We start from the raw sequence: 144,179 nt of genomic DNA, 5'->3' as shown, positions 1-144,179 counted from the left end.
TGCTAGATGGTGAGCAGATCGCTGTCAAGGTCAATAAAAGAATTAGAGCATTAAAAAAAATGTTTTAATTCATGGGAACCGAGCTACTTTTTTAAATATAATAACAGCAGGGTGTCTGTTGAACTGCTTTCAGTTCTGGCTATAGGTACAAGCACATGTCTATGAGACTGGATATAAACTGTAACATTACACGTTAGGCATTTGCATTCAGATAACGTGGCAGCTTAAGCATCAATCAAAAATCGTAGAGCCCTAGGTGACCCATCCAGCACAGGCGTCACTGGACATATGGCCTTGACAATAAAAGGGGCCAGGTGCACATGCCCTGGAGCGTAACAAAACTTGAGGGGGCCCCCCTGCAAAGAACATAGAGCCCCCCCCCGTGGCCAGGCCCATCTTCTACCACGTCGCCCTACCATCCAGAAATCTAGTACATTTAGATTTGAAACCTCCAACATTTAAATGATATGCCTCTATAATATTATTATTCTCTACGTTCTAATGAGAAAGTTGGAAACACTTAACATATAAGCTTTGCCATTTGTAATGATACTGTCAAAAGCAGATTATTTAACTGAGGCAGCAATCAGAACAATGTCAAGGTGCGATCCTATTGTCTCAGGAACACTATGGCTGGAGAACAAAGAACAACAGTCAAGAGTCTGAAATAAAATTGACATTAATGGGCAATAACTTGAAAATTTGAAAGACAATCAAAAACCTGCATATCCATAAAAACGCGACTAACAGCATACATGAGAAGTACACAAGATATAAAATATTAACTTTGATACTGTATCGCAGTTTTGCAATGATTTTAAGTAATTATGCATTAAATTAATTAATTCAGACAGGCATTTTTTAATGTGGGCCCCTGGTAGACACTAGCGTTCATTTTTGGGAAACGTGATTTATTTTTGACAAATAGATTTTGAACAAAAACAGAGAAAGGAACGCAGAATATGGAGAAAATGGAGGAAAATTGACAAAAGGAGAAAGCAAAACCTCCCTACAACCGAGAGGAATGAGGAAAACCTGCAAGAGTGACACAAAGAGAGAAGTAGTGTAGGGTGATGAAAGAAAGAGACAAGATGCTGGATCAAGATGAGACTGCCTTGGTATTTGGCAACCTGTGCATTCAGAAGCGTCGGGCTCCTAAGAAAAACTTTGGACCCTTGCACTTATCTTTTCACAAATTAAGCACTGCACGCAGCGGCAGATGCACACATACAATGACACACAAACACATGGAAACACAGTGACAAGCTTATAAAAATAAACTGCTCTGTCAGCATCTGTCGATACAGGCAGGGCTGGCTACACTAAAAAGCTCCCAATGTCTTCGGGGACAGCTGTCACTTTGTTTTCTCTACTGCTCGTCAAACACAGACATGTAAACAGTGGCGTACACAGAACCAGTGACTTAAAGACTCAGGTTTACTAAAGAGCTGCCAATGTATTTAGGGATAACTATCACTGTGTGTGCTCCATAGCCCATCCACACAGATACATGCATACAGTGACATACAGAAACATATGTAGCATATAGTCCCTGGTGGGGTAAAGCAAAATGTTCGGGCCCTCCAGCAGAATGTGACGAGGGGCTCCTGGGTGTGTCATGTCTCAAAGATATTCATTGGCTTCGGACTGAAAGGGGCCCCTGAATAGCTGGGGGCCACAGAAGGGTGGCACCTTCACTCCTAGCGTAACAGGCACTTCAGAGGCCTTTATTACAACCCTGATAGACACTTGGACACACTTTCTCTGAAAGCTACCAAGGACTGCAGGAGCCGCTGCCGCCTTATGATGCTCCACTGCTCACTTCATACTCTTAGGCCTACCCACACAGTGGTAAGTAGACAATCTAGTGTTACACAGGCTCAAAGAGACACACGCACTGTGGCACACAAACATAGAGGTTCACAGAGAACAAAGTGGGACACAACCAGGTAGACAGATATGGGCAGAAGAACTGTCAGTGTCTACAGGGTCAGCTGCCATTGGGAATGTATGCATGTGAGTGTTTTACAATGCTAACCTCACAGAGAAAGGTACAAGTAAACAGAGGCACACACAGACACACACAATGACACACAGACTTACTGTGGTACAGGCACACGAACATGCAGGCACAAGGTGGCACACACAGACACACAGACAGCAATAGGCTCAGAAACTAGCATACTGTAACACCTAGACTAACAGTGCCACACACATTTGCACTGTGGTAACAAACAGTAACACAGTGTGCAATATTCAAACACAACCACACACACAATCATACACTATAGTATTCACACATGTGGTTATACCTACCCCGGTGCAAAAGAAACAATTGATGGACGGAATGCTAGACAATGCAAACAATTACCCCCAGTCACAAAGATCTGGGTTAAATCCATCATTCTTTTGCTCACCCCACCACCCCAATTTGGACCCAGCCATATGCAAATCAGTCTTGACCCTGTTCCTTGTGGGAACAGTCCAGCCCGAACTGCCGGGTCAGATCCTCCCTGGACCGGAAACAAGCATATTGGGACAGGTTTCAGGGCATCACCCTTCATCAGACAGGCTAGCTTGAATCCAGTGGTGTAGTGAGCACCGGAACCACGTCTGGACATACCCTTCCCACTTAGGGTGACATATTCAAAAGAAATAATCCATCCTTCTTTTGGTCACCACACCACCCCAGTTGGGATCCAGCCATATGCAAATCAGTCCAGCAATTGTTTATTTTGCATATGCCACTCTAAATGGGAAGGGTATGCCTAGACATGGGTCCTGTGCTCACTGCCTCACTGGATTCAAGCTAGCCTGGCTGATGAAGGGTGATGCCCTGAAACCGGTCCCAGAACAAATTTGAGATAAAATCCTAAATGTAATACTTTTGGTGTTCACAGAAGGCATTTAGTAGTAGTAGTAGTAAAGTTAGGACTCCTAATTTTATTACTACTAAATGCCTTTTGTGTATACTTAAAATCATAAAGTTAGGATTTTAGGCAGTGCCTTCCAGGGACGTTTTAAAAATTCTGGGGGCCCTGGGCCAAATGTATTTTGGGGGCCCCTGTTTGAAACAGCTTTGATTTTATGAAGCAGTTTCAGCTCTTTCATGCCCTCTTTGTTCAAATTCTAAATGTGTGTGCGCATCTGATATTCAGGGATAGTAAAGTGTGTTTTTAGAATTGTAACACTACAGCAGCTCAATAATATTACTGCAAATAATCTCTGTCACAACCTCCCATTTCTCATTAGTGAGGTCCTGTATGATTCTAAAAAAAACTATAGATATATGGATGTTGCATGAAACAAACCCTTTTTGTCTGCAAAATCTCTGTAATAGACATTCACACATTCAAAAGAATGATAGAAACACGCTATTTACAACAATCTGTTCAAAAATTATTTAAAGTCATGAGGGCAAGACTCTGCAGAACATAGCTGGCTCTATCAGGTGGCCTCTAAAAGGCTGGGGCCCTGGGCCAGAGACCACTTTGCCCTTCCCTTCAAACGTCTCTGGTGCCTTCCCGGGCTGTATAAGTGCCTTGTTCGAGTATTCAACGGACACTCACCTTTAAAGTGACACTGACTGCTTTTGGAGCGCTTTGCTGACTTTTGCTGTAGTCAAAATGTAGATGTGCCATGGTGGCAAGTTGCATAATACCAGCTTCTAATTGTGTTGGTTTTGTGTGTGCTTCATTGATATGTGGCAGAGCCAGTGTTACAGCATTAGATAGTCTTGTAGGCACAGGGGCGCAACTACTCCTGAACTTCGGGGAGCTAATACTCCCAGGCAGGGCTGGCCCTAGCACTGGTGCCCCCTCCCCCATCCCCTCCTTCTCTATAAATTCCCTCACTACCACTCACCAATAATGCACATCATCTCTCTATAGCACAATTTCAACAAACATTTTTTTTATAGTGCTGCTCATTGTTTACTCACACTCAGTTTCTGTGATCTGCATGGTAGACTTTGTAGCAGGCAAATTAACCCTGTGCACTGTGTGGGTGGCAGGAGTGCCCATGTGTGTGCACGATGAGCGATGCAACAGTGTTAGAGTTCGGTAAGAGGAGTGACTGCAGGGTGAGTGAGATGACCATTGGAATTTGGGTGCGGATGTAATTTCAGAATGGGATGAATGAATGGATGGTTAGTGGTGGGCTTGATTTGAGTGAGATTGCAGATTAAGCAGTGAGGTGGACAGGTGAGTGATGTGTCACATGAGTGCAGGGTGAGTAGTGCGCTCGTGTGACTGCAGGGTGAGGTACAGGGTGTACAGCGCAAGTGCACTGTGAGTGCAGATTGATCACTGTGAGTGCAGGGTGAGCGGGTGAATAGTGCATTGTGATTGCTCTGAGTGCAGGGTGAGTGTGGAAGTGAAGGGCGAGAATGAGGAGTGAGTTGTCTGACTGCAGGGTGCATTCCCAGACACTTGAAGTAACTCAGCATGTCATTGACAGCGGTGTAGCGTCTCATATATAAATAAAACTATTGCTATTATAGCATTAATCAGATATTGAGGGTGGAGGAAATGAATAATGTGCTGATCCTGCACCAAACTATCAGTCTTATGATTAGGGTTGCCAGCTCATTATTTTGATGTCCCAGACGGAACAAAATAAACAGGCACCTAAAGCCATATTTTCAGCACTTATCTCTGCATACTTTGAACAGTAAATATACATAAAAAGCACTTTTAATGGTATTCTAGGGCTGCCTGAATGATCCATGACTGATAACATAAAGGGAACAAAGACAGAAAAGTCACATTTCAAATGAAAACATACTTTTTTATTTATAACCCTATTTAGTGTCAAGACAAGGTGTTTGCAGGCTCTTTAAGGCCGGCATTTTTCTTTTCGCAACCCTAATTTATATTCCTGTTCATAAAATACATTCTCACACTATGGCAGCAAATGTAAAATACAAATGTAAGGAATATGGGGGACACAGGGGGTTCGGTAACCAGTTTACAAAGGTGTGTAAATATGCAAATGGTCTTTAAAGACCTGTGAAAAACTCGGGCGTGCCGGAGATAAGACTCCAGGCACTGCCCAGCTGAGCCCACAGCAGCAGCAGCTCGAGCTGCAGCAGCCCGGTCTGAGACACAAGACGGGGGCAGGGGGGGGGGGGGGGGGCTGAATTCCTTTTAGCCCTATGGGCATTGTGCGCCTGCATAGGCATCACATGCTAAGTGGAATTGGATTGTAATTAGAGGCATCCAGTATGGCCCCTTTGCTGGGAAAGAGCTATTCACAATGGTCACACATCATATCTCTACTGTACCTGATAAAGGTGTGCAGTTAGGCAATAATTATTTTGTATGCTCCACGCCAATAATATTATAATGCAACATGAAGAATATTTAGACACAAATATGGAAGATGTGACTTAACGGCCAGAGCTGATGACTTTGGACCTAGGGAACCAAGTTCGAGTCTCAGTGTTTGCTCAACATCCTGTGATTCTGGGCAAATCACTTAATCTCTTCATGCCCACCAAAAAATGAATGTGTCCTTGTGTAAAGTGACTGGTGCTCACGTAAATCAATCCAATACCTTCGGGTCAAGTTTGAGCTATATAAAACTGCAACCAAAAAATGTAGGACTGGAGCAAATGCATTCTATTATAGCTTCCTCCTATATTCTTATGTTAAGGCACAATCTAAATACATGATTGAAGACGTGTGGCTCCCTAATAACATTGAATGTCTGCAATTTGGCGGTGTTCGTTGTCAAGTATGTACTGCTGAAGAGGGCAACCTTTTGAAAAGCATTTGGTAACACAGGCTGGTCCCCGCAGCCCCCGTGTTGTGGGGGTGGCCTGTGCACCAGGGGCCCCCTCACTCAGCAGCAAGCAAGCCTCTTTATGAATGAAATAGTGTAAGAGGCCGGGTGTGCGCACCATTTCATTCATAAAGAGGTTTGCTTGCTGCTGAGCAAGGGGGCCCCCCTGGAGCACAGGGTCCCCCCCGCAACGCGGGGGCTGCGGGGGCCTGTGTTACGCCCCTGCCATTGTGTGTGTCAGCCGGGGCTGAGGCAGCTTCCCGGGCAAACACACAGCCGCACTCAAGCACTTCAAAGGTCTTTAAAAGACCATTTACTTGCTAACGAGGCTTTGTTTTGTGTGTTTCACCCCTTCTTAGAGCCCCTGCATCTCCACTATGCATATTGCTGGAAGAATCAGCCCCCCCCCCTATCCCCTGAAATTTTTAGTAGCTCTCCCCCCCAAAAAAAATGTGGCTCTAGTTGCGCTTCTGTACAGACTTGCGCTCTCACATACACAACTCTCTTACACATACACACTCATCTATGCACATGGACCAAACATAAGTTTAAAAGCATTTTTTTTACTTACCTCAGCTGTCAGTGAATGTCCGCTTCAGCTCCTGGTGCTCCATTGAAATGACAATAATAGTGAATAATATATTATGCATTGCCTACGTGTACAATAACAAATGGTCAGAAAACAAGGTGGGCGGAGCCCGAATCAGGGCCGGACTGGGAACTAAAACCGGCCCTGGCAAAGTGCTCGGCCGTCGATCCCCCCTTGAGGGGGGTTGGAGGTGCCGCCGAGAGCTTTGCCGGGGCCAGTTTTCGGCCGATTTTGTTGCAGCGCCGATATGCTGCAAAAACGGCCCTGTAACAAAATCGGCCCCCGGGGGCTCAAAACCGGCCCCCACCCTTGCGGCACACCGGGGGATAGCCCGGTACCCGCTATGGCCAGTCCGGGCCTGGCCCGAATGCACAAAAGGCCGAGGCACCTGTGTTCTTGGCATTGATATTACCTGCCTCTCACCCATCTCTCCTCTCTGATGCCTCTTTTTTCATCTGCCCCCTTCCCTAATGTCTCTTTCAAGGCTGAATCTTTATCACCTCTTTCTCACACCTGTCTCACCCACTAATTCTGTCTCACTTCGCTATGTCTTTGTCACCTGAACGCCTGTCACATATCGCATCTTCTTTCCCCTCACTATCTCTCTGCAGTCCCTTTTCTCCTATGTCTGGAGCCTGCCTTCATCACCGCTCTCTTCCGGCATCACCTCTCTAATCCGTCTCTCTCCCTCTCCTCCTATGTCTTGCAGCATCCGTCTCCCCATCTACCAGCTGTTTATCTCTTTCACTCTCTGTATCTGCCCGTCTCGGTGTCACACTCACACAAATCGTTGTCTCTGTGCTTCACCTGTCTCTCTGATGCATCTTCTCTTCTGGTTTCTCTACTTTCCCTGGTCATCTCTCGGTTCTGTCTTATTTCTCGCTCTACTGACAATTCTCAGGGGAATTAATTAATGAAATGGTGCAAAAGGCGGGGCGTGCGCACCATTTCATTCATAAAGAGGATTACTTGCTGCTGAGCAAGGGGGCCCCCTGGGGTCCCTGGAGCACTGGACCCCCCGCAACGCGGGGCCTGCGGGGGCCTGTGTTACGCCCCGAAGCAGGCACTAAAATAGGTGATGCAGAGAGAGCACCCCACCCCCAACCCCAGCACCATTATTTAAGCAAGGCTAAACTGGGTCCATGCTGAAGATAAGTTGAAACAGACGTGGTGATGAAGGCGACACAAACAGAAATCAAACATCTGAAAATTAAACAATTGCCAGGAGCAAAATAAGGAAAATGCGATCTAAATGTCCAATAATTCCAAATGTAGGGAATATTATGGACAAACACTCCTTCCTGGATCTCTTGTAAGGACTACCAATGGCCATCTATGTTTCCGTAACTCTACACATGTAGTCTTGTGTATTATTTGTGAATCCCAAAATTTTACAAAATCATTGTAAATTGTAGGAGGAAATATATGTAGGGTGCCCAGATGTCCTGGATTTGCGTAGACAGTCTCAGTTTTGGAGAGAGATTTTTGGGTGAGCACATTAATTACAATGTTTTTAGGCTCAGGTTTTTGAAGTCCTCTCATCACACCAATGACAAAAGTCGCTTCTTTAAAGGGTCACCTGCTGCACAGCCACACCTCATTCATGCAGCAGAACAGGTTCTAACGAGGGGTGAATCAGTGTCACAGAAGGCTATCAGCCAAAAGTAAGCCCGCTCCTGGGGCTTATTACAGCTTTTTTTACCTTGATATTTTCATCTAACAGAGGTTTGCGCAATACTACATATCACCTCTGAAAAGGGGCCCTTTTCTTTTTGAATCCCATTGCGCATTTAAAATCACTCCATTGCAGATCCAATGGGCATCTCTTTGACCCCTAGCCTTGGTAAAAACACACACTGAAGTTTATTCAGCCCTCTTCTTTATTTGCTTTCTGGTACTTGAAATGTTGCTTTATTCCTATAATACGGGACTACATGTCCCAGAATGCAAAGGAAACGGGACTGACTGAGTTGCGCATGACCCACGTGAGACAGCTTGAGATTTGCTTTCTGTACTTCGCTGCATAGCTGTCAAGTCTCCAAGGGCCAGACATGATGACCTGCTCCAGTTCAGGCTTTAATGTAATTCTAGGACTTGGAGTCCTGGTTTTATAATGGAAGAAACAAGATTATAAGTCCCAGAATACAAAAACATGGCCTGCAGCAATGTGTCCGACCTCTGAAACTTAGTAGGGCTATGGCTAGTCAAAGCGTTTTGAAATGGAACTAAGTGCACAACTCATGAAAGCCAAGTCTCTTCGTTTTTTAGGTCTCTCCTAGCGACGCAGTGCATGTGTTGCATGCCTTGGCGAGACCTACTGTCATCGGTTTCTCTGCCGAAGGGGGACAGGAGATGTGCACGTGTATGGACAGGAGATGTGCCCTCCGTACGCATGCACATATCCTGTCCCCGCGTAGGGCTGGCGTTTGAACACAGGACGCGCATTGGCGCGCTTTCACTTTCCCTCCCTCCCTTATCCACTTAGTTTGTTTCAGTGTTGTGCCCGTACCGACAGGAGATGTGCACTCCGTACGTGTGCACATCTCCTGTCCCCGCGTACGGCTGGCGTTTGAACTCAGCCTGTGCATGGCACGCTTTCACTTTCCCTCCCTCCACCGTCCTCCTAGTTAGTTTCAGTGTTGTGCTTGTTTTTCTCTTGATCTCAGCTGTATTCAGTTTTATGGGGCATGTGATCAGTTGATCCTGCTGAAAGGCTGGATGGACAGGTCTACATCATGAAAAAGAGGGATAAGCCTAATAAGCAAACACAACTCGTAAGCACAACAAGGCTCAATCGTAAACTGCGGAGGGGCTGTGAACAGTTTGTAACCCCATTCAAGCTTGTATACCACTACATTGTAAATAAACAATTTGAAAAAAGTGAAAATCAAAGATTTTGAAAAATAGGAAGCTCAAAATGCTGCAGGAATCCTATACCTTCACAACAAACGAGTGCTGCTGCTTTTAAGATTATAATTACCTAACAACAATAAGGTGTTACGGAAACAGCATTACTATATTGCAATTAGTTGTCTCAGGATTTATAGTGAATACATTGTGAACTAAATCCCCTCTGGGCACCGATGACGGAAATTTAGAGAAAAGCCAAATAGCGTTTGATAGGGATCAGCAAAGGAAGATTGCACATCTCCAGGGCGCTTGGTTCCACAGTTCTGAACAAGGAAATGGGGATCTGGACCATGCCAGGATTGTGCAGCCATAAAGTGGCTGTGGAAGTATCTTTGTGAGCTTGAAAATCAGATGCAAGATAGCATTAAAACATACTGGCACTGTGAGATAGGCACTGCCATTCAGGAAATCACATATGATTATTTTTACCTCCAGAAGTTGCTTTGTGCAGGTAACTGAAATTGTGCCAGAGTTTGCAGCCAACCGCCACATGGTGTGCTGGAAAGTCGGGGGCAGGAATGTAGAAAAATATATATCTTCAGTGATGTACTGTAGATGGGTGAGTGTGCAAGTTGAGAAGGTCAACAGTATGTTAAGAGTTTCATCTTTTGATATTAGAGAGATTACATTTTGGCGGTTGAGGTCTACGTCTATGCCACCACAGAGGACATCCAGTCCCTAGAATTGAAAATCAAAGGATCCAGATGAAAGGCTCACAGATTACTATAAAAAATCTAGGTTTTAATAGTTGTTTTAGAGATTGCGACATTTAAGATGGTCCAAAGGTTAAAAGGCATTGAATTCCAGAGTTTTTGGCCAAACACCAGAAAGAACGACCACCCAGGTGATCCTTTTGATAAAATTGATCAATAGAAGGAGCCGGGCAGCAGAGTGCAAGGACAACGGCATGGTGAATAAAACTGTAATTTAGACGGAAGAAAGTGAGGTCCTTTCTTGTTGATGGCATTGTGCACTAAGCAGAACGTCTTAAACAGTTTTTGGGGTCGAGCCTGGGAAATGCATGTGCTGCTCTGACAGACATACTGTATTCAGGTAGTGACTTGAAGCTCCCCACACTGTCCGCTCATATTTTTCATTTGCTTGTGTCATTGTCCACAGTTCTTCAATTTCAATTTCAACAAGCTTTATTTGATTATTTTAAATAATAGTCATAAAAGCACAAATAAGACTCAACACATTCCTTATACAGCTATTTCCAATAAAATATTCACATAATAATCTAAAAAATACATTTGATTATATTCACATCAATATGGATTTTCTACAAGTTAAGACATTCTTTAAAACACTAAGATTAATTCAGCAATATAATCTTCTCCTAATAATTGTAAAAACAAAAATGTGGGGTGACATTGTCCTAATCTGGTTTTCCTTAAAAAGGGAAGAATCCATCTCTTGTTTTACAAGGAATAAAATTTACAGATATATAAAACATGAATAGTTGATTGTACTGATATATTATCACATGGACATTTGCACAACACTCTTGACCAATCATTCTGGAGCAGGAACGAGGTTAGTCTATGAACAATTCCCAATCTGTTGAAGTCTCCTGTAATAAGCCTTATATAAGGTTGGATTTTATATGTGGTCAGAATAATATGGTGTACTTGATCAGTTACTTTATTCATCTTGTTTTTCTTCTGATTTCTTCCATGTGATACAGACATCTGTCTTTTAAATATTTCCTTTGTATTAGACATAAACTTGTGGAATCTGAAAAATACTCAGGATGGCCTAGGCTAGACATAACATTTCTGATATACTCAAGCCATCTAATGTGCGCCGCCCCGTCCAGCCTACAACTATCTTCTAAGATCTGTCTACTTAGCAGCGTCTGTTCAGAAGTCCAAATCCTGTGCCACGAAAGGGATGGTTGGATTTTACAAATATCCATTATGTAGGGCATACCTAATTCGGAGTGACAAATAAAAGTGGAGGTACTGTCAGGAATAATCAACAGGAACCTAAGAAACCTATTCTCAATAAGTTACTGGATTTGTACATCCTCATAGCCTCAGATACCTAATCGATAGGTTGCTATGCTAATACATTTAGCCTTGTAAATGTGCAACAGTTCCTCCAGCACCCGCTTTCCTAGCTTCCTACTAAAATTAATTAAAGTAGCCATAGCTTTTGAGAACAACAGCCTCCTTGCATTGATCGCCTGAATCCAGGACCCTCCTCTGTCAAATAAAATCCCAAGATAGGAAAAGGTGTCAGTGCATTCAATTTGTTTAGTGCCTGAAAATAAAGGCCTGCACTTCCTGCTGCCAGTTTTGCATTTCATCACAAAGGTCTTAGATATGTTAACCTTTAGACCTAAATTTGACATAAAATTTGCAAAGCTGCATACTAATTTCTGAATACCCCTCGGAGTGCGGGCCATTAAAACCGCGTCATCTGCACACATTAGCGCTGGTATTGGGCATTTTCCTATTAGTGGTAAGTCCTGGCACTCATTTTCCAATACTCTTCCTAAGTCATTTATATATAACATAAAGAGAAATGGTGCCAGGACACATCCCTGCCTCACTCCTCTCAACACATTAAAGTGTTCAGTACATTCCCCTCCTCACCAAACCGGACCCTTGCTATTGCCCAGCATGCACATAACTGCCTTAAAAACAATAATAAGGGCTCATCCACCCCATATTTTCAAAAATTCGCTATCGTTTTTCATGTATAACACAGTCAAATGCTGCAGTTAAATTGACAAAAGTTAAGAAAAGGCTGCCACCTTTGGCCTTAGTATATTTGCCTATCAACATATTTAAATTCAAGCTTTGCTTCACAGTACCGAAACCCTTGCGGAAGCCAAACTAATAATCGAGTGATCCTCCGCCCAATCTTGTAGTCTGGTTAGCAGCACTTTACCAATAACTTTAACCGTGGAGTCAAGCAAGGATATAGGCCTATAGCATGCTGGATTAGACCGGTCCTCCTTTTTAAAAATCGGGACCAATATAGATTCAAACCAAGATTGTAAAAGTCCAGTCCTACTACTTGCATTTATAACTTGTGTTATTAATGGGACCCACAAGTCAATATTGTATTTAAAAAGATCGACCGCACTGTAGCTCGGCTCCGCCAACCTTCCTGCCTAACCGCATATCCTGATCTTCATCCTGCCCCGAGGCGACACACTCAGCAAGAAATGAAAAGGTGATACACTGCTCGCACTCACCGTCTGTCCCGGGGGCTCCTGTGTGCCGCGGATCTGGAGTTATGCCCTTGCTTGTTCCGGGGCCTCCGCGGCGTGCAGACCGGGGACTTGCATGTGACGGTCGGCCGGAGTGAGGGTGTCGGCCCCTGGTGGAGGAGAGGGGTCGGCTGAAGAGGCCGATGTGCGGTTGTACCGGTGGCGACTGACCGGGCCCGGTCTGGCGGCCTGGGGGCCCTGTGGTAGGGCGCGGCCTGCCTCGGATGGGGGTAGACCGTGCAGGAGGCATGTCCCCCCTTTGTTGCCCTGTCCGGCCATCTTGAAGCCCTTCGCCCGGATTCGGCAGGCGGCGTCCGTGGGACGGTGGCGCCGGCGGTCCCCATTTTTGGTGGCCCTCCTTTCTGCACCAAGGTTGCCATTACTGGGGCTCGAGGGGACTCCAGCGGTGGGCCTTGCTTGAGAGCCCACTCCAGAAGTTGAGGCGCGGTTAGTCACGGCTGAACTTGCAAGATGGCGACCGGCGCCTTGAGTCACGGATCTGCTCGGGGCGGTGAACCTGGGTCGCTGAAGTGCACGAGGGCCGAGTCTTGTGAACGTGAGCCCACGATTGGTGATGTCCTTGACGCCCTATATTCTTTACGTGAGGCCATGGTCTTCGACGCTGTTGTGCAAGATAATAGGTCTGTTGGGCCGTCCCCCATGAACGCGGATCGACTCGTAGTGTGTGTTGCTTTGTCCCCCTCGGCTGCTGCGAGGAATGCTGCCACCGTGCATCTACAAGACTGTACGTCTGCGGCCCCGAATCTCCACGTAGCTTTGACTGTGGCGGGCGGGGGCCCCACGTCGGGGCCCGTTCATGCCCGACTGGCTGGGGAGCGAGGTGGATGTTCGACTCGAACTGCTTTGGTGAGGTCCCGCTGCTACCTTGCGGGGGAGACCTCGCTTTTTTGGGTGGCGGGACGGCACCCAGACTGTTTGCTGCTCCTGATGGTGCAATTGGAAAGTCTAGACTGCCGCAGCCATTGCTTGCTTTGTCGTTTGATACTGGGGTCCTCTGGTTTACACCCTTGGCCTGATTTGTTTCGATCCTGTGTCCATTCCACTTCGAACTATTTGCTGCCCACTACTCTATTGCGCATGAAAGCTATGATCAGGAGAGGACAGAGATGAGCCGGATTGGACCCGGCGGACTACTGGTTAACGGATGGAGATGAGGACTGCCCGCAGCCGTGACAATATGGCCGATTCTTTCTAATGTTCCTGATACTTGCGGTTGTGTCGATCTCGCTTTGGTGTGGGTTTCATCTGTGTGAAGGCGGGGGGTAGGGGCCGAATGACTCAATTGCAGATCTCCTCTCCCACTGGATCCCTTCCCCCCTTTGTCTGTTTTGTTTCTTTTCTCACTTTCTGATTTTTCTATATTTCGGGTTCTATTTAGGGCGACAGGCACGCTGTTGGGGGGTAGGCCGTAGCCTTCTGCAGGGGTGCAGGGTGGGGTGGGAGGGATGGGGTCTTTTTACTGTTCGTTTTTCTTTCAGTTCTATGGCTCTTTTGTATCCCTTTATCAGGACGCTGTGTCTGTGCGTGTCTCCCATGGTGTGATAGCTGGTGGGGAAGGGGATGACTTCCCTGCTTCTGCGATATTGATTGCACATATATTATGATTTACACGCCCTAACCCCGATAGCGGGTCTCGCAGTCCTGCGTGCTTCTATCGCTGTGGGGCGCGTGCAGTAGCGCGGCGTTCTTTCTTTCCCTTTTTCTAATATTCTTTTCTCTCCCCTTCCCTCTTTTTCTAATTATTTGGGTTAGTATAGTGGATGAATATATTTACGCTGCTGCTCTGGTTCTTCTGTTATGTACTAGTACACATTTAGGTGGTCGACGGGTGTGTGATGGGCCGCGGTGGCGACTGTTCTGATCTGGGGTGTCTATAAGTTGATTCCTGTTAACCGCTGCTGTTATTCGATTTTATCAATGCCCTTCTGTTTTGATGCTTGAAACGTGACCCGCCATGGGAACTTGGATGACTAAAAAGTTGCAACTGATCCTGCTATACTTCCTATTATATTATAAAATTAACCTTCTTTAATCCTGCTTCCAGCGGTTATATTCAGCCCTTTAATGTTGGATCGCTGGCTTGTACAACGCTGGGCGAATGCCGGGGAACTTCATTATTGTCTCATGTGCTTTCATAATGTGTCATGGCCGGCCTGATTGGTTGTAGGCCCATATATGTATGCTTCCATCTGCACGATAAAGGTTTTAAAAAAAAAAAAAAAAAAAAAAAGATCGACCGGTATGCCATCAGGGCCTGGGGACTTCCCACTCATACTTGACATTATTGCCAGATTAACCTCACTAAAATCAAAACTTAAATTAGATTACTTACTTAACTGGGAGTTACCTGACTGTTCTACAACTACACATTCTGGGCTTATGGCCAAAAAGGGTTTACTATATAACTTTGCATAATGTTCCACCCATTCCACCTCACTGATGGCTATCTCAATTTTCGCCCTATCTCCATTTACTAGAAAGGAATTATTTACTGCCTTCCAAAAAGCCGAAGAATCCCTCACCTTTGAAGCTGAATGTAGCGCTTGTCATGCTTCATCTTTTAACACCCTTTTCCTTAATTTTAATGTCATGTTATACTCCCTTCTGACTTCTCTAATCTCGTCACGGTTTTTAGTTGTTTTGTGTAGGGAGTTTTTCAGCTTGGTATAAGCTTTAGTGCACCTAGTATCAAACCATCCCTTTTTTTGCCCTACTCTTTTTTTAAACCATTGTTTTTTTTGCCCTACTCTTTTTTTAGGTCGAGCCTATAGCAGCGTGCATGCGCTGCAATAGGAAAACAACCTCTTGGAGCTGACCAGCACTTCACTCACGAGAGAGCAAGCTCGTGCTCAAAGTCCTGACTTTCCATTGGCCTTTGCGTGCATCTTCCTTAAAAGACAGCACGCAAGTGGGTAAAGGCGGGCCCATGTCCCACCTTTCCCAGCCAATATAACTGCCCACGGCCTAAGGCTTGCGGTTACGCGCACAGCCCACATCTGTTTTCAATTATCATGCCCAGACGCAGGTGCGATAATTAAAAACAAATGGGCTGCTCGCTCTCCAGCGCAAGCGCACCACTCGCGTGATTTCTTCATCCGTTGCCGCCCTCGTTATCAGAAGCTTCAAGCTCTTAACCCCTAATTTCCTAGGGTGACTGACGGGAGTGATGCATATATGATATGTATGTCTATTTGGTATTTACTATGTTAGCAGAGGGGGTCGCTATTAATAGCGCAGCACGTGCAGTGGAACAGGGTCAAAGAGCAATGTGGGGTTTCTTTCATCCCAATTGGCGGTTGCTTTTAGCTACAAATCCGAGGCATGGGTGCAGGGGAGGATGGTAGTGTCCTTGCTTGCGTTAGGACCGATAGAGCCCTTGCCACTGCCTGTTAATCCCAGTGCTTGGTGAGAGTAGTAATGTTCATGTGATGGGGCCCAGAAGGGTGTAACTACTATAAAAAAACACTGCTATTAAAATAAATATTTAGAAATATTTTTCTAAGTGGTTGGTACTAGAGTGATTGATGGGAGATTAATTTCTCTTGACATTAGCCTCTCAGGGTCTGGGGTGAGAGTGTGTGTGTGTGTGTGTGGGGGGGAGTTTGCGGGGGGCTAGATTCACAGTCACTCCGTGATTACGTTTGTGGGATTAAGTCGTTGGTGGGTGGGCGGTGGAGATGACATCCCGAGAGCTGCTCCCGCCCTCAAGATGACGGTCACAGGGGATGTTGCTATTCCTGTTAGGCTAATGGCATTAACCCGTCTTTGTGTGTGGGGGGGGGGGGCATGCACAGTAGCGGTGGTGCTGCAGCTAGTTTTAGCCTTACTGGCCTGTGGAAGGAAGAGGGGCTCCTGCCCATCTGCATTATTGATTATTGTTTGGTTGATGGATGTTCTCTCATTGGGTTCAATGGCCGTAAATTGAGGCACATCAAAATGAGTAATGGTGTCATCAATTATTTACAGTGTTTAATTGTGCCAGTAGTGCAATATGAACCACTATAAAAAAACAAGCATTGGGAGAGCCAATAGGTGCAAGTACTAGGTTTTTGGCTTTGCCAATGTGTGATTGTAAAGCATTGCTAAAAAAAAAAAAGCACTGGCATAGCCAATAGGTCTCGCCTTTGGGACCTTGTAAGTGTTCTTGCAGGAAGGATATTGTGCTGCATAACTAAATACTTATAAGGCCCCAAAGACGAGACCTATTGGCTATGCCAATGCTTGTTATCCTTCAATTGTAAATCCTTTTTATTAGTCTCAGCTATTAGCCAGCTGTAATCTCATTGTGTGTAGATTCTTCATTTAGACAAGCTGAAAATGCCTCGTTACAGCTTCTAATGATCTTCTTTGTAAACTTCTCTGGATCTAATTTATCCCATTTCAGGGCATAACCATTTTGCCTGATCAAGTTTATGTTCCCAACGGTTCGGATAGAATGATCTCTCATACTCGCCATATTACTTTTCATCGTAACTGTCAGACTCTGGGCAAAGTGATCACTCACTGAAATTTCGTGAGTGCTAAAGTCCACAATTCTTGTCGCAAATCTGCAAGAGGTTAATATAAAATCTGAACGGGTTGACCACAGTTAACTGTTGCTTTTCATTGGTCAGTAGGCTTAGTAGTCCCTCCTTAGTGCCACTTTGTCTCATTTTGAAACCTCTCGTGGTGAGACCCCCTGTTACTTGTATTGTTACTCTGAAGGTTTTAATTACAGCATCCGAGCACTACAAGCACTATTTTCTCAAAAAGCTTTGTCCTGCCTGCTGTTGCAGGCAGGTCCCAATCTCAAACGCATTTCTTAATTATTTTTTATAGCACAAAACGCATTTGCAATGCAATAGGTCTCACAAATACGAGAGTTTAAGCTATTGGCATTGTAAATTACAATGCCTTTTATGTATTTGTTTCACAAACAACACATAAATAAAAGGCATTGTCATTTACAATGTCAAAAGCTCAAACTCTTGTAACCTCTTGTAAATGCGAAACCTATTGCATTGCAAAGGCTTGTTTAATTTGTAGTCTTTTTTATAGGTTTTGTGCCTTTTGGCAGTCTAGTCCTTTGTTGGCAGGTGCTGCACTGCAGCCCTCCAGCTTCACTGACCAGTGCCAAAATATAGCCCTTTTTCAGTGTCTCTGGCATCTGGGTAATTGGCTCTGAACCTTTGGTCACCCTAAATCAATGATGGATAGATTTACGACTTTCAAATCTTCATTTAAGAATCAGGAAATGTACAGATTAGACAACTGTCTGGCACTCCTGAAAGAGCTGGTCCTGGGAGGGTATGATTGAATTGGCTGCATGCCTGACGGTGCCCCAAATGTGCTTGCCTTTGGAGTAATCACTTGATTCCCCCAAAGGACAGTCTGCCTCTCCTGTGCAAAGAAAACTGGTGATGCATACGACTAATCCATCTAGGGACCGATGTAAATATTGTTTTAACAGTTGCAAACCATCATATTTGGCAAATCTGAGTTTTTGCAACCACATAAAACACTTTTGTTAACATACTAAACCCACTTAACGATTTGAAAACATTTTCCAACTCATTAAATAAGTAAAGTAAACCTTCAGGAATCACTTTTTGGACTGGGTGTGCTAAGAGTGTACCTTCAAAACATTAAAGTATGCATTGTTTTGTGACCCAAATCCGGCCACAAAACATATTTTATATGCAATTCGAAATTGATGGTAAGCCATTCTCAAACAGGAAGAAATCCCCAAGCGTCCTCTATCCTTCTGAGACTGTTGACAACAACGTTTTTTAGGGGTCAGCAATGGTCTATAGGGCCACAGCCTACTCCTAAAAAAAGTCTGTCTAACTATTCCTTCCTTTGTAAACTTGTTCTGTTTTCTTTTTAGAAAAACAGGCTACTTAAAAAAAAGTGTATATATCTATATATATGTTCCTTACAAATCGTTACTTTCAATGAAAAATGACGGCACTCCAAAAGTCTCTCATCCAATTGTGAATTTTATTTGGCAGACCCCCTGCCCCCTTGACAAACGCGTTTCACCTCTCGGGCTTCGTCAGTGTCAACCAGAATGGAGTGCAAAACGCCATTTTATCCCCACCATTTCCTCAGCATAGAAAGAGGACTGAAAAGTTATTCAGCGCTATACAGCAGCCATCTTACAATAAATAACAATACATTGCATATCATTGATAAAAATGTCATCAAGTGGGAATGTTGGCGTATATAAAGTGCTCGTGCAATTAAAAACATAGGAATAACTAAAATTGTAATTCAACATTCTAATTAATCGCAAATATACATTGTTTTGTATATATACATATATACAGGGGAACCATTGGAGGGAAAAGTATATATATGATTGCTATATTTGTCCCCTTTCAAATATATTCATGTGTATATATATCAATATTTACATCTTTTAACCATATTTGTGGAAAGCACAATAACAAACATGTTAATTTTTCGATGTTACACATCTTCCCCGTTTCTTTGGCCCTTAATGTATACATATGGTTTTGCGATTATATTCTCTTGCCCTGTATGGGCATTACTATATTACACTGCTCCCTGTTTTGCTGTTTTCTTGTTTTGTCCTGTATGGGCAAATATTTCCCTGTCATCATGTTGTTTAAAATTTGCGTGTCTTTCGGAGAGAGAGAGAGGGAAAAAGAGATTGTCGCATGTTGATGACCTTGTTATCCTCTCTGTTTCATCATTCCTCTCCCTTATCCTCCGAATTTATTTATTTTACGTTGTCGGTGGTTTAACGTGGTATTAGGTATTGTCAATGGCCAAGTATCTCTTTTTCTCTTTTTTCTGCTCATTGTAGATAGATTTAATCCAAATGCACCCACAATTCCTCATCGTTATTTAAACCTCTCGGTTGCATACTTTGGAGGTCGATGATGTACCTGGATTCCAATGCTCTCAAAGATCTTACTTTGTCGCCCACATGTTCCTTTCTGTCTAGTTGGTCAATAAGAAAGAATGACAATAGGTCCCTATTGCTATTGTGGTGCGTTTCAAAGTGGCGTGCCACGGGATAATTTTTATCCCTGTTGGTTATGGCACGCATGTGCTCCAGGATACGCTTCTTTGCCGGGTTGATCGTAATCCTGATGTATCTCTTGGAGCACGGGTATTCCAGGCAGTAGATCACATACTCTGAGTTACAGTTGAGTAATTTTGTGATCATTCTCATGGGGCGTGAATCATTAGGTCTTCCCTCATACTTGGTCCGTTTTTTACTATACTTGTATGCCTTACAGTGCATGCAAGGATAGAAACCACATACAGTTTTTTTATTTGAAATCTTAGGGGAGTCTACAAAGTGACTATTGGTCTAATGGTCACTTAGAGATTTGCATTGTCTATATGTTACAGATGGTCTGGGGGGTAGCATCTTCTTCAACACCGGATCCGTTTTCAGGATATGCCAGTTCTTGTTGAATATTGCTACCAACTCACTGGATCTCATATTATATGTAGTTATCATTCTGGTTGTTCCCTCCAATTCTACCTCCTTGACTTTAGTTTTCATTAGCTCTTTTCTTTCAAGAAGGTCAGCTCTGTTTATTGCACTCATTAGTGATGCACTTGAGTACCCTCTCTCTTGGAATCTACACACAGCTTCATCCCTGGCCTGTGAGAAATCTTTCGGATCAGAGCAATTCCTCTTTAGGCGAGTAATTCCCCAAAGGGGATGTTTCTTATCATACTCCTTGGATGATGGCTTCCCGCATGCAATACGGTATTGCCCGCTGTGGGTTTCCGATACAGTTTGGTATGTGAAGAGCTTCCTCTTACGAAGACCTCTAGGTCAAGATAGTATACAGATGTATCACTGATATTGCTGGTAAATCTCAAATTGAGATGATTGTCATTCAGCGCCGCAACGTACTCCTCATCCGAGGATCTGTCTCCTCGCCAGACGACAAACAAATCATCTATATATCTTGCCCAGATCATAATATTGTCCAGCCATTTTTCGTTGGTCCCCCCCAGGCCACGTGCTTCTCCCACCAGCCCACGAACAAGTTCGCGTAGCTGGGGGCGAAGCACGTGCCCATGGCGGTCCCCCTGATCTGTCTGTACATATTTTCTGCGAATAAAAAGATGTTGTTATTTAGGCAAAACTCCGCCATCTGCAATAGCATACGGTTGTGTCGGTGATATTTGATATCCTTTGTACCAAGGAACCATTTAATTGCAGAGACACCATCCTGGTGGTCAATACATGAAAAAAAAAATATATATATATATATATATAGATAGATATATATATATATAGATATATATATATATATATATATATATATATATATATATATATATATATATATATATATATATATATATATATATATATATATATTGCAGCTACTTGTCTTCTTACATCTGTAGAAAAGACACAGCACTCACGGGGGAGAGTCAGGGCCGGACTGGCTTTCGGGCGTTTTGGCTTGCTGCCGAGCTGGGGGCTGATTTAGTTGATGGGGACCTGCGTGTGCTGAACGAAATTCGTTTTGCTTTGTTTATTTCGAGGCACACTTAGGTCTCCATCAACAAAATTAGCCCCCACTGCAGTGACATCAGCCCTCAGCTCGGCAGCAAGCCAAAACGCCCGGTAGCCAGTCCGGCCCTGGGGAGAGTCCACAGAAACGTGTCTGGTGCAAATTCTAGAGTCTAGATAAATTCTGTGGACTCTCCCTCGTGAGTGCTGAGTATTTTCTACGGATGTGAGGAGACGAGTTGCTGCAATATTGGCGTGTGCACCCCCGCCGTAACAGCACCCCCACGAAACATGCGCTACTCACGGCAGCTTCACACGGACCACACCATCAGTACTTCAAAAGTTCTTTATTGCATCAAAGGAACAGGCATTACGCGTTTCGACTTCACGTCTTAGTCATATGCCAGTAGTTGATTCACTTCGTTGGGTTCGTTCAGTTTTTAAAATGTAACGTAACTTTATAGACATTGAGAGCGGACAACAATCCATTTCTCCAGTTTAAAGGGGCAGTCAAGATTTTCATAGCCAGTATCTATATATATATATGAATATATGTTGCCTATTTATATTTATTTATATTCTTATATAGCGCAGGATTCGACCCCCGAAGGGGTAGCTCCGCACTAGCCCTTTACTAAAGATGTTAGACTGGGTCATGAATTTTAGAGGCTGCCATTAGTTAGGAAGTCGAATATAAGTAGGTTTTAAGGAACTTTCTAAAGGTTTGGAAATTAGAGTTTTGTTTTAGGGTGAGTGGCAGTGAATTCCAGAAAATGGGGCCTTTATAAGAGAGGGCTCGGCCTCCCTGCCTAACCCTCCCAATCCTAGGGACCTGAAGCAGCTGCTGATTACTTGAATGCAGGGAGCGTCCAGGGCTGTAGGTAATGAACTTGTCAATTAAATATTTAGGACAGGACCCAAAAATACATTTGTGTATGGTACAGCAGATTTTATATTTGACACGCTGCCGGACAGGCAACCAGTGGAGTTTGTCCAGAAGGGGGCGTGAGGAAGTCCTGGGCAAGGCATTAAGAACCAGTCTCGCCGCGGTATTCTGGACAACTTGCAATCTGTTAAGTTGTTCCTCGTTGGCCGAGATGAGCAGGCAATTACAGTAGTCCAGCCTACTGATCACCAGGGTCTGGACCAAGGTTTTTCTGTGATAGTCAGGCAGGAATGGAAAGACACGTCGCAAGAGTCCGATGGTATGGAAACATGAACCAGCAACTTGACTGGCATGTTCTTTGAGCGATAGTGCCTGATCTAGACGCGAACCAAGGTTTTTCACTGTCTGTTTTGGACTTGGTACTGGCCCAAGGTCTAGGGGCCACCATTCTGGGGACCATAAAAGAAGGGCCTCCCCAAATAACATCACCTCTGTTTTGCCTACGTTGCATTGGAGGCAAATTATAGCCATCCAGTCTGAGACCGCTCTCATACCATCCGCAAAGGATTTTTTTTATTGCGGGCATGAGGGACTGAAAAGCGAACAAGAGCTGGGTGTCGTCAGCGTACGACACCGGGGTGAACCCATATTCTCTCACAATGTCAGCCAAGGGGGCCACATACACATTAAAAAGTGTAGGGCTTAGACATGAGCCTTGTGTCACTCACTTGGTGAGCTCCTTTAAGGTGGAATGAAGGGAGCCCAATCTGACTCCTTGTGAGCAGTCTGAGAGAAAACTCTCCAACCAGGACAGGGCCAAACCTACTATTCCCACTTACCTCAGACGGCCGAGAAGAATCTCATGTGACACCGTGTCAAAGGCAGCGGATAAATCTAACAGCACCAGAATCATCGAGCCCCCTCCTAGAGTTTTTGAGTTACTTTGTGGTGGACATGGTCCCACAACTGCTACGCGGGGATGACCGCGAGGCGCAGCTTAGAAAACTTGAAACCAGGTATATCTTCGAGTTAGACACCGAAACCCCAAATGGATTGAACTTGAGTGAAGATCTCTATACCTGCCTTTAACGTACCCCAACTGGTAGTTCAGTGTCCATACTTGTATCCACCTTTTTCAAGCAGCTTGTTTTAGATCTGATCTCCGTATTTAATGACTCGGCTATACGTGAGAAGTTTTTAGTTTTGTTATATTACATATTTTCACACTATGGTTGGTTTCTGCTACCCATTTGCACTTCACTCCTCTCTTACCATTTTTTATCATGGATTTGTGACCACTCTCAGGGCAGATTAGACATATAGGGGATCATGGGCCCACATGATTAGATTACCAGGAAGTCTTATGATTAATCTAGTAGCTTCCAGGTCAGACACTTTTTATATCCTGTTATTGTGGGTTTCTTTCAAAGACAGTGAGCTCGTACAACAGTCATGCATGGGATTGAGGCACACACGTTAAGTTCCAGGTGTATTTTATGATGTAAATAAATATTTATGATTGTTGGTAAAGGGGTAGGGTACTACAGGTTTGTTTTTAATGCCTTTTAGACGAAAGTTGATTTGAATGACTATACTGATCTCAATGGTGGAGATTTTTTAAAATTCGATTTCTATTAAGTGCATTATTTGACTGATATGATTTGGTTTTATTATAAGCCACAGCTGGATTGCTGCTGTCTCTACCCCACGGCCCACAAGGGCCAGATACACCCGAACTCCTGTCAGGGATACCACTCATTAAGTTGACTGACTAGATTAAGTGTGGGGTTTGTTGTACTATTCAGTATTTGTCAGTTGATGGATAGACTCGAGTTTAAATAAATATTGATTGCATAACACAGGCAATTTGAACTGGGGATATAGAAGCAGGTTAGCACCCGGCAATGTTGACAATACTCTTTTTTAACGTCATGATTTGCTCTTGCCACATCACTATGAGGATTATTGTATTTTGTCCAAACACTATGGATGATCTATGTGCATTTGGGCTTGTTATACATGGATAGTGTGATCTATAGTCCCGGTATTTGCGGGTATGTTTAATCAGCTATATAGCATGTATTCTAAACTGCTAGCCACACACATTGTATGGATAGAAAGTAACAGCATTTACTTGACTATGCTATACATGCCTTATGTTTACTACAGCTCACTATGTAACATTGCATAACAGACTGTTTATCATTTTTTACAGTTCCTAAAACGGTTTGTACATGGAAAATGGCTTACAACGATGATGTATGTCAAGAAGCCCAACTATGCGAAACATCGCATTTTGCACAGTTCTTGCCGCCTTTTGCACATGTAGAGTATTTTGCACTATTGAGTAACTTTGCGCTGCAACTCTCAGTTTCTAAATGCCTTAACCAAACTTGAAACTGTATTTTGGAACTGATTTCAGTAGTATTTTATGCTGCTAGCATACATATGTTTTGTATGTCTATTACCCCGATGGTCACATTCAAGGCTAATAGATCAGACAGAGTCAAAACGCTAAGATCTACTGCTGCTGTTACTAGTACTGTAGATGCTAATATTGAGACAGATCCAGCATTTTTGTTTCAAGGAATGATGACTGTTGCTGCTTCCAGTGACATGAATCTTGCAGAGAGCATGCATTACATGTTTCGAGCTGTCCCTCCTGCATTATTTGAATCTCGCAGGATGTTAACAAAGGCTGTTAAGTCTCAATAAGCACATGCAAAAGTAAAGAAGTCTGATGAGTTACGCACTGAGGATGTTGAAATACAATCTATTGATCATTATGTCATAGATGGCAGCTTACTATTGCAATGCATTCTGTGGCACAAACATGATACATACGAGAATATTGTGAATTCCTACGCTACTTTCACACTTCAACACTATGTGGAAGCTATCATTGTGTTCAATGGTGAGGATGATTCTCAATTCATCAAGGACATGACCCACAGAAGGCGACTAAATTCTCAGATGAGAACAGCTGTCAAATTTACAAAAGATATAAAGTTTGTTGGCCAGAAAGACAAGTTCTTGTCAAATGACAAAAAGAAACTGCTAATCATTTTACTCATAGCCAAAGAGTTAAGGAAACATGGGTGTACTGTGCAACGAGGTGTTGGAGATGCTGATGCGGATATTGTTTGTGCTGCAGTTTGTCTTCTGAACATTCATCACTGCCATTATAGGGGAAGATACAGATGTGCTAATGCTTCTATTGTATCATTCCAAGAACTATGATTTCAAATTGTTTTATCATAGCAACATAAAACGAGGACAATCTATGAATTCTGTATATCATATTCTCAGTATTCAGGCCTTGCTCGGCGCTGACATTTGCAAGTACCTGCTATTTCTACATGCTTATGCAGGTTGAGACACAACTTCCAGATTTTTTTCTATTGGAAAGGCTAACGAATTGGGTCATCTACTAAAGGAAAATAAGCTCCAAGTAGTTGCAAGCATTTTCTGTTCGGAAGATTACCAACACGTTGACAGTGAAAAAGCTGGGAAGAAGGCCCTGTTGGTGTAGTATGGGTGCAGGAAAATTGATTCCATCAACACACTTCATCATCAAATGTTGTTAGAAAAGGTAGTAGCTGCCAAATCATTTGTTACACGAGAATGATTGCCACCTACCGAATCTGCCACTAAGTACCACAGCTTTAGCACCTACTATCAAGTCAGAGCATTGCAATCAACCAAAGAATCTTAAACCCGAAGGAATGGGGTTGGTATGAAAAAGATATTTCATTTTGGGCCACAATATGTGACTTGCCATCAGCTCCAGGATTTGTATTGAATATGATACGTACCATCAGATGTGCTGCCCTGTTCTGCTGCTTTTGGATAAGGCCAAGTCAGCGGCTGTGATAATTGCGTTACTAATGAATATGACGACAGCAGCAGTGATGCAGATGATTGATTTGTGTTTTGAATAATCATGTTTTGGGGCTACTTGATGTAATTGGTTCTTCAAATGTTATTGTTTATGTTTTTTTAAAGACCTTATGTAGTGTAGCCAATGAGAAACACTGCTTTAGTGTATGTGTGTGCCGGTTCTACGACGTAATGGGGAAAGGAGTGAGGGAGGTACACCTTTGCCACCACCAAGTGCGCGACGCTAGCGCTTGATATCTTACGCTGCAAACAGGCGCATGCTTCCTGGCATTATCCCTACCCAGCCCTGGCAGCCTGTTTACTCCCCACTGGGTGACCCTCAGGAACCACCCCTGGATCCGAGCACGTACCTACAGTAGCCACGCTCCTCTAGGAGCGCAGCTGGCATCAGTGTAGTACCGTAGTACCGTAGTACTGGATAGGGTCTGGCTCCCTCTTCGTATTGTCCTGCGATCTTCGTCCCAGCACGGCAGGACTCACACTCGAGTCGGTGTCCAGTGGAGCAGGAACATCGCAGTCTGGGAAACCTCGTCTGTTCTGGCCCGTGGTCTCAATCTCGGGTTTCGCCTCCTCCTGGAGTTCCGTGTCCCCTTTCGTCTTCCGCGCTTCCTTCTTCAAGGGCCCCCCTCACTTTGTCCTCGCTCGTCACTGGATCATGTGACAGCGGCAATTGGGTCTGCTTGGCATCCTGGAAGAAAGGGATCTTAAAGGAGCCATGGTCGTCCTCCGGAGAATGTCCCCAAGGATACTGCAAACAAAATATGGGAGAGGCATGAGACGGGAGTAGGTTATTGGTCCCATCCACCTCCTGATCGGTAAAGTTGTGACACATCCCCCCCATGACAGTTCACGATCGGGGAACTGGGCCACAAGAGACAGGAAGTCCACATTCCGGTTGGAGGCACCTTTCCGATGACGGACCTCAAACGAAAAGGGCTGGAGGGAGAGGAACCAACGGAGGACATGGGGATTGTTCCCCTTGTTACGGCTCAACCACTGAAAAGGGGCATGGTTGGTGTAGAGGATAAAGGGGGAGCCTTCCAAGTAATAGAGAAGCTTGTCAAGCGCCCATTTGACTGCTAGGCATTCTTTCTCAATGACAGAATAATGTTGCTTGTGGGGAAAAAGCTTCCTACTGATGAACACAATTGGGAGTTCTAATCCCTCGTCAGAAAGCTGAGGCAGTAAGGCCCCTAGACCGGAATCAGAGGCATCGGTCTGAAGGATGAAGGGCATTGCGAAGTTAGGGGTTACCAGGACAGGACTGAAAGTGATGGCACTTTTTAGATCCTGAAAGGCCTGGACTGCTTAGGGGAGGGGAAAAGGAGGTATTTTGTCCTAACTCCCTTCTTCTGAAGATCGGTTAGGGGGGATGCTGTCTCTGAGTAACAAGGCACAAATCTACGGTAGTATCCGAGAAGTCCCAAAAATGCCCTGATGTCCCTTTTGGTGGTGGGGAAGGGAGTATTGGTGATAGCCTTAATCTTCTCTTGTTGAGGTTCGATGACCCCGTTCCCCAAGAGATATCCTAAGGAGAGGACCTTCTGGTACCCCACTCAGGATTTCTTGGAGTTAATTTGGAGTCCTGCTGTTTTAAGGGCATGGACCACTTTCTGACAATGGGTTAGGTGTTGTTCCCAGTCAGGGCTGTATATCACAATATCATCGAGATAGGCGGAGACGTAACCCCGGAGTTCTCATAGTACCACGTCCATGAGTCTCTGAAATGTGTCCGGTGCCCCGTGAAGGCCGAAGGGAAGGACGGTGAATTCATACAGCCCTGAGGGGGTTGTGAATGCTGTTTTGGCCTGGTCTTGGGGAGACAGGGAGACCTACCAATATCCCTTGATAAGGGATAAGGTGGTAATGAATTGGGCCTCCCCCAGCTGTTCAATTAATTCATCTACCCTATGCAGGGGATACAAATTGAATTTGGTGATAGTATTCACAGCCCTGAAGTCTATGAAAAACCTTACTGAACTGTGAGGTTTCGGTACCAGGACCACAGGGGATGACCATTCGCTCTGAGAGGGTCAAATGACTCGCATGGCGAGCATGTTTTGGATTTCTTCTTCTATGGCTTTCCAACGGGCGGCTGGGATACGGTCTGGCCATTGTCTCACGACCTTCCCTGGTATAGAAGGAATATAGTGTTCCACCAGCGAGGTTCGCCCTGGAATATTGGTAAAAATGGGGGAGAAATGAGCCAGCATAGTATCTAGGGCTTGTTTTTGATTACCTGAGAGGGTGTCATTGATATTCAGTAGGTGGAGAGTGGAGGGGTCTTTATTTGGCTCTCAGATGAACATAAGGCTGTCTCTGAGAAGGGGGCCTAACCATTTCTTCAAGAGATTAATGTGGAAGATTTGGGTCTTGTTTTTATTAAGACATTTTAATAAAAAACAAGACCCGAATCTAACACATACCGCCAGTGGTAAGACTGATTTTTCAAACGGGAAATGAAGGGGGTGTCCTGATGGGTAAGGATCTCTTGTGGAAACCCTACACATGAAAATAACTCTAGGAGCTTCTCACAGATGTTAGTAGTGTTTGGTGTTCGCATTGGGAAAGCCTTGGGGTATCTGGTGGCGTAGTCAATAATGACCAGGGCGTATTGATTCTCTTTTCTGGACCTAGGTAAGGGATCTATGAGATCCATGCCGACTCGATCAAAGGGTTTTCCAATGATCAGTAGGGGTTGCAGGGAAACAGCAGGGGGATGATAGGGATTTCTTTTTTGACACACTTCACATTCCTGGCAGAATTTTGTGATGTGTGCATGTATGCCGGGCCAATAGAAGTGTTCAAGTATGTTCTGACTGGTCTTTTGGGCTCATGTGTGACCGGCCAGTAGGTGACTGTGTGCAAAGAACATTACTTGCTCTCGGAATCCCTGAGGGACAAGCAATTGACTGGAACTGGAGGGGTTCCTTTTCCTATAGAGCAAGTCTTTCTTAATCATAAACGAAGGATAGGTGTCAGAGGTGGAGGATGCCTGTTGCCATGCAGCCTCAAGGTTTGGGTCATTCTTCTGGGATATCTAAAACTTTTATTGCCCTGCCAGGGAGCCTGAGACAGGAAAATCAGGGTGGTGTTCTGAGTACCCTTTATCTTACTTTGAAAGAGTTTCAGGACCTCGTGGTTGTCTATCCCTAGTATCAGTCTCTCGGGGAGCTTGGGTAGAACCCCTACTGTTACTTGCATGTCCTTCCCATCGGGTAGTCTTACCCCCACTTGGGCCACTGGATATGTTTTGGCGTCACCATGCACGCATCGGATGGGTACCCGTTGGTGCCTGAGGATGTTTTCGAGTCTAACTAAGGCCTGTTCGATCACCGACTGTCATCAGCCGGAGTCGAGTAGCGTTTTTACGTACACCCCATCAATCACTAGACTTACATAAAAGCATGTGCCCATTTCCTCCATGTATAGGACATGTCTGGGGAGGTAACTGACATCCATGGGCTCCTCTGCATTTTCCTTCTGGGAACAGAAGCGAGCTATGTGACCCCAGGTCCCGCAGGCAAAACATTGTGGTCCCTTCGAGGTAGGGGATTCAGGTTTAGGATAGCAGATCTTGGGTGGTTCTACAGTAGGCTTGATGTGTTTCTCTGGTTTCCCTATACCCGGGCGCGTGTTCTTTTCGCCTTCCCAGGTGGATGGTCATAGTTGGGCCCTGAAATAGGTGGTAGCCATTTCCACTGCTTGGTCTACTGAGAGGTGGGTATGCTGCTTAAGCCACGTCTGTGTGGGAAAGGGAAGGGCTACCATGAATTGTTCCAGGTAGATGAAGGACATGATTTTCTCCTTGGTATGGTCCTGGGGCCTCAACCATTTATCAGCGGCTGCCTTTAGTTTGTAAAACAAGGTCTTGGGACTGTCCCCGGGATTACCCTTCTCTCCCCAGAAGCATACTCTATATGCTTCTGCATCCATCCCCAAGTGATCCAATATAATGCCCTCCACTTCTTTGTAGGGGGCGGTGCCTATGGGGTTGGCCACCTGGTAAGCAGCTTGTGCCTCACCGCCCAACAGCGGAGCCAGAAATAAATGCCAAAATTGCTCTGGCCACCCAGAGGCCTTAGCGGCACGTTCAAAGTTAACAAGGAAGGCGTCTGGATCATCACCTGGGATGTATTTTTGTAGGGCAATAGGGGGATAGCTGATTTGGGGTCCTTGGTGAACCGGGGTCGATGTTGGGTGACGGTTCTTTTCCTTTTACCACCTCTGGAGGCTCTCTAGCTGCTGGTTGATGGAAGAACTAAAGAGTTTTTTGTCGGCTTGAGCCTAAGTCTTCTACCACTCCACTCAAATTTCTCCTGCCCAAGAATAAGATGCTGGATGAGGGCCTCCATTTCAGTATATCAACGGAGAAGATCTCACTTCTGACACCATATGTAGTGTGGGCAATGATAGGCCGAGGAGTTGCGGTTCAAAAAATAAGAATTTATTTTGGGTTGGACAACATTCGGATAAGTTGTGGCTTTTCTTCCCTCCCGACTTTACATCAGAGGAAGGGTGTAGTTGAGCACTTCATCTTCATTCCGGCGGTATGCAGTCTGGGGCATGAAAAAAACACAACAAGCACACTGTTTTAGTGTATGTGTATGCCGGTTCTACGACGTAATGGGGAAAGAAGTGAGGGAGGTACACCTCTGACACTACCAAGTGTGTGCCACTAGCACTTGATATCTTACGCTGCGAACAGGTGCATGCTTCCTGGCGTTATCCCTCCCCAGCCCTGGCAGCCAGTTTACTCCCCACTTGGGCCCCCTTGTGAACCATCCCTGGATCCAAGCACGTACCTCCAGTAGCCATGCTCCTCTAGCAGCGCAGCTGGCATCAGCGTAGTACCAGATATGGTCCGGTTCCCTCTTCGGATTGTCCTGCGATCATCGTTCCAGCATAGCAGGCCTCACACTCCAGTCGGTGTCCAGTGGAGCAGGAACGTCGCAGTCTGGGAAACGGTGTCTCTCCTCGCTCGTTGTCTTGATCTCGGTTTTCGCATCTCCGGACTTCCCTGTGTCCCCTTTCGTCTTCCACGCTTCCTTCTGGAAGGGCCACCCTCACGTCGTCCTCAATCATCATTGGATCATGTGACAGCATCACATGGGTCACCTTGGCATCCTGGAAGAAAGGGATCTTAAATGAGCCATGGTCGTCCTCCGCAGAATGTCCCCACGGAGACTGCAAACAAAATACGGGAGAGGCATGAGGGTGACTAGGTCATCGGCCCCCTCCACCTCCTGGTCGGGTATGTCGTGACACCTTATTACATGTACTATTGCTATTCTGAAATATATTGCGCATAAAGTAATTTTTTAAAGATTTTTTTTTAATTCATACATTTTCTTCCAGCGAAACATCCATTTTGCCGGATAAAATGTAAAATCAATCCATTAGGGCATAACTGTCATTTTGAAATGTGATTTTTGGAGCTTTCTCGTAGCAAGATTTTGTTGGATTTTGGATATGTCAAACAGTAACTATTCCTGAGTAGAAAACCACTCAAGACACTTCTATTGCAATTCTGCCTAGGTTTGATGGTTATTTTTCATAGTTTGACTGGACTATACCAACTATTGGCCTGTTTGGTACCACTCTCCCCTCATGACATCAACAAACCTGGTGTATATGTGGAGTGTAGGCAACCATGTGTCTGATCGAACCATTTTTCGGTTGTGAACAGAAATCAGGTTGGATTCTTTTCAACAAATAAATAGACAAAGCACATCATCATATAAATTGTACAAAACTTACACCTTCAAGAACTCTTCTTGTGCTTTGGAGATGTTTCACCTTTAATGTTGATGGAAGAAATCTGGGCTGTAACAAAAAAATTGTCATGTAACATGTGGAATTCTAATAAGAGGTTACCCCTTCATGCTGCTTTTGGGACCTCAACTGCCCATCAAGCTCAAGATAGGCCATTGCAAGAATGCGGGCCATTTTGGGGGTTAGGGTGCAGCACACATGCTTCCTACGTTGGAAGAACTACATGAGCTGGAGTTTGGTTGACTTTCCGCTCCAGCGTCGTAGGTCCTCCCACCTCTTACGACAAAGGACCTTGCACCATTTGTAGATCCCCAGGGTCCGCACCTCTTGGCGATGGCCTTCCAAATGTTACTGCTTCTTTTGGGCGTTGACCTGTATGGACACAAGAAATGAAAGAAACAGCAATGGTTTTGTGACTTTTTCTACATCTATCACTAGAATGACTTGTAAGTTACCATACAACGTGTATTTTAACATGCTGACCAAAACAAATATATTAATACACACTTTTGTACTTACCTGTTGACTGCCCTCATTCCTTGCCATGGCCTAAGCTCACTAATCCAGTCCTGTGACATCATCTAGCCCAGGGGTTCCTACATATTCTGTGATGTGACCTACTGATCAGTGCAAATCATTGTGAACTACTGAAGGCTAAACATAAATACTTGCGTCACAGTAAATACTGGCCACTGTGATTAAGGGGCCTGCAGTTTGGACATGACACACTTTGAAATGAGAGTAAAATTAAACTAAGTATTAGCTCAAGAAGTTAGGTAACTCTCCCTTTCAATTGTCATCCATTTAAAAGAATTCAGGGGCATATTTTTAAGTGCACCTAAAATGTGATGTGTCAAGAATATATGTTTATATCAGATACACCTCAGTGCTTCCGTTTTTTGTCCCTGTGACTCAGCCTCAGCCTGGCCCATTATTCTGAATGAGCACTGCTCATTGTCAGGCCCTGCTATCGGCAGCCTTATGGTTATGATCTCACATAAACACAGCCTTCCCTTAACCTTTGCATGACAACAATTTATTTATTTTATTTATTTTAGGCGATTTGTTAAGCGCTCAACTACCCGTGGGTGTCTCGGCGCTGAGTGAGAGAACTAGCTCATGAGGAGTTTATTGCTTGAACAGCCAGGTTTTTATCTGTCTGCGAAAGGAGAACAGAGAAGTGGAGGTTTTGATGTAGGATGGTAGACTATTCCAAAGTTTAGGGGTGGTCACTATGAAGGATCTGTCTCCCCAGGAAACTTTCTTAGTCCTCGGGACTTGAAGTAGTCCAGCGGTTGAAGATCGTAGGGATCTGGTAGGTTCGTAAGGACAAAAGGAGTCTTTCAAATAAGCTGGTCCTTGATCATGAATTGCCTTATATGCAATGCAGAGAGCCTTGAACTTGGCTCTTTTCTTCACTGGCAACCAGTGGAGCTCCCGGAGTGTTCCGGAGATAGAGGCGTACTTGGGACATCCAGTAATCAATCTGGCCGCCGCATTCTGCACCAATTGCAATTTCTTTAAGACACCTTCTTGAGCATTGACTAGCAAGCCATTGCAGTAGTCAATGCGGGCCATGATAAGTGCGCTGATCAGAGTTTTTCTTATATTCATTGGTAGGTAAGGTAGAAGTTTTTTTATCATTCTCAGAGTGTAGAATGAGGAAGATACTACCGTGTTGACGTGAGACATGAAGGTGAGTTTGGTGTCCAATATAACTCCCAGATTCCTGGCCTTGGTTACAGGGGGGGGGGGGAGGTCCCAAGGCGACAGGCCACCACGAAGGAGACCAGGCAGGGGAAAGATTTCCGAACTACATTACCTCCGTTTTATCAGAATTCAATTTCAAGCAGTTTTGTGTCATCCAGTTACTTATTGCCAGCATTCCCAGATTGAAGTTGGAGGCCACTTCGTCTCCGTTTTTGTTTATGGCTAGGACAATCTGGGTGTCGTCGGCATAGGATGTAACCGCCAGGTGATGGATTTTTATGGTCCTCGCCAAGTCCGACACATAGATGTTGAATAATGTCGGACTTAGCGAAGATCCCTGGGGAACACCACAAGGAAGAGTGAAAGAAGGTGAGCTGAAATTGCCGAAGGTAACAGATTGAACTCGATTGGTGAGAAATGAGGCAATGAGATCCTTCGCTGAACCCGTGATGCCAGCCGATTCGACACGGTCGATCAAGGTGGAGTGATCGACCGTGTCGAAGGCCGCAGACAGGTCCAGTAGAATGAGCACCGCCGAACCTCCACCATCCAAAGACTTCCTAATTTCCTCCGTGGCCTTGATAAGCGCAGTTTCCGTCCCGTGTCCTTTCCGAAAGCCAAATTGTGTCTCGTCCAGACAGTTGTTATGCTCTATGAAATCGGAGATTTGTCTATTCATGATTTTTTCTACAATCTTGGCGGGGAGCGGGAGGCAAGCGATTGGACAGTAGTTGGCAACTATCGTAGGGTCAAGTGAGCTTTTTTTGATAAGAGGCTTAACGATGGCTCTTTTCCAGATGGAGGGGAAGGTCGTGGACAGGAACATAGCATTAAATATCTCAGTGAGTTTAGGGCTTAGGATTTCAGGGAAATTTTTGAGGATAGAGGGGGGGCATGGGTCTTCTGGGGACCCGGAGTTCGTGGTGTTTAAGAGATGGGACACCAGATCAGAGGAGATCTGGGAGAACTCCTGGAAGGAATTAGAAGGGATTGTTGGCGGGGGAATGGTGGAATTCGAGGCAGAAGGAAGTTGGTCGTTAGAGACACAGTGAGAATGTCCAGTGTCACTAGCATGAGCTTCGAATTGGGAGAAGATGTCAGTGACTTTTTTTTGGAAATGATTAGCCAAAGAGTTGCATAGTTCTTGGGTGTACGTGACTGGGGTAGATGTTGTTTGTCCGGAGAGACGCGTCACTACCTGGAAAAGTTGTTTGGTCGAATCTTGCGCAAGATTAATTTGATTGGTGTAGAACTTACTTTTCTCTGTGATGATAGATTGTTTGTATTTCAGCAACATGGATTTATAGAGGGCTTTTTGCTCTGGGTCATATTCACATCTCCATTTGCGTTCTTGACGCCTACACTGTTGTCTCTCTAGTCTTAGAGTATCATTGAACCAGGGTGAGGACTTAGTGGTTCTGTTGGAGGATTGTCTCTTAAGTGGTACTGTCTGATCGACAGTGTTTTGAATCCAAGTTGTATAGTTATTGGCACTTAATTCAGGGTCATCCGTCATGGGAGGTAGGGAGGCCAAGAGTGAGGACTGGGAAGCAGGAATGTCGATACTTTTCCAGGCTCTGAATTTATTCACTGGTGGTGTCGTATGGGCTCTGGGTGGAGTAGGGTGGAGTGAAAAGTTAAAAAGAACGGCAGAATGGTCCGTCCAGGTGAAGGGAAGGAGATCTTTTATCACTAGGGATTTCTCACTGGAGAATAGGCCATCCAGGAGATGACCCGCAGTGTGCGAGGAGCCGGTGACCAGTTGGGGGAGACCTATATTATTTAGTTCGGATAGCAGAGCAGAGGTATCGGGGTTGTCCAGAAGCTCGAGATGAAAATTAAAATCGCCCAGAATGGTGTAGTGACTTTCACCTGCCAGTGGTTCTAAAAGCAGGGGTAAACTGGCGAAGAAAGGACTGCGAGGTCCTGGTGGGCGGTAGATAAGTATACCTTTGAAAGGAGGCGCGTTTGGGGCATTGTGCCCATCTAATAAATTACCTGAAGGCTGTGTGCTACTCTGAAGGGGCCTGGGAGCTACTGGTAGCTCCGAAACTACTGTTTGGAGAACCCTGATCTAGGCTGAGTTATTTGTGGGACAATACACATAGCTAACATCATTTTCATTTGGTCAGTACAGAAAACATATTTATGTACACTTGTAAAGAGTACATGATTGTGTTTTCTAATTTCCATAATGTGAGTTTTCAACATATATGTTAATCAAACATATACATACATATATCTCTACATACACACTAAATAGAATCTAGGGCTTTAAACACACAACACATAATAATATTGTTGTTTTTTAACATTGTAAAGCTCGTACTAATCCCAAACCTTAATGTCCTATGTAAGGAACAAAATATATGACACTGAACATCAATCACTACACTTCACTCAGGAACTCGAAGGGGACATTGTAGCCTGTAGAAATGGAAAATAACTGTTAAACAGAAACACATATGCATTTAAGACATGCACCTGTTCCTCTGGTGAGCAATAGAGCTGGACATAGAGGGAAAGGACCTCCTTTGCCAGCAACTCCAGCTCCTCTGGCATGAAGGAAGGGGCCCTCTCACCTGCTCGTCCTGGCATTGTTGCTGCCAGAGGTTGCGCACAGTAGCAAACGTGGAGAAGGTCTTCATGGCAGCAGTGTTAGGATGCGAGTGAGTTTTTTTTTAACCACTGCATACATGTATGCGATGTACGAGGTCTTCAGCTGGGATGAACACAGTCATTGGCCTTCAAACATTGCTTTCACTTGTTAGCCAATGGCTGTGTCCGTCGTGGAGTTGAACACCCAGTACGTGATCGACTTCCACTGAAGATGTCAGATTACACATGTCCTGAAGACTAGGTCTGGCGACCGCCATTTTAGAAGGTCAATTAGTATTTGTGACTGCTAAGTGGGTCACCACCACTCAAAATGGTGGGCAGTTCGTTTACATAATCAAACTTCGAAGAACACTCATATATTTAAAAAAATATATATACAAAGTGTGATACTGTGGTTAAATTAGATATTTGTGCAGCGTTGTATTTTGTTAGAAAAAATCTTTAAAATAATTGGATGTGTAAATAATACATTTGAAATGTTTTATTGACCCATTCTTTCAGATTTAAATTATTGACAGCAAAAAAATGACATTTGTGAAGTAGAAATGACACAAAAATAAATGTCAGATTACATTTTTTTTAATATCACATATATTTTTACCACAACTTTACATTTGTGTCAATAATAACAAATGATATTTATGTGACCAATGTTTAAATATGTTCACAATTCTTCCAATGCAGAAATTTGAAACCAGGAAGAGTGAGGCGGCGACAGCCTCAAGTGTGCTTCTTATTTCCATATACTGTTGTGGTGGAAGAACAGAATACTATCAAAAAATTCAGACTGAATAGGCAAATCAAACTGGATTTATGTCATCAACGGAACCAGATCTCTTGCATCACAACACTAATCCCACATCCATTTCACCAGGTGTCAAAATCTTCATTTTGCGGCCACACGCTCATTCCAATACTTTGGCAGTATCTGGTGGAATGTCACAACGTACGTTTAGTGGTATACAAGAAGTTCTTTTGTCAAAGATGAGATACTTCAAAAAGCTTAATCCACTCTCTACGACATGAGGGATTTTGCAAATGGGAAGGATTATATGGTTTGAGTCGCCTACAATTTAAAGTTGGAGCAACTGATGACACACATATTGCCTTTATGCCACCCCACGCCAGTGAACAAGTCTTACATAATCAGAAATACTCAACGTGCAAGTTGTCTGCTTAGCTGATTTATACATCAAAAGCATCTGTGCACATTTCCCTGGATCAGCCTAGATTCCTTTATACTACAGAACAGAGGCATACCCTGGCAAACATCAACACTCTGACCTGAGTGGGCCTGGTTTGTTGGTAAGTACAATCTGACATAATATTGTTTTAGGTAATTTCAAAGTGAATCATCTGAAATAGTGTTACATATTTTGCCTCTTCTCTTTTTTTCCATATAGGAGACTCAGCTGATCCTAACCGACCATGGTTGTTGGCACCGCTGAGGAATCCAACAACTCCAGTCGAAGTCCTCTTCAATGAGGTCCAAGGAAGAACAGAGAGGCCAGCGGAGTGGACTTTCAAGCACCTAAAAGCCAGATTCTGCTGTCTGGACAAAACACCAATCCCTCCACTACTCACCCGATGGGGTGTGCCAAATCACCACGGCCTGCTGCATGCTGCACAACATAGCCCTTCGAAGGAACATCCCTTACATCGCCGAAGATGGAGACCATGAAGAGCCATCAGGTGAGGATACTGAAATGCCAAATGAATATGATAGTGGTAAGGAGGAAAGAGTTGACTTACATCAGGATGTAATTGACCGAAAGTGGTCCCAGAATGCTTGCTTTCCAGTTGAGGAAGCACCAGGCCTGGCAGTTCGGGCTGGACTGATTTGAGTATGGGTGGATCCAAACTTGGGTGCAAAGGGGAACAAACAATAATGGATTTAATCAAGATCTGTGATTGGGGTGAATCTTTGATTTTGTTCAGCATTCCATCCATCATCTCTTGTGCTGCTATAGTCACCCTAAGTGGGAAGGTTACGCTCGACATGGGTCCCATGCTCTCTATGCCACTGGATTCAAGCAAGCCTGGCTCATTAGGGGTGATACCCCAAAACCAGTCTCAGGCTGCTTATTTTCTAGTCCATGGAGGACCTGGCCTGGCAGTTCGGGCTGGACTGTTTCCTTGGGAGAAGGGTGAAGACTGATTTGCATTAGGCTGAGTCCAAACTGGGGTGGCATGGTGAGCAAAACAACTATGGATTTAACCAAGATCTGTGACTGGGGGTGAATGTTTGACAATGTTCAGTATTACGTCCATCATTTTTTGTGTTGCAATTTTCACCCGAGGTGGGATGGGTATACCCAGACATGGGTCCAGTGCACGCTATGCCATGGGTATTCAGGCTAGGTTGGCTGATGTGGGATGATACCCCAAAACCGGTATCAGGCTGCTTGTTTTCTGGTCCAGGGAGGACCTGGCCTGGCAGTTCGAGCTATACTGTTCTCATGGGAAGCAGAGTCAAGACTGATTTGCATATTCCTGGTCCAAACTGGAATGCTGTACAGATTTATTACTGTGGGTGAATGTTTGACAATGTTCAGCATTCCGTACATCATTTTTTGTGTCGCAATTTTCACGCAAAGTGGAATGGGAATGCCCAGACGTGGTTCCCTTGCTTGCTATACCATGGGATTCAAGCTAGCCCGGCTGATGAGGAGTGATACCATGAAACTGGGACCAGGATGCTTGTTTTCCAGTCCAGAAAGGACCTGGCCTGGCAGTTCGGGCTGGACTGTTTCCATGGGGACAGGGTCAAGACTGATTTGAGTTTGGGTGGGTCCAAACTGGGGTGGCATGGTTAGCAAAAAAAGAATGAATTTAATCAAGATCTGTGATTAGGGTGAATGTTTGACTGTATTCAGGATTTCCTCCATCATCTTTTTATGTTGCTATAGTCACCCTAAGTGGGAAGTTTAAGCCCGACATGGGTCCCATGCTCGCTATGCCACTGGATTCAAGCTAGCCTGGCTCATTAGGGGTGACACCCCGAAACCAGTCCCAGGATGCTTGTTTTCCCGTCCACGGAGGACCTGACCTGGTAGTTCGGGCTGCACTGTTGCCGTGGGGAGCAGGGTGAAAACTGATTTGCATATGGCTGAGTCCAAACTGGGGTGGATTGGTGAGCAAAAGAACAATGGATTTAACTTAGATCTGTGACTGGGGGCTTGACAATGTTCAGCGTTCCATCCATCATTTATTGTGTTGCAATTTTCACTCTAAGAGGGATGTGTATGCCCAGACATGGGTCCTGTGCTCGCTATGCCATGGTATTCAGGATAGCCTGGCTGATGAGGGGTGATACCCCGAAATCGGTACCAGGATGCTTGTTTTCCGGTCTAGGGAGGAACTGGCCTAGCAGTTCGGGCTGGACTGTTCCCCTGGGAAGCAGGGTCAAGACTGATTTGCATATTCCTGGGTCCAAACTGTAATACTGTACAGCACAAACAAACAATATATTTAGGCCCAGATCTATGACTGTGGGGGAATGTCTAACAATGTTTAGAATTCTGTCCATCATCTTTTTGTGTTGAAATTTTCCCCTAAGCGGAATGGGTAAGCCCAGACATGGGTCCTGTGCTCGATATGCCACTGGATTCAAGCAAGCCTGGCTGATGAAGCTTGGTACCCCGAAAGCGGTCCCCGAATGCTTGTTTTCCTGTCCAGGGAGTACCTGGTGCACTTTTCAGGCTGGACTCTTCCCATGAGGAGAAGGGTCAAGACTGATTTGCATGTGGCATGGTCCAAAGTAGAATGGCGTGGCAAGCAAAAAAGATGATGATTTAGGCCCATATCTGTGACTGGGAGTGAATGTCAGACAATGTTCAGCATTCCTTCCATCATCTTTTTGTGCTGCAATTTTTGCCCTAAGTGGGATGGGTATGCCCAGAAGTGGGTCTAGTGCTGGCTATGCCATGGGATTCCTGCTATCCTAGCTGAGGAGGGGTGATACCCCAACACCGGTCCCAGGATGCTTGTTTTCTGGTCCAGGGAGCACCTGGCCTGACAATTCAGGTTAGGGTCAAAACTGATTTTCGTATGCCTGGGTCCAAACTGGAATGGCGTGGCAAGCAAAAACACAACTGATTTTGGCCTATATCTGTGACTTGGGTGAATGTTTGACAATGCTCAGCATTCCTTCCATCATCTTTCTGTGTTGCAATTTTTGCCCTAAGTAGGATGAGTGTGCCCAAACGTGGGTCCCATGCTTGCTTTGCCACTGGATTCAAGCTAGCCTGGCTGGTATGGAGTGATACCCCACAACCGGCCCTAGGATGCTTGATGTCCGTTCCAGAGAGGAACTGGTGTGGCAGTTCGGGCTGGACTGTTACCATGGGAAGAAGGGTCAAGACTGTTTTGCAATTTTGCATATGGCTGAGTCAAAGCTGAAATAGCATGGCAAGCAAAAATAATGATGGATTTAGGCCCTGATCTGTGACTAGGGCTGAATGTCTGATGATGTTCAGCATTCCGTCCATCATCTTTTTGTGTTGCAATGGACTTCTTCACATGGGTGTAAGTATCTCTTCGCATATTATCAGAATCAGCTCTTATCTTATGGGGAACCAACCTGCTAAAGATATCATTCCAAAGACATGGGGAGAATCAATCATCATACCCATATTTAAAAAAGAGGATAAAACGGACCCTAGAAATTATTGCCCAAATTCACTCTTAGATACTGCACTGAAAGTGATGAGCAGGGTTCTGCTGCTTAGACTTGAGGAATGGGCATTTGAATACTCTGTTCTAACACTGGAGCAGTTTGGGTTCAGAAAGCGAATAGGGACAATTGAGTAATGCACAAACTTAGAGTAACTTATCGGCAAATATACCAGGGCAAAGTCAGGTACTTCATACTAATGCTTTGCCAATCTAAGTAGTGCATTCGACCTGGTGGACCATAATTTACTATGGCCAACCCTAATCTCTATGGGAGCACCAAGGGCGATTGTTGGGTTTCTCTCTTGTCTGTATGAGAACCTACCTAGCCAAGTTAGTTTTGGCCCCCAGGGGGAATGTTCATCCAAATTCCAGGTGGAACGGGGGATAGAGAAAAGATGCGTGCCAGCACTAATGTTATTCTCCCTATTTATTAATGGGATAGATAATTATTTGCAGACAATACAGGCCAATGCCCCCATGATGGCAGGTCGTCCGATACCCGTTTTACTATATGGGGACGACACTGTACACCTAGCAAGAACTTCAGTAGGTCACCAGAGATTGATGGATGCATTCTCGGCTTTTATGATACAAAGGAAAATGGTTATAAATAAATCTAAAACATATACTATGATCTGTGATCCCAAACCTAAACCCCCAAAACTTTTTTTTATCGAGAATAGTCCTATCAACACCGCTAATTCCTTTTGCTATCTTGGCATTTTATTCAAGGATACTGGCTCTTGGTCCCAACATATTCTGAATACAAGAGCCAAAATGAGCAGGGCTACTCGGGGAATTTTTTAATTTTCTTCCAAACTGGGGATTCGGCCAACTAACGAGATGGTAGCTACATACTTAGCCAAAGGAGCATTTATAGCTCTTTATGAGACAGGGCTCTGAGACCATACAAAAAGCAAGGACCTGCAAACGCAAGAAAATTCCTTCCTGAAACGCTAATTATATTTACCATCATCAACTTCAAACACTATTGCTCATCACAAGGTGGGTCTCCAATTCTTAGAAGACCTCTTACTGGCTAGACCACTGTTATTGTGGGACTTAATTCGGAAAAGGGAAGAAACTGCTTTAACTAAATCGACTATTTTAGATTGTCTTAAACTGCACAATGCATTAAAAATCCATTGGCTACTATACATCAATTCCTCTTTAGAAAATTTGTACAAAATGACGGTATGGTCAGAGACATCAAAAACATTTCCCCACACAAAGAAGGAGATCAGAGACATCTTTCTACAACATAGGTTGGATCTGAGGTCTAAGGTTGAGAGAAATAAATCTACTGTTGCCTTGTACATATCGTATAGTCTAAAGGTGAGTGCCAATAATTATTTGTCATTTGTGACCTATGCCCAGCACCGTTTTCTGCTATTAAGACTGAGATGTGGCATTGCTCATCACCTCGTAGCTGTCCCACAATAAGGACTCATCCGTCTGAGTTAAATGGTGCCTGTGCCACAACACAAGTAAACGGAGCACATTGTTTTTTATGTTGTTTTGTAATTTTTCCCAGAATTCTAGATGATTTTACCTTAAACCATTGTTTTTCACCAATAATATTAGACGTCACAAAGTAGCTATGACATTTTGGGTGACACTAGGTGACCCCTGACATGTGACAGCGTTGCCCTGTTCATTTTGAAATCAATTAACGTGAGGAAAACTATCAGAATATAGTAGGAAAGAACTGAATTGTTTTTATTAATCACGTAGTTGATTTTTTCACTTAACAATAATAATGCTTTGTCTATTCTGAAGTCATTAATGTGAGAATGTGTCTTGATATAATATAAGAAATTAAATGTTTTTAACAACTTGGATCACATTTGCCTTTTAACCTGTTTTTTAAACTCAATATGATTGTACTTTTATGGCTACCTCTTTTGGTAGTCGTATAGCGATTTTAACTGAACTGACTGTAAGACCAACTTTTGATGTAATGAATATAAAACGTTGTCCTGTACATTTTTTAGGAAGAGCAAGTTGATGAAATTCCAAACCCATAAGTCTTTGTGGTTCAAAGTTCTGACACATTGAGTTTTGTGTCCATTTTCATTGTTTATCTCTGAATAGGATTCCAAACATGTGTCCTCAAAAACATGACTTTGTAATGTGTCTATTTTATGATGTTTCATTACTCATCTGCTTGTTTTAATCTCTTTTAGGTATCTTCTGCGTGTCATCTTCATTTGGACATTTTAAAGTTGTGAGATTTGTAGTTAAATGGTGCTGTTTCAAAGTACAAAGGGAGCATGGGCTGCTCTTGTGGAAGACACACACATACTTTGGGGCATATTTACAATAAGTGGCGCATCCCTGCATATCAGCAGGGATGCGCCACTTATTGTGTGCCATGCCTCCGGCACCATGGATGCTCAAGCAATGCTCTGGGGGCCCTATATTGTTAATGCTGCGTCAATCCTTATGCCTGCTTCAAGCAGGCGCAGGGTTTTGACGCAGCATAGGCCCCAAAGTGACTGAGTGAAATCTTGTAAATTTCACTCAGCCACTTTTAGGAGGCGTTCCTGTGCCGGAACGTCCCCCCCCCCCCCGCGCAGGAACACCTCCTTCTGGTGCAGGGCTTTGCAACGTGACGCATCTCCCAGATGCGTCACGTTGTAAATACCCCGCACCATGGAGCATCGGGGGCGTAAAAGAGGCGCCAGTGGCTTGTAAATATGCCCCACAGTGTGTAAATATTATGTATTAAGACACCTTGCACAGTGATTGAATGGACGTTTTTTAAATAGCATTAGACTTGTTTTCTGTTGAATGACGGCACCAAGCCAATATGTGCTGTTTATTCTACTCTAAGTTCAAGTAAAAGTTAACCACATGTGGTAGTGAACCAAAAGCATAGTCATCCCCCTTCACATTGGCCAAATGCACATTTTGTTTTAAGTGTATGAATATGTTTATGTGTCTCATCATTATAGGAAGACCTTTTTGTAGCAAAACACTTAAAGGTGGTTGTGACATTCCCCAGATCCTGCAACAGTGTATTGGACCGATCCTGTGGTCACCAAATTGAGTACTGCCAAGATTTAGGACTATTGGTGTTATTGTTGTGGAATTCCTAGTGTGAGGCAGAATATCTGGCTCCAGCTCATGACATGAAATAATATTCTACCTATTTAATCTGAATCTTTATATTGTATCCCCTTCCTCCATGGTGGCAAGGTGTGGAACTGCAAATTTAAAAATAGCACTAAGTATTTGTCTTATGTATGGTTTGCTATGTTCAATAAATATTTGACAGAACACTCTGCTAATTATTGAATGAAATACTAGTTGAAGAGTTGTTGATTGATATTTGTATTTTGGTAGAATGATAGAAATTGGTGAGTAATATTACCCACTTGCCATTCGTTTTTGAATCAACAATACTTTGGATGTTTACTTTTTGAAATGTATGATTGAGGGAAAAATAATAGAATGAATACAGAAAATCACTACAACACCAGTCTTTGAGGTCTTTTTGCTATTGAGGAGTGGATGTCAACTGAAATAAGAAACAAAAAAGGAAAAATCAGTCATGGTGAATAAAACCATCATCGTAGAGGCTAAATTGTTTACAGTACAATGTCCAAAATACAACTGGCCTCAAAAAGGTAAATGTGACAAGAACATAGTCCACAGAGTTAATGGTAGTCACACACAGGAAGAAATTAGGTGCAGCATCTCTTGCTTTTCGTGAGGGTCCTGCCATCCTCACCTGGTAGTCCGGATCAATGTGTGTTCCTGCGAGTGGCTGGTGGATCCACAGTTGCAGGGACTTAGGTGGGTGCAGATGTTTCCTCTTGTGGCAGGGCCTCCCTTTCTGTGGCTTACATAGATATATCAGACCCAGATGCAGTTGGGCCACAGAAAGGGGAAGAGAGTTCAGGAAAAGCCCTGCATATATGGATGTAAATGTCCTGTAGCACCCCAATCAGGGAGCCCAAATTAAAGTTCAAATTCTCCATCTGAACATTGTGCTCCCTCTGCAGCTGCTTCATGTCCTGGAGCTCGTTAAGGACTTGGCCCATCATGTCTTAGGACTGATGGAAGTCTCACAAGACTTGGTTGATGGTGTCCTGGGTGACAGTGACCTCAGTGGCCTCACTCTGCCCACTTCCCATGACCCCTAACTCAACTAACCTGTGGCCTCGATCCAGTGTGTCCCGGCCCACTGGGTCCTGGTTAAACCCTTGTCTCCTTGTCCTCCGCCAGCCAGGACAGAGGGCACAAGATAGGTGTTATGCTGCTTTGGATATAGGAAGGAGAGGTATCAGTCTGCTGAAGTGTTGTAACAGCTGGGGTGGGAGGAGTAGGTGTGGGCCAAGGGAGACACACCGGAGCCGTCTACCCAGGCAGACATGATGGACAAGGCTGCAACTCTTCATCCAGAGTTTCAGGAGTGGAGTCCTCCTTGGAGGCTTGATCCTGGGGTGAGTGGAGGCACCCTGAGACACAGATGTTTGGGCACGTGCTTTAGCTGTTGGACCTATAATGATAGTGAGACAAACAAATGTAGAAAAAAGTGTGGATTATACATCCAATGAGTTATAAGTAAACATAACGTAGCAACCTAAAAGGGGAAAATGTATTGAATATCATGATTAGACCTTTGAGTGGAAATGTAATTAAATACACAAACAGTTTATGTTTCATACAAAATGACTTCAAATAAATAGGTAAGAAGATGTCCTGAAATGAAAAAAGATAAATTAGTAAGTGTACATAAAATGTACCAACTATTGAACGGAACAGTAGACAGTAAATGTGAACTTTACCATTCCAGGCCTAGTAGGCTAAAAACAGACATTTACACAACTTAGAGATATGTTTAGCATTAATTGCAGAGTTCAGTTTTTACATATGACATACAATTTTACATGCCTTCACTTTTAAAGCTTAACAACTGTTAATTTACTAAGCTAATGACATCAATTACATTTCATAACAAGAAAAGGGCAACTTGAAAATTTCAATACAAACGATTTTTAAAAGAGAGCATTTAATAGAAATTGATCAATAAATGACACTTTGCCATATGTGAAAATATTTTAGAAAAGGGATAATGAGCTAAATGAGATAGCAGTATTATTATCAGAAAACTGAAATAAGGCATCATGGTAGTTGTAGTTATTTCAATGAAACATTCACAACACTTGCTAAAGTGTGACTTGAACATACATTGTGTCAATCTGCTTTACAAAAAGAACAACTATTTACTATTTGAAACACATAAGTGTTATTTGGAGTACAAACACTTACATGCACCATACCATCATGTGAAATGTGCTGGCTATTGAAACGTATTACCTTAAATACAACTCAATACACTCATACAAGCCAAACAAGATGCTAGTGATATACTTAGGTTTATATGTGAAATAAATTGTTCAGACCACATTAGCAACAGCTAACTTGAAAGCAAACAGGACATTTAGGTTTGGTGACACATTGCAAACTGTAACTTACTCCACTCCACCAGGGATTCCTGTTAGGCCTCAGGATGTAGGATTTTCAAGAACTACTCATTCTCCTCAGAGGGCACCACCAGTACTCTGGGCCGCCAGGTGATCCTTGAAGACCTGGGAACGCATTCTCCCCGCAGGTGGTTCTATCTCTTCCTAATTTCGTCCTGTGTGTGCAGGTTGTTTGCTACAGCTGTTAGAATAGAAAAACTCATGGCTACGTATTGTTCTATTGTAAGCTAGCATTTGCGGCACCATTTTCTATGTAGACACAATTTTGAGTTATAATCTAAACTTATTCTTCGCTATTTCCGAGAAAAGGCCTCTCTTGAGTTGTGTTTCTCCAAGGCTAAGTTTTGTTTCACTAATGAATGCACTGTTCTTATCAGCACATACCCTTCCCTTTAGATAGAGGCCTTTTCCCACTTGTCTAGTGGTGTGCACTGGCAGAGAGACCTTGAATAGCTGATAGTGTGTGCCCAGCCTAAGAATCGCAAATTATCCTCTGTACTTCATTGTTTAGCTGCATCTGCTTAGAAAATTCCATTGTGAGCGTGTTTTCATTGGTTCTAAAATGTACATAATGTATCTTTATGCTTGCTGATGTCAGTCCCTCTGCAGCACTTCTAGCGACTGGGCATACTGGGCTCCACTCTGAATGTACCTGAATAAACAGACATTGGTTAGAATTCTCTACTGTCTGACTGACTCTTCATTTGGTAATGAAGGCTGAGAGGTGGTCGTGAGTGACCCGGGTGACCCAAATCGGGTCACTTCCTTCAGTTGGTGCCCAAAAAGGGACTCCTACGGGTGAGTGACCCATCCCCTTCCGTGGACGGAGGGGGCGGTTGAGGCTATCCCCGGGTCAGACTGACGGAGCAGTGAACCCTGCAAGAAGAGTTTCTGGTACTCGCAGATGCCCCTTCTGTGCTGCCGGATGGTGCCTCACCAAGTGGTCATCCCGACTGGAGTCCTGAATGGCAAAACCCCTGGATTTGCCCGATTGGTCTGAAGAGTTGGCAGTCGAGAATTCGTTTGTTTGACCTGCACATATCAGGTAAGTGTGTATTGGTTCTTTGTGTATATGGTACCCTTTTGGTTTGAATTTGATACGGTGTTAGGACTGTCTTTGAGATAAAAGCATATGCAATGCTTTGCCAGGCATACATAGTAAACTTGTTTTCTTTTGAAAATACCTGGTATCAGTAAACTGTTTTCTTTGTGCTGTCTCTGTTGTACTGCAGATGCTCAATTGGAAGAAGCTCAGCCGGCGCCTCCAGAAGGCACGCCTAATTTTGTATATGTATGTGAAGCATGGTCTTGGCCCTATTATTTTAGTACATTATGGCACAAATATACGAGGAACAATGGCGAGTTGCAGTGGCCGATGAACAAAAGATTGGGTATTTACAGGAACAGTTCTTCAAGAAACGACGTAGACAGTCTATGTTTGATTCTCTCAGAACGTGGCAGAAAGCAGCTAGGAAGAGACGATTGAAAATGGAAAAAGGTGAACGAAAAGGGAAGATGCACACGCTGACTCAGAAAGCTGTGGCAAATGATTGAAAAAAACAGGAGAAGGGAGTTTAATGTTAAGATAGGAGATTTTGATTGCATGTTGATAAATCGTATATGGCTCGGGAGGAAACTGATACTTTTGTGGAAGAATTGTTAGACACTCGACCCCTGCCCCCATATGGCTGCAAAGGATATATCCCACTGTCCCTGTGCATTCATAGCCGACTGTTACAGCTGTTCCCACTATCCCTGTATCTACTGCTGTTGCCTCCACGGGGCTGCAGCTTTGGCTCCTCCTCCTCCTTCTTTGCCTTTGCCGTCGGTGGCAACTGTGACTGTTAGTACACCTAGCACGCTTGTTGTTTCAGCATCCCTTTCTCCAGCTCTCTCTCCCCCGGTGCACCCACCTGCCTCTTTCCTACCCAGTGCTTCTGCTGCATCTCCATCTTTGATGGTTAATTTTACAGCATTATTTGGTGCTGATATGCCAACATGTGGATTTGAGGATAGAGATTTGGCAAAATGTAATGAGCGTATGGGCCCTTTTGTACGCTCTGCAGTAGGGGATGAAGAGAAGAAGGTAGTAGCTAATCAGGCTGCGCAGTGGGTTTGTAATTCCATCTAAAGTGTGGAGGATGTTTGGGGTGTGATGAAAGATTATGAGCCTTTTATACAGCAGCATGCTCTTAAACATATGTCCTCTACATTGATTGGCCTTTGGCAGCAACATTTTGGGGATGATGCGGCCCAAATGTTATCCGATATTAGAGACTGCATGTATGTCAGTGGTATGGACTCAGGCCAAGTTTATGGGAATATCACCACATTGGTTGCCTGTAGGGGCAGGTTGATTGAGAAGATTCCTACCACAGTATCACAGTTTCCGATGCAAGAGGTTCATCCTACATATCACCTAGAGATACCAGAGTTAACAGATCAGCGGGGTAATGTCACGCGAGCGGGTGTAGCGGCCTGTTTCCAATTATAGTGGACTTATACTCCGTGGAAGAGGAGTGACGTTCTGTCCCTTAAGGCCCATTTGTCTGTCCTTAGGAAAAATTCTGTTGCTTATTATAAAGAACTGACTGAAGCTGCCTCTTCTACTGTAATGACTCTTGCTATATTGAAATGTTTTTTGGTCTTCTTGTTCAGGTTGATATTTAGAGGCAAGTTCATACTCAAGATCATGTTGTGGAGTTGGGTGGTACATGGGATCAAATAAAAGTATGGACTCAGGAAACAAAGCCAGATGATGAGCCCAAGCAGAGATACTTGCTTTGCCAGGTCATATAATTACATATATGCATTCTCTTATTCCGCCGAGGAAAGTAGATTGGGACAAGTCGATGGCTTATCGACAAAAGAAAGATGAGAGTGTGTCTGATTTTTTCACTCGGTTTGAGGATACATTTTTGGATTACAGTGGGCAGGATCTGTCTATTGAGGGAGGTGTTTGGGTGTTTGTCAACAGGTTTATGTCTAAAGTACTTCCCAAAATTGCGACTCATTTAAAGGCTTCTGAAAGGACCTGGTCCACATCTTCCCCTTCTGTTATTGTGAATATGGCTCAATATCATGAACATCGGGACCAAGAGGAGAAAGAGAGGGCAGAGAAAAAGCATAAGGATTTGAAGACAAAGGTATTGTTCCAGCAAGCGTTTAGAGGAAACGGTATAGGACGTGGTGGTCCCACTTGACAGCTCTCACGTACTAGTAGGCAGTTGAATACAATGCCTTTGGGGCCAAATCAGTGTGTGTATTGTAAGGAAGAGGGCCACTGGCTTAGCGAGTGTCCCGTGCTTTTTCAGAAGGTGGAGGTCCCTAGAGGAAGAGGTTCTTGTGGGGTCATGGAGTTGGTGGGGCTGATAGGACTCAAAATGCTGCAGCCTCACAGGGTCATTTTGATACTAATAATTTTTATGACCTAAGCGAATGGGCAGCACAACCATGATGACTATGATATAGATAAAGCAAAAGGGATGTCTTACAGTTAGGACAGCCAGGGACAGAGTGGGGGACCAGTTCTGATACCTGTAGACCAGCGTGGCTTTTATGTGACAGCGGAACTGCAAGGTTCAACGAAGGAATTTTTGGTGGACAAAGGTGCGACGAAAAGTTCTGTTTCTTGAAATATGGTCCCTGGGGTGGCTCTGCCTGGCCATAATAATGTTTCAGTAGGTTTTCCAGCTGTACTGGTTGTGAGCCCCATTTCAAGACCCCTTGCATTGACTATTGGTCCTTTCACTGTGGATTCTCCCTTTTTGCAACATTCAATTGTGATGAAAATTTGATGGGTTTAGACTTCTTAAAGAAATCGCATGCTACTATTTATTATTTCCCGGAAGGTGTTTATATGACAATGGGCTCAAATGTGAGTACTAGACAGTGCCTGTCTCTCCCTCTTCCTCCTGAATTTGCTGACATACCATCCACTTTATGGGCGACGGGTGATACAGATGTGGGACTGCTGCATTTACCACTGGTTTTGATTCAGGATAAAGAAAATGCTGTTTTGCCTTGTATTCCTCAGTATAAAATACCTCAGGCGGGAGAATGGGCCCTTTTTGCAAATTATTCAGGATTTGATCAAGAAAGGAGTAGTTAAGGAGACATCTGCAAATATTTGTAATAGTCCCATTCTCCGGATTCTTAAACGGACACCCTTAGGTGCCTCTGAGGATCATGAAGATGTTTACTGTTTTGTGATTGACTTGTGCGTAGTTAATAAAATAGTGGTTCCTTTGTTTCCAAAAGCTCCAGATATTACTACACTTTTGACAATGATTCCTTCCACTGCTAAATTCCTTTCTGTCATTGATTTGAAAAATGCGTTCCTCTGTATTCCCTTCCATCCAGATAGCAGATATCTGTTTGGGTTGATCCTAGCTAGAAGGAGATTTAGATTCTGTCGAGCTCCTCCGGCCAATACTGAGAGTCCAAGTATTTTTAGAGTCAGGCTTTAAAGAGTCCGTTGGATTCCCTTTTGCTTCCTGTAAGTAATGCATTGGTGCAGTATATCTATGACCTCCTTATTGCTTCTGATACAGAGCAAGGTTGTAAAGATAGTACAGGTAAATTATTGTTGTATTTGGATCAACATGGACAAAAAGTTTTCCTTTCTAAATTTCAGTGTTGTTGACAGGAGGTCACCTATTTAGGTCACCTACTGTCGAAGAAGGGTAGGAGACTGACCCCGGAGCGTATCAGTATAATTGTTAAAATGCCTGTTCCACAAACTCAGAAAGATGTGTGTGCTTTTATAGGTATCACTTCCTACTGCCGGCAGTGGATACCTACTTATTCCATGCTAATCAAGCCCTTACTTGCACTAACAATGAAAAAAGTGCATGAGCCTTTGCATTTGATGTCTGAATGTCAGCAGTATTTTGGGCAATTGAAAACTGCACTTTGTTTGGCTCCAGTACTTGCCACCCCTAATTACAACAAACTGTTTGTGTTGTACGTTCATGAGATGGCTTGTTGAGCGTTTTATGTTTTAACACAAAAATTTGGAGATAAGTAACAATGTGTGCTTATTTCTCTGCTGTCCTTGATCCAGTCCAGAGAGCCCTCCCAAAGTACCTAAGAGTGGTCACGGCCATGGCCACTTCGATCAGAAAATCGGCTGGACTCGTGCTTGATATTGACCTCACAATCATGGTACCCCATGCTCTGGATACACTTCTGAATAAGACGAAGACACAGCATCTAACCAGTGCACGTCTTACGGACCATGAATTGACATTGTTTGCTAAACATATCACAATCAAAATATGTGTAACTCTGAATCCAGCCACATTACTTCCCCTCCCTTCCAAGAGTGATAAAGTTGACAAACATGATTGTATCTTCCGGACGTAAGAAGAGACAAAAGGACGGGTAGACTTGACTGACGTTCCCTTACTTGACCCACAAGGGGAACTATATGTTGATGGCTCTTGTTTCAAATTACCAGATGGCACTACAACTCCAGTGTATGATACTACCACACTGCATACAGTAGTAGAGACATCATGGGTCCCTTATCAGTCAGCTCAAGAGAAGTGTGGAGAAGTGTGGCTCAATGGTTAGAGCCGCATACCCTGATGCAGAGGTCTGGCCCGGGACCAGGGTTCAATTCCCGCCTCAGCGGGTCTTGGGCTCAGTTTCCTCGGATCTGATAACTCTCGCCTCGGTGCCTATTCTAATCAGGGGTCCCACTCTGCAACTCTGAGCAATAGCTTGCTTAATCTCCACAACGGCCCCAACAGCGCTGGGATGCCTGGCTTCACCTTGGTGGTGCCCAGGAGTGGACATTTCACAGGGAAAAGCCAGGAAGGGTTCCAAAGCGGTATGCGTACAGCGCCAGGAAACCCCGGTTGGGGTACAAGTGCGCTTTACAAGTACACATTTCATTTCAATTCATCTCTCAAGCTGCTGAGCTTGTTGCCCTTATTTGAGGTTGCAAATTGAGTGAGGGATTGGTTGTTAATATCTATACTGACAGCCAATATGCTCTTGGGGTCGCGCATAAATTTGGACAACTCTGGGCTGAGAGAGGGTTCCTTACTTCGCATGGCACAAAAATCCAGCATGAACATCTCATATTGATGCTTTTGTCTGCTTTAGCACTCCCCAAGAAATTGGCCATAGTGAAGTGTAGTGCCCATTGGAAGGTCACTGATGATGTAGGTAGGGGAAATGCTTTTGCAGACCAGACAGCTAAGGAAACGGCCCGGTAAAAGATGAAAAGAATGTTTGTAGCAGGTCCGGCTAGGCGAGTGCCTGAAGTTGGCATCTTTGAGGACACCCTTGAGAATGTAAAAGAGATACAAAGCGAAGCCAGAGTAGAAGAACTAGCGGTCCGGCAGGAAAGTACATCACAATTGAAGGATGAGGGATGTTGGATTGATAAGTCAGGGAAGAAGAGATGGATGTTGCCAGATGCCTATGTTCTCCCTGTAGTCACTATGGCTCACGGCCCAGTGCATATTAGTGTTAAGGGTATTTGCAAGTTGTTAGACCCTGTATGGCAGAATGATAATATTCCGAAAACACTTGCACATTTAGTGAAGTACTGTATGGTGTTGAGGTTCCGTGACAATTGTAAGTGGTGTTTTTAACTCGCACGAATATGGTCGAGTCTAGTATCTATGAACCGCAAATGACGAGTTTTGTAAGTGTGCGCAGTTTCGCTGTGCTAACTTAAACCGTTCGTTTGTTATGTGGGTTTGTCATCTGTACCCACGGGTTCCATCTTAGATACGGCATCCATTTTGTCTCTTGCCCTCAAGTAGCCAGCGAACGGACGCTGTCCGCTTCGCGACCCTGGGACTCCCAAGATATTTGCGGAAGACACATGTCCTTTGTAAGTGTCTTTATGACGAGGGGGATGCTACTGTAAGGCAGATGGCGCCGCTCGAGGCTCATCTTGCCGCACGGGCTTATTGTCTCAGCCGTGCATCTCATTAGGCACGTCCCTTTGATGCCTGTATCTCGTGCTTCTCGACACTCCCCTTTTACACCCTTTCCGATCTCCCCACTGTTTCCGTCTTCCTCTGCACCTGTCTTCGTTCCTATTTCGATCTACTTTACTGCTGATTGGAATTTGCTAATGGTGGGAAGATGGGTTTTTACAGTTGGGAACCGCCAAATGTTTCCGCACTTATGTTCCGGATCTTGTGTGTTTCAAAGTGATCTAAGCGACCCCTCTGAGAGCGACTTGTGGGAACCAGGTTGTAAACTATTGTGTATCATGTTATCCTATGGGTAGAAACTGTATAAAAGGAGCGATCCACAAATACAATTTGAAGCAGTCTCCCCGAACTACACTCGATGTACTTCTTGTGACTTCTGTGTTCCCTGCAGTAAATAAACCTTGACTCTTTGACGCCGAAGGAAGTGTCCCGTGTCTCTGTGACTTGTACGCCGGAGCAGGTTACCCACGAAGGTTTCAGGTGTTGTGCCCTGGCACCGCTGGGTCCAAAGAACCCAGTCCTTCAGTTGGCGCCCAACGTGGGGCTGCATCAGTGGTACCGGTCCAAGCCCGACGATCGTGAGGAACTTCGTGTGAAATCTCCGAGGGAAGGTGCACCCCGCTTCATCGATCCTGTTGTCGAAATAAGTGGCCCGAAGACTTTTCCCGCGAAGATTCCCGCCTCCTAACGGCTGCGACGGACTGCTGCCCTGACTGTAGACCTGTTTTGGCGCCTGGCGTAGACCTTGGTATAGCGAGACGATTGACGGGCCTTCCTGAGGACGCCATTGATCTTTGAGTTAAGTATTTGTGGGTCGCTCCCAGAGTTCTTGGTTGTAGACACTTTAGCGAGTGTCTTTGTTGTAAACACTTTAGCGAGTGTTTTTGTTGTAGACACTTTAGCGGGTGTCTTTGTTGTACACGCTGTGTGAGTGTTTTTGTCGGTGACACTTTGCTAGCGTACTTTGTTGTTGTTGTATTTGTTTGACGACTGCAGCCGCCAAAGACCGAGGGTTTAGTTCTTTGCTGGGACTTGGTAAATCCCGAAATCCCGTAACCCTTGAAGTTTGTGAAACTCGGCTAGTGTGCAAGATGCCTGGTCGCAGTACTTTGTTCAGTTGCTTTAGACCTTGTGGTGCGGATTCCCTGCTGGAGGACTCGTGTCCGATACCTCCGGTTGGAACTCCTACATATGACTTATATAGCAAACATGGGCTAGGCCCGATTGCTTTTAACGATTATTGGATCAAATATACAAAGAAAGACGGCGATCTTCGTTGGCCACCTCACGGTAGCTTCGAAGCGTCGATCTTAGATAATTTGGAAATAAAGTTGTTCGAACGTAAATCAAGGCCGGCCATGTTTGATGCCTTTCGGTTCTGGCGCAAAGAAGCCCGACAGAAAGAGATCAGACAAAATAAACGTAGTCAGCGAGATACTGTTGCTACTATAGTGAAGAAAGCTGAGCAGTTTCAGCGTGATAAGGAGGATAAGGATAAGGAAGTGTTTGAGAGATTACAGCGTATGTCCATAGACAAATGCTATCCTGTTTTGCCTACGGAGTCGGATAAGAAGGAAGAGGCAGTTGAGGATTCTTTAATGTCCTATCTTATGAAGTCGCCACCTCCGTACGTACAGGGTACCGCAGCTCCTGTGGTCCCTGCCGTACCTGTTCTTCCACCTGTTATTCCTCCACCAGTTCCTCAACCTGCACCTGCTCTTCCGACTGTTCCTGCTCCTTTGCCTATTTCTATTCCTACTGCTCCTCCGCTTCCACATACTCCTGTTCCCGCTACTGCTCACGCTACTGCTCCTGTGTTGTTAACCCCTGTTGCTGCTAACGTCTCTACTCCTTCTCTTGTTAGTCCTGTGTCTTACTCTTCTCCCTCTACTCGTAATCGTGATTCTCCCCTTGCGACAAACTTCTTTCAGTCGCTCGGACCTGTTTTTGGGTCTGCAGGTTCTGATGGTCCACAGAGACGTAGCCAGCTTCCTGGTAATAGAGAACGTGTTGCGCTATACAATATGGCGATGGGTTGGATGATAAACCCTGTTAGAAATCCACCTCGTGTTGTCCTCGAAACGTTTGATCAATTCAACATACCTACTCAGAGATATGTGTTTGATGAAATGTGCAAGTTCTTACATGATCAGATAGCGGCCAATGCGCCTGACGAGGTGCTGACCGCCCTGTCTGAACTCCGGCTTCAGTTCGCAACTGGACTGATAGTCGACACTAATGTCCGACGTGCTATTGAACGGTTGCTATCTCTTCGTCCCGCTCCTATCCCTCATGCATTGTTCGTTGAGGACATTGAACAACGAGATGGGTCTGGCCAATATCCTATGCGTGAAGTTCCGCCAGTTTGGGTACCCGCTGATAATACTAATGCTAATGCTCCAATACCAGCACATTTCCAGAGAGTGTGGATACACCTCCCTTGGAAACGATCGGAAGTGCTTCAGGTGAAACAAACTTTGCCTGACCCTCGCAAAAATCCTGCGGGGTATTACAAAGAATTATCGCAGCTCGTAGACGCTACGATAATGAATCTGGCCGATATCGACATGTTGTTTGGCAATGTCGTACCGCAACCGGTATGGGCCAAGATTCGTCACCAAGATCACGCGAATGAATTAGGTGGTGATTGGGCTGCCATTACAGCGGCAGACGCTGGACAAGTGGCTGCTACTAAACCCGATCAGTTGATTGAACTTCTTCCCCAGCGAATCATTACATTAATGAAAACGCTTATGCCAGCTATGAGGGTAAATTGGGACAAGTTGTCAGCCTGTAAGCAGAAGAAAGATGAGAGTGTTTCAGACTTCTTTACGAGGTTTGAGGAAACATTCGTCGATCATAGTGGGCAGGATATGGGTACTGAGGGTGGACAGAGGTTGTTTGTGGATAAATTCGTATCGAACTTATTGCCCGACTTGAGCCATAAATTGAAAAATTCAGAAAGTTCATGGGCCGTTTCTACCTCAGCTCAGATATTGGCTACGGCACAATATTACGAAAATAGAGAAAAAGAGGAAAATGACCGTGCCGATAAAAAGACGAAAGAGCTGAAAACTAAAGTGTTGTTACAACAAGCATATCCGCCGCGTTCTAATCAGAATGCGCCTCAGCAGAATAGATCGCAGTCGCAATCGAATCGATCGCAGCCGCGTAATGATTCATCTTTTCAGAGATCTTCGTTGGGGTACAATCAATGTGCTTATTGTAGACAGGAGGGACACATTAAATTCAATTGTCCTGCTTTAAATGACCGTAGTGGTGGTAATTCGTCTAGAGGAGGTCGTGGTGGTTCACAGAATGCATCACGTGGTAGAGGTCGTGGTGCTCAGAACGACCGTTCTGATAACTCGTCAAATTCTAATAATTGTTTCGACCAACGTGGATCATCGCAAGGACGATCTGCGCAGTACAATGTAGACGATTATTACGTCGATCAGGGACCTGACGATAGTAATTACTAGGACGGCCAAAGACAAGGAGAGGGAGTGGTATCAGTTCCGGTTGATCAGAGAGGGCCTTACGTCGCAGTTGCTACATCGGGCGTCGTTGAGCCTTTTCTGTTGGACACTGGTGCAGCGAAAAGTTCTATCATGCATTCGAAACTCCCTGGCGCACCTTTGTCTGGCTTAACAAATGTTTCCGTTGGATTCTCTGGCGCCCCCGTTAGCAATCCAGTTTCGCGCCCTTTGCCCCTTAAAATTGGGCCACGTGAGCTCGAAGCTCCATTGATTTTGTCTACTGGTTGTGGCGAAAATCTTTTGGGTCTGGATTTGCTTAAACGCTTGTATGCGACTTTGTATTGTTCTCCTGCGGGTGTAAAGCTTACGTTAGGAGAGAGGGTAGTCTCTCCCATGTACTTGTCCCTCGATAAGCTTCCACCGGAATTGAGTTCTCTTCCTGCATCTTTGTGGGCGACGGGTCCAAATGACGTGGGCCTACTTGATATCTCCCCTTATGTTGTTCAGTTGAAATCGAATGTGCGATTGCCACGTATTCCCCAATATCGTATCTCCCTTGATGGTGAACGAGCTTTGTTAGCGATCATCTATGATTTGATCGAGAAAGATGTCATTGAAGAAACTCGGGGAAACGTGTGCAATAGTCCTGTACTGCCCATTCTTAAACGTACTGATCCTACCAAACAGCCTGTTTATCGTTTTGTTATCGATTTACGGGAGGTGAATAAAATTGTGGTTCCTCAATTCCCTGTTGTGCCTGACATTACGGCGCTACTGACTCTGATTCCAGCTACAGCTTCATGGTTTTCGGTGATTGATTTGAAAAATGCGTTTTTCAGCATCCCGATTGCCGAAGAGAGCAGGGACCTTTTCGGTTTCTCTCTTGGTGGACGTAGCTTCCGGTTCAAACGCGCTCCTCAGGGCTACTGTGAAAGTCCATCGATTTACAGTCAAGCTTTGAAGGGTCAACTAGATGCGTTTAGGTTGCCGGTTGGTGCGGCTTTAATCCAATACGTCGACGACTTATTGGTAGCTGCTGATACCCAGGACATTTGCAAAATTGCTACAGTGTCGTTGCTGCAACATCTCTGTGAGTTAAATCACAAGGTGTCACCTTCTAAACTCCAATATTGTTGTCAAGAAGTAACCTACCTAGGTCACTTATTGTCAAAGGAGGGAAGGAGATTGACCCCAGAGAGAATTGCAGCGATTGCGCGCATGGCTGTGCCACAAACCCAAAGAGATGTGCGTGCCTTTCTAGGTATCACATCGTACTGCAGGCAGTGGATTCCTAATTTTTCATTGCTAGCGAAACCATTGGTGGCTCTTACGTGCAAGGATGTTTCGACTCCTTTACCATGGACGGAAGAATGTCAGAAAAGTTTTTCTGAATTACGTGATTCATTGTGTTCGGCTCCTGTGTTAGGTACCCCTGATTACAGTAAACCGTTCACGTTATATGTTCACGAGAGGGAAGGTTGTGCTTTAAGCGTCTTAACGCAACCTTTTGGTGGTAAGCAACGTCCATGTGCATATTTTTCCTCGACCTTAGACCCAGTAGCTAGAGCATTGCCGAGTTGTTTGAGAGCAACTGCGGCAGCTGCGGTCTCCATCCGACAATCAGCAGGATTGGTCATGGATAATATGCTTACGGTGATGGTTCCGCATGCAGTCGATACTCTTTTGAACCGTACGAAAACTCAGCACTTGACGAGTGCGAGGTTATCTGGGTACGAATTGACGCTCTTGGCAAGCCACATTCAGATAAAACGTTGTAATGTCCTAAATCCGGCAACTTTGTTACCAATTAGTGCAGAGTCAGATGCAGTAACAGAACATGACTGTTACTTGCGGACAGAGGAGGAAACAAAAGGTCGTGTGGACCTTAAAAACACCCCATTGGAAGACCCGGATGGCATCCTGTATGTGGATGGGTCATGTTTTAAATTGCCGAATGGTGATGTGACTACTGCTTATGCTGTGGTGACATTGAATACTGTTGTTGAGACTGCGAGATTGAATCAGAATTCTGCCCAAGCTGCAGAGCTGATCGCTCTTACTAGAGCATGTGTATTAGCAAAAGGTAAACGTGTGAATGTGTACACCGATAGTCAGTATGCTTTCGGTGTAGCGCATAGTTTCGGACGATTGTGGCGAGAACGTGGTTTCTTGACGTCACATGGCACGAAAATACAGCATGGCCAGCTTGTGAACGATCTTTTGGATGCATTGACTTTGCCTGCTCAAGTTGCAATTGTTAAATGTAGTGCGCATCGTAAAGTGACGGATGATGTTGGTCGTGGTAATGCGTTTGCAGATGAGATTGCTAAGGAGACTGCCCGGAACCTTAGCACTCGAATGTATGTGACGAATTCGGTTAGGTGGCCTACAGAATCAAGTATGTGTGAGAATACTATAGAGAGTGTGAAAGCAATTCAGAATGAGGCCACCGACACTGAAAAGATGAAGTGGAAAGAAAGTACGGGAAGGTTGGATGTGAATGGTTGCTGGATTGATTTGTCAGATCAGAAAAGATGGATGTTGCCTGATGCGTATGTACTGGCCGTTGTGCAAATGGCACATGGGTTAGCACATATTAGCGCGAAAGGTATTTGCAAGTTGTTGGCTGATGTGTGGAAGAATGATGGAATTACTAAGTGTGCTGAACGTTTGGTGAAGAATTGTATGGTGTGTATAATGTACAATCCTGGCAAAGGAACCCCAACTCCCCCTGGCAGTTTTGCTCCTCCTTTGTATCCCTTTGAGGTGATCCAATTGGACTTCATCCATATGGAGCGATGCAATAACCTGAAATACGTTTTGGTTGTGGTTTGCGCATTCTCCCGATGGATCGAGGCCTATCCCCTCAAAGACAATACTGCTTTGTCTACTGCGAAAATCCTACTGAAGGAATACTTTCCTCGGTATGGAATGCCTAGAGTCGTGTGGTCAGATAACGGAAGTGAGTTTGTTGGAAGTGTGATGAAGAGTGTGTGTAAGGGCCTTGGAATAAATCAGAAATTCCATAGCGCCAATCATCCCCAGTCAGCTGGATTGGTTGAAGGGTACAATGGCACCCTTAAACTAAAATTAGCGAAGATTCAAGCTACGACTGGACTTTCGTGGCCTGATGCTTTGCCTCTAGCATTACTGTCAACTAGGGCGACTGTACACTCCCGAATAGGGCTCAGTCCCTATGAAATAGTGTTCGGCCGTCCTGCGAATGTGTGGGGGGTTCCTAGGCCAGGAATATTCTCTGATCTTGAGTTTCCGATGTTGATTGATTACTTACATGACTTGACTGCTAAACTGAGGTTAATTCATCAACAGGTTTACGACGCCTTGCCGACGCAGACGGAGGGTCCAGGCCACCAGCTCCAGCCCGGAGATTGGGTGGTTACCCGAAATTTTTCACGAAAAAACAATCTGGACCCTCGCTTCACCGGACCTTACCAGGTGCTCCTGGCCACGAGGACTGCCGTTCGTCTTGAGGGGCGGAAAAATTGGGTACATGCTACCCATTGTAAGCGAGTCCCTATTCCTTTGTCGGCAGACCCGTGGGTAAGGAAAGGCATTGCGTCAACAGAAACATTGCCGGCGTTTGTACCTTTTAGCGACGCACAGCTTGTTGGAGAACCCTCAGCGCAGCAGAAAGCCACTGTTGAACATTTGTCAGCAAGAGACTCAAGACCAGACCAACGAACTGATCAGCAGGACGCTGTCTCTTCAACAGATCCTTTGTTCGACGTGCAGACACGTCCCGGGAAACATCGATATTCTTTGCGATCTCACACTAAGGACAAATAAAAATTTGCTTGCTTTGCTGAAATTGATAACTGCAATATCTTCGTTTCCCATGATCAACTTTGAACATTCGTATCATTGAAAATTGTTTTGTATATATATATATATATCAAGCTTCTTCCTTGTATCTTTTTCCTTCCACAGCTGAAATATTGTGCTAATATATACATATTGTGTATTGAGGGCCGTAGGGCCGCGCGCGTACTTCCTTCTGGACAGTAGGTCTTGACGCTAGGTTAAAGACCGTCGGTTCCTAGGAACTCCTGGGAATTGACCATTGCTGCACAGAACGAAGTGCGTCAAGAAACGTTGCGGACGGTCGTAGGGAAATGGCATTTTCGAAGTTGAATGATTTGAAAGGAGCTCAGGCATATAGAGTCAAGCTGCAGAAACTTAGTCGTACGAAATGTTTTGTATCCCAGTTGTTTGTTTTGTTTTTAACTGCTTCTGCATTTTTGGCGGGTGGGGTGTATTACACTATGTCTTACTTCTTACTTCCTACCCCTACTCCTACTCCTTACCCTAACATTACTTCTACTGCTTCTCCTCATTCCTTTCATATGTTACCAGAACACGAACAGGCTAGACGTGTAGAATTCCGCAACAATTCCTTTATCCAGCTCCTCCATCAGCATCAGTTAGTGGTTAACACTACTAATTGTTGGGTGTGTGGGTTGATGCCACATACTACGGGTAAGGGAATTCCATATCTGGTGTTACCGTATAGTTCCCAAGGGTCAGCTCGAGCATACCAAACAATGCTTCGAGGCGCACTGGGTTTCCACCCCTCTCCAGAACGTTCCCCCAAATCGGGTCCTACCTCATGGCAGTGGGTGGTATCGATGATAATACAGGATTTGGAAGATGAGATCTATGATGCTTATCTCATCCCTAAGGCAGAGGTACAAGCCTATAGGGCCTCGGATAGAGTGGAATATACTGCGTTCATTAATGAAAAGCAACTTAAAAGCTCGCCTCCGATCTGGGTCGTACCCCACACTGGTAACTTTTGTATCGTGGGTCGTGGTTCGCAAGCCTCACTTGGAGTAAGTGCTTGCACTGAAAGTTACGTTCTGTCAATGTCCCCGATCCCTGTGCTTCTGGCTGCCAAGGGTACGTACTTCATCTGTCATGATCGTGCATACACATGGTTGCCCTCAGACTTTATGGGCTCGTGTTTCATTGCAAATCTGTTGCCTCCGACGTTTACTGTAGATGCCGATTATCATAAGACTAGAGTTGTACGAGGCGTAATTAGCGAAGAGGATACTGCCGGTCAAGAGGCAGGAGACTTTTTCAAGGGTTTCCTCCCGTTTTGGGGACCTATGGTTAATAGTAGGAACCTGAGACATTTGACTCGAGTGGTAGAATCGACAGCTAACATTACTGCCAGTGCCCTTGGTAATATCACCACAGAACTTCAGGCGGAGAGACTTATGACATTACAAAACCGTATGGTTTTAGATGTTGTCTTAGCAGATCGCGGTGGGGTATGTAAAGTGATCCATTCGAGCTGTTGCATTTTCATTCCAGATAATGCTCCTACTGTCTATCAAGCCATCTCGAAGTTGCACAAGATCTCCGAATCCATACACGTGGATGTAGGGGATTGGACGCTACTTGGTTGGTTTTGGGGCCTGATGTCGACTTGGGGTTGGAAGATTCTGACGATCATCGGGGTTGTGGTAGTGTTCCTGTTCACGTGTTGCCTTTGTGTGCAGTGTGGTCCTGCCTTATGTGGCCTCTGTGCTACAACGTGTATGAGACAACCACCTGTTACCAAGGGGACTCGGTTGGACAGAGCTATGCTACAACGACATCTTGATGGTCTGATGAATATTGAGTATGATTCCGACTAGTGCTTGCCTACATGAGGGCAAAAGGAGCGTCTGAGGTTCCGTGACAATTGTAAGTGGTGTTTTTAACTCGCACGAATATGGTCGAGTCTAGTATCTATGAACCGCAAATGACGAGTTTTGTAAGTGTGCGCAGTTTCGCTGTGCTAACTTAAACCGTTCGTTTGTTATGTGGGTTTGTCATCTGTACCCACGGGTTCCATCTTAGATACGGCATCCATTTTGTCTCTTGCCCTCAAGTAGCCAGCGAACGGACGCTGTCCGCTTCGCGACCCTGGGACTCCCAAGATATTTGCGGAAGACACATGTCCTTTGTAAGTGTCTTTATGACGAGGGGGATGCTACTGTAAGGCAGATGGCGCCGCTCGAGGCTCATCTTGCCGCACGGGCTTATTGTCTCAGCCGTGCATCTCATTAGGCACGTCCCTTTGATGCCTGTATCTCGTGCTTCTCGACACTCCCCTTTTACACCCTTTCCGATCTCCCCACTGTTTCCGTCTTCCTCTGCACCTGTCTTCGTTCCTATTTCGATCTACTTTACTGCTGATTGGAATTTGCTAATGGTGGGAAGATGGGTTTTTACAGTTGGGAACCGCCAAATGTTTCCGCACTTATGTTCCGGATCTTGTGTGTTTCAAAGTGATCTAAGCGACCCCTCTGAGAGCGACTTGTGGGAACCAGGTTGTAAACTATTGTGTATCATGTTATCCTATGGGTAGAAACTGTATAAAAGGAGCGATCCACAAATACAATTTGAAGCAGTCTCCCCGAACTACACTCGATGTACTTCTTGTGACTTCTGTGTTCCCTGCAGTAAATAAACCTTGACTCTTTGACGCCGAAGGAAGTGTCCCGTGTCTCTGTGACTTGTACGCCGGAGCAGGTTACCCACGAAGGTTTCAGGTGTTGTGCCCTGGCACCGCTGGGTCCAAAGAACCCAGTCCTTCAGTGTGCATGATGCACAATCCTGGAAAGGGTACACCTACACCGCCTGGTAACTTTGCACCACCCACTTTTCCTTTTGAGGTCCTTCAAATGGACTACATTGCAAAGGTACTTCTGAATCGACTTGCCTCAATTGATTTGGATTGATAACGGAAGTCTTTTTAAAGCGAAAGTGTTCCAAATGATTTGTGATGGTTTACACATGAAGCAAAAGTTTCATGCTGCCAATGTTACTCTCAAGCTCAAACTGGCAAAAATTCAGGAGACCACAGGGTTAAAGTGGCCGGATGCTTTACCATTAGCTCTTTTGTCAACAAGAACGAACCGTTTTTGCGGTGGGGAAGGGAAAACATGGCGCCTGCAACTTAAGCGGCAGCGCTCGTCCTCGCAGGAGCTCCTTCTCCTTCGCCTCCCATGGTGAGGGATCTGATGAAAGTTGGTGTGGGATGCGGTAAAGACTAAACTAACTTAAAAACGCATTAAAGAAGATCGGTTTTCTCCTACCTTTGGCTTGGATTTCTGCACGGAATGTGCATTGGCGGACAGGTACCTCTCCCCTCCCTCTTGCCGCATTGGAATCTTGCAGCCGTGGAGTTGAGGCGCGGCCGCAAAGCGGTGGCCCGCGGATCCTCCGGGGCATTGTTGGCAGCGGCAGCACAGGCGGAGACAAGGCGGCTGCAGCTCTTTGCTCATTGTTTCCTTCGGCTCCCATTGTGGCTCTGCCGCAAAAACAACAGTTGATGGACAGAATGCAGAACAATGTCATACATTCACCCCAATACAGAAATCTGGGCCTAAATCCATCGTTTTTTTTGCACTTCACACCACCGCAGTTCAGACATGACCATATGCAAATCAGCCTTGACCCTGTGCCTCATGGGAACAGTCCAGCCCGAACTGCCAAGCCATGTCTTCCCTGGACCGGAATCAAGCGTCCTAGGACCAGTTTCTGGCTATCAGCCGGCATCAGCCAGGTTAGCTTAACTCCAGTGGTGTGGAGAGCACAGGACTCACGTCTGAGCATACCCATCCCACTCGGGGTGACAAATGCAAAAACAACAGTTGATGGACAGAATGCAGAACAATGTCATACATTCACCCCAGTACAGAGATCTGGGCCAAAATCCATCGTTTTTTTGTACTTCACACCACCCCAGTTCAGACACGACCATATGCAAATCAGCCTTGACCCTGTACCTCATGGGAACAGTCCAGCCTGAACTGCCAAGCCATGTCTTCCCTGGACCAGAATCGAGCGTCCTAGGACCGGTTTCTGGCTATCAGCCGTCATCAGCCAGGATAGCTTAACTCTAGTGGTGTGGAGAGCACGGGACTCACGTCTGAGCATACCCGTCCCACTCGGGGAGACAAATGCAAAAACAACAGTTGATGGACAGAATGCAGAACAATGTCATACATAGCCAGAAACTGGTCCTTGTATGTTTGATTCCGGTCCAGGGAAGACATGGCTCGGCAGTTCGGTCTGGACTGTTCCCATGAGGCACAGGGTGAAGACTGATTTGCATATGGCCATGTCTGAACTGGAGTGGCTTGGTGAGCAAAATAACGATGGATTAAACCAAGATCTGTGACTGGGGGGTGAATGTTTTGCCATTGTGCAACATTCCATCCATCATCTTGTGTGTTTTACCATTGTGGCTCTACCGGCGGCTGAGTGCGGACATTCGGACACATCGGAGATATCGGCGTCCTGTGCAGTCACCGGATCAGTTTACAAGTGCAGTGAGAGTGGGGGGACCAGTGAAAAGAGGTCGGGGACGCGAATCAGCAGGAGGGTGTTTATGAGCGTGACCCTCAATGCGAGAGTGGTAAGCAAGGGAAGAGGCAAACCACAAGGAAATCTAAGCGGGGGAAAGGGGAAAGTAGCAGGCAGCCTATTTCTGTGTTAGCAGCAAGGACTGAGGTGGACGCTGAGGCTGACTTAGACGGGGGAGAGAAGCACAGGCTAAGCCAACCACCCCAAGCGAAAGAGTGAGTAAAAGTGAAAGTAGTGAAAGTCCCTAACAGAGTATCAAAAGTGGGGGCTAAAAAAAGACACGAGGAGAGTAACGTAACACGCATTACTCCCTCACTGCGTACCTTTTTTAAGGTGCTACCACAGGTTTTGAATATTCATTGCAGCACCCCCTCGTCCCAACTAGATTCAGGTGCCCTTTCTTCCACTCCGAGCAAAAGCCCAATGTCGGTCTCACCCGCTGTGGTTGCAGATTCTAGTGCAAACGGAGCAGCGGCCAGAGTTCAGGTGGTAGCGCAGCCAGCTGAACTAGTCAGCCATTCTGTTATATCGGCCGATATCAGTCATTTGGAAGTGGGAACTGTGCAGCAGGGGGGGTCCCCCACCCAAATTCTAGCGCTTACTCCAGAGCAGCCCACGCTGGCCACCGTAGGACCCGCTTCTGAGGGTCCTGCTATGACTGGGGAGGGAGACAGCCAAACAGGGTCTTCTATAGAGTCCCTTCTTGCGTCAATGAGGGAAGAAATAAGAAATGGCTTTCTGGTCTCAGCAGACAATCAATCTGAGATAAGGGCTGCATGTGACGTCCTCGAGAAGAAAGTGGACCGGCTTTACAATAGAACTGAGGTACTGGAAGGGTCAGTGGAGGTGCTCAAGGTGAGTCTGGGATCAGCTGAACTAAAAATTCAAACCCTGCGAAGGGAGGGGGATGAAATTCGAGAGAAAGTGGAATCCTTTGAAAATTATTCAAGGAGGAATAACCTCCGGCTCCTGAAGGTCCTGGAAGGGAAAGAAGGGAACGACATCAAGACCTTTGTGGTGGTTCTTTTAAAAGAAGCCCTAAATCTTGAGAAGTCTACGGATATCTTGGAGAAGGATATACAAAGGATCCATTGGGACCCCTTCCGCCTAAACCCTGGGAGGGTAAACCCAAGGAAGATACTCGTTAACTTTCTTACCTACTCACTTAAAGAAAAAATACTAAATCTGGCCCTGAAGGCTAAAACTCTGAAATCCTTGGACTTCCAGTTTGAAATCCGTTCGGACCTGTCTAAGACCACGCTAGATAGGCAATGGGTATTAGGCCAGAGGATGGAGAAGTTCAGGGCATTGGGGGCACTGTACAAATGCGATTCCCTGCTTTTTTACGGGTTATGTTCAATAATAAGATGCACAATCTTAGAACTCCTCTTGAGGCTGATGAGATGCTGGAGTTCATAAAATATTTTTCTAAGGGGGGGGCTGGAAGCTGAAAAGGAAGATAACCCGAGATACCCTACTCAGAAGCTCGATTAAAGTCCCCCATTATGTCGGTATGGCATTAAATTCAACCTGAAATTTAATAGACCCGTATAGATCCGTATAGGAGTAACTTGAAAACAATTCAAACATAAATAAATAAAAAAATTTAAAAAGGAGGAAAAAAAGGGGAACTAGAGAGCAAGTAACAAAAAAAAAATACTTTTTCTTCACATAACCTTATATACTCTAATAGAATTACACGATTATGCACTCATGATTTCCTAGCACTGACTACGTCACAATTTGAGGGTAGAGGAGAGGGGGGTTAGAGGGCGTAAAACTGGCCATACATCAGGCCAGAATAAGGAGGGATGGGTTTTCCAGGGGGTGGGGGGAGGGGAAGCCACGTGGGGTGGTGGGGGTGAAAACAAAAAACTTCCTCAAATGCCAGAGCCAGCACAGTTTTCTTTTTTCTTAAGGCCACAGAGGGGGACTGCCAGGGTTCTAGGAACTTTGCCCAGGAAAGTTTGGAGTTAGGCGGGGGGTGGAAGTAAGATGTCGCTGATAGAATACCTATCTTGGAATGTCAATGGCCTGCGCATGAGGAGTAGAAGGGAAAAACATTTTCAATACTTGAGGGATTCCCCAGCGCAGGTCATTGCCATTCAGGAAACACATCTCCTTAAAGCTGAGACCACAGCGATTCTAAAAAAACAGAAATGGATAGACACCTACGCCTGTACAGATCAATAGGCGAATATTAGAGGCGTTCTGTTCATTTTTAAAAAACAAGTAAAGGCTCAAATCGTGGACGTTAAGGAAGACCATAGTGGGAGATGGCTCTTTTTGAGGGTCTTGAGGGGAGATTTGATGCATTCTTTGGTAGGATACTATGGTCCTAATCAGGATGACCCCACATTTTTGGAAATAATCTATGGTCACCTGTTAGCCTTTCAAGACCCCGTAATTTGGGTAGGAGATTTTACCGTTGTGCTAAACCCTAAGCTTTACACATCTCCTAGCTCAAGAGCCTGCATCCTTTCGAAATCCAGACAAGCCCTGGTGACAAATATGGCTCAGTTGGGGGTCGCTGACTTTTGGAGGGAAAGGGCAGGGGATAATCTGGGAGTTTCCTTCCGGAACTTTAAATACAAGCATGTGTCAAGGATTGACTATGCTTTGTTTAGCTATAGTCTCAAGGACCGGTTGGAAGATATTACATACCTCCCTTCTCACCTCTCTGACCACTCAGCCATTCTTTTTAGCTTAAAAGCAGGCCAGCAGCCTGGACACTCTACCTGGTCTTTCGACCGGACAATCTTATTAGAGGAGGATGAAATAGTGTCCCTTCAAGTCGAGACCCATTGTTTTCTTGAATCTAATATAGACTCCTCCAGCAGTTACTTTCTGTGGGATGCCCTGAAGGCCTTTTGGAGGGGCTGTATTACCAGCAGAGCCTCATACAGAAGAAGAACGTATAGGGACAGTATTAATCAAATTGAGGCTTAAATGAATACCATTAACCAAAATCAAGGCAATTACGCATGTGGAAGTGGGGATCAAGATAGGCTGACCTCACTGAAAAATCAACTAGAAACGATTTTACAAACTAGGGTTGCCAGGAGATGGGAAGCAAGTAAACTCTCCCAATTTGAGTTTGGGGAGGAAGCAGGCAAGGTCCTTGCTTGGAAGATCAAAGCTGACCAAGCACGCAATTATATCAGAGAGATAAGGGTGGAGGGTAAAGCTGTCCCCAGGGTTTCTAATTTAGACATTGGGGGGCATTTCAGTATTTCTTTCAGAAAATCTACAAGGAAGATATTAGGGCAGACCACGAAGGGACAAAAGCCTGGCTTAATACAGTCTCTCTACCTAGACTGTCACCAGACCAAAGCAGGCGGTTGGAGGCAGAAATCTTGGAAAAAGAAGTGAGTAATGCCATCAGTCACTTGAAGCGGGGGAAGGTGACGGGTCCTGATGGTCTACCAGGGGAACTCTACCACGCCCTCTGCGGAGTTATTACCCCATTCCTGGTAACTGTTTTTAACAGCATTCTGATAGAGGGAACGGACCCTCCAAAATCATGGAGTGACGCGACAGTAGTCCTGATACCTAAACCCGGGAAAGATCTGACGGAGTGTGGGTCCTACCGCCCGATATCACTCCTCAATACAGACTACAAGATTTTTGCTGCTATCTTGTCTTACAGATTGGGGGTGTCATTGGGTCTATCATACATCAAGATCAGAAAGGCTTCATAAAAGGGCGCCAACTCGCAGATCTGACGCATGATCCAGTTGGGGCCATTGATATAGCATCTACTTTCACTCTTCCCTTGGCTACTCTCACGTTGGATGCAACCAAAGCCTTCGATAGAGTTAGTTGGGTCTACCTGGCAGCGGTTATGGATAAAATCAATCTAGGCGGGAGGTTTTGTCGAGTGATAGCACTTCTATACAAAGTACCAAAGGCGAGACTACTCTTTAACAAGTCTTTGACAGAGGCTTTCAACATAACGAGGGGCAGTAGGCAGGGTTGCCCGCTCTCCCCCCTACTCTTTAATCTTTACATTGAGCCCTTTGCTCAGGGTTTAAGAGAGGAAACCAACATTCCATCGTTTAGATTCAGTGGGTGGGAGAAGCGGGTAGCGCTTTATGCAAATGATATTCTTATCATGACATCTGATCCTGATCTGGCATTTCCCACGGTTATTAAGAAAGCGAAGAAGTTCAGTAGAATTTCGAGGTATGAAGTGAATGCCAACAAAACTGGCATCATGGTTTGGAACATCACCACTTCACACCTTGCTGTGACCACCTCCATGCGATATCTTGGGGTTAGAATAATCCAGGAGGTTGGAAAAATTGCAGAACATAACCTAGATCGGGTCTCAAAAGAATGCCAAAAACAGCTTAAGTCCTGGGCTCACCTCCCCTTATCCATTTTGGAGAGGACAAACCTAATAAAAATGTCTATCATTCCAAAATATATGTTTCTTTTTAACTCTATCCCCCTGGCATTCAACACTAAACTGTTGGACAAATGTCAGCGTGAGATAAATTCCTTTATTTGGAAGTATAAAGCCACGAGATTGGCATGGAATAAGTTAAGGCGAAGAAGGGAGAAGGGAGGGTTGGCCCTGCCTGACCTGCAGTATTATGCATGGGCCTTTGAACTCTCATTCTCTAGAATGCTTTTAAAAACACCCACAAATACATCTAGAAGGGTAATGTTTCGAGCTATGCTAGAAGGTGCCGATCTACCAGCTGACGGTTTTCTTTTTAAGTTTGGGGACCAAAACTTTTTTAAGAAGGTGAAATTAAAAAGCCTACAATCTTTGGCCAAAAGCTGGTCAATAATCTGAAACAAAATAGGGATAAGTTATTTTTCAAATCACGCACCCATGTGGGACTCTCCGGGTATTCCACCTTGCCTTAAGGACAGTCTGGCGATGCCTTTAAGGGACGCCGGCATAGTGAGTTGGGGAGACTTGTTGTTAGGGGATTCTATGCTAACTTGGGATGATTTGTTGGAGAAAGCTGGGTCATGCCTTTCTAGATTCAAGTAATTGCAGTTGAATAGCTGGGCCCAAGCACTATGTAGTAAGGGGGTCACCCTGGGTAAAATTAGCAATTTGTAACATCAGCTGGTGATAAAACCGGGGGGCGGCAAGGAGATTTCTATTTGGTACTGGATGCTTCTGGAGGAGATTGATGGAAATTTTAAACTTCCGGATGATCTATGGGGCGGAGAGATCAAGATCCAATGTGAGCAGCTGTGGATCGATTTGTTTAATCTCCTGTATAAAACTGTGAAACCAGCTTGGCTGAGACGAAATCATCTCTTCACGGTACACCGCGCGTATCTGTCTCCCCTAAAGTTATCCAAGTACCAGCCGGGGAAAAAATGTAATAAATGCGGCCTGCCAGAGGCATCTGATGTTCATATGTTTAAGGACTGTCTGGCTATAGCTTGCTTCTGGGAGGAAGTGAAGGCCTCTTTGGACTCTATCCTCAAAATCTCCTTGAATATCACTCTCCCACTAATCATTTTTAGAATCGATGACAATATTCGCGGCCACACAAGATCTCTCCTCTTTTACGCGATCCTTTTGGCAAGGAGACAAATTTGTATGTTTTGGGTTGATTCAGCTGCGCCAACACATGCTGGTCGGCTTACGTCCCTCTACCAAGTCTCCAGAGTGGATATGGCCAGATCATGTAGCAAACAGAAAGTAGCCATCTGGGAACTGTTGGTACAGTGGAATTAGGATTTCCGTTTTTTTTTTCCCCAGGTCCGATGATTATGCCTGAAATACTCCACGGACCTTCGGGTTTGGTTTCCTTCGGTAAATATTGCGGTCCAATAGGTGGTAAAACACTGGTATGGAGTCCCCTAACTAGCCCTTAAAACGCTGGTAACTTCTTTCGCCATTAGGATACATGTGCCTTGTAGCGAGAGATATGAGCCTCGTGGTAGGGGCTCATGCTCATGCATCTAGAACAGGATTGCCACCGTATGAGGTCGTGTTCTGACTCCCGGCAACCCTCGCCCTTGACGGTTATCTGATATTGAGTACCAACTGTTACCTGACTATCTTGGCCAGTTAACCAAAAGTTCACGTTCTATTCACCAAAGGTCCGGGACACCCTGCCAGCTACACCAGAGGGGCCCGAGCACGACTTCCATGTTGATTAAAAACTTCCAGAGGAAGAAAGTTTTGGAGCCGCCGTGGAAGGGACATGAGCAGGTCCTTCTAGCAACGGGCACCGCAATGAAGGTCGCTGGACGTAAGAACTGGATCCACGTGACTCATTGTCGTAGGATTCCTTAGCCCCTGCCCTATGACCAGTGGGTGAAGAATGGAGTAGGGGACTAAGTGCGAGCCGGTGCCTAGGTTTGTCCCCTTCAGCAATGCTAAGTTGACCTGGATGCAAACAGAAAAGGAAAATTATGATGTGCTGAATGCAGCAGTTCCTCCAGAAGTACGAACTATCCAGCAGCCTCTACTTGTTGACTCTTCTGTGCCGGGGGCAGCTAGGTATAATTTGCGCCCTCGGCTGCGGGATGGTGCTCCAAAAGAGAAGAAAGATTAGTTAGGGATGGACTATGTAAGTCAGGACATACTTTGCTATAGAACAAACATAGTTTAGGGTGATGAGAGTTTAGTGCATTGTTTCAACATTGGACTGGGGAAATCGAAGTTTCCCTTGGGGTTTATTATTCTGTTCAATGTGGGATATGAGCTTAGGACAGAGCAATCTCCATTGCCGGTGCTCAAGAGTGCCAATGTATTGATGGACGATAGGAGCCTGTACACGTGAGGCTCTGGTGGACACTTGAAACTCATTTATTTCTTTTGCATTTTGCCCGCCATTTCATCATTTATTATGCATCCCCTTGGTAGAATGGTTGTTGAGGAAGAGCAGCCAGTGCTTCTTGTTGCCCAGCACAATGCAGTGTGTTTTCTTAAACAAGAGTTAACATGTATTGCCTTTATGATTTTGTTGTTGATCCTATTATGTGTTGTATCATGGGTTTTGGAAAGTGTTCAAAGTGTACCTTTACATAGTAAGGATACGTTTGGTCCTCAAGTCTGAAAGAGAAGGAGAGTCCCAAGCAATGTGTTTCTAGATACACACATGAGGTTCTTTGGAGAAGGGACTGGTTGTTGCCCCACTGAATAGGTCGCTAGTCTATGGAGAGCATATCCATTGTCAATTGTCAATTATATCTATACTCAGCCTCTTGACTTCATAGACGTGCGAGGAGTATTTGGATTTGGTTATCCAAGTCCTTGTCTATATCATTAAAAAAAAGGGGGGCAAGGAGTCATGGGTTTTCCGGGGTGTGTCAACACTTATTGCAACAACTTCTGCATGGAAAAACAGAATGTAACCATGATGGGGTTACCACTATACGGAGTTGATAGTTCCCCGAGAAGCTGGTTATTACCCTCCTTGTTGTCCAATTATACATTTTATGGACACTATATTGTATGTCAATTGTTCAGGGATGGTATTGGGAAGGGCACATACTCTTTGGTAAGTCCAAAGGACCCTAGTACTTCAGGGTGGAATTCCCGATATTCTGCTGTGGACTATGATGGACCGATTTATGCCCACCCAGGTTTTTTCTTTTTGTCTATTGGGACATATTCTAATATTTCCAATGGTACAACTGATGTGGCACTTGAGATGGTGCTGCCCTTGAGTGTACCTTGCAAATATGCAAAGCCTAAAGTAAGATAGGTTAAAAGGACATTGACCAACGAATTCTGTGAAGGAGTGACAGATCTCGAAGTCTAATTATAGTAACAGTATTACTTTTGGATATATCCTTTCCTCCATAATTACATTTGGTGGTACTGATATGGCCAGGGGTAAGAAAGCTGCTAGAGAATATTTTGGATGTAAGCTTCAAATATTGTCTACCTCTACAGTAGCAGCTTTGCGTGACATAACCACCCAATTGGAAAGTACGCAAATATATTCCGAGCAGACTAGATATGCAGTTGATTTCATCCTAGCTAAGAGTGGTTATGTGTGTGTGGTAGTAGGAGATAAGTGTGTAGTCTGGATGCCAAATATGGAAAAAAATATTACCCAACACATTATAGACAACCTAGAAAATGTTAAAGGAATGGAAGGAGGGAATTGGAGTAATCTCTTTTTGGCAGCTGGGGTTGGATCCTTGTACAGGTGATTTATTTTATTGTGATCTTGGTCTCTTGCTGTGTCCTTGTTCAATACCTTCCTTTCTGTTTTTCTTATTGCACAACTCTTCTCACCCCTAAGAGAAATACATCGATTCATGGCACTAAAGCTGCAATTATGGTGCAGAAGGAAATAGATGACGTCATGCACATTGATGAGGGTATCTTTGAAACTTCTTCCCTCCTTACAGTCTCCCTTTCTGATACTGAAGACATGGAATGCTTCTGAATGATTAATTCATGATTTTTGTTTTAGTGTACTATACATGTTATGCTCTTAGAAAATGTTTAGCTCATGCTAAAATAAGGGTCTGTTAGAGTAGAAAAATTCATGCTTACATATTGTTCTATGAAAGTTAGCATTCGCTGCACCATTTTCTATGTAGGCGCCATTTTGAGTTATAATCAAAACTTATCTTCGCTATTTCCGAGAAAAGGCCTCTCTTGAGTTGTGTTTCTCCAAGGCTAAGTTTTGCTTCACTAATAAATGCACTGTTCTTATTAGCGCATATCTTTCGATAGAGGACTTCTCCCACTTGTCTAGTGGCGGGCACGGGCAGAGCGACCTTGAGTAGCAGATAGTGGGTGTCCGGCCTAAGAATCGAAACTTATCCTCTGTACTTTGTGGTTTAGCTGCATCTGTTTGGAAAATTCCATTGTGGGTGTGCTTTCAGTGGTTCTACCATGTACATAATGTATTTTTATGCTTGCTGATGTCAGTCCCTCTGCAGCACTCCTAGCGACTGGGCAGACTGGGAAGTCTGGGCCCCACTGTGAGTGTACCTGAATATAGAGACATTGGTTTGTATTCTATACTATCTGACTGACTCTTCCTTTGGTATGGAAGGCTGAGAAGCGATAGTGAGTGACCCTAATTGAGTCACTTCCTTCACAGCAATCAATCTGTCATATATTTTCGCCCACATTTGCCTTTTCTGAGATAGGGGTGTATATTGGGTTTGAGCTCCAAAAAATTATGGCTCTACTCTTTTGAGTTCATCCATGATCACTGAAAACTCTCCCTCAATAAAATGAGGATTTTTGAATGCTGACATTGTGAAAAACTTGTATTTTAATCAAATTTATTAACCAGAAGGAAATAAATAAAAGGAGATAAAGGGACAAGAAACAGGGAAAAGCAACAAAATAACCTTATTTAACTGTCAAAGGTTTTGCTTGAAACTGTTGTGGTGCAGTGGAACGGCAAAGGATCATGGTCCGAAAAGGAGTATGTTGTATATTGTGGTATGCCAGTTCAAACAATTAGCCATAACGTTTCAGGTATGTGATGCTAGCATCCAGGCTACAACCACAGAAATAGTCCAATGCTGACTGTGTCCTGCAATGGATTTACTCCGGCGGCAACCCACAGCTGAAACCCAAATAGCTTAACTGTGAAATCTAAATCGGCTTGGCGCAATCCTGATGCCCTGATGTTGATGGAGTACTATTCGCTGGCATTGGAGTTTACCGCATAGGCCGTGGTAGAACTGTGCAGGCGGCAGTGAATGCTCTGTCGACACGGACAGAGAGTCAGCCAGTATACATCAAAATATGGTGGGTGGACCGCGGACAGTTCGACAGAGTTCTTGGGACCGCCTAACTCCATAACCTATTTCAACCTAAATTCCCTCCCCTAGCATGGTCAGACCTCAACCAACACCACTCGTCCAAAGACCCTGGGGAGGCAACACTCCTCGTCGCCTGCTCCAATCTGAAGCCACATTTGAACACCCTTTTTAGGTCAAGTACTAGTGCATGTGCTGTCTGCAAGACCTGTTGTATTTACTAAAAGCACTGTGATACCACCTGCTACTTACTTTAGGTTGATTCCAACGTTGCTCCTCATTACTGCCTCCTAATTGGTTTGGGCACAGGCTACATCACTTCCGTTTCTAGCTAAAGAGCACGGGTTAAGTACAGATTAATTTGACTTGATTAGTGCCCCTCCACTGATGCAGCTACTATTTATTTCACCTCCGGTTTCATTTTACCCGCCCTGTCCCTTCTGCCCCATCACTTGTTTTCTCCTGTCACTTTCAGTAATTTCTTTTCCATTTATGCACACTCAGATATATTTTTGCTTGTCTTTCCCTTCCGACCCCTCTCTTGTTTTCCTGATCACTCTATTGCTTTTTACTCTATTACACACTCACACTCCTTTGCTTGTTAGAACTTTTTTAGGTCTCGCCTGAGCCAGCGCATGCGCTACTCTGGCGAGACATTTAGTAGCGTATTTTTGAAGTGCTGCCAAAGCGGCCACCAGCCGGCGGTCACGCGCAAGGGCGCACGCGATACGTTCCATCTCTCCATGCTTTAGCGCGTCATCACGATCACGATCACTTTCGCTTTCACCGCGATCGCGGTGACTTTCACTTTCACGGCCGCATTCCCTCCTCGTCAGCTTCTCTTTACAAGCATCGGTCATTCTGGTGTTGATAGTCAGGTCAGTCAGCTGTACGATTTAGGACATTCTTTTGCTCCTGACTGGAATCTTTAACAGCTATAGTTGTCACTCTCAGGTGGGTTCACACATTTATTTTCTTGTGCTGTACTGAGGAGATCTAATATGAATGACTGACGAGGCGCAAGTCCTGCGCATTGGAAAAACAAACCACTACAGAGAAGAACAGAGTTTTCCCACTTTTGAGATACTGCAAATGGTTCTGACTCAGCAGCTGATCTCATTCACATAACCGAGCAGGCACTCATTGACTCTCCCTTCTTGTTGAAGATCATCTTTCAGTTTCACCAGCGACCTGTGCATGAAAGCCGCTGGTGCCGACAGGTGGCACTGTTCTGTCCCCAGTCTTATCATTGAGTCAGTCAGATGGAAGAAGTATTACCTATCACCTCGAAGCGGAGACTGTGTTCGCTCAGTTTGGATACAGACCAAATTACGGTGCTGTCACGACTAGCCATGACTGGCCTCTGCATCAATGGCTGACATCATCTCTTCTAAGCATGCAATGAAGCAAGAGTCGAATCGCCCTTTAGTGCAGAATTGTATGTGGTGGGGCGGTGCTGGCATACAGAAGCATAGTGACTTCATGCGAAGCAGCTCCCTAGTCGCTTACAGCAGACATCTGCATAGTGTTTGCTCTTACCTTAGCACTGATAGTGGTGCTCTGCATGCTTGTTTTATGTATCATCACTGTGAAAACAACATCTAGACGACGGATTTTTAAAACCTTTTCATTCGAGCCCATGCACAAAATGATTCACTTGGATGCACCAAAATGGCATATTTTGAGACAATTCTATACATTCTTAAATACAGGCCGTAAGCCAAAGACTATAGCGGGACTTTAGGACATTTCTTCCATGAAATAAATGGTAGTAGTGAATTTTATATTTTGTTTCTCACAACAATAATTGTTTTTTTTAATTTAAACAGCCAGAACATCTCTGAGACTTTGGTGGGGAAGCGGTTTTTATCATCCAAAACATTTTGACAAACATTGGGGTTCACAGCTACCTGTTTTTTTCACACAGGGACATATTTGACTTTCCAAACAGTTGCTCTGATATTCAGTTCGAATTTAGAAGCAAATTTGCCAAATGCATTTACTCCTGTTTTAATGAAGGCATGAAAGATTCCGTTCTCATTGGGACAACGTCCTGGCCTTCCCTCCCGGGGAACTGCTATGCATATTCTGCAGACCTTTGATCCAAAGTCACTGTTAATGTTCAGGGCCATGGAGTGTTAGCCTGGGCATGGATGGAGCACCCCGCGTGGCCCCAAGTCCCTCTTTTTCACTAATAATAAATAGGTATATAAAACTCGAAGAAGAATCGGCTGTTGAATGGATTCCGAGCCCTATGGGGAAGTGATAGCAGTCTAAACTGCCCTCACTTCTAGATTTTGAGATCTGTTAACGATTACAAGCATGCGTGGACAATCGATTCCTTCTCCTGCGTTTTCAAATCTTTTACCCAGGATGTTAGCACGATGGTGTAGTACCTCGTGGCTGTGTACAGAATAATTGTAACGTTTAAACTCTTATTTGGCGAATAAGGAAAGGTTAACAATGACTCTTCGACATGTGCTCGATTCCCTCTCCTACGTTTTCAAATCTTTTACCCAGGATGTTAGCACGATGGTGTAGTTCATCGGGGCTGTTTACAGAATAATTGTAACGTTTAAACTCTCACTGGGCGAATAAGGAAAGGTTAACAATGACTCTTCGACATGTGCTGTTTGTTAGAGGGATGTTGTTGCACGTATTGTCATGCTGTAGCACCTCAAGAGAAGGTCTGGGTTATGCCTGTCAGCAGCACGTTTTCACCACTGAAATGTAAGCTCTGTTGCTGAAAGATATGTGTAAGATCCTTTTGCAGCTGGAAGGATGACGCTGGACACAATGATGTGGTGAATATATTTAGGTTTAATCCAGGAAGAAGAAAGACCCATCCAGGCCACAGCCAGTCAGGTTAACAGCTCACCAACAATTTCAAATATAACTTTCCAAACAGGACACTGAGATGAATGAATCAGAGGTAACCATGACACCATGACATCATGACATCATACACTGGCAAGTCCCAGATGCCACACACCTCCCCCCGTTGTAATAGAGAAAATATGCTGGAAACAAAATAAGTACATGAGTTATGAAATATAGTCATTCAAATAATGAGGCCTGACTTTAACTCTAAACGGCAAGCGTGGAGTGACAAAAGAGTTAGAAGTAGAACCAGTGTAAGATCTTTTACATGAACTCGGACTAGAACACACAGAAATTCTATTCAAATTCCAAATTCTGTGATCCTGAGTCCTCACAGCATTATTAAACACTTTAGTAACATACAAAGGCTTTGAAAACATAACCTTAGGACCAGGAAGTCTGACAACCACCAAGTCATCAACTTTAACCACAGTGTGTTTAGCAGATTTTCTAGAATCAAAGTTCACTTTCCTAGCTAAACACTTGTCCTCTTCCTTCTTGCGCCAATTCATGGAAGACTCCTCTGAAGAGGATTGAGAAACAGACTCTTCATGAAGCCTTACCCAAGAAGGTTCAAGTGAGGTACAAGGAGTCCTACCTTTGAAGAGAACAAAGGGAGGCTGACCAGTAGAACTGTGAGGAGTGACTCTATAATCCTCAACCTTTTTTAGAACTTGCTCTTTCCAGTTTAATCCTGCATTCTTGGAACAAGAAATGGTTTCCTTTACCACCCTGTTGAACCTTTCCACCATGCCATTGGTTTCAAGATGGTAAAGGGAACTTTTTTTGTGTTTAATGCCCCTGTTATTCAAAAAGGATTCCATTTCCTTTGAAACTAACTGAACTCCATTGTCAGTAAGGATGGATTCAGAATAGCCTTCCCTTACTATGAGACTCTCTAAAAGCTTAATCACCTGAATAGTCTCTATACTTGAGGTAAAGGGTACTTCCGGCAATCTAGAGAATAAATCCAGTAGAACCAAAATGAAAATCTGTTGACCATTGGAATGAATAGGACCTACAATGTCTAAAGCAACTTCTTCCAAGGTCCACGTGGTAGCTCCCTGATAATCATAGGTTGAACTCTCACAACCTTGGACTTTTCACTCGTAGCAAACACCATACAGTCTCTAACAATCCTTTCAACACATAGATCCATACCCGGCCAACAATAGGAAGACCAAAGTCTCTCTTTGGTCTTAGACATCCCAGAGTGAGACTCATGAGCCAACTCCACTAACTGATTACGCAGCTCAACAGGAGGTATCAGGCGTGTGTCACGTACTAGTAACTCATCACACACAGCCAATTCATCTTTGACTCTCCAGAATTTAGAAGCTTCTTTAGAAGCTTGTTTCTTTGTATGCCACCCATTGTGAATGAGATCCATTACCTCAGATAAAACAGGATCTACTGACAATTTGAGACGCCACTGATTCTCATCAATAATTCTTTCACCAACTAGACATACATGAATATCACTTCCACTCCATTCATCATCAGCCGTATCATCAATGGATCCATCAACAACTAACCTAGAAAGCGTATCAGAAACACAGTTTTCTACCCCAGGAATATACCTGATGTCAAAATCATACTCTTGGAGAGGTATGGCCCACTTAGTTATTCTACCAGAGACTAAATCTATTCCTTTTTTAGAGAAAGTTTCACTTAGTCGTTTGTGATCGGTTTTGACCAAAAATGTTGTTCCCCATAGAAATTTCTTAAGTTTACTGATTTTTCAGAATACAGTGAGAGCTTCACGCTCAATCACAGAATACCGTGATTCAGGATCTTTAAGCCCTTGTGAAATGAACGTGATGGTTTCCATTCCATTTTCGCCTTCTTGTTGGAGAGCAGCCCCCAACCCCTTGAGACTGGCATCAGTGGTAACAATAGAAGTCTTGGTAGGATCAAAACTCTTAAGACTGGGTGCCTCACACAGTTTCTTTTTAAGAGAAAGAAATTCATGATCACAGTCTTTATTCCACTTGAACTCTGTGCCTTTCTTTAAAATACCCCTCATGTTGGTACAATGTTCAGCAAAACCTTGAATGAATTTGTTATAGTATTCGATCATCCCGAAAAATGTCATCAGTTCATCTCTACAGGAGGGAGGTGGCATGCGGGAGATCGTGTCCACCACGTCAGATTTGGGAGCAATACCATATCCTGAAATCGTGTGCCCTAAGTAATTAATAAAAGAGGTTGCAAATTGACACTTCTCTAATTTTATGGTGAGATTGGCTTCTTGAAGCCTGCCCAAGACTGCATCAAGACGACAACTATGTTCCTCATGATCCTTTCCAAAGATCAAGATGTCGTCTTGATAGACGCAAACACCATCACAACCTTTAACAACAGCAGGCTGTGTTTATTTTAAATGTAAGCCTTGAAACATCGCTAAAGGCATCTCGCACACAGCATTTAAAAATAGATTCAAAGGTACTTGAAGAAACAACCATCCCTACAGAGCTAATCCCCTTTCGAACCAGCTTTGCTTAGATGACAGAGGGACGAGCCTGCGTCGACTAAAACACAAGGGGAGTGTACAAACGCAGAGAAAGCTTCCAGTCCCTAAAAGTCTCTTTTTAAAAATACAGTACTTTGAAGATGGGTGTAAGTGTTTGACACCTTTTCCTTAAGGGAGTTAAACCGGAATTATCAGACAGTCAATGGCAGTGTCACAAGGTATGCGTTTATTCACGCTTGACAGACTTAAACAGTTCGTGTATCTCACACCAATGCTTGAAAATAAGATAATATATTGAGTAGGAAGCGGTCTTTTGGTGGAAAGATGTCTTCGGCCTCTCCAGGTCTCTCTTCTCGTATTGTAGCCAGGACCGGTGCCTCCCAAAAAGCAAACAGAAACAAAGGGACACTACCATCACTGAAAGTCTATTATCTTATGGCTCTAATATGTGCTTCCCGTCACCAATAACCTTGGGTCACCGAGGTTAGTGTCAGAGAGTCTAAAGCTGGAGGAAGGGTAGGGGAAGTGAGGGTTTTGGGGAGTATCTTAACACGCATGCATAATATACAGCTCTCCTTGTGCCACAAACCCCACAGTCCTTTTCCCGCCAACCTCCTCCTCCACCGTTCTCCCCATGTCACTTGCTTGGGGCTACGGTCCCCTTGGACCGTAGCAATGGGTATCTCGGTGTCCTGTTGCTTGGAGGGACAGCCAGATACGAGCACAGTGGTTGTTGGGGAAACCTCCCTTGGGACTGCTCCGTCGCTCCCTCGACGCTTCTCGTGAGAGTCTTCGGGGTCTGGAATCTCTTCTCCAATCCCGCGTTCTCCATCCTTCTCCTTGCTGCCTTCCGTCGCTGCTTCCTCTCCTACGTACCTCCAATCACCCGAGTCCCTGCACCTGCGCCAAAGGTCGTCGTTTTCCTCCTTTCCTCGAGTCATCTCCCCCTCCCGGCAGACTAGACTGCTCAACTCCCCTTGATAGGGTGGCCAGCCGGGCGTCATCTTGGAAATCTCTGCATCCTTGATGATAGAGTACTCTCTATCACAATGGGGGCTAGATTTTCAAGGCATTAAAGATGAGAATAGGGACGAGCCCGCGTCGAGTAATAAACATCAGGCAGACAGGGATGCACTGTTACAGCGAAAGCTCCCAGTCCAAAACATGTAATTAAAAAAGCAGTGTACCTTGAAGAAGATATTTTCAACTGGGTAACACAAGGGATTTTGACCCAGAAATAAAGTAGAAAGTAGAAGATGTTGAGGTTGTTGAGTCCTTCTTCTTTCCAGCTGCCGACTACGCCAGTGTAAGATCCTCTTGCAGCTGGAAGGATGACGCTGGACACAAGGATGTGGTGAATATATTAAGGTTTAATCCAGGAAGAAAGACCCATCCAGGCCACAGCCAGTCAGGTTAACAGCTCACCAACATTTCAAATAAAACATTCCAAATAGGACACTGAGAAGTATGTACCAGAGGTAACCATGACACCATGACATCATGACATCATACATTGGCAAGTCCCAGATGCCCAAATATGCCATGCAATGTCTAGTGGCAGTATGTTTAAAGAGTTTTTGTTTTTAGTTTTCTTAAACATACATTTAAGCTTGATGGAAAGCAGCGACTCCACAGCAAAAATGTAAAATGTGTGCTGGTACAAAAATTATTTTAAAAACCTGGCTGATGTCTTATAGCCAGTTACATAAACTTGTGTATAGTATTTTTTGCACAGTAAAACATACACGTCAGAAACAGAAATGTTGCATGTTGTGTTGCTATGAGTTGACATATCCACAGGACTTCAGAGTTTATATTCTGAATGCTTGTAGTAGAAATGCATGTCTCACTTGGATCCGATGTCAACAGCACTTGTACAACTCCATTTAACTGACACCGCAGGGGATTGTGCCTGCAGTTACTTTTAAAAAATGCAACTGATGTTGTTCACCAGCTGTTGTGAAACCAGTCTGTAACTTATTCACTACTTGCCACACATACCCATGCTTCCCTGCATATAGCTTGGTGTAGTAAAATGGCCATCAGTGGAAAGTGGGTTACCATCACATGACTTAAGGCATTCAGTTGACATAGGTATGAGGGCGATGGATTTTTTTCTCGAGCAATGTAAATTATCGTGTTATCTCTTTGTACCCTGAGTCAGTCTATATACCTTTCCAAAAAACAGATAATTACTTGTCACCAAGCTGAAAACTAACCTCTAATTTTCACTAATTGTTCTTAGTACTTTACAATTTTAGGGGAATTCAATTTTCACTTCGATGATCCTCAAGAAAAAGATTCTGCCCTCCTCCTGGAACCTATGACTTACTTTGGTTTTGATCAGCTGGTGCAATGCCCCACGTATTCATCGGGCCATACCCATGATGGGATTTTCACAAACCACAACAATTAGATCATTGGGGAGGTCCGGCCTCTTAGCTGGGCCGATCACTGGCTGATCTTGTTTGTTGTTTTCTTCTCGCCTCACTACTGGTGCAAGTCTGACTTTCCCTAGGCACCTATGTTGTAGGAATTTTAATAAAATCACAGCAGAAAAATGGAAAGCAGCCCTGAATTCTGTATCAGCTGCCAGGGACATTTTGCACACTCCGTGAGGATTTAATGCTGCCTTGTGCATTATTGCTCCTTATAAAAACGGGACTGCCAAAAGAAGCAAACCCTCAGCCCCCTGGTGTTCTGTAGAACTCATGTCCCATAGGCTGGAATGCCGCAGACAATAGCGGAAGTGGAGAGGTAACCCATGCCCTAGTGAACAAGCATTGGCATAGCCAATAGGTCTCGCTTTTGGGACCTTATAAGTGTTTCCCCATGCAACAGTTGATGTTGTTGCACCAATGATATTGTGCTGCATAACTAAATACTTATAAGGTCCCAAAAGCGAGACCTATTGGCCATGTCAATACTTGTTTATTTTTACATTTGTACCCCCACTCCGAAGGTTTCAGGCCGCTGGTTCGAACTCGGTTCCACAGCATCAAAGTGCCTCTCCAGCCATTAAGCATATCCTCTGCATTCCCCTTTCTGCTTTCTACTTCCTTCCCGCACCAATCATAGGCACTTTCTGAAAAAGCGGCAACCTACCAAGGTTACCATTCAAAGCATCGTTTCATGTCTTTTACAAACAGGGAGCCAGAATTCCTCTGCTCGGGTCCTGCGCTGCAGTTTTGGGATGTGCTCCTAAATGAATAACGAAAAATGCCATCCTGGAGAGTATTGGGAACATCGAACCTCATTAAGTTCAGCAGCGGGAGTGACCTTCACATCAAAATTGTGAATATTTTTCTACAGAGCATTATTTTTTGCTTTATTAATGTTGACATTTCAATTTGAACATATTCGGTGAGATTTGTTTTTCTGTGCATTACTTATTATTATTTCATATTATATCTACACAACAGTCCGTGGTTCACAAGGAATATTCTTGGGGCCTCATTTATGAAAGCCTTGCGCCATCGGTGCGTCACTTTTTCCCATGTTAAAAGTGACGCACCGGCGGCGCAAGGCCTTCATAAATAAGGCCCTTGGTGTTTTATTGTTTAACATTGTTTTACAGAAGTTGTCTAATTAATTACGATTTGAGATAGGCATCGACTTGTTTTATGATTTCACGTAGTTACATGTGAGCATTGTAGGTTGTGCGGTGGTTGCTCACATATTTCTTTAATGTTTATTCAGGATTAGCTTTCACAATCAGAACGTGTTTATAAACGACAAGTGGGTTCGGAGCACAATGGTGTTGGCTTCATTGTGATTGAAAATGCTTAGCTATGCTCCCGATTTTGGCGGTGAAAGATGTATAAGTTTGGGAGCACCCTAAGTTTATTAATTTGAATTTTTTCCTTTTTAGGGCTCTCACCTGCGTTGCAGTGCGCCGCATTGAACGTGCAGCGAGAGCCCTTTTGTATGGGGTTTTGAAAGCTGACCACACTCTTGTGCTTGTGATCAGGCTTTCGCGGTCAGGAATTGGCTTTCGCATTTTTTTTAAGAGGCACGCGATTGGGCAAAGGCGGGCGCATGTCCCGCCTTTGCAACGCCCATTCCCGACGGTGGCTAGCACGCGCAGGAGCGCGAGTTCGCCTCGCTGCCGCGCTCCCTTCCCCTCTCCTCTGTGGTGCGACGGCGCACCACTAGTTTGAATAGGGAGGTGGTCTTTACCGACATTTTCTCGGGTACAACATGAGTAATATACGTGCAAGTATTCAAGCACAAGGAAACACAGCGGTGTCGTATAACATGTATAATATGTGAATCCATGGTGTAATATTGTCAATATGTGAGACATAAGCATTAACTGCTTCCACCTACGTGCTAGCTTTCGTTCTATGATAGAAGCTTGTAAACATTTTTTCTGCATACAAAGGTAAAATGATTGGCATCATCGAAGTGCGTTAACTTTACTGTCACTGGTGGGTTTTTTTGAGGTAAATATGAGCTTTAAATGCTAGCAGTCCTGTCACACGCAGGTATGCCCAACAATAAGACTTCTAGAGTCAATTGAAATGAACGGTTCTTTTCATTTACTGTGAAACCTGATTGAAGTGGTTCTCCCCAGGAAAATGGCTGGTCTGCAGTGTGCATTGTTCATGAGCAAAAATTGCTATTGACAAAGCATTTGACTTTAAATGTGTTTACACAAAACATTCTGGTTTGGGGCTCAGTCAGTAGCATCGCACAATGAGGGAGCGGAGGAAAACAGATGGATCATACTAGCGTGACTTACAGATCAGCCAACGCAACGATGTCAAGATGTTTCCCACCCTGAGCACAGCGTTCTTGACGAGAACATTGTCTTGTTTGTCTTGTGGCCGGTGTGCCTCTTGGATCCCAGGATGAACTGAACTAGCAAGATGCCTCCCAAAAGCAAGACGCAAACACCGCCTCCAGCCAAAGCCCTAAGACGGGCTACCGGTCCCTGCTCCATGCTCCGCCCCGCACACGTTGTTGCTGCCTGTGGCGCTACTTTGCTCTTGGCCGGGTCACTGTGGCATTGCAGCAAGTGCTGCTATGGGTCACAGGCTAGATGGCCATGGCTTACCCACTTTACATGTGTTCCATAATCACCGGCACCTGTCAAGATATGTTGGAGATGAAACTGTACACCGAGGGCTTGACTTTCGGCTGAGTGCATCAGAACGTAAGATCTTGGCAGCCATTTTAGAGTGGTACGTACTTTACATTTAGTGAGGTAACTGGCTATCCTGGCAAAGACGCCTTTTTAATATCCCCTTTGTGTTACGTCTTTCAGGATAAGGAAGCATTTTGATAAGCTGAAAGGTGACTTTCTTTTAGTCAATGCATGTTTTTCAACAATACACATTTTTGATTTTCCAAAACTAAACATGTTATTTAGTTATATTAAACGTATGTAATAAGAATACAAGTTTCTTTTTCACAGCAGTGGGTTCTCTGTCTCATTTTATAGAAGAGATATTGTTCTTGTACATGACGCTTTGCTACGGTGTCAGCTATGTACAGGCTCCTAATAGAAGAAAATCCTGTGGTGTCCCGTAATAACAAGTCTATAGATTGGACTAAGGGTCAATATATAATTGTTATTAAGGATCTCTGAGAAGAGATAATGAAACCTATCTAAGTTTGTTTGTTAAAGGACAAAGGGCTAGAGGTAAGAGGTTCTAGTATTATAAGCTTAGATGTCAACACTTTGGATCACAAAATTTCTTTTAGTCAGAGAGTACTAACATTTGATACACAATTCTGGCATGCACTATGTAAATAAAGTTGTTCTCAAAAAGTTTAAACCATATACAAATGTTATTATTAGTTTTTCATAAAACATATATTATGACCACAGTTATTTAAAAACATTGAAAAAAGTACATTTGAATTTGCTACTTAAGTCATAAAATGCAAAACATAATCTTTAAAAAAGAATCAAACATTGTCGACGAGGCGTTTGGTTTTTTCTTATGACAACACCTTCTTCAGGACGGATTCTAGATTTTAAGAGAACAGCATAATTACTAACCATTCATTCTTACAGTGCAAAGTATCAATGCATCGATTATTAATACATGAAAAATGTTTTGCTATACTTGAGGACATTAGCCCTCGACACATTTTGATTCGGTCTGCATTTAATACATATTCTTACTCTTGGATAATCTATTACCTCTCCCTTTGTCCCAGAAACAGGTTAGTTATACTAACAAGTTTGTCAAGTAGTAAGAAATAAAACCCAAGGTCCTACATACCTTAGAGATTAAAAAGTTTTGATTTAAATTGAGTCTTGTTGCCTTAAAGCCCTTTTAACTTGTATGTGGCTGTAGGCTCTCAGTGCAGCTGTAAAGGATAATTTTAGCTGTCTGTGTGGGTAAGAAGGAAAATATGGTGTGTTATCTGATCCCTCAAACTTTCTACTTTTATCCATAGCTTTGTAGAAATATCAAGGTATTTGATTACCTTCAGCAGTATTCAATGCTGCTGTACACACTGTTCGGGGGGAGCCACCATTTTTTCGAGGGGAAATTTTCTAAAACTGTATTTCTGTAATGAGATGATAATTCTTATGATTATATCTACTAGTGATTCCTATTCTCTTCTCTTTTTTGTTTCACCCCTGTTGGACTCACCTTGCTTATAGTCCACGAGTCACTGCAGCCACAGACCTTCTTGTATTGTATTTTCGTGGCACAATCAAAAATCGGGGATAACCTCACGTCTTTGTACGGGATATAGAGTTCAATCTCTGTGAAAAGATTTTTCATTCTATTATATCCCTGTTTAGCAATTTGTTAAGGGTTTATATATATATTCATGTTCTTTCATTAAATTTAAAGTATTGACAATTTGTCAGTGGTACTAAATTCATAATCCAATCACATTCACTGGTTCATGATTGGGACTGTTCTATAAATTGTGGAAACATGTAACCTTCCTTATTGCTCAGACCTAATGTTCTGGGTATAGTATTTGGGAAGGAGTGTTCCATTTACTAATTGTTTTTCCTGTATCTTATCCTATTTTATCGCGTTTTAATACTAATGCCAGTGCATAAAGGAATTATATAATGTCTTTGTGGAGATGTCTTATTTAATACCAAAGATTTACAAAGGCTAAATACATTTGTTTTGTCATATGTCTAGAGGAAGTTAAATCTCCTTTCTTAGTCTGTTGCATATTATCTATATTGTAGCGGTATCCCTCAATTATTGGGTATCCTGTATGGCAAAGGGGCTAGCACTATCTATGTTTCACTCACCAGCTAGAATTTGCTCGGCCTCCCTGCTCCCTTCACGTCACCAGGTTCGTCTTCATGTGATCAATCGAAGCGAATGGCATTAATGCTGTTTGTTCGTCTTTTATATTAGCGACTTACCGATTGGACAAACATTCATGCTCCATGATTGGTCCCTTGTTATCCAATCAGAAAAATGTCTCCCTGGCAACGAAACGCGATTTTTAGTAATATTAAGGCCAACCACTGACTTCTGTGATTCGTGCTCTATGATTGGTCCCTTGTTATCCAGTCAGAAAAACGTCTCCCTGGTAACGAAACACGATTTTTAATGATATTAAGGCCAACCACGGACTTCTATGATTCGTGCTCTATGATTGGTCCCTTGTTATCCAATCAGAAAACCGTCTCCCTGGTAACAAAACGCAATTTTTAATACTATTGAGCTCAAACCCGGACTTCTGCGAATGGTTGTCATAGCTCTGTTGTCGTGGTAACCACGACGCGATATCGTTTGCTCGTAGGTCTACGTGCTATTAGTTTGTTCTAAAAGAAAATGATGTTTATTTATTTTATTTCTTTTTCGTGCTATTGTGTTATGTTAAAGCATGGGTTTGATTTAGTCTTACATTAAAGAAGATCTCATTTTGCATACATGCAGAGCCGTATGCTCATTCTTTGTGTTTGGTAATGAGCTACTGCTATAACACAACCTGTGATTGGATAGATTTCCGCCAATCATCACTCGGTTGTTCCGTAGTTTAGCCTATCGTAGCTCCGGTATCATCTTCACTGAGACGCAATTTAGATTGCTCATACGTGTATATTGTGTATGTTTATTTCAATTAAAAAACTATTTGTTTAAGAAAAGTTAATGTAGTATATTGAGCCATAAGTTTACACTAATCTTTAAACAGTTATTGATTTCGCGTTTTTGGACATGATTCTTCGATCCGTAGTGAGCTGACTACGGATCGAAGAATCATGTCCAATCGGTAAGTTGCTAATATAAAAGACGAACAAACAGCATTAATGCCATTCGCTTCGATTGATCACATGAAGACGAACCTGGCGACGCTGTTCGTGAAGGGAGCAGGGAGGCCGAGCAAATACTAGCTGGTGAGTGAAACATAGATAGTGCTAGCCCCTTTGCCATACAGGATACCCAATAATTGAGGGATACCGCTACAATATAGATAATATGCAACAGACTAAGAAAGGAGATTTAACTTCCTCTAGACATATGACAAAACAAATGTATTTAGCCTTTGTAAATCTTTAGTATTAAATAAGACATCTCCACAAAGACATTATATATTTCCTTTATGCACTGGCATTAGTATTAAAACGCGATAAAATAGGATAAGATACAGGAAAAACGATTAGTAAATGGAACACTCCTTCCCAAATACTATACCCAGAACATTAGGTCTGAGCAATAAGGAAGATTACATGTTTCCACAATTTATAGAACAGTCCCAATCATGAACAAGTGAACGTGATTGGATTATGAATTTAGTACCACTGACAAATTGTCAATACTTTAAATTTAATGAAAGAACATGAATATATATAAACCCTTAACGAATTGCTAAACAGGGATATAATAGAATGAAAAATCTTTTCACAGAGATTGAACTCTATACCGTACAAAGACGTGAGGTCATCCCCGATTTTTGATTGGGCCACGAAAATACAATACAAGAAGGTCTGTGGCTGCAGTGACTCGTGGACTATAAGCAAGGTGAGTCCCACATGGGTGAAACAAAAAAGAGAAGAGAATAGGAATCACTAGTAGATATAATCATAAGAATTATCATCTCATTACAGAAATACGGTTTTAGAAAATTTCTCTCGAATAAACGCTGGCTCCCCCGAACAGTGTGTACAGCAGCATTGAATACTGCTGAAGGTAATCAAATACCTCGATATTTCTACAAAGCTATGGATAAAAGTAGAAAGTTTGAGGGATCAGATAACACACCGTATTTTCCTTCTTACCCCCACAGACAGCTACAATTATCCTTTACAGCTGCACTGAGAGCCTACAGCCATACACAAGTTAAAAGGGCTTTAAGGCAACAAGACTCAATTTAAATCAAACCTTTTTTATCTCTAAGGTATGTAGGACCTTGGTTTTTTTTTTACTACTTGACAAACTTGTTAGTATAACTAACCTGGTTCTGGGACAAAGGGACAGGCAATAGATTATCCAAGAGTAAGAATATGTATTAAATGGGGGCGTGGCTTAGCTGGCGAGCATGGCGGACGTGGCTGCCTAAGAGCTCCCGCCGGCCCGCCGATTATCCTGCGTTTATCCTGGCCCTGAACCCTGCAAAGTGCACCACACTTACGGGAGTGTTAGCGGAGGACACCGGGAGCCGTCCGGTGCTGGAGCTGCCGCGCCGAGACCATCGGAGGCTGTGAGACGAGTTGGTGCAGCGAGCGGCCTGGTGCCCGCCGGCCGAGCAGGGGCCTCGATTTTGACGTCCCCGACCGGGGACCTGACCCGGAGCCGGCGCTGCCGCTCCCTGGCCGTGCTCTGGGGCTCCCTGCTGTCGGCGACTCACAGCGGGGTGCCCTGTCTGTCCTTGCGTTGCCGGCGGTGGGGGCCTGGGCCAGTAGGGAGGCCCTTGGGGGGCTGCGGCCTACCTGGACTTGCCGGAGCCGGGGCCTCGAGTTTGGCGGCCCCCGCCCGAGGGCATTCGCTCTGCTGTGGCTGTCTGCGCCGCCCTCCGCCTTCCGGGGGCGCGGCGCCCCTCGCCGCCGGCGGACGCGGTGCCCTCTGCTGGGACTGGCGGCGGCTCCATTGCTGGTGAGGGCTGCATCCTCCGCTCTTGTTGACCGGCGCTGTGGAGTGATGTGCTGGAGGGGGTCGCTGCGGACATTGGACATCTGAATACCGATTGTCCCCCCCAGGGCCTGGCTGGACCTGCAGGTGGTGTGGAGGCGGCGAAGGGGCCGGAGCGGCCGGGGCGGCCTGGTGTGTCCGAGCGCGGCCGGGACATTGATCCTTACGGCCGGGACCGGCCACGTTCCGGGGCTGCCTGCTCCTGACACTCTGCGGTGGGATCCCCTGCTTTCCTCACCGTGTGAGCGGCGGGGCCCGCGACTGGAAGGGATATTGGAAGATCTACGGCCTACCGGGCCCTGGTGCAGTCGGACCTCTGAGTTGGCGATCCCGGCCCAGATCCATTGCCCCGGTGGGTGGACACGGCAGGGGGCCCCCCGGGTACTGAGGGGTCAGGCGGGCGCCTGACCCGGAGAATTGCCCTATCCTGCTCCTGTGGTGCCTGGGGCGGCGGCTGGAGAACTTGTGGTTTGCGCTGGGTTGGCCCATAACCGCGCCGTGCCAGGAGTACCGGTGGGCACGTCGACGTATCCTACACATTTGCGGAGCGGCTTTGCCTGGGGTGTACCTGATCTGTGGACCGGTGGCGAGGGACTCTCACGCGACCTGGTGTGTTCGGGACGCCTCGATCGGGGCCTGGCTGGGGGACTATTGCAAGAAGCGGCCCAACTGCAGGTGCGTGTCATCGTTCTACCCTCTGGGCGGCCGCCATGACGAGGGGCTCGGCCGCCGCTAAGACGGGACCCATTGACAAGTACACGGGCCACGGTGGAGGAGCCGGTGGGGCGGGGGGTAGTCATCCTGCTGGACCTGACAATGCGGCTTTGATGGCGGCCATTACACAGTCCCGCGACATGCTGGATGCGAAAATTGGCGCGGTGGGGGCCGATGTGATGCTGCTGCGTCAAGATCTTCGCAATGCAGTCGCCCGCATTGCTGAGACTGAGACCAGGGTCACGACGGTGGAGGGAGATGTTGGCACCCTCAAGAAGAAGATTGCCGATATGGAGCAGGTACAACGGGGCCTGGCGCTACGTGTGGAGGATGCCGAGGGGCGGGCGAGGCGGAACAACCTGCGCTTCGTTGGCTTTCCGGAGGACTGCGAGAAGGGGCCTATGGAGGCTTTTCTGTCCCAGTGGCTGGAGAGCTGGCTACCACCGGACTCCCTGTCGCGATGCTTCATAGTGGAGCGTGCCCATCGCGCCCTAACTCAGAAGCCGCCAGTCGGGGAGCGGCCCCGCCCGATCATCGCCAGGCTCCTTAATTTCCACGACAGGGACGTCATTCTCCGAGAGGCGCGGATGAAGGACACTCTGTTGTATGACAATCATAAAATAATGATCTTCCCGGACTATACCAAGCTGGTCCACCAACAGAGACACTCCTTCCTGGATGCCAAGGCCAAGCTCCGTGGTCTGAAAATTCAGTACTCGCTGCTCTATCCGGCCCGCCTCCGAGTGATCTTCAACTCCAAGACCCTCTTCTTTGATACACCGGAGGCCGTCTTCGCCTGGACCGATGAAACAGTCAGAATCCGACCTCACGTCCAACCGGGGCTGCACTCTGAATCATCGCGCAGCTCGTCTCAGGACGGGAGCAGCTCGTCTGCCAAGGGGAAACGTCATCGCACATCCCGCTCCCGGAGGAGGTCCCTGTCCCGGGACCCCCTCTTGGGGGACACACAGCCTGAGGCGGATGGATCTGATGGAGGCTCCTGATCGCCTATCGTGGGAGCTGCCTGCTGGTTGCCTGCTATATGGGACTGCACCTGGCAGAAGCTGAACCGTGGTTGGTGGGATGTACTTTGGCTGGTGCAGTATTGACTCCTTTTTGGCAACTGCCGGGGCCTTTATGGGCTATAACCTTCTTGTGGTACTCTGCCTATAACTCTACTGTATGTTTGTTGGGGTTCAGGACACGTACTTTGGGCTGCCTCCTTCTGTTGGGACCGGGGGGTGGTTCTGGTAGTGTGTCTGATTAGTTCGGGGGGGGACTAGTTGGGATCCATTGGTATGGCTGGCTTTAGGCGCTGTGTTTTGGGCCTGAAGTACCGTATGCCGCGACAGATACTTCATTGTTCCTTGAGGTATAGGGGTGGGGGAGGGGGGGACCTGGGTGTTTGGTTGCTTGAGGGTTGGGTAAGGGTCGGAGGGGTAGTAGGGGTTGGGGTCATTGGGTTTGTGGGGTCTGGGGTTCTGGTTCTGGGGGTGCACGTGGTCTGGGGGTTTTTTGCAACTGTGGGGTCTGAGACATGGGCCGAGGGCCGGGGTGAGTGGGACTGGGAGAATTATGATCATGGTTGATGTTCCTCACTTGGCGCCTAATGGCGCTTCCATACGTGTCCTTAGCTGGAATGTACGAGGACTATTGGACAAGATTAAACGGGGGGCAGTGCTTCGCTGGGCTAAGAGGGACTTGGCAGATGTGCTCCTCCTTCAAGAGACACACATGCTAGGTACGAAAGCCCTGAGTTTGCAGCGCTTTGGCTTCCATCAAGTGTTCCATGCCGGTTTTACCAGGGGTTCCAGGGGTGTGGCCATTCTTATTCATAGACGGCTGGCATATGTACATGAGCGTCAGTGGCTTGACCCCCAGGGACGTTTTGTTTTTGTGCAAGGGAAGGTCGGGGTGGAGCAGGTTGTGTTTGGCTGTGTGTATGCCCCCCCCCCCTTGCAGTGGGCCTTAGCTGAACGTTTGTTTGCCCTATGGGCTGAGTTCCCCCGCTCCATGGCTGTGATTGGCGGAGACTGGAATGATGTGATGGATGTGGCGTTGGACCGGCAGAGGAGGCCGGGAGTGGCACCTGTATCCTCCCCTACACGGTTGGGGGCTATGGCTGATGGGCTGGACTGGGTGGATGTGTGGAGACATATGCATGCGGAACGGCGAGAGTACACCTTTGTCTCAGCGGTCCATGGCTCCCTGTCCCGTTTGGATTATGTGTTTGTCCCGAGGGCCTTCCTGGCCAGGGTGACGGGGGCCGCGATTCGGCCTCGCGGGCTTTCTGATCATTCCCCAGTGGCGGTACAAATAGACCTGTGCAGGGCGCGATCCCCCTTCCGATGGCGAATGTCAGCGTGGCATCTGCAGCGCCCTGACTATTCCCAGCATCTGCGTAGCGCGATCGCCCATTATTGGCAGGACAACCTTACCGGGGGGATGGATGTAGTGACAGTCTGGGAGGCTATGAAACCCACTCTGCGGGGCATTGATATTGCTTGGTGTGCGTCTGCTCGCCGGACTAGGCTGGGAGGCATTGCTGCGGCCGCGGAGCGGGTGGAGGAGCTCGAGGCTCGGCACAGCGAGGCACCCGATGATGTGGCACTGCGCCTACTCCTGCAGGCGCAACAATCTTATTCCTCGGTCCTGCTGGATGAGGCTCGTCAGGCGTGGCTGGCCACTCGTAGTCGGGTCTACCAGTGGGGCGATAAGTCCTGCGCCATGCTCCATAGGCTGTGTCAACAGAACCTACAGCCTCTTACTCTGCCGGGCCTTGTTGATGGTGCCGGAGTGGCGATTACAGACCCGGCAACTCTCGCAACGAGTTTTGCGCGCTACTATGAGCGCCAGTATGCCTCACGGGAGACTCTCTCCCCTGCCACTATCACAGATTATATTGCATCGGTTCCCCCATCGGCAGTGTCCGATGAGGTGCGCGAGGCCCTGGACCTCCCCATGTCGGTTGAGGAGTTAGGGGATGCACTGGGTCAGTTGAATGTAGGCAAGGCGCCGGGGCCAAGTGGTTTCCCCAACGAATTTTATAAGAAGTACTTTCTACAGCTCGGACCGCATTACTTGCGGGCTCTGGAACAGGCACGAGAGTGTGGTCACCTTCCACCGGACTGGCGTCATGCCGAAATAGTTGTGTTTTCGAAGCCGGGTAGGCCCCCCGATCGCCATGACTCTTATCGCCCCATATCCCTCATCAACTTCGAGGCCAAGCTCCTGGCAAAGGCGCTAGCGAACCGCTTACTTCCGCACATTTCGGCCCTTGTCCACCCGGATCAGGCCGGTTTTATGCCGCGCAGGGCAACGAGACACAATATACGACGGGCGCAGGCTGCGATACAAGCGATCGAGTCTTCGGAGGACCCGCCGGCGCTCCTGCTGGCTGATATTGATAGTGCCTTCGATTCGGTCAGCTGGACCTTTCTTTTTGCTCTGTTGCCGCTGCTGAATCTTGGCCCGGTATTCCTATCCTATGTCAGGCTGCTCTACACTGAGATCACGGCCTCGGTACGTATTTCGGGAACGGCATCTGCTCGCTTTCCGGTGTCCAGGGGCACGCGTCAGGGGTGTCCACTTTCCCCCTACCTTTTTGCGCTGGCCATGGAGCCGCTGGCCGCCAGGGTGCGCCGCGATGAGCTCTACCGTGGCTTCGTCTGGGGTGCGGATCACTCCGACCGCATAGCATTATACGCGGATGATGTGCTGTTTTTCATGACTGACCTGCAGCGTACGGGTCCTCGTGTCCTGGAGTTGATGCACGAGTTTGGCCGGGCATCGGGACTCTTCCTCAACCCGCGCAAATCGACCCTGTGGGTGCTGGGGAGTGCCACGGTGGACTGCCCTTGGGCTGCATCCCTTCGGATGGCGGTAGAGGGTGTGAGGTACCTGGGTGTCTACCTCTCCACCTCGTCTGTAGTGGCTTGGGACCGGAACATCCTGCCGGTGTGGGACCGGGTCCAGCTGGACGTTAAGACTTGGACACGCATGCCACTTAATATCTACGGCCGATCGGCCATCTTCAAGATGGTGGCTTTGCCCCGTCTGCTATATCAACTGCAGAACCATCCCTTCCAGATTGACCCGCAGTGGTTCCGTACGGTTAATTCTGTGCTGGGCCGGTTTCTGTGGGCTGGCGGTGCCGCCAGGGTAGCGCTGCGCACGTGCTTCCTCTCAACCTACTGCGGCGGTTTGGCGGCCGCGGATATTTTATCCTACTATCAGGCCTCTCATCTCCTTGTGCTCAACGAGTGGTGGTATGGAGACCGTAGTGATCCGGCTTATGCTCTTGAGCATTCACTGATGGGTGGTGCCTCCCTTCACACCCTGCTGTATTCGGCTAGGCGGAGACGACTGCTTCCGCAGGTCACCCAGGTGGTTTTCGCTGTCTGGCGGCGGGCTCTGCATCGGGTGGGCTGGTGGGGTCGGCTTACAGCTGAGACCCCGCTGTGGCGCAATGGCTTGTTACCGGCGCTGGCATCTCTATCCGGATTTGACGGTTGGGATGCGATTGGGATCTCGTCCCTAGGCCATGTCCTCTCTGGTGTTACCCTAAAGTCCTTTCAGGAACTTAGCTCCGAATTTAGCATGCCCAAGACACAATTTTTCCGCTATCTTCAGTTTCGCCACGCCCTTACCCCTAGTCTGGTGGGCCTGGACCAGCTCCCTGACTTTAGTCCTATCGAGGCTAAACTGTTTATGGGAGACCTGGGTGACAAGAAGGTCTCGCAGATATATCGCACTCTGGTCACACACTGTTCCCCTTCACTCGCAGCGCTGAGGGCCTCCTGGGAGGGTGATATTGGTCCATTGGATGATGATGACTGGCGTGAGGCGTTGGAATCTCCCCGAGGTGCTGCTATCGCTGTCCGCCTTCGCTTCATCCAGTTCAAATACCTCCACCGGGCGTATTATACTAGACGCCGCCTATGGCGGGCAGGCCTTATTGCGTCCCCGGAATGCCTGAGGTGTGGTTCTGAAGAGGGTACCCTGTTTCACACGATATGGTCCTGTGAGAGACTGACTCGATTCTGGGCTGGGGTTTGGGACTGCCTGTCAGAAGTGTTGGGCTGGGACCTGCCCCGTACCCCCAAGCTGGGCCTTCTCCATGTTCTCGAGAACGTTGGGGGCAATATTTACAAACGCCATTTGCTGTTGTTGGGGCTAGTGGTGGCGAAGAGGGACCTGGCACAGGCCTGGAAGAGCGAGCGCGCCCCCCCACTCGGGGCTTGGAGGGCGGGCCTGGATTTCCTCATGGGTCTAGAGCAACCTGTTTTTGAAGCCCGGGGATGTCCCCGCAAACACTACAAAATCTGGAAACGGTGGGCGGATTACCGGGGCCTGCTCCTTGACCCCCCTATGGACATTGATGATGCATTACGGCTGGATGGGGATCCCGCACCCTAGGCCAATGGCTGGCTCCACCTTGGTAGGCTTTTTCATGTTGCTAGACTGTGATCACGTGCACTGGGTTAGGGTGGGATAAGGGGTGGGTAGTTGTGGGGTTGGGGGGGGGGGGGGTAGTTTGATGTCATTTTCTATATAACGCTGAGTTCGATGCTATATTGATGATGTATCTCTTTCTATCTGTTGTTGGCAGTCTCCTCCTGACTGTGGAGGGCTGTGCTGAACTTTGCCTGAACTCATAATAAAATTGGTTATGAAAAAAAAGAATATGTATTAAATGCAGACCGAATCAAAATGTGTCGAGGGCTAATGTCCTCAAGTATAGCAAAAAAAAATTCATGTATTACTAATCGATGCATTGATACTTTGCACTGTAAGAATTAATGGGTAGTAATTATGTTGTTCTCTTCAAATCTAGAATCCGTCCTGAAGAAGGTGTTGTCATAAGAAAAAAACGAAACGCTGCGTCGACAATGTTTGATTCTTTTTTAAAGATTATGTTTTGCATTTTATGACTTAGGTAGCAAATTCAAATGTACTTTTTTCAATGTTTTTAAATAACTGTGGTCATAATATATGTTTTATGAAAAACTAATAATACAATTTGTAAATGGTTTTTACTTTCAACTTTTTGAGAACAACTTTATTTACATGGTGCATGCCAGAATTGTGTATCAAATGTTAGTACTCTCTGACTAAAAGAAATTTTGTGATCCAAAGTGTTGACATCTAAGCTTATAATACTAGAACCTCTTACCTCTAGCCCTTTGTCCTTTAACAAACAAACCTAGATAGGTTTTGTTATCTCTTCTCAGAGATCCTTAATAACATTTATATATTGACCCTTAGTCCAATCTATAGACTTGTTATTACGGGACACCACGTGATTTTCTTCTATTACCCCTGGTCCCAGACAAACCCATAGAGGGGGCCTCCTGAATTTTTTTAACAGACTCCTAATATGCAACTACTCCCAGTCCTTCTTTTATCTTTAACACATTTCTTTTGTGAATGGCCCTGCTATTCCTGGACAAAATCAAAGAGGAATAGTCCCGAATGTAGTTCGTAAACCTAGAGTCCCCGCACAAGGAGTATAATCTCAGTTCGCAATCTATGACTCCTTCCATTTTAAGATTAAAAAGAGGGACTTTTGAGGCAATTAAAAAAGTACATCAATAAAAAAGCACTATCTGTCAGATACTATGGTTAATTCACAAAATTAACTACTGTTTACTAACAAGCATTTGCAATGCAATAGGTCTCGCATTATTAAAGTTTGAGCTATTGGCATTTCTAATAATAATGCAACACCAATAGCTCAAACTTTAATAATGCGAGACCTATTGCATTGCAAAAGCTTGTTTTAGTTTATATTTGGTCTATGTTTCTTTAATTCACGTCATCCTTATGATGATATTCAGAATGGAGTTTATTGTTCACATGGGGTTAAAGTATATATATTTCAGCACTGAATTCTTTAATGCAGTTTAGGTTTAAAACATCACTTGAAATTAAGCATGGGCGAATTTTGCGAATCTCGCGTTCGCGAATTTTGCGGATTTGCGAATTCGCAATCCGCAAAATCCGCGAATTCTCGCGAATTTGCGGATTTTTTTTTTTTGTGTTCGCAAGTGTTTCTGCCAGTTCGCGAGGATTTGGTACTAGTTCGCAATTGCGAACTTACTTGTCGGCTCGCAACGGTCGCGACTATGTTGTTTCTACGTCTGGTTCATCATCACAGCCTCCCAGCACCCTCTGTTTCACCACTGGCACCCTCTCTTTGACCCATGCCACCCTCTGTTACATCAATGCCACCCTCTGGTTCATCATCACTGTAGAAGATGGGGGGGAAAAGCAAGCCCACCTGCCCTGCTTGAACTGACATGAATTAATTTGGGGTTAGTTTATTAACAACACCTGCCCTGCCCCAACTGACAATAATGAATTAGGGGCTAATTAATGTGTCACTGAAAGAATTTGAAGTTCCAGCCTGGCACCTGCTTGTCTGCTCCTTTAGCTGTAAATCAGGACCTTTGTGGCATACAGTTAAGGTCAGAGCAGGGTCACACAATAGTTGCAAGCAGGCAACCGAATTCTGGAGGGCCCCCTCAGGAAGCACTACAGGGAATCGTTACAAATCATGAGGTTGACCTTTTGCACCTGCTCATTGCTTTTGCTTTTGCAAAAATCGTTTTTCGGTTTTTTCGCGCTATTCGCGGGGCGCGGCGTCGTGCGAAACCGACCGCGGAAGCCGCCAATTCGTGCGAATGAGCTTTTTATTTTTTTGCGGCTTGTTGTTTCGCGAGTTTTTTTGCAGTATTCGCGAGCCGCTTGCAGCGCAACACGCGAATTTACCCCAAGGTCGAGTACGGGCGCGGCCATTTTGTTTGCGTGACGTATTTCCGTTTCCGCCCGCTATGTATAATCTCGCGCAGTAAGCGCATTGCGAGTAGAGGTTCGCACGAGATCGCGAGGGAAATCTAGAGGTTCGCACGAGATCGCGAGGGAAATCTCGCGCGAACTTACTTTCGCGCTCGTGAACGGGCGCCGGCCATCTTGTTTTTCATTCATTTCCTGTGTCTGGGCATGGTGTTTAATCCTCTTGGTATCTTTGCCATCCTTTGCTTGTTTTCAGTTTTTTTTTTACGATTTTGCTTCTTATCTATCCCTCTCTTTTCCTAGCTGTATATTTTTGTCTTTTCTGCTATTTTTCTTTACTTTTAAACTACTTTTTTAAACTCTTTTCTTTTCTTCTTCCCTATCCTATTCTTTCTTAATTTTCTACTTCTTCCTACCTTACCTGCCCAGACCATGGTCAAGCCAGGTGCCGTGAAGCTGCCCAGGCACTTGAGGGCCGCAGCGGCGGTGAGGAGTAGTCCTGGACCCAGTGCCAGGACAGCATGCGGGAGATTGAGGGGGGAGCAGGTGACGCGACGGGAGATATTCAGCCCGGAGGAAGTGGGCGCGCTGGTCTACTTCGTCCAGCGCCGCCTGCCCAGGACCATCGCGGGAGGCGGCAGGATCGCGGCCGGCGGCTACAACATGCGGGAGCGCCGGAAGCGGTGGGAGAAGGTGTGCTGGGCCATATCCCACCTCTACGGGGTCCAGCGCACCTACAGCCAGGTCACCCATCGCTGGACGGACCTCCTGGACCGGGAGCGCGACCTGCTGGACCAGCTCGGCTTGGAGATCCCCGGGCTTGGTGAGTAGTAGTAGCCATTTCATCACTCACTACTATGATGTTTTCTCCTGCTCTGTGTTGTTGTATTGCAAATATTTGTTTTTTACATGGAGCAAGCCAATAATGCCGCTGATGACGATTACATTGTAGTTAAATTATATTTCAAAATCTTCTGTGCATTTCAGGTGCACTGCTCTCCTTCTCAGTGGCGTTGCTACTATGCTTATTTGTTTTCTATTTTGTGGTCTCATTGGCCTGAGTAACTATTATCTATGAGTGTACTTTACAGAACTGCGTAATGCTAGACACTAGGGGGCAGATTACATTTACAAGCCCCTTGCGCCACGTTTACGTTGCCTTGCGTGACGCAACAGCGGCGTAAACGTGCTGCATCCCTGCGAGTCATTTACAGCATGACGCATCTAGGGAGATGCGTCACGTTATAAAGCCATGGGCCTGCACCACAATGGGTGCGTTCCTAGTACGCAGGGTGGGCGGTCCGGCGGCTGTGTGCCTCGCAAAATTGCCTGCGTGAAATCTACAAGATTTAACGCAGGCACTTCTGCGACGCTGCTACGTCAATTCAATTCCTTATGCCTGCTTGAAGCAGGCGAAAGGACTGACACAGCATGTTAAGTATTGGGTGGCCCTGAGCATTACTGGAGTTGCATTGTGTTGGCGACGTGACTCCAGCGATGCGCCGCTCTTACGTGACGAGATGCGTCACGCAAGTGCCTACCCTTGCGCCAGGGCGCGCCGCATTGTAAATGAGGCGCATCTGCCGTGTCGCAAGGGTAGTTTTGCGTGACGCATTTGATCTGGCGCATCTCTGGAGATGCGCCAGAACGCGTAAGTAAGTATGCCCCTAAGGGGCAGAATTGCAATTACCGTCGCATCCCTGCAAAGTAGCAGGGATGCGCCATTAATTGTGCGGCCCGCTACCACCACCAAACATGGTGCGCCGTATTTGCAATGCGGCGCACCATGGGCCCAAAACGTCACCGAAGCTTTACTGCTGGAGTTGCGTCGCAACGATGGCGCAGCTCCAGCAATGCTCTGGGGTACCCTATCTCCCCAATGCTGGGTCAAGCCGTACGTCTGCTTCAAGCAGGTGCAGGGTTTGTGTGACGCATCATTGTCCTAAAGGTGACTGATTGAAATTTTGTAGATTTCCCTCAGCCACTTTTAGGATGTGTTCCAGCGCAGGAATGCCCTCCCTTGCGCCGGAACGCCCCCTGATGGCGCAGGGCTTTATAACGGGATGCATCTCCCAAATGCGTCACGTTGTTATAATATTATACGCCGCACCATGGCGCCCTTTTTTGTTTAGCTGCTGCGTCACAAAAGTCACGCAAGAACGGAGCAAAAGAGCCGCAAGGGGCTTAAATCTGCCCCTTCCTTTGTACCCCTGACAATAAGAAAAATAGTGGCGGTGGATTGATAGTTTCCCTATTTAAATGACTGGTAATGTAGCAGGCAACTGTTAGTGTTGTCACTGATCTGACTGAAATCACAATGGAGTTTGTCTGTCACTTTGCGTCTTGCCTGCGGACTGCTGCCTGCCAGTCCTAGGTGAACCTTTCAGTACTTTGTTTAGTGAGTTACGTGACTTTTGAAGTCACAGGTCCGCAAATAAATGAAAAGTAACCCTAATCAATATAATTTCGCAGAAATATTTTGTTATTGTTCTTTTGAAATGTTTGATTTGGTTGACATTGACAAGCAACAATCATCCATGTTTTCTGTTCTTTCTTTCATGTTGTACGTCAGCTCCCCCCAGGGGCGAGGGGAGGACACAGGAGCAGCAGGCGGCGGATGCTGTTCAACAGGGCCAGGATCGGGCAGGCGAGGGCTCCTTTGCTGGCCCCAGTAAGTTTTCATTTTAGACTAGTACCTATTTTTCCTAGCGTTCCTCATTTGATTTTTTCAAAATCGTCTTTGATCTTCTTGTAGACTGTATCTAAATTCTTATCCTGCCTCTACTATGACTCCCTGTGGTATTACTAGATTATTCTTATTAGTCTGTCTGTGTAGCTAACTAAGATTGCACGGTTGGCGAAACTCCCATTCTAGTCAGCAATAGCTCTATCAACTTAGTGCAGTCCTCTGGGATTGTCCATAATGTCTTTTGAAGTGTTCTATCTGCTTTGAAAATTCCCAACTATAAAATGTGAATGACCACCAAGAAATAATAAGATACTACCTTTTGGTTTGGATAGGAGAACAATCCATACCACTACAGTGGCGCGGACAATTCTTCTGCAGAAACAGAACTATGGACAATAAATAGTGCATTGCTTATGAATTATAATAGGCGCTGTTAGAGTTTCCACATACCTCTGTGATAACAGACTTTGAACCCCCAATGTCCTTACTGACTGACTACTACATAGTGTGGCACAGTCATTTACCTCCCGAATTCATCGATCATTGATCCCCAATGATGATTATTATCCAACGTAGCTGAAGAGTACGGAGTCAGAGTCAAGAAGTGTCAGAGGCACGGACTCATGCTTGCAAAAATTGCAAAACCTTTCGCTCAGTCACTCTAGTCACTCTGGACCAAAAAACACAGAGTCTCTCTAAGTTTAAAAGCTTTATTAAAAGTAAACACATTTATTAAAATGAAGTCATAATTAAAAAACGAAACGTTTAACTGAGAATGTAAAAGTGGTTAGTGCTGACGATTAATTGAAGACATTTCTTGTGGTCGAGCCGAGCTCTCAACTTGTTTCAACTTGATCTTGTTGTTAGAAGTCCATCTTCTGTCTGTGTGGAAAAAAATGGTGCGTGTTAAAAAGCCAGCCTTCTTCAGTTGTGCCAAAAAGTGCTGCATTACATTGTTTTCACATGTCTTGACCAAATACTAGTGAGTGGTTTATTCTAACATTCTTAAATGTACTTTGTAGGTGGAACATCAGGTGGCGGGGCCAACGCGGAGGTGGTGGTGGTGCTCGACACGGAGGCGGAGGGCAATTCCTCAGGGGAGGATGCGGCGGTTCCAGTGCCGGCTGTGAGAGTTCAGACGGTGGTGGTGGCGGGCAGAGGTAAGCTCTTATATATTCCTTACTTATTGAGATTGAAGACGTGGCTGGGAAGGAAAGAATATGAGATGCATGGCTGGGTGAATGATGAAGCAATGATTGGTGGAAGGACAACAGCCTGGGTGGGTGACACAGAAACTGTATGTGTCCATATACCTGGATCATGCTACTATCTGACTCTTAGATAGCATATGTGTATCTAGAGCAGGGGTACTCATAGTACGGCCAGCGGGCCGGTGGCGGCCTGGCAAGCCTTCCTTGGCGGTGTGCAGACCTTGCAGACAATCACTGCTCCCCCGGCCCCCACAGAGCAGAGTGGAGATGCAGGGCCACAAAGAGGTGAAATAGAACAAAGCCTCTGCTCTGTGGGGCCGGGCAAGCAGTGATTGTCAGGGTGGAGATGCAGGGGCGCTACAACAAACAAAGCCTCAATAATATGTTAATGGTCTTTTAAAGACCTGTTAAGTACTTTGGTGTGGCTGTCTGTGTATGCGCGTTGAGGAAGCTGTCTCAGCCCGGGCTGAAGGCTGACACAGACAGACACACACACAGTGAGATGACAGAGGGGGAGGGAAAGGGAGGGCAGGAGGGAGAGCATGAGTGAGAGAGATGTATGTAAATGCTGGGTCTGTTGGCTCAGTGGATGAAGGCATCTGCTGCAGGGACCTGTGTGCAACCTCATGGTCACAAGTTTTCGTTTTGCTTTAGCCCCGCCCCCTCTGACTCCGCCCCCACCAGTGCAGCCCTCGGCCACAAACTACACTGTAAATTTAGCCCCTGAGAGAAAGTTTGTGAGTACCCATGATCTACAGAGAGTAGACGGTCAGTGGATGAACTAAGTGTAACTTTGAAGAGCATGTAACACTGCACCCGCACGTCCGTTCCAGTGTAGGAAAGGCAAGGAAAAGAAGTTTTAATTTTGTCCAAATACTACCATCAATAGTAGCAGTAGTTTGTATTGCAAGCACAGCATAGATCCGGTTATTAGGGTGGCCACTCCCTACCTCTCTTAATAAGTTTAGTAGTACTCAGTCATTCATGTGTGGATGTATCACTGGTCACTCAATAAAAAGCAAAGCACCTAAAGTCATCCCATATATAAGCAAAAACATCCCATGTGAAGTGATAGATAATCCGATTATTTATCTTCTTCAATTTTCCATTTCTAGTACTCATTTCCACTGTAGGGTGAAAGTTAAATTAATTAAGCAGTAGCCCTTGAGTTGTAACAGAGTATTCTCAGTGCCACCCGTAATAGAAAAGTAAGAGCTTCACCACCTGCATGTACTGGACGGGTACAGTAACGCAACGCAAGTCTAGGTCACTCCTCATGGCGTGCGTCTCTTTCTCGGGTGCAAGTTTACTGCGCTGGCATTATGCCGGCTTGCAGAAGATAACGTACCAATTTTCCTAAACAAGAGACAAGAAGAAGAATAAGACTGGTGTACTTTCATAGTCGACTCCAATGGAAGTCCATAGTGCTCGTAGAATTTGTTCCTTAAACTCCCACTAATGTTAGAGCAAGGATGAAGAAGTGTGAGGTTAGATAGATACTGGCCTCAATAGTTATGTAATGCGCTTGCAAGTTGCTAGTTTTAGTGCAACACAAATTTCTGCTGAATGATTGAGTTAATCTTAAAGAGCATTGGTTACAGACTATGTCTTTCTTTCTTCATATAGGTTCTCCTTCCAAACGAACAAGGAGGAAGGAGCTGGCTAGAGCGGCCCGGCAACGGAGGATCGATGCCACTGTGGCCGAATATCGGCGGCTGGTGGCCCTGGAGGACGAAGAAAGTGTGCAGTCGACCACAACAACTACGTCGTCTGCATCGGCCTCCGTGCCCCCACGGGCTGCCACCCAGCACAGTGGTCCACCCAGACTGAGCCGGGCTGCCAAAGCCAAACGCCACCGCCGAGTAGCAAGGACAACAGCTTCCTCTCACAGCCGTTGCACCTGCAAGGCATTGAAGGCACGCCTGCGCCGCAGTACCCTGATGGTGTCCCGCCTCCAGCAGGAGCTCCACCACTTTTCAAACGAGTTGGAGGGGCTCCGCGTAGAGCACGCCTTGCTCCGCAAGGAGCATGATGCCCTGGCCCAAAAAGTAGACAGCATCCACCCATAGTGTCCCTTGCCCCTTTTTTAGAGACTTTTGGGGGGTGGGAATTGGGAGTTGGGTTTTTGGGGGCTTTTGAAGGACAATCGTTGGGGTTAGGGAGGGTCTTGCTGGAGATTATTTTGTTAGGGATATAAATATACTTTTTCAAACTTTATCTGAGCATACCCGTTTCTTACTGCTTGCCTGGTGGGTGGGGGTTTAACAGTGACTTTGTTTTCCTGAAAGTTTAGTTCCATTTTCTTCCTTTAAGTGTAAATGCCCAAATGTTTTCAACACTAAGTGCCTCTCACAGAGTAAGTGAAGTGAATCCAAGAGTCCTAGGACTTTAGTAGTACTACCGTCAGTCTCTCGTCTCTCCTACTAATACTCCATTATACCCCCAAACCACCAAACGCTTATCTTACCTGTAATTTGTGTTTGAAAGTAGGGCTAGACCCAGGGCTGGCTCCACGGCAAACAGTGAATAAGGTTGGCAATCTTGGTCAGATAAAATTTCCTCATAGCGGTGGTACTAGTGGTGTGACACAGTGGCAGTTGCATGCCTATGAAAAAAAAGAAAATTAAATCTGGTTTGTCCTCCTGAGCAATTCAACGGTACAACTGAGAATATAGCAGGTGACAGAAGTACACTAGAACAGTGCCACATTGTAGCCTAACAAATGGTAAAGTATAACTACTAATTCGGTTGAAGTTCTTTGACATTAGCCATGGGTCTTTGTCAAGCAGAGTAAGAATATATCCTCGGATTTCTTCACCAGCCTGTTGCTATCACCTTATCCTCCCCAGCAAGTGTGTGGATTTATTGCTGTAATTTAGTCACACATCAATCAAAACCACACAGCCCGGGGGAAGAGGGTTAGGGTTTGAAAAATGGATGGGTACGGGGGTTTTTGGGAAAGGTTTTGGGAGACAAGAAAAAATAGCACAGCATGGACAAACAATTGTGAACATAAACAAATCTTTGGGTACAAACCTATCCATCAATCTTTGAAAGTGCATGCACTAACTGCATGCATGTCAGTGAAAAGTAAGTAGTACTTTCGACAACTGTGGAAGAAAGAATGCGACAGTACAGGGCGTGTGTGGAATTATTCATAACGATATTCAACATAAGGTCTCTGTAGCCAGATACCCGAGAGCCTTGCTGGTCACTATAAATCCATTCACAACAACACTCAATGGGGTTGGTCTGGAAGGTATAGTAGATAGAAAAGGAGAAATTGCTTTTTTTCTAGGTGTCCCCTCACTCACCAGGATTGCCCCTTGGTGACATGCTTCATCATTGGGGCCATCCCAGTCCTCTACGGGCTGGGGCGTGCTGCGACTTGCGAATTACGTAGGAGCACTTACAAATGACTATGTGTGGTGCAGATGTGATAGTGGAGTGGACTAAGTGATGTGTTAAGGGATCAATTTAGAAGCAGAGAGAGATCCAAGAAATGCAGTCACAGTCAGAGAAAAAGGCAAGGGATACTGTATCTATGTTGTTGTAGTTGTCCTGTTGGAAGTGGTAAGTAAGTTGCCTGCAGAAAAAAAATCCTCTTATTAGCGGCACTCCTCCATTGCAGTCGACGCTTCGTCCATCGATGTTGGTCACCAGAAGACACCCTGTAAAAAAAGCACAGCATAGACAAACAATTGAACATAAACAATTCTTTGGATACAAACCTATCCATCAATCTTTGAAAGTGCATGCACTACTGCATGCATGTCAGTGAAAAGTAAGTAGTACTTTCGACAACTGTGGAAGAAAGAATGCGACAGTACAGGGCGTGTGTGGAATTATTCATAACGATATTCAACATAAGGTCTCTGTAGCCAGATACCTGAGAGCCTTGCTGGTCACTATAAATCCATTCACAACAACACTCAATGGGGTTGGTCTGGAAGGTATAGTAGATAGAAAAGGAGAAATTGCTTTTTTTCTAGGTGTCCCCTCACTCACCAGGGTTGCCCCTTGGTGACATGCTTCATCATTGGGGCCATCCCAGTCCTCTACGGGCTGGGGCGTGCTGCGACTTGCGAATTACGTAGGAGCACTTACAAATGACTATGTGTGGTGCAGATGTGATAGTGGAGTGGACTAAGTGATGTGTTAAGGGATCAATTTAGAAGCAGAGAGAGATCCAAGAAATGCAGTCACAGTCAGAGAAAAAGGCAAGGGATACTGTATCTATGTTGTTGTAGTTGTCCTGTTGGAAGTGGTAAGTAAGTTGCCTGCAGAAAAAAAATCCTCTTATTAGCGGCACTCCTCCATTGCAGCCGACGCTTCGTCCATCGATGTTGGTCACCAGAAGACACCCTGTCCACTGCCTGCCTGATGCTGAATTGTGGCTCGCTAATGTGAAGCCTGACTCCATCCTTTTTTCCCCATTGCAGAGACTGAAACCCGGCCTGTAATTATTCAACGAAAAACAGGAAGTGATATAATATTACAACACCACTGATAAATAAATATAAGGTATGTAGGCTGTGGAGTGCAAAAAGTCACAATTTGATTTTCCTAGTAGACAGTACAATATTTTTGAAAGTGCGTACTCTGTCTGAGTCACCTTTTGAAGGATAAATAAGTAGGGGCAAATTAATGTAGCGGATCTTTCCCCTCAAGCTAGGTGTACTGTAAACTGTGTTTTAGAACAAAATTAGATCTTCCTAGCAGTGCTCCCACCCAGACCCTTACTAAAGCCAGTCGCAAAAATGTAGAAGACCCCCAATCAAATCTCAAAAAACGAGGCCTAGCAGAAAATTGGTGACAAAACTTACTTTGAAAGTAAAAGTAGGCCGAAGTACCCCCTTCCTAATTACCCCTTACCCACCGTGGATTGCATTCAAACCACTTGCAAGCAACTAAGCAAAAGTAGCCATAGCCAGCATCGCTCCAAGACTCGAAATCCCCCCCACTCAAACACATGCAATAGAAATACTGCTAACCCTAACGAACCCTAAGTTAAGAATAGTGGCAAAGGCTTTCTTTAACTATGCCAAATCCCCCCTTTCCCACCATGGATTTTCTTCAAATGACTTGCAACCAAAATTACACATTCTCACGAGTGCTCTAAGACCCCAGAACTCAGTTGCAAAAATCTAGAACACCCCCAAACACATGCAATCCTGCTGCTAGGGCTAACCCTAACGAACCCTAAGTTACAAAAAGTGCCAAAAGGCTTTTCCGCGAGGATTTTGTCCCAACCACTTCTACCCGGTATTAGACCTTCCCAGGAATGCCCCAAGACCCGCCAACCCACCCGCCAAGAAGCATAACACCCCCAAACAGGCCAAAAGCAAAATCTCATACTTGCAATATTTCTCGGCCTTCGGTCCAAACGCGCTGCGTAGCTAGGCCATAAGTCGGGGTTGCCACGACGGATTTCCTGAAAAGCAAATGCAATCAAGATTAGAGTGTCCCAGCAGTGCTCCCAGACCACGAAACTCACCCACAAACAGACGGAACCCCCTCTAATAGCACCTCAAAGGCAAGCAAGTCATCAAAAACACAAAAAAATTTCCGCCTGGGATTTGGTCCAAAACACTTTTATCCGGTATTAGAGCTTCCCAGCAATGGCCCCAGAGCCGTCAACCCAGGAGAAAACGAGTAGAAGACCCCCAAACAGCCAAGGAGCAAAAGTACAAAAATGGGGACTTAGTCAATTTTTCACAAATTTCCCAAATCACTCCGCGCGCGCTCTGCAGCTAGGCCCTAACTCCCCTCTGCCACCATGGATTTGCTTCAAACCTCTTGCAAAGTAAAGTATATATAGCCAGCAGTGCGCCCAGACCCCGAAACACACCCACAAACACCAGGAAGCCCCCCAAACAGGCCCCCGAAAACGCTACATTGAGCAAAATGTCAGAAATAGCCAAAAAAAAATCGGCCTGGATTTTGTCCCAACCACTTCTACCCGGTATTAGACCATCCCAGGAATGCCCCAAGACCCGCCAACCCACCCGCCAAGAAGCATAACACCCCCAAACAGGCCAAAAGCAAAATCTCATACTTGCAATATTTCTCGGCCTTCGGTCCAAACGCGCTGCGTAGCTAGGCCATAAGTCGGGGTTGCCATGACGGATTTTCTGAAAAGCAAATGCAATCAAGATTAGAGTGTCCCAGCAGTGCTCCCAGACCCCGAAACTCACCCACAAACACCAGGAAGCCCCCCAAACAGGCCCCCGAAAAGGCTACATTGAGCAAAATGTCAGAAATAGCCAAAAAAAAATCGGCCTGGATTTTGTCCCAACCACTTCTACCCGGTATTAGACCTTCCCAGGAATGCCCCAAGACCCGCCAACCCACCCGTCAAGAAGCATAACACCCCCAAACAGGCCAAAAGCAAAATCTCATACTTGCAATATTTCTCGGCCTTCGGTCCAAACGCGCTGCGTAGCTAGGCCATAAGTCGGGGTTGCCACGACGGATTTCCTGAAAAGCAAATGCAATCAAGATTAGAGTGTCCCAGCAGTGCTCCCAGACCACGAAACTCACCCACAAACAGACGGAACCCCCCTTATAGCACCTCAAAGGCAAGCAAGTCATCAAAAACACAAAAAAAATTCCGCCTGGGATTTGGTCCAAAACACTTTTATCCGGTATTAGAGCTTCCCAGCAATGGCCCCAGAGCCGTCAACCCAGGAGAAAACGAGTAGAAGACCCCCAAACAGCCAAAGAGCAAAAGTACAAAAATGGGGACTTAGTCAATTTTTCACAAATTTCCCAAATCACTCCGCGCGCGCTCTGCAGCTAGGCCCTAACTCCCCTCTGCCACCATGGATTTGCTTCAAACCTCTTGCAAAGTAAAGTATATATAGCCAGCAGTGCGCCCAAACCCCGAAACACACCCACAAACACCAGGAAGCCCCCCAAACAGGCCCCCGAAAACGCTACATTGAGCAAAATGTCAGAAATAGCCAAAAAAAAATCGGCCTGGATTTTGTCCCAACCACTTCTACCCGGTATTAGACCATCCCAGGAATGCCCCAAGACCCGCCAACCCACCCGCCAAGAAGCATAACACCCCCAAACAGGCCAAAAGCAAAATCTCATACTTGCAATATTTCTCGGCCTTCGGTCCAAACGCGCTGCGTAGCTAGGCCATAAGTCGGGGTTGCCACGACGGATTTCCTGAAAAGCAAATGCAATCAAGATTAGAGTGTCCCAGCAGTGCTCCCAGACCCCGAAACTCACCCACAAACACCAGGAAGCCCCCCAAACAGGCCCCCGAAAAGGCTACATTGAGCAAAATGTCAGAAATAGCCAAAAAAAAATCGGCCTGGATTTTGTCCCAACCACTTCTACCCGGTATTAGACCTTCCCAGGAATGCCCCAAGACCCGCCAACCCACCCGTCAAGAAGCATAACACCCCCAAACAGGCCAAAAGCAAAATCTCATACTTGCAATATTTCTCGGCCTTCGGTCCAAACGCGCTGCGTAGCTAGGCCATAAGTCGGGGTTGCCACGACGGATTTCCTGAAAAGCAAATGCAATCAAGATTAGAGTGTCCCAGCAGTGCTCCCAGACCACGAAACTCACCCACAAACAGATGGAACCCCCCCTAATAGCACCTCAAAGGCAAGCAAGTCATCAAAAACACAAAAAAATTTCCGCCTGGGATTTGGTCCAAAACACTTTTATCCGGTATTAGAGCTTCCCAGCAATGGCCCCAGAGCCGTCAACCCAGGAGAAAACGAGTAGAAGACCCCCAAACAGCCAAAGAGCAAAAGTACAAAAATGGGGACTTAGTCAATTTTTCACAAATTTCCCAAATCACTCCGCGCGCGCTCTGCAGCTAGGCCCTAACTCCCCTCTGCCACCATGGATTTGCTTCAAACCTCTTGCAAAGTAAAGTATATATAGCCAGCAGTGCGCCCAAACCCCGAAACACACCCACAAACACCAGGAAGCCCCCCAAACAGGCCCCCGAAAACGCTACATTGAGCAAAATGTCAGAAATAGCCAAAAAAAAATCGGCCTGGATTTTGTCCCAACCACTTCTACCCGGTATTAGACCATCCCAGGAATGCCCCAAGACCCGCCAACCCACCCGCCAAGAAGCATAACACCCCCAAACAGGCCAAAAGCAAAATATCATACTTGCAATATTTCTCGGCCTTCGGTCCAAACGCGCTGCGTAGCTAGGCCATAAGTCGGGGTTGCCACGACGGATTTCCTGAAAAGCAAATGCAATCAAGATTAGAGTGTCCCAGCAGTGCTCCCAGACCACAAAACTCACCCACAAACAGACGGAACCCCCCCTAATAGCACCTCAAAGGCAAGCAAGTCATCAAAAACACAAAACATTTTCAGCCTGGGATTTGGTCCAAAACACTTTTATCCGGTATTAGAGCTTCCCAGCAATGGCCCCAGAGCCGTCAACCCAGGAGAAAACGAGTAGAAGACCCCCAAACAGCCAAAGAGCAAAAGTACAAAAATGGGGACTTAGTCAATTTTTCACAAATTTCCCAAATCACTCCGCGCGCGCTCTGCAGCTAGGCCCTAACTCCCCTCTGCCACCATGGATTTGCTTCAAACCTCTTGCAAAGTAAAGTATATATAGCCAGCAGTGCGCCCAGACCCCGAAACACACCCACAAACACCAGGAAGCCCCCCAAACAGGCCCCCGAAAACGCTACATTGAGCAAAATGTCAGAAATAGCCAAAAAAAAATCGGCCTGGATTTTGTCCCAACCACTTCTACCCGGTATTAGACCATCCCAGGAATGCCCCAAGACCCGCCAACCCACCCGCCAAGAAGCATAACACCCCCAAACAGGCCAAAAGCAAAATCTCATACTTGCAATATTTCTCGGCCTTCGGTCCAAACGCGCTGCGTAGCTAGGCCATAAGTCGGGGTTGCCACGACGGATTTCCTGAAAAGCAAATGCAATCAAGATTAGAGTGTCCCAGCAGTGCTCCCAGACCACGAAACTCACCCACAAACACCAGGAAGCCCCCCAAACAGGCCCCCGAAAAGGCTACATTGAACAAAATGTCAGAAATAGCCCAAAAAAAAATCGGCCTGGATTTTGTCCCAACCACTTCTACCCGGTATTAGACCTTCCCAGGAATGCCCCAAGACCCGCCAACCCACCCGCCAAGAAGCATAACACCCCCAAACAGGCCAAAAGCAAAATCTCATACTTGCAATATTTCTCGGCCTTCGGTCCAAACGCGCTGCGTAGCTAGGCCATAAGTCGGGGTTGCCACGACGGATTTCCTGAAAAGCAAATGCAATCAAGATTAGAGTGTCCCAGCAGTGCTCCCAGACCACGAAACTCACCCACAAACAGACGGAACCCCCCCTAATAGCACCTCAAAGGCAAGCAAGTCATCAAAAACACAAAACATTTTCAGCCTGGGATTTGGTCCAAAACACTTTTATCCGGTATTAGAGCTTCCCAGCAATGGCCCAGAGCCGTCAACCCAGGAGAAAACGAGTAGAAGACCCCCAAACAGCCAAAGAGCAAAAGTACAAAAATGGGGACTTAGTCAATTTTTCACAAATTTCCCAAATCACTCCGCGCGCGCTCTGCAGCTAGGCCCTAACTCCCCTCTGCCACCATGGATTTGCTTCAAACCTCTTGCAAAGTAAAGTATATATAGCCAGCAGTGCGCCCAGACCCCGAAACACACCCACAAACACCAGGAAGCCCCCCAAACAGGCCCCCGAAAACGCTACATTGAGCAAAATGTCAGAAATAGCCAAAACAAAATCGGCCTGGATTTTGTCCCAACCACTTCTACCCGGTATTAGACCATCCCAGGAATGCCCCAAGACCCGCCAACCCACCCGCCAAGAAGCATAACACCCCCAAACAGGCCAAAAGCAAAATCTCATACTTGCAATATTTCTCGGCCTTCGGTCCAAACGCGCTGCGTAGCTAGGCCATAAGTCGGGGTTGCCACGACGGATTTCCTGAAAAGCAAATGCAATCAAGATTAGAGTGTCCCAGCAGTGCTCCCAGACCACGAAACTCACCCACAAACAGACGGAACCCCCCCTAATAGCACCTCAAATGCAAGCAAGTCATCAAAAACACAAAAAATTTCCCGCCTGGGATTTGGTCCAAAACACTTTTATCCGGTATTAGAGCTTCCCAGCAATGGCCCCAGAGCCGTCAACTCACCTGCAAAGAGGTACAACAACACCCCCACAAGTGCTGAGTCTTTCTTCATTGGGCGTAAACCAGCCCTCTGGTTTGATGGAAATAGGAGTCTGGAGGAGGAGGATAGAGGAGCATGTTCTTCTGAACTTGTGAACCTGAGGAATGCAGACTGCGGCAACTTCAAATCAATTAGCAAACCAGTGAAGACAGTTCTGCTGATGGGCTTGATTTTGTGATTATCTGATTAAAGTTTGAAATATATTAACTGTGCACAACAAAGAAAGACAGACACACAGGAATAAAAGTGAATAAGGATGAAAAAGAAAGTTATTGATTCGTTGTCTCATTTTCAGGGCTCGGTATCACGGTCCAGGAATAAGAATAAGGCTTCGTCATCATACTCTGCGAATTCAGGCAGGGTGAGCTCAGTGTCACCTGACAGAGTAGAAATTCCCTCATCTATGTTGCTGGCCACCTCCTCTTCATCCGGCACGCTTTCTCGTACTCTGAAATCTGGTGGTATGAGGTGCTGATTCATCTTGATCATTGTTAACCTCTCCACATTTTTGGGCGAGAGGCGGCTCCGTTTGGGAGTTACAATGCCACCAGCAGCACTGAAAACCCGTTCAGAAGACACACTTGCGAGTGGGCAAGACAAGTAGTTTAAAGCCAGGTTGGTGAGCTGTGGCCACAATTCTTTTTTCCCATGCCAATACGCCAATGGGTCAGAATTAACATAGACCTCTGTTGAGTCATTCAGATAGTCCTTCACCTTCGACTCAAGGTCCTCATCAAAGGTTCCTCCACTTTGCTTAGCTCTTGCTGTGCCTCTGACCTTTTGAGAACCAAACCCACGCAGAGCTAGCCAATCCTCTTCAGCCTCCAATGTTTCTGTTGTGTCTCGTGCAGATGATCCGGTTGCCGGTGTCTTTAACGGCTGAGAGGTCACTTGTGCCACAGCCACAGGTGCAGAAGTGGATTGTTTTGACTGGGGATGGCCTGCTGATGTACTGCCATTTCCTTCAATTTTCAGCCGTTCTCTTTCAAACCTCTTGGCTGACAAGGCTAGCCAACGTTTGTACTTTGGAACATGTTCATCATCAAAAGGAAAGAATGCTTGGCCTGCCAGCGCCTTTTTGTAGCGTGGATCCAGAATAGTAGCACAAATGTAATGCTGTTCTGAGTGGATCTTTTTAAGACGTTCATCACCTTGTAGGAGCTCTAATAATTTCTCAGCCAGAAGCAAAGAGTCTTGGTTTTTGTCATCTTTTTCAAACACAGAACACACCTCCTTCAGTTGGTCCTCCAGCATGTACAACAATGGGATAGCTTTTCCCAAATTAGAGTCCTCCTTGCTGACTGCACGCGTGAAGAACTCAAAAGGACGAAGCATGCGTGTCAGGCTTTGAACTATGTTCCATTGCGCCGCACCCATCCTCAGCTCCTCTGTACCCTCTGTAAGGAAATATTGATCGAGTTCCGTATACTGCTCATACAGACGCTCAAGCATGTAGAAGCTTGAGTTCCAACGTGTTACCACCTCCTGGATGAGTGCTTTCACTGGCATTTGACGTTGATATAGCAGGCTCCTCAGCTGCTTCCGGGCCTTAAAAGAATGGCTGAAATGCTTGCACATTTTTCGGCAGGTGTCCAATACACTGTACGCTGCACTGCCTTTATTACCCAAGAATTTTTGGACAACCAGGTTTATACAGTGCGCCAAACACGGCACTCTGAAATAGTCACCGTCCCTCATGGCCTTAACTATATTGGCGCCATTGTCCGTGGAAACATAACCAACCTGGCGTTTTAGTGGGGACAGGCAGTTAAGGACCTTTGTGTTAAAGACATCCAAAATGTTTTCTGCTGTGTGACGTTTCTCCAAACCAAACATGGCTAGTGTTGCATGTTTCCGAGCAGCTTTAAAAACAATGTCCGCGTCAACACCTGCGTTTAGCTTTGCTTTAGCCCCTGAAAAAGAGACCCAGTGTGCAGTGATGCACATGTAATCAGCGCCTGCGCCACTGGTCCACATGTCTGTTGTCAGATGTATAGTGTGAACAGCACTCTTCTGCAAAGCTGCCCCAATCACCTTCAGAACATCTTCATGTAGTGCTGGAACCGCAACTCGGGCAAAATAGAACCGGCTAGGAACCTTCCATTTAGGGCAGAGCGCTGCCACTAATTCTAGAAAACCAACCCCTTCTACAAAGGAAAAAGGGAGAAGGTCCAGAGCTAGCATTTTAGCCAGCTTAGTGTTATACAGACGCGTCAGTGGGTGGTTGCGTTCATATTGCACTTCTGTAAACAACATCTTTTTAATGTTGCCCTGGACCAAGGATTTACGGGATGATGATGATATCTTCGACCCAGTTACGCTCGCTGATGAACTTTTCCGCATTGATGTCTCACTCTCTCCCACACTCTTAGTGTGCCTCACATGGGGTGTGCTGCTGACAGGGGTACTGGGTGTAAGTGAAGTGTTTGAATCGTCTTCTTCCTCCTCGTCATCATCAGATGAAAAATCAACGTTTTCATTACGTGCAATTCCGGCTTGCTTAAACGCCTCTAGGTGCGGAAACCATTGGACAGGGTGCGCTCTCTTAAGATGACCTCTCTGGCCTCCGGTACCATAGTTAGAACCAAGCTTACCACGACCAACTCGAAGCTTACAAATGCTACAAATGGCTACGTTTTCCATTTTTGGGCAAACACTAAAGAAGTCCCAAACTGGAGACTTGAAATGTCTTTGGAGGCCGGAGGAGGCGGCGATACTGGTGGTGGTGGTCCTGCTGCTAATGCCAGATGAAGTGGAGGATGTGGATTGCCGAACTTCAGTACGTTTTGCACTTTCACCACCACGAATTGAGGTCGAGGTGGGTACCTTCTTGCGAGGAAGAAATATGGAAGCGGTAGGTTTTGGCGTACTACTTAACTTCAAATCTAATGATTGTTGTGTTTCCATTTCCATTGCCTCCTCGTCGAGATCATCATCACGCTCAGCAGCTTCTCGAGATAGGGTCAAAATGTCTCTTTGCTGCATGCCCGGTGGGGCTGCAGTGACCTTTGTGATGACTGGCTCGTCGTCATCGTGAGAGGCTTCATCACCAGCAGTATCTGTCACTTCTTGTTGAGCCTCATCACACTCCATAGGTATGAGTTTTTCGACGACCTTCCTTTTACGCTTAGGTACCTTTGTCAGATCATGGTGTGCCTCATCCTCAGACCGCAGTGGTGGTTCCCAAGCTGGATCCGTATCATCAGAAGGAGGTGGGCTTGAAGAAGATGTAGACACCCCCCTTGATCTTTTCCTTGCTAGGGATGTGGAAGACAATGAATGAACATCAGGAGGAGTGGCTTCCAATGATACCTCGGCTTCATTGTCGATTTCCTGATGTGCCCCTACTTCGGGAGGAACAACTATTGTGGGCACTTGTGAACCTCCATGCACCTTTGCTTGCGCATCTCCTTTTGCTGCCTCTCCTTCCACATGTACTTGGGCGTGTACTTGCACATGGTGTTGTTGTTGCGGCTGTGGTTGTTCAACACTTGTCAGATGAGTTACAACAACCTGTGTTGATTCAGGGACATTGCTGCTACTTTCTTGCGATGAGCCAACATCACTGGTCGATGGTGATTGGAGAAGTACACTGACTGCCTCTGAAGCACTCAAGGGCTTTGACTTAAGTTGGCGTGGTGGTGGAGGCACTGAACCCAATGGAGCAGGGGTGCTGCTCCCAGCTTGGTCCCCAGCAGATCCTGCTGCTGCAGGCGTACTTTTTTTTTTTCTCCCAAAAAACGTGGCGGGTGGCACACCAGCCTCCTTGGTAACTTGCTTCTTCTGCTCCTTACTAGCAACTTTCTTGCTAGAGGAGCTACGGAGACCTTTTTTTGGGGCCATCTTCTTCAGAGCAGGTCAGACAGCAGGCCGCAGTTGCACGAATTGTAGAGTTGTCTGAGGCCAGACGTGACGTCGCGTGACGTTATGCTGCACACACACACCGCTGCAGGACTTCTTCCTGGCACTGGTGGTTCTCTTGAGTCTTGTGCACCTAAAAACAATGGAAGACAGAGGAACATCAGTTCAGTTATACAGCACAAACAAAATCGAAAAACACTGCAAAATCAGCACAATCCCATTCCATCCATGCCCTCCATGATGTTTAAGTTCAAGACAGCCCACAGAAAGACTAGGCCCATGCTAGACTCAAATACCCTGCCCTGGTGAAAAGGCCACAAGTACAGGCCCAAAAAACGAAAATCACAGAAAAATCAGCACAATCCCAATCCATCCATGCCCTTCATGATGTTTAAGTTCAAGACAGCCCACAGAAAGACTAGGCCCATGCTAGACTCAAATACCCCTGGTGAAAAGGCCACAAGTACAGGCCCAAAAAACGAAAATCACTGAAAAATCAGCACAATCCCAATCCATCCATGCCCTCCATGATGTTTAAATTCAAGACAACCCACAGAAAGACTAGGCCCATGCAAGACTCACTACCCCTGGGCATAAATAAAGCTTGAAAAGTAGGCAAAATGGTTGCAGGCCTAACAACAAAGCCTGCATTCAAAATGGCCACTTGCCTGCCAGCACATGGCCAGTGCCTGTAGCTGCACTCAAAATGGCCACCAGCCACATGGCCTGTCCCTCCCCATGAACACCCCCAAAAATCGAAAAACACTGCAAAATCAGCACAATCCCAATCCATCCATGCCCTCCATGATGTTTAAATTCAAGACAACCCACAGAAAGACTAGGCCCATGCAAGACTCACTACCCCTGGGCATAAATAAAGGTTGAAAAGTAGGCAAAATGGTTGCAGGCCTAACAACAAAGCCTGCATTCAAAATGGCCACTTGCCTGCCAGCACATGGCCAGTGCCTGTAGCTGCACTCAAAATGGCCACCAGCCACATGGCCTGTCCCTCCCCATGAACACCCCCAAAAAACGAAAATCACTGAAAAATCAACACAATCCCAATCCATCCATGCCCTCCATGATGTTTAAATTCAAGACAACCCACAGAAAGACTAGGCCCATGCAAGACTCACTACCCCTGGGCATAAATAAAGCTTGAAAAGTAGGCAAAATGGTTGCAGGCCTAACAACAAAGCCTGCATTCAAAATGGCCACTTGCCTGCCAGCACATGGCCAGTGCCTGTAGCTGCACTCAAAATGGCCACCAGCCACATGGCCTGTCCCTCCCCATGAACACCTCCAAAAATCGAAAAACACTGCAAAATCAGCACAATCCCAATCCATCCATGCCCTCCATGATGTTTACATTCAAGACAACCCACAGAAAGACTAGGCCCATGCAAGACTCACTACCCCTGGGCATAAATAAAGGTTGAAAAGTAGGCAAAATGGTTGCAGGCCTAACAACAAAGCCTGCATTCAAAATGGCCACTTGCCTGCCAGCACATGGCCAGTGCCTGTAGCTGCACTCAAAATGGCCACCAGCCACATGGCCTGTCCCTCCCCATGAACACCCCCAAAAATCAAAAAACACTGCAAAATCAGCACAATCCCATTCAATCCATGCCCTCCATGATGTTTAAGTTCAAGACAGCCCACAGAAAGACTAGGCCCATGCTAGACTCAAATACCCTGCCCTGGTGAAAAGGCCACAAGTACAGCCCCAAAAAACGAAAATCAATGAAAAATCAGCACAATCCCAATCCATCCATGCCCTCCATGATGTTTAAATTCAAGACAACCTACAGAAAGACCAGGCCCATGCTAGACTCAAATACCCCTGGTGAAAAGGCCACAAGTACAGGCCCAAAAAACGAAAATCACTGAAAAATCAGCACAATCCCAATCCATCCATGCCCTCCATGATGTTTAAATTCAAGACAACCCACAGAAAGACTAGGCCCATGCAAGACTCACTACCCCTGGGCATAAATAAAGGTTGAAAAGTAGGTAAAATGGTTGCAGGCCTAACAACAAAGCCTGCATTCAAAATGGCCACTTGCCTGCCAGCACATGGCCAGTGCCTGTAGCTGCACTCAAAATGGCCACCAGCCACATGGCCTGTCCCTCCCCATGAACACCCCCAACAATAGAAAAACACTGCAAAATCAGCACAATCCCATTCCATCCATGCCCTCCATGATGTTTAAGTTCAAGACAGCCCACAGAAAGACTAGGCCCATGCTAGACTCAAATACCCTGCCCTGGTGAAAAGGCCACAAGTACAGCCCCAAAAAACGAAAATCACTGAAAAATCAGCACAATCCCAATCCATCCATGCCCTCCATGATGTTTAAATTCAAGACAACCTACAGAAAGACTAGGCCCATGCTAGACTCAAATACCCCTGGTGAAAAGGCCACAAGTACAGGCCCAAAAAACGAAAATCACTGAAAAATCAGCACAATCCCAATCCATCCATGCCCTCCATAATGTTTAAATTCAAGACAACCCACAGAAAGACTAGGCCCATGCAAGACTCACTACCCCTGGGCATAAATAAAGGTTGAAAAGTAGGCAAAATGGTTGCAGGCCTAATGGCCTGTCCCTCCCCATGAACACCCCCAAAAATCGAAAAACACTGCAAAATCAGCACAATCCCATTCCATCCATGCCCTCCATGATGTTTAAGTTCAAGACAGCCCACAGAAAGACTAGGCCCATGCTAGACTCAAATACCCCTGGTGAAAAGGCCACAAGTACAGGCCCAAAAAACTAAAATCACTGAAAAATCAGCACAATCCCAATCCATCCATGCCCTCCATGATGTTTAAATTCAAGACAACCTACAGAAAGACTAGGCCCATGCTAGACTCAAATACCCCTGGTGAAAAGGCCACAAGTACAGCCCCAAAAAAAGAAAATCACTGAAAAATCAGCACAATCCCAATCCATCCATGCCCTCCATGATGTTTAAATTCAAGACAACCCACAGAAAGACTAGGCCCATGCAAGACTCACTACCCCTGGGCATAAATAAAGGTTGAAAAGTAGGCAAAATGGTTGCAGGCCTAACAACAAAGCCTGCATTCAAAATGGCCACTTGCCTGCCAGCACATGGCCAGTGCCTGTAGCTGCACTCAAAATGGCCACCAGCCACATGGCCTGTCCCTCCCCATGAACACCCCCAAAAATCGAAAAACACTGCAAAATCAGCACAATCCCATTCCATCCATGCCCTCCATGATGTTTAATTTCAAGACAGCCCACAGAAAGACTAGGCCCATGCTAGACTCAAATACCCCTGGTGAAAAGGCCACAAGTACAGCCCCAAAAAACGAAAATCACTGAAAAATCAGCACAATCCCATTCCATCCATGGCCTCCATGATGTTTAAGTTCAAGACAGCCCACAGAAAGACTAGGCCCATGCTAGACTCAAATACCCCTGGTGAAAAGGCCACAAGTACAGCCCCAAAAAACGAAAATCACTGAAAAATCAGCACAATCCCAATCCATCGATGCCCTCCATGATGTTTAAGTTCAAGACAACCCACAGAAAGACTCAGTCCACCCACCACTGAGTACCCCTGGGCAAAAGGCCCCAAAACAGCCCAAAAATCGAAAATTCCAAAATTTTAGTTGCAGCAACTGTAATGCCCCAAACAAACTTACTTGTAAAATTTCTAATCCAACAGTGATCCAAAGAAAGTCAAAAAGGCCTCAAATCCAAAGATCCAGCAGCATCCACAAAAAGTAATCCTTCCAGCTCCAGATCCAAATGAAAAGTGACCAGGAGATGGACAAAGCACTGGGAGGAGCCTGCTGAACAGGAACAGGAAGTTGAAGACTGTGGGGCACTTCCTTCCTCCCACCCCCCTCCCCCCCTCCCCAAAATGGACTCCTCGCTAAAAAAGTGCAGGCAAATGTCAACCTAAGGAGTTATTCAGATAAAAATCATCATTTCAAGAAGGTTTATGCTGCTTGCTGGTGGATTTCTTGTGCAGAATTGCAAATTTTATATTTTCGCTTGTGCGAGATTCTTGCTGCTCGCCGCATCTCAAATCTCGCAATTGCGAAGTACCGCGAGACGTGATCTCGCCGTACTCGCGTTGACAAACTATCGCTGGCAAGCCGCGATGACGTAATCGCGCTCGCGAATTCCCGCGGGATCACACAGCAAGATCCAAAATGGCGCAGCACTCGCAAACTATTGAGAAAAACAACTCGGCAAACGATGATAAACGCCGCGCGCCGCAAAAATTGTATCACCAACGCCGCGCGCCGCAAAAAAAATCCATTGCGTGCGAATTTGCGGATTTTGCGGGAAATTCGCAAATCTCGCGGATTGCGAATTTCCCAAAAATCCGCAAAATCCGCGAGCGAAACGGATTTTCCGCCCATGCTTACTTGAAATTCTTTGGTAAATGCACACATTTTTGAGGTGTAAGTATTAGTGGCATGTTGGTGTTTGTGTATTTATTTTATACACTGCACGTCAATGGTTTAATTAAGATAGCGTCTTGTGAGATTATGCATGACTGCTGCTGAACTTTTTTCCTATACCACCGCTAGCCCTGACAAAGAACTATTAGCCAAAAATGCACTGTATTAAAAGCTAGATGGTGGGTGAGACGTGAATTCTAATGTGCTGATGTATAACACCTGAATGGGCATTGCTTGAGCATTTAAGTTTGATTGTCACGCTGTCTCCGTGTCTATACTGGACTTAAGAAATACATAAAACATGGCTTAAACTGGATTACTTTGATAATAAATGGCTTCATGTTGATTGATTCTTCTAATGTTTGCTCACATGGTGGTGCAGCTCATTCACTGGTTCACGAAGGCGCACCAGACAGTTTTCGAATTCATTCAAGTGCATTTGGGGCAGAGCACAAAACGGGCTAGCACACAAAAACTCTTACCTATGAGCATTCTTTAAAATTGTTAATTTAGGAAAAAGTAAGGTGTGCATTCTATCACTTGCATTTTTGGGGCTTCTACGGTGCCACGTGCAAGTGTCGCACTGACACAGTCCTCACTTTCATGTTTACATTGTGGGAAATTCCCGAGTAACCTTTTTCTTGAGCCTGACAGTGACATAAGAGTGAGGTTAATTTTTCATTTTATATATCTGTTGCATAAATCTGTAATGATGGCTGTCCCAGGGAGAGTCTAACTGTTCTCCGACAACACAGAGCAAACGAGGAGAAGAAAACTGCCTTTCCTCAGGTAACGTTGTTACTTATGCCTGAATCACAGTGCATTAGTTCACTATTTTGGATATTTTGTAAGTTAGAAATAAGTTACAACTTTAGAAACTATTCTTAAACAGTTCCATTTACTGATCCTTACTCTTTACTTAGTGGGACAGTGATAATATGTCGACTCTCCTCAACGCCCTCTGAGTTATCAGGTGTGAATTTCTTGGTGATAGTTTAATCCACATGGAAGTTGTGACTATGGGAAAATGTTTTATGACCCTCAGCCCAGGGCTTTAAGTGAGCCGTGGCCTAACAGTCCTCAGCAGCAGCAGTTCTGCAAAGCAGGTACTGAGACGGGGCCCTATCGATCTCTCTGAACTTTTGTTTCCAAACTTGTATTCTTTGTGAGCCTTCAGCTCCTTTAAATACATCCTTATGTTTACAGCGCATAATTAAGAGTGCACTTTATTAGCACCACCAAAACATCACTCAGCACCATCTCAGCATCACTCTGCACCCCCTCGGCAACTCTCAGCATCACCTCACCAGTACTCAGCACCAGCACAGCACAGTATCACCTGAGCAATACCTCGACATAAGTGCACCACCACAGCATCACCCAGCACCAGCGCAGCATCGCCTCAGCATCACCCAACACCAACACAGCCCGATCTCTGCACCACCTCTGCATCAGCGCACTACCATTGCAGCCAGCACCAACTCAGCACCAACGCAGCCCCACTATAGCATCAGCACAGCACCACCTCAGCACCATCGCAGCACCACCTCAGCAGCAACTCTGCATCACTGCAGCACCTCTTCAGAATTAGTGCAGCACCACCTCAACACCAGCTGAGCACAGCACCACCTCAGCACCACTGCACTACAAAATTCCAATGCACTTAATACAATTTGATTACGATCCACATAATTCTACAGCACACCATGCCACATATTTTCACTTCCCAGCTCCTCCCCACACAATTTCACAACAAACAATTTCAATACAACCCATCTCGCTCTCACACTCCCCTTTCATTTTGCAATTCCACTGCCCCCTCTCAATCCTTCCTCATACTCCCTATCTCCTCTGTATAATATCTGCTACCTTCCGATACCTCCTCGCGCTGTGCTGTAGTCAATTTATCGCCTCCCCCTCCACAGGGGACCCTTCCGCTCATCTATGTCTCTCTCTGTCTCTCTCTCATATCATATCTCTCTCTCTCGTACCATCTTTCACCCCTATCTCTCGCTCTCTCACGCACACTTCTGTCATATGGTTAACTTCAGGTTTTAGAGCACAATATCTTTCCTGTGCCTTTTCAAATGTTTCCATCCCTCAAACCTATGCTCTCCTCCTCTTCTTCTGGTGACGTCTGCCTCTTCTTCGGTTGTCTTCTGCGTACACAAACACTCCCTGCTGTCACTTCTTTCTCTCACACTCTTGCTGCTCTTCTGTCTGGAGATCATTTACCACTCTGTGCAAAAACTACCTATCCCTCTCTATCTTCCTTTCTACCTATTTTCTGCAGCTCTCCCCCTTGTTTACCATGCCATACAATTCCACTACAGAAATACACTGCTCACCACACAATACCACCCCACACAATCCCACAAATAACTATTACAATGCAACCCACATAATTCCACTCAACACCACTTACATCCACAACACTCTAAACAAAACACAGGGGTAAAAGACATTACCATTTATAATGCCAATAGCTCTAACTCTCACAAATGCTTGTTTCCTAGATGAACTGAAACATCGCACTGGAGCTTTCCAAAGTGCTCTTAGCGACATGTGCGCCGAAATGCTTTTAAAACGGAGGATTTCTGTCTGTGGTTCTGTAATAAACACGTGCCTACGATTGCTCCTGAGCACCGCTTGGAACAGGCGCTCTTTAATCTTACAGATATTCTGTAACCCAATATGCACATGTGCGAGTTGGCGTAAAATGATATTTCAGCAAAGTAAACACTTGTCGGCCTTTTCCCAGTGCTTCACAATATAATGGCCTAATATTCTCTCGTTTTGCGTTTTTATGAATAGAAGTAATACGATCTGAAAGGTCTGGAAAGAAAAGTAAAATGTAAATTTTGCATGAAATGACCACATAATAAAACAAATAAAGAGTCTTCAGTATTTGCTTTATAGGCAGAAAAAGCATAATTGACTGGAGAATGAAGCGCCACTTTTTCTGAGCCAAAACAAGTCAAGCAGTCATATTTTTTCATATTCTCCAAATAAAATCTGACACACGCATTTACAAACTGAATATACTCTTATAACTGTTTTGGAAATGATTTAGTTGAAATGCAGATTTTACGCAGATCGGAAGTGGGATGGTGGGGAATGTGATTTGACACCATAGAGAAAGTTTCGAGCAGTTCACTCTTTTACATTTATGAGTTCTTACCGCAGTGTCTTATTTTTTTAATGTCCCATGTGTGTCACCTCTTTTCACCAAAGACAAATGTTGTCATGATTTTTACGATCTCGAAATTCGGATTTCATAGTGATTCAGTAGCCTAGACCTTTGGCTCGTTTAACCAATAAGCATGCAATTTTTTAGAATATTTATATGTTTTACTTTTTTGTTATATATTTTTCATATTTAGTGAATAGCTTAGTTACAGCAAATGTTGTAGAGAGGGTGGAGTGCACAGTGTCTGCCCCTGTACAATTTGTAAACTCAAGAATGCAAAAAAACGGCTCACTGAACATTAACCAAATTCAACAAGGAGTCATAATGCAGATTTGTTTTTGTGAAGTGCTGAAAACCCATTTAAAGCTTTTGACAAATACACAAAATATGGAAGGCCCGATTCACAAAGAAAAACATGTGTGTAAGTTTAACTTTTCTGTATTCACAAAGGTAAACTTCGACCAAAAGTCTAACTTTACTAGTAATAACTTACCTTTGTGAATACTGAAAAGTAGTAAAGTGAGACTTTTGGTTTAAATTTACCTTTATGAATACCAAAAAGTAGTAAAGTTAGACTTTTGATCTAAGTTCACCTTTGTAAATACAGAAAAGTAGTACATTTACACAAAAGTGCAAGTTTACCTTTGTTGAATCGGGCCCAAAGTCTTTACCAAGGTTGCACAAAATAGATAGTTGGTCTTGCGGATACGGGATCTGGGAATCCTAAATGAACATGAAATCTGAAACTCTGTGTTTGGTGGAAGGCTCCAGAAAAATGCTCAGAGCATATATGTTAAATCCACAACTCTGGGTTGCAATACTTAGACCTAAATTGAAATATATATATTTTTACAACACTATATTTTGCAAAATGGTACCATATTTTAGTACCAGGTCGACCCAGACGGCAACAAATAAGTGAGACCTCTTTTTCAAATCTAAAAGAAATTCTTAGAGCATTTGCATAGACGTGAGTATTACAGTATATTTTTGGGCATTACGCAAGTTTTGCATGACAATCTTTGCAAATATAGTAGCATAAGAGCTTATTGCTTGTTGAAAAAGTGGACTTTTGTTTCACATTTGTTTCACTCATGAAAAGAAAGCATTCTGATGCATTTGGCGTATTCATGCACTTTTAATAAGTTATATACTAAATTTAATTGTTGGATGTGTTTTTGTCACCATCGTATCAGTTCAGTTAACAATCTGTATTCGATCCTTAGAAAAAGATCATAAAAGCACAAGATAAAACACTACAGTACATTATAGCTTTATAAACAATTCAATCAATCAATCAATCAGGGTTCTATAAAGTGCGCTACTCACCCGTGAGGGTTTCAAGGCGCTGGGGGGTTGGAGGGGGTGCAGCTCCGGTTCAGTCGAAGAGCAAGGTCTTGAGGTTCTTCTTGAAGGTGTGCAGGGTAGGGGAGTGTCTGATGTTGACAGGGAGCTATTTCCAGGCCTTGGCTGCAATGTAGGAGAAGGCTCTTTCGCCTGCTCTGTTTCTGCAAATGCGTGGGGTTTCTGCCAGGGCAAGGTCAGTGGAGCGGAGGTTCATTTTGGGTACGTGGAAGGAGACTCTCTTGTTGAGGTATTTGGGTCCAATGTTGTGGAGGGATTTGTAGGAGTGGGTGAGTAATTTGAAGGTTACTCTCTTCTCGACGGTTAGCCAATGGAGGTCTCGTAGGGGGTGGGTCATGTGTTTGTGCCGTGGGGTTCCGAGGACGATTCTGGCTGCAGTGTTCTGGAAGGTTTGGAGTTTCTAAAGGAAAGTTATATTGATTCTGGCCTAGAGGGCATTGCCGTAGTCAAGTCTGCTTGTTATGAGTGCGTGGGTGACAGTCTTTCTGCATTCTGGGGGGATCCATTTGAAGGTCTTGAGGAGGATGTGGACGCAGTTGAAGTTGACGGAGGCGATGGAGTTGATCTGGCGGGTCATGGTGAGGATGCAACTCACATGGCAGGCATGACACTGCTTAGATGGAATTTTTACTGACAATCAATCAATAAGCTGGAAAGGAACTCTGCCTCTGGTCTGGTCTGACTATAAAGTACAAAGAACACCCGTGCACATCATATCAAGTCACTTTTATCCCAATGCCTTATGCACAAGACTTCAAGGCAAATTCTTTTTCCATCCACTCCTTCTCAATCCAAGGAAATCACGTAGTGTAGACAAAATACTTTATTTTCTTTCTTTTAAAATCAAGTGCTTCACAGCCGACGCGCGTTTCGCCCTTTCCGGGCTTTCTCAAGGCTGCAAGTCATATGTAAAAATATATATAAAGTACAATCCATTTTTCTATATTATCATTTGGTAATACAGAATACATAATTCACGATATTATCCATAATCGTCCTCTCTTTGTGTCCCAATTAGGTCACACCAAATATTTTGCCACCCTTTCACAATTACAAAAGTATCACACACATTAGTGCATGCTTCATATTCTGCTATCAGCATGTCGTATCCCAAGAAGCATGCACCTACACGAACGCACATGTCAAACTGTATCTATGTGTTGAGATATACATAGCGCTAAAATCATTAGAAACCTGGTGAGACATGGATTAATAATAATTGTTTTTATGGTGAAGCATGTGGTGCAAACACACTGTGGGTGAGGTTGGTTTTTTAACTTAAGATTTCATATTGGATGTGGCTTTCTCTTCTGTCACTGGTAGATTACTTAAGCACGTGCATGGGTTTTTATTGGCATCTTCACTTGGTGGCTGTTCTTTCGTCTTTCCGCTAGGTGCATGCTTCTTGGGATACGACATGCTGATAGCAGAATATGAAGCATGCACTAATGTGTGTGATACTTTTGTAATTGTCAAAGGGTGGCAAAATATTTGGTGTGACCTAATTGGGACACAAAGAGGTGACGATTATGGATAATATCGTGGATTATGTATTCTGTATTACCAAATGATAATGTAGAAAAATGGATTGTAATTTATATATGCTTTTACATATGACTTGCAGCCTTGAGAAAGCCCGGAAAAGGCGAAACGCTTGTCGGCTGTGAAGCACTTGATTTTAAAAGAAAGAAAATAAAGTATTTTGTCTACACTACGTGATTTCCTTGGATTGAGAAGGAGTGGATGGAAAAAGAATTTGCCTTGAAGTCTTGTGCATAAGGCATTGGGATAAAAGTGACTTGATATGATGTGCACGGGTGTTCTTTGTACTTTATGGATGTGATATTCTGTTACACCATTGGTGGGCAGATTATCTAATTGTCAATGCTTTAGGTGGATAAGCATTCTACACCCAGTTTGCACTCAATAGTGGGATGATATGACAGATTGTTTTAGAAACATGAAAAGAGACTAAGTGTGATGTGCAGATCACATATAGCAATTCCGCCTTTTTGTGTGTTTATGGTCTGACTATAAGGCTGTTCTATTTGACATCCAACTGCCGTATAAAAAGCTTCTTAAAGCACCCAGAGAACTCTATGTAAGTCGTCCTTGGAAGAAAGTGGAGATTAGCTCTCTAAACCCGATTTTTTTAAAAAAAAACGTTACCTAATCAGTCCACAGATCCCGATCAAGCCACTGCTCAATATCATGCCTGGCTTGACTCAGCTCTGACACAATTAGCACCTCCTAAACAGTGTCACCCATCAGGAATAACACCATCAGAACCCTGGGTTAATGACATCTTGAGAACTCAGAAGCTATTATGTCACAAACTTGAGAGGAAGGGGCGAATTGAACGAAACCTAACCACTCAAATCGACTATAAGATCTCCCTTCAAACTTATAAAAAACTTATTCTCAGGGAGAAGGCTTGTTATTTTTCCAAGGAAATTACAGCTGCAAATAGATGTCTCAAAGCCCTGTTTGCCACAGTAAAGAAAATAGCAAAGTTGCCAACGTGCCTGTAAACTCAAGTCTGTCTTTGACTTATTTGTACAACAGGACAATTGTTCAGTTCAAACATCGACAGAACGCATAAAACCCTCCTCAACCTCTCCTGTTAAAACACAGGTTCTTTCTGATTCAAGCCCCCAGATCTTTTCCTCCTTCTCCACTTTAGTAGTGGAATACCTCCAACTTATTGCTGCAACAAAATCATGTTCCCCTTCTGACCCATGCCCTCCAAAGATTCTTCGCAGTTATTTACAAATTATAGCTATTCCATTAACAATGATTTTTAATTCAGGTCATTTTCCTACAGAGTGGAAGAAAGCATCAATACTTCCTCTGTTAAAGAAGCCAAACTTTGATGCTAAGGAGCCCCTCAACTATAGTCCGATCTCAAGACTTCCTTTTCCTGCAAAAATAATCGAAAGGCAATAAATGCTGAACTATCAGCCTTTATCAATGATCATGCCATACTTGGGATTTTGGGCTCAACGCAGCACAGAGTTGGCTCTCATCACTGCTACGGAGGAGCTCAGACTGATTTTAGACAGCGGGAGGAACGCAGCCCCTATCCTCCCAGAACTGTCAGCAGCCTTTGATACTGTTGATCATGGGCTGTTGCAGGACCGGTTAAGTTCCATCGGTATCAAGGGCAAGGCACTGTCCCTACTGGGTTCCTTTCTGCCTGAGTGGTCCCAGGAAGTTGCCTTGGGCAACATTGTATCACCCCCTTTCAGGTTGCCCTGTGGGGTTCCCCAGGGCTCTTCTTTGAGTCAAACATTATTTAATCTCTATGTGACTCCTCTTGCCAACTTAGTAAGAAGCTATGGCTTTGCCATTGTGTCATACGCGGACGACACTCAGATCGTCGTCTTGATGAGTAGCTCTGCCAGCCAGACAGCATCTATGTTCTGTGACTGTATGAGCCACATAGCAAGATGAATGGCAGACAATTGTCTGAAATTTAACTCCTCCAAGACTGAAGTCTTGTTGTTGGGGAACAACCCATCTTTTTGGACAGACAATTGGTGGCCGGTTGAACTTGCCCCCTTACCTAACCCAATGCATAAGGCAAAAAACCTAGGTGTCATATTTGATATCATGTTGTCCTTTGAGGCACAAATCAATTTGGTCACTTCTGCTTGATTTTTTACCATGAAAATATTGAGGAAGATTTTTCCTGCCGTACCCTTGGATTTAAGGAAGACGGTGGTGTCAGTGTTGATTACCTCAAGGCTGGGCTATTGCAACACCATTTTCTCCAGTGCTCTGAGTAGCAGCATTAATAAACTTCAAATGGCACAGAATACAGCAGTAAGAATACTGTTGAGCATTTCTAAGTTTGACTCAGTCTCCACATCCCTGGTCTGTCTTCACTGGCTACCTGTGGCCAAGAGGATTTAATTTAAACTATTATGTATTGCATTCAAATCTCCAAACAATGTGGGACCATACAATTGAAGACATTTCTAAAGCCATACATTCTAACTAGAGCCCTTATGTCTGCTGAACTGGGAAATCTAATTGTTCATCGAGTTAACAAAGTTAGATGGGGAGGTAGGAGCTTTGCGGCCACAACCACCAATCTTTGGAACTCCTTACCTACTGTGCTGTAGAAATAATCCAACCTCCTTAAATTCAGAAAGGGTCTATAACGTGGCTGTTCACAGTATAATCCCACCTTTTGTCCTACTCTGACCAGTAATTATCAAAGGCAGCACCTAGACACCTCAGAGTATTTGTAGCACTTTACAAATTTCTCATCATCAATCAAAAAATATAATGCTAGAAGAGTAATACATTGATAAATGGAAAAATCGCTGGGAAGGGAAACAAGGACTGTTTTTTTTCTTCAAGTTTTTGATTCAAGGTTGTATTTCAGAATACTCCCTTGACCCACAGTAGTTTGCAAGTACAGCATATATATTGTGTAAATAAAGGCTTTTAAACTAACCAGCTGGAGAAGTGCGTCTCTGGAGCTTGGGCGCTTTTGGTGGAGATCTGCACGCGATTGGCCCACCCGCGGGAGGCCGCTCTACCTTTTAATGAGCAAAAGGATCATCTAACCTGATACTGCCCCTGGAACCGCTGTTTCAGTTGCCATAGAGGAGAGGGAACCGCGACCGACTTTGTCACTGACTCCTTTGCTGGCCTGGTGTCCTGAAGGCACCGTAGACAGCACCGTCTGCATCTTGTACCGCAACCCTGGTGTCACTGACGACGACTACCACCCCCGTCGCCACCAAGCCACTGCTTGCACCGTAACCTGTGGACACCGCAGCCAGCACCGCCTCGCTTCACTTTGCTGCCCTGGTCTCACCAACACGGTCGCCGCTGGCTCAACACCCGTGACCGCCTCGTCACGCACAGCTTTCTAGCCTTTCTGGCTCGGCCAACGCCAATTCCCCCCAACCAGCTCTGCCGCCTGCATCGCAACCTGCCAGCACCGCATCGAGCATAGTCTCGCCCTGCACCGCACGCCTTGGTCTTACCGACGCTGTCTGGACGATCGTCACGAGCCGCTGCCTGCACCACATTGACAGGACACCGCGCCCTGCACCGCTTCCACTTTGCATCGCAACCACGACGGACACCACGACCGGCTCGCACCGCCGTGTAAGCCACAATAAGAAAGGTACTGTTACCGAGTCTGTTCACGCTGTTGCTAGCTCGTACCGACGCGGTCAGCTGGAACTGCGATACTCTGTGTTTTCAGCATCGCGGTAGGCTCGGACCGAGCTACCGACTCGTACGAACTGTGTTTTCAACGTATTTGTGCCATCATTTACCTGTTCTTACGGGGCAGTCCCTCTAGGCTTGGAAAGGAGGATAGCTATAGTCAGGTTCTTTGGAGGGACTCGAAGGGGCAGGCACACATTTCACATTTCTTGTACTATTCTCCATCCAATGTCTGGCTTGAGGGAAATGGATTTAGGGCGAGTCAGAACTGGAGCAGGACTCAGAGGAGTGGACTTACTTCTTCACTGACTGCACACAGTTGCAACTCCAATCCGGCAATAAAAGAGTAAGACAGTGGTGATAGATTTGTTGTAATTCGAACCAGAAAGACAGTGACGCACACAAATAATAAAAGTAAATAATATTCATCAGCTGTATCTTTTTGGGGGAATCAAAAGCAAGAAAGAATGCAACAAGTCGAAAGCCTAGTTGTTGTCAGGGAAATAGAGCTCGCGCTAAAACTCTGGTGGTTCACCCAGAAGTAGGTCATCTAACACACTACTTCCATGACCTAAGTCACCGTCATCATCTTCCTGCTCTGCTACTTCAGGTATGGTGTAACGGTGGTATAAAGTGCTGACTCATTTTGATCATGGTTAACCTCTATACGTTTTGGGGAAAGAGACTGGTCCTTCTCACTGTCAGAATGGCACCAGCAGCACTGACAACACGCTCAGAAGACATACTTGCAACAGGGCAAGCCAGATAGTTTATTGCCAGCCAGCTAAGCACTGGCCATTGGCGTCTTTTCACATACCAATACAGCAATGGGCTTTGATCAATCTAGAGCTCTGTTGGGTCACCGAGAAAGGCCTGGACCATTTCCTCAATGCTCAGGGGTGCTACGCTTTGTTCTGCCTCTTTTGCCTTTGCCTCAGTACTGGACCTAACAAGCCTTTGTTGTAGAAACCATTCCTGTGCCAATTTTGGTGGGGCTGATGCTCCTGTTCTTGTTGTTGTTGGTTTAGTTCTTGGTGTTGTTGGTGGTTTTGGCTGCTGTGAGCCAACCGCACTGCCCTCAGGCTCTGAAGTTGAACTTGATGCCGGCTGCCCTGCATTACTTGTTGTGTCCTGGAGTAGCGGGCCTCTAATTCCCGGCCGTTTTTTTTCTAAGCTACTGGCTTCCAAGGCTATCCAGGTTTTGGAGTTGACAATATCCCTGTTAGAACTGGGGGTCTCTAGTTGGCAATGGTATTCACCTTTGTCCAAATAGGGACCCTTACTTCTAAGTCAGGATAAGGGGATTACACTCATTAATAACCCCTGCTCACCCCTTGGTAGCTTGGCACGAGTAGACAGGCTTATCTCAGAGGCAGTGTGTTAAGCATTTGTGAATATACACAGTAATACAGTGAAAACACTACAGATGGACACAACACAGGTTTTATAAAAATAAGTATTCTTTATATAGACTTAACACAAGACCACAAACAACAAAAATCTACAATACTACACTTAAGATTGCTTAAAAGATTATTAAAGTTGCTTAGTTCAAGTTGTTGGTAAATGCGACAAGGTTCTCAACAAAGTACCTGGATGTGTAACGCAAAGTAAACAAAAGGCTCGCAAAAGGGGAGATACGTTGGTTCCGTGATCCGGGGGAACGGTTGCGTCCCGCCTCAATGCTTGCGCAGAGTAGGGGACTCGTCGTGAGCCTTACCGGTGCGGAGGTGATGCGTAGATTCTCGGCCTGCGGCCCGTTGCAGTGCGCAGGATGGCGTCTTGATGCGATGCAATGATCCGGTTGCGATGCGAGAAGATGGCGCCCTTGTTGCGGCGATACGATGACGATGCGACGACGCCCTGGCAGCCTTGCGATGACTCTGTACTTTGGAACCGTGACAGGCCCTGCGAAGCGCTTCTCCAGTGATGCGATGGCCACTCTCACAATGGCGTCACGCTTCTCCAGTGATGCGACGGCAGTCAGTTTCGATGAACACACACTCCCAGGGAGATGCAGCGTAGGCTCGCTTCTCCATCGATGCATCATTTTCAGCTGCGGCGGTGACACACTTGTTCTCGATGCGTCGCGCTTCCAGCTCCCAGCGGCATGCAAGTGTCTAAAGTCAGAATTCCCAGCAAGGAAATTCAGGGGGGAGCTGGAGGTGAAGTCTTTTGTCCCTGAGACTTCAGCAGGAGGCAAGCACAGTTCAAGCCCTTGGAGAATATTCTGTAGATTATGAAAGTCCTTAAAAAGTTCCTTCTCCTTTCTCTTGGCAATGAAGCAACCACTGCAGGCCAACCCAGCAAACAGAACAATGGCAAAGGGGCAGTCCAAACTCCTGCAGCTTCCTTGGTTCTTCTCCTGGGCAGAAAAGGTTTCTTGTTCCAGAAGTGATCTAATTTCTTGGGATCAGGGTCCCAATATTTATACCCCAAAATCCTTTGTTCTCTGAAGGCAAAGAAGCCTCTGCCTAGTCCAAACCAGTTCCTGACACTTTGTTTACATGACTCTCTTCTTTCATTCACAGTGCAGGGCAGAGACATCAGACAAGCCACAGGGGGTGAAACCAGCATTGTAGAGGGAAGACCCAGCCCTATTCAGGTCCCAGGTGCAACTCCTCCTCCCATCTAGATGCAGATCTCTCTATTCACCACTGGGCTGCCCCAGCCTGTCTCCTGGAATCCCCCAGCCCTGTCACTCACAAACCCAGACAAGGAATACACAACCCAGCAGAGGATGGCTTGGATAGTTAGACAAGAAAATACCTACTTTCTAAAAGTGGTATTTTCAAACACAGAATATTAAAACTTTACTAAAAGAAGTATTTTATTATTTTGAGTTCAGGCATACTAAATTCGAATTTCTACTATGTTCCCTGAGTCAGTTAGGATTATAAGGATGCCATAATCTAACTGCCCATTCTGGCCGATGGAGAACAGGTAGCTTTCAATAGTGAAAAACGAAAATGGCTGTAATTCACTATTAGGACATGCTACACACATCAGGACATGTCCTACCTTATACTTACAATGCACCCTGCCCTTGGGCCTACCATAGGGGTATCTAATATGAAGCAAAGGGAGGGTTTAAGGACTGGCAAGTGGGTACACTGGCCAAGTCGACATGGCAGTCACAGACTGCACACAGACCTTGCAATGGCAGGCCTGAGACACACTATACAAGCTGCTTCTGTGGGTGGCACAACCAGTGCTGCAAGCCCACCAGCAACATTTGACTTTCAAGCCCTGGGCACACATGGTGCACTGTACTAGGGGCTGACAGATAAATCAAATAACCCAATCATGGAATCCAATCAGTATCTCAATTTAACATAGGGAGCACTTGCACTGTGGCACTGATTAGCAGTGGCACATGGCCCAAAACATATAACCAGCAAAAACATATAAAATCAGAGGAGTCAATCCATCAAAAATGGAAGGGAGACTCACGCCACTGATGTCAGGTCAAACAATCCCCTTCTGAAAAAGGAATCAATGTGTTCATTACTGGTTTGTACAGTGGATTCAGAATTGTGGCACAAATGTAATGGTTGCATGAAACAATGCCTCTTTGCACCCTTGTATTTTCAGATAAGCGGAGGGTTAAGCTCTCCACCAACTCATATGCTTCTTTTTTTCCTCCACATCTGGGTACATTGCAGACACCCCCTTTAGCTGTTCCTGTAGCATGTGCAACAATGGGATAGCTTGGGCCGTGGTACAGTTCTCCTTGCTGACTTCACGTGTGAAGAGCTCAAAAAGAAGTAGCATCTCAGTCAGGTATTTAGCTAGGCCCCATTGGTCCATCTCAATGATCATGCCTTTCACAGTAGCATCCCCTCTTTTTTCAAGACATATTCATTGATTGGTCTGTACTGCTCAAACAGACGTGCAGCATGTAATAAGTTGAATTCCAATGTGTTGGCACCTCCTGGATGAGTGCTTTAACTGGCATTCTATTATCACGTTGAATGATCCTCAGCTGCTTCTGAGCTTTAAAAGAATGGCTGAGATGTGTGCAGATTCATCCGCAGGTGGTCAGTAAGTTGCTAACTTGGTCTTCTTTTTTCAGAAAGCCTTGAACTATCATGTTAATGCAGTGCACCAAACACAAGACCCTGAAATGGCCACCATCGGCCATAACCTTAACTATATTGCTGCCCTTGTCCGTAGCAACAAAACCAACGGTAGGCCCACTTGGTCAAAGCCTTTCAAAGAACTTGCTTTCAAAGCCTTCCAAAATGTTTGCAGTAGTATGAGATTTCTCCATGGGGAACATGGTTGCAGTTGCATGTTTCCGAGTGGCATTAAAAATCTCAGCAGCATTAACAACACCTGCTACAGATATCTTTTCTCTAACGCCCACAAAAGAAATCCAGTGTGCAGTGATGCACATGTAATCAGTGACGTGGCAATTGGTACACATGTCTGTTGTCAGGTGGATAGTGTGAACAGCACTCCGCTGCAAAGCTTGTCCAAGCAATTCCAGCAGGTCGTGATGTAGTGCTGGAACAAAACCCTGGTAAAATAGGACCGCCAGGGAACCTTCCAATTTGGCCAGATGGCTGTCACAAATTCAAGAAAACCTATCCCTTCCACACAAAAAAAGGGAGGAGGTCCAGCGCTAACATTTTAGCCAGCTTCGCGTTGTACAAACGTGCCATTGAGTGGTTGCGTTCGTATTGCCCCTCCAACCTAAACATATTGAGAATGGTAGCCTAGATTTTTTATTTTCTGGTGCAGGTGACTTCTTGACGCCAGTTGTTGTTAGGCTCAATGCATGCTTTTTAGTTGCGGTACTCTCTTGCCTGGGACCCCATTGTGCCTCAGTCTGACTCTTAGTCTTGTGCCACTGCGATGTTGGTGATGAGGATGTGGGCGGTAACACTGCACTGCTGGGGACTGGGCTACTTTGTGTATCAGAGAAACTGTTTCCCTCTTGTTCACCTTCCACTGTGATCAGCTCTTCGACTTCTTCATCCCCATCAACAACAATGGCTGCAGTTTTTGGGCCGCTAAGGTGCACCTTGCACTGGATCAAGTGGTGTTTTTCCAGATAGGTTGTTTGGCCTCCGGTACCATAGTTTGTACCAAGCTTAGCCCGACTAACACCTTGTCCGCAAATGGAGCATAAAGCAATGTTCACCTCCTTCCTGCTAACCGAAAAGAAGTCCCAAACTGGGGAGGTCAACTTTCTGGTGCTGCTGATGCCATTGGCAATGCCAGATGAACTGGTAGGTGGGCATGAAGTTTGAATTGCTGCAGTACCTACTTCTACTGAGGTGGTTGTGGTAGATGTAGGTCACTGCCGGCGAAATATGGAAGCTGGAGGTGGTGTTGGTGGTATCATCTGTGTTGGTGGTATACGTGCCACATCCCTTGCAGCAATATAGGATGGGGTAATGTCGGTCTCCACTGGGGCTGGACTAATGTCCATGATGACTGGCTTGTCATCCTCCTTCTCTCCTACATCTACCTCCATAACTCAAAGTCTTTCTGGAACCTTCCTTTTCCCTAGCCTTGTCTCGTGGGCGTGACGTGTCTCCAACTCAGACTGAGGCAGGATCCAAGGGGTGTCTAGATCATCAGAAGGTAGGCTTGGAGAAGAAGTTGATGGACTAACCTTCCTTTTCCTTGCTGGGGATCCAGAAGACAATGGATCTTCTGAAAGAGTGGCGTGCTCTTCTTCCTCTGCAGGTAGCTCGATCTCCTGAACTGCCTCTACTTCAGGAAGAACAACTACTATTGTGGGTGAAAGCGTCTGTTGCCGACTTATCTCAGTTCACTGCATTGATTGGGTTCTACTTTGCAATAATGATAAGTCAATTTCAACATCAATGCTCGTCGGCGTTAGACTTGTGATTTGACTGGCTGCCTCTGCAATAGACATGGCTTGAGCTTAGGTTGGTGGGGTGGGTCCAATGATGTGGGGTGCTGCTCCCAGCTTGCTCCATGGACACCGCTGCTTCAGGCGCAATTTTTGTTTTCCCAAAAAAGATCTTGGATGACATACCGGTCTTGGTAAGTGGCAGTGACTTCTTCTCACTGGCAACTTTCTTGTTACTGGACCTTGTACCTTTCTTTGGGGCCATCTTGAAGATAAATACACAAATGAGTGATTGTGGGTCCATGAAAATTAACTGTTGAAAAATGCCTGGAGCTCCAAAAAGGAAAATAAAGGACTAAAGTGCATCAACTGCCACCGGATACCTCCACAATTGTAAAAGTACCCATCAGTTTCCGATCGGTTACACCCTTATCATCATTTGGGACTCCTCACACCGAGGAGAGCAATCCTACAACCACTGGATGTTAAAAGAGGTGGTTGCCCTAATGGGTTTTGCGGTGTAAGGCAGATAACCGTGAAACTGAGAAAGCAGTGCATGACAGAGAATAAAGGTGTGAAAAATTAAGTGAGGGGATATAAAATTGGAGAACTAGGAGAGAAAAACTTTATTGGGTATCTCCTACGTTTCCAACGCTAAAAATGTGCTGAGATATAGTAGGAAAACAAATAGCTACTATTGTTGGTATAATTCGGTCGACATGTTTCTGCAGACTGTGGACCCACTGTGGGTGCCCTGCTGCTTTCTTCAGGACCACATCTCGCTACTGCTTGTGCCCCCAAACTGGAGGTGTGTTTAAAATATATTATATAGAAAGAATTTTACTTTACATTTCTTGCAAATGAACCAGTTGTCTCTTGACAGGTATTGGTTCTCCTTACTAGAAGAAAAAATGGAGACAACAGGCAAAGACAACATTTAAAACACAAAATAATTTTTTCAGGCCAGAAACGCATTATAATTCGAGCACAATATGGGTATGTTAACTACAAATCCCTGTAAATGTTGTATTGTTTAAATCTCAGGTTCCTATTTAGGCCAACCCCGGCTTACCTTATAGGTAGGAGGCACTCGCTACGCCTCACCTGGCTGCGGGTCAGGTAGGTGGAGCACCGCACTATAAATGATAAAAACACATACACATAAAACACTTAGTCACACCACATATAGTGTTGGTCACATAGGATTGACAATGTAATGTTATTGGTTCATTAGATGTTGAAACTAGGGTGTGATAGTCTCTTGCGATCTCACGTGTGTAGAACCAAGTACAAGCAATGGGAATGCACAGAAAATTTCACATAGAAAAACCATTCTGACTAAAATACCGGAAAGGTACCCCTGTCATTCTTGTGTCTGTAAATCATGTTTCGCGTGCCCACTTATTTATGGCCCATATACAGACGCCAGTAAGGGAGACCTTCTATCGCCTAATTTCCAACTGGCATCTTTAATAGGCGCTCTCAGATCTTAACTGGGAGGAGTTTCAAGTTTCAAGTTTAAGTTTATTTGTTTGATTAATTAAAATCTTACAAAAATGTGACCTTAGAGAAAATATCAGCATCAATACGCATTTAAAACATCGTGCAAATAGTAAATGTCATTAAAAAGAAAATAATAAAAAAATTAATGTAACTAGACAAAATTTTCCTTAAGACGTTTGGCAATCACATTTAAAATTTTTACAAAAGCAACATTCATTGGTAGGTCATTCGGGCTTAAGCACGCCATTATTGCTTGTCTACAGGTTCTTATATCTTGTGCATTAAACAACCTCTTGAGGATTAGTCTCCTTTCTGAGTCTATGGCAGGGCACAGACATACCAAGTGCACAATGTCTTCTTTTCCCCCCTTGCAAAGTCTACATAACGTATGGCCCTCGTTTGACTTCCAGGGTGGAAGATAGCACAAACCTGGCCATAGACCAAAGCGTGCTCCTATAAATAAACTGGGAGGACAAATGGCCTCTTGGGTCACCCTTTGTAATAACGTTACTCCATGATTTAGAGTTCATGCCCCGAATCAAACATGGCTACGTTAGTACATTTTTGGCAGGACAAGCATAACAATGGAACCTCCATGGCATCTAGGGTCACCTCTAATACTAATGTAACCCCATTTTTAGAGCATGGCTTCGTCTGTAAATTGTGGCAATACAAACGTAACATAGGAAGCCCGTGTGGTGAGCGGCATAGTGCGTATAACGGCGGGGCATGTGAATAATCAGCAACGCTTTGTGCTAGCATATGTACCGCTCAGAGCCTCAATTAACAAACACGTGCTCACTTCTCCATCTGCGAGACCCGTGAATGATCAGCAGCGCTGTATGCTAGCATATTTACTGCTCGGGGCCTCTATTTACATACACGCGCACTCACCTCTCCGTCGGTACTCCAGGCGTCCTCTGTGCCGTCTCGGGGAGGTACTGTGGCAGAGGTGAGCGCCATCTTTGTATGCTCGTTCGATGACGTAAGCCCGCTCGCCGTGGTGCGGGGCACGTGATACCACAGCCTAGTGGGAAATGTAGTTTTATATAGTACATCTACGGAACTCAATAGCCTCGTGCTCAGGTATTGTTAACCAGGTTTTTCATTATTATTATGTGGTGTCAAACATTCATGGGGACACCGTGCAACGCACATATATGTTTCAGGGAGCATGGCGATCTAACGATCACCGTGCATCATGCTTCCAAACCTTGAGATGATCACAACGCAGCCTCCTGGGACTCATAGTTGAAGGAAACCCCTTTATTAAGAGTCAAACTTAAAGCCATGATAAAGAAAGGTAGTCTTTTATGTTTTCATGTGCACACTATATAGGTCTGTCGAGCTCTGTGTCATTCCGCTAACGCACCCAGTTTTCAATGTTATTAACCATACCTCCTCTTGTTAAACAGTGTCATAGTTTGGTGGAGACACTTTGAAGAAATGGGATGTATAAAGAATGTGACGGTCTCTATGGTCATCATCCGTCACCCTTTCATCTCAACCACTAAACACATCCTACTGAGAGTCGTGTGATCATACTCATTTCTTTCTCAAAAAGCGTATGTTAGGCGTCAAATTGCTAGTCATAGTAGGGGAAATGATGTATATAGTATGTATCTTAAGTCGAACCATAAATGTGTGTTACAAGGGTACACTTCGTTATTATAGTACCATTATCGACCAGAAAGAGACTCAACCCCATCCTTACAAGGGTGTGTATAACCTAGTATGACCCTGTGTGGTATCGTCCTAGCTGAGAGTACGTCTCTGAGGGCGACAGCACTAGAGCCACGGCAAGATGACAATCCACTCAGTGCTTCTCCTGGCACATTGATCCCAAAGTGTGTATACTATGGTATATACAGATATAGAAAAGTTTTTCCAATCATAGAGACATCCAGGGGATGTCTTCGTTCAAACCAGCCTTATCAGTATTGAGTTTGTAAACCCACTTCTGTTACTTTTTAAGGAGATATTTACTGGTATCTGCAACATGAGTTGGATTACAGGTTGTTCAATAACTGTCCATGTGAAATCGGTGGGTCCATGACCAACTTCTAAAAAGTGGTTAGTTAGCCGGGTTGCTTATTTCTTGCACCTAATGGTGCTTTTGTGCTCCGATATGCGGACCCTGATTTTTCTGGTGGTCATGCCCACATATTTCAGCTGACATGCATAGGTGATCAAGTAGATTAAGTGTTGGCTGTTGCAATTAGTGAATCGTCGCTGCTGCCCGGGACAATTACTGCCAATGTCAATACTGATTGATTTGGAGGTTTGGGGACATGCTACACAACTTCTACATGGATGATGTCCCTCCACAGCTGGCATGTCTCGTAGAGTACCTACAGTGTGTGCAACTTTGGTCTTCGGTCTGGTATGCACCAGTCTGTCTCTCAAATTGGAGCCACGTTTAAATGCAAAGAGTGGCGGAGGTAATTGCTCTGAACCTGTATTCAAAATTGACCAATGTTTCTTTATGATCTTTTGGATGTTATTTGATTGGGTACTGAAAGTCTTAACACATGTAATCCTTTGCATTTTCTCTTTGGGAGTGGATTGTTCTAGTAGAGCCTCCCTGTTATTATTTGCTGCTATCTTCATGGATTGACGCACCAGCTTCTTCGGGTGCTTCCTTATACATAGCTGGTGTTCAAGTGTTTTTGCATGCTCTCGAAAAGCTTCTTTGGTGGAACAGTTGCGTTGAATGCGCAAAACCTGACCATAAGGCAAGTTGTCCCTAAGTGCCTTAGGGTGACAACTGTCATACCGCAGCAGAGAATTTCTGGCCATGGGTTTTCTGAACAATTCAGACCTCAGACCTTCTGGTGTACTTGTTATTAGTAGGTCAAGGAATGCTAGCTCCTGTTTGCTATGCTCAATGGTGAAGCGTAAATAGTTGTTCCTGGAGTTCAACCACTGGTGGACTTGTGATAATTCAACACCTGTACCTCTCCATACAACCAAGATATCATCAATATATCTACGCCATACCCGCAACGAGGCGTGGTATAGGTTCTCTGTTGTCAAAATATGGTCTTGTTCGAATTTATGGACATATAGATTAGCTAAATTAGGAGCAAAAACACTGCCCATACTGGTCCCAGATGTTTGTAGGAAGACAGTGTCCTCAAAGCGAAAAATAATTTCTTTCATGGCTACATTGGCTAAATTCATAATCAGATGTATAAGAGTGATGGATACCCACTCTCTCTCCAAAAGAAGGTTCTCAATCACCTGCAAAGTGTCATCCTGACGGATGGATGTGTGTAGCGATTCGACGTCGAATGACACCAGAGTGTCAGTTGAAATGTCGAACTCAATATCTGGAAGGATACGGAGAACATCTTTCGTATCCTGGAGATAGGTCGGCATCTCCTTGACTAGTGGTCTTAAAAACACATCCACAAAAGGTGACAATGGTTCTAACAAGGAACCAATCCCAGATATTATCGGGCGTCCTGGAGGCGGTCTTTGAGCTTTACGTACCTTAGGCAGTACATAGAAATAAGGCATTGTGGGATTGGTGACCCGCAGATACTGAGCTTCATTGGCAGTCACCCATCCCTCTGATAAAGCTTCCTCCACTATGTGCCCTATGGTCTTGACCAACCTGTCTGTAGGGTCCACCTTTAGGGGTTTGTAAGATCTATTGTCCTGTAGTTGTTTTAAACATTCATCCTGATACGTAGTTGTATCAAGCAGGACAATGCCCCCCCTTTATCTGCAGGTTTTATCGTGAGTGAATAATCATTGGAAAGGCTCTTCAGTGCTTCTTGTTCTTCTTTGGGCAAATTCATAAAAGGGCGATGTGGTTGTTGATATAGCTTTTTCAAATCACTCTCTACGGCTTGTTCGAAAGTCAGGACTTTAGCCGGTAAAGCTGCCGTGGGAGGATTAAAGCTGGATGGTCTCTTTAGTCCGGTGTTCTTATCAGAAGTATAAGCCTCGTCCATTGTTTTGTTGGCAAAAAAGAAATGGAGACGGATTTTTCAAAAAAACTGTGCCATCTCCATTTGGGTCAGGAAAGGGTCTCCGGTATTAGTGGCCACAAATCCTAAACCCCTATTAAGGACCTTCTCCTCATATTCAGTCAGTTGTCTAGAGCTCAGATTGATCACAAGGTTGTCCCCGCACTGGGTCCTGCCTGTTCCTGTGGGACCTTCCTCCCGCTCCGCAGGTCCAAGGAGAGGGGTGGTAGGTTCCAATGAACCTGACCCTGTGTGTCCGTCTCCTCCCTCGTGATCGACCCTGGCCATACCCTAAAAAAGGCTGCATATTAAAGTCAGGATTAAATGGGAAACCATAAGCACCTATTTGTTGTGGGAATGGAGGCCCTCCTTGCATCCAAGGATTTGGTTGCCACCCAGGCATATACTGATTCTGTTGGAAGTTCTGCCCTCTCCACCCGCGGCGAGTGTATATACCATAGTATACACACTTTGGGATCAATGTGCCAGGAGAAGCAATGAGTGGATTGTCATCTCGCCATGGCTCTAGTGCTATTGCCCTCAGAGACATACTCTCAGCTAGGACGATACCACACAGGGTCATACTAGGTTATATACACCCTTGTAAGGATGTGGTTGAGTCTCTTTCTCGCGCCAGGATACTATTTTTTTAGTAATAGAGCGCGCTATAAAAGCCTATAATAATAATAATAATAATCTTTCTGGTCGATAACGGTACTATAATAACGAAGTGTACCCTTGTAACACACATTTATGGTTCGACTTAAGATACATAGTATATACATCATTTCCCCTACTATGAATAGCAATTGGACACCTAACATACGCTTTTTGAGAAAGAAATGGGTACGATCACATGACTCTCAGTTGGATGTGTTTAGTGGTTGAGATGACTGAAAGGGTGACGGATGATGACCTAGAGACCGTCACATTCTTTATACATCCCATTTCTTCACAGTGTCTCCACCAAACTATGACACTGTATAACAAGAGGAGGTATGGTTAATAACATTGAAAACTGGGTGCGTTAGCGGTATGACACCGAGCTCGACAGACCTATATAGTGTGCACATGACAACATAAAAGACTACTTTTCTTTATCATGGCTTTAAGTTTAACTCTTAATAAAGGGGTTTCCTTCAACTACGAGTCCCAGGAGGCTGCGTTGTGATCATCGCAAGGATTGAAAGTATGATGCACGGTGATCGCCATGCTCCCTGAAACATATATGTGCGTTGCACGGTGTCCCCATGAATGTTTGACACCACATAATAATAATGAAAAACCTGGTTAACAATACTGAAGCAGGAGGCTATTGAGTTCCGTAGATGTACTATATAAAACTACATTTCCCACTAGGCTGTGGTATCACGTGCCCCGCACCACGGCGAGCGGGTTTACGTCATCGAAGGAGCATACAAAGATGGCGCTCACCTCTGCTGCGGTACCTCCCCGAGTTGGCACAGAGGACGCCTGGAGTACCGACGGAGAGGTGAGTGCGCATGTATGTAAATAGAGGCGCCGAGCGGTAAATATGCTAGCATACGGCGCTGCTGATCATTCACGGGGCTCGGAGATGGAGAGGTGAGCGCGTGTTTGTTAATTGAGGCTCTGAGCGGTAAATATGCTAGCACATGGCGTTGCTGATTATTCACATGCCCCGCCATTATACGCACTATGCCGCTCACCACACGGGCTTCCTATGTTACGTTTGTATTGCCACAACTTACAGATGAAGCCGTGCTCGAACCGGGACATTAACTCTAAAAATGGGGTTACATTAGTATTAGAGGTGACCCTAGATGCCACGGAGGTTCCATTGTTATGCTTGTCCTGCCAAAAATGTACTAACGTAGCCATGTTTGATTCGGGGCATGAACTCTAAATCATGGAGTAACGTTATTACAAAGGGTGACCAGAGAGGCCATTTGTCCTCCCAGTTAAGATCTGAGAGCGCCTATTAAAGATGCCCGTTGAGAATTAGGCGATAGAAGGTCTCACCCTACTTGCGTCTGTATATGGGCCTTAAATAGGTGGGCACGCGAAACATGATTTATAGACACAAGAATGACAGGGGTACCATTCCGGTATTTTAGTCAGAATGGTTTTTCTATGTGAAATTTTCTGTGCATT

This window comes from Lissotriton vulgaris, chromosome 4_1 (assembly GCF_964263255.1).
Source record: "Lissotriton vulgaris chromosome 4_1, aLisVul1.2, whole genome shotgun sequence".
Lineage (NCBI taxonomy): Eukaryota > Metazoa > Chordata > Amphibia > Caudata > Salamandridae > Lissotriton > Lissotriton vulgaris.
The sequence above is the reverse complement of the archived record's forward strand: the minus strand, read 5'-3'. Positions refer to the sequence as shown.